Source organism: Sorex fumeus, unplaced genomic scaffold (genome assembly GCF_029834395.1).
Source record: "Sorex fumeus unplaced genomic scaffold, SorFum_2.1 ptg000061l, whole genome shotgun sequence".
NCBI lineage: Eukaryota > Metazoa > Chordata > Mammalia > Eulipotyphla > Soricidae > Sorex > Sorex fumeus.
In genome coordinates this window covers 43,414,525-43,558,703 of record NW_026606118.1, presented here as the reverse complement: position 1 = coordinate 43,558,703, position 144,179 = coordinate 43,414,525, and the positions used below count along the sequence as shown (strand labels likewise).

The following is a 144,179-nucleotide window of genomic DNA, read 5'->3' as shown; positions in this document are numbered from 1 at the left end:
GCTGGGAATGGAACCCGGGTCGGCTAAGTGCAAGGCAAGCACCCTACCCACTGTGCTATCACTCCAGCCCCAGGAGCAATCTACTCTTGTTCAGGAAGGGTCATCTCCATGTGCCAGGGACAACACGTGTAGGGGTTAATTAGACAGAAGCCCTGAAATTCTACAGTGCAGCTTGGGTACTTCATTGACCCAAATATGACCATTGACCAGAGACTCTCCATCAATACCCCGTGGTTCAGCATTAAGTTCAGCATTTTAAAACATGCAGTAAAACAAGTGCAGCACTCCTTTGGGGCCACCAACCTATCATGTGGCCCCACAATTTGACCTGGGCACATTTTCCCCTGCATATTACAGTCACTAATTGCTCACATTACTTCTGGAGCATGACATTCTTCAAATATGTGGTGACTTTTTGAATATGCATGGTCTTTCTAATGGTCTGAATAATTTCACAAGTGTTCTTAAGATGAGCTTGAAGATCTGAACCCTTTGATTTGCATGATTTTGTAGAGCTTTTTGGGTCAAGTGAATAGTGAACCAATCTGAGATCAACTATTGCCACTTTTTGTGGTGAGAGCCTGATCTGCCTTTGAAATATTAGCATATTTCAGTTTTTCTTTTAGTTCCCTATTTCTTTTATCTTTACCATTTATTTACCTGTGTTTTCCCCACTGTTTTCTCTTCTAATGTCAGTGTGTAGGGCTGAAGCGATAGCACAGTGGGTAGGGCATTTGCCTTGCACGCGGCTGACCCGGGTTCAATTACTCCGTCTCTCTTGGAGACCCCCCGCAAGCTACCGAAAGTATCCCGTCTGCATGGCAGAGCCTGGCAAGCTCCCCATGGCGTATTCGATATGCCAAAAACAGTAAGAACAAGTCTCACAATGGAGATGTTACTGGTGCCCTTTCGAGCAAATCGATGAACAATGGGAAGACAGTGCTACAGTGCTAATCGGTGTGACTATTGATATTATTTTTTTAAAAAATTATTATTAAAAAAAAGAACTATAAATTTCTGATTTCTTTCACATCAATAGTCCCCTTATCCTCATCTCAGCAGGGACCCTGGAGCAAAATCATGTCCCAGATTATAGTTGGCATCTGCTGTTCTTTGGTTTCCCTGCACCTGTTTGCTCACCTGTTTTGTTTTTGTTTTGTTTTCAGTGGGCATGGGGCACACCTGGCTGCGTTCAAGGCTTACTGTTGGCTCTGTGCGGAGGGTAGTGCTTGCGAGACTGTCTGTGATACTGGGGATTGAATCAAAGTTGGCTACATGCAATATATACAAAGAAAACTGCCTAAATCCCTATTATTCCTATCTCTCCGATCCAGCCCAACTGTTCTCAGGAGCATGCTTAGTTTCTTTCTTTTTTTTTTTTTTAATGATACTTAAAAATTTTTTTTTTTGCTTTTTGGGTCACACCCAGCAATGCTCAGGGATTACTCCTGGCTCTGCACTCAGGAATCACTCCTGGTGGTGCTTGGGGACCATATGGGATGCTGGGAATCGAACTGGGGTTGGTCGCGTGCAAGGCAAACGCCTTACCCGCTGTGCTATTGCTCCAGCCCCATGCTGAGTTTCTTGTTGGAGATGACAGGCACTTTGAGACGGTCTGTCAGGAGTCCTTTCTTTTTGCCAAAAGCAGGCACTGATAGAAGTTGGTTATCTAACATACATATATTGTGTGTATATTACATATCTACTTAACATACAAATATGTATATATATCTATTTGATATGTATAGACACATTTATTGGTGTTTTGATCATAACTTGCAGTACTCAGGGGCTGCTCCTGATTTTGTGCTTGGTGATGACCTCCAGTAGTGCATAAAGAACCATGTGGTGCTACAAACCTTGCATACCTCCTGTATGCAAGGTTCTCTCTGCACTGATTGATGATATTTTATTCTCAGACATTGCATTATGAGCAGAGTAATTCATGGCTGTTTAAAAAAATGGAATAGAATTTATTTCAAGAGCAGTGCTCCGAGGAGACCGATGATTTTTCCTACCTCTTGGAAAAACCAGTATGACCCTAATTCTATGCTCTGTGAGTCATTTTCTGCATGTCTTGTTTTGATTCTCTAAGCTCCTTCATGTCTAAGACATAAAAATTATTCATTAGTTTAGAGTAATTTTTTATTCTTTGGAAAAAAATTAAGTCAATCAGAAAAGAGAAAGAAAGAAGAGAAAAGGAAATGAAAGGAAAGGAGAGGAAAGGAAAGGAAAGAAAGGGAAAGGAAAGGAAAGGAAAAGAGCTGGATTCAATTGCTAAAACTACTAGAAAGTCCTAAGTTTTCATTGTCTCTCAAAGTTAGCTCCATGGAAGAAAAGTTTGGGGGGCATTGACAGGGGACGGGATGGTGGAAAAGCACATTTAAGGGATATTGTGACAAATTATACTATTAGCAAATTACATCACTATTCAGGAACAAAACTAGAGAATCATGCTTGATAGGTAACCTGCTTTAGTGGGTGCAATCTCCATCCATCTGCTGCCCTGCCCAGGGAAGGTCTGGTGTTCTCGGGCTTCCTGGCCTGTAGCCCTTCCTCTTTTCTACAAGTGAGGTTGTCCCCTCCCTCTGCTCTGCAAGTGAAGTCTGTCTGTGTATTTTATTTTTCATTTCCCCCCTCCCCCCCAACACTTTGCAGTGTTCGGAGGTTTACTCATGGCTCTGAGCTCAGAGACCATATGGGGTGCTGGGATGGAACCCAGGTCAGCTGCATGGAAGGCAAATGCCCTACCTGCTGTACTATCACTCTGAATATCAACTCCCCTTCAAGGAAGAATAACAAGGAGGAATTCTGTTATCCACAGGACAGCAGGGCTCCTCTCAAGATCAGGGGGGTTGGCCATGATTCTCTTTCGCCTTCAGAATTCTTACAACCTCTAGTCCTTTTGTCCTTTTGTGTGTGGGGATGACAGTTGTGCTGTTTCTGGCATTGGTCTCTTGCATTATCTACTGTGGTTTTCCTGCACACATCTTTATAAAGTGTGCCACTGTAAGAAAAGCTACTCACTAGTTACACACACACAAACATACACACATGCACTTGTGTGCATATGGTTTAATTTTCATAATCGTCTTTTTTTGTCAGAAGGACCTGGTAGAAATCAGTCTCCATCATGGAATCCTTGTGTTCAGATCCTTGTGTAGCCTGGATCAGACTTGGTCTGACCTAGAGTCAGTTTTGAAGGACTGCTGAAACTCTGGTGGTAGTAATGGTGCATAAAACTGCATGTTTGAAACATTACTATTAATAGGATTTCAGATCCTGGTGTCTAAACAAACAAACAAAAAACACCTCTTGATCTAAATAAACAGTAGAATAGCATAAGTAATAGTATATACCTTCTGAGACTAAATTAAAAAATAATGCAAATTCCTTCACAATCTCTTGTTCTCTCTGATTCATCTACCAATCTGATGATTGGCTTTGGGGAAGTAGTTCCATAGATCAAGCCTCCCCCACGTAGAAAGAGAACCTCGAAACAACCATGTGAGTGCTGAAAGTTGGACTGGATCCTTTAATTTTTGTCAAAATTTAGAGGACCACAACACCTGCCACAGTTTGACTGCAAGCTCATGAGAAACAGAGCCAGAGCAATCTGTTCCCAGATTCTTGACCTTTAAAGACATTGAGTGAAACAATAAATATTTGTTGCTTTGGGTAATTTGTTACACAGAAATAAAAAGCTAATACAGTTCTATGACTGATACACTTCCTCTATCTTCCTCTCTCACCCTTTTTCCCCTGCTAAGGATCTATTTATTTCACCCTTCCTCCATTGCCATCACCCTAGTCCAAGTCTAGGCTACTGCGATCAATTTAAAATTCACTGCCAATCCATGAAAGTGCACTAATAACACTCCTTATTAAAGCTCTTCACTGGCAGCATACTGCTCCTAGAATCAAAAAATTTAAAACTATATGGTTCATAAATAAAGAAAACAAATAGTACATGATCTCATTTATATATGCAATTTAAAAACCAGTGAACACCCCCTCCTAAGCCCCAACAGCTTCCAGGTTCAGAGAACTGAATGATGGGTATCAGATGTAGGACTGTGTAAAAGGGATGAAGTGGGTCTAAGGTGCAAAACTTCCAGCTAAACAGTGAATTTCCTGGGATACCCATATTAATGACCATCATTAATGAGACTATCACATTCTTGAGAACTAAGAGAATAGATCTAAAAATTCTCATCACTTAATCACTTAATCCCCGTTATTCATCGATTTATTCGAGCGGGTGCCAGTAACGTCTCCATTCATCCCGGTTGCGTGCTAGCGTAGCCCAATGGTATCTGTTCGTTTTAGGAACATGTAGAGCCTCAAACCGATCATTTAGGGTCTTGACGAAGAAGTCTGACCATCTTATAGGTGGGCGTCCACGTGATCTTTTGATGTCTCGTGGAATCCAATCAGTAATGGCTCTAGTCCAGCGGTTGTCTGTAAACCTCATTACATGTCCAGCCCATCTGATTTTTGATGTCTTGGCAAATGAGACAGCGTCTCTGATTCTTGAGCGTTGACGAAGATCAGAACTCCGGATTCTATCTCTCATTTGAGTGAATCGTGATATTCCAAGCATAGTTCTTTCGATTCCTCTTTGAGAGACCCGAATAGTGTTCTCATCCTGTTTTTGTAGGGTCCAGGTCTCTGAGGCATATGTTAATGCAGGAAGAATAGTGGAATCAAAGAGATGTGCTCGTAGTTGGAGGTTCTTTGTCCTTTTAGTTATTTCTTCAATGCTCTTGAAGGCATTCCAAGCCGCTCTCTTCCTCCTGCGTAACTCAGGTGCCAGGTCATTCATCATGTTGATTTCTCGACCTAAGTATATATAACTGTTGCATTCGGAGATGGTGGTTCCGTTGAGAGCGAATGGAGCGTCAGGAACAAGGCTGTTTCTCATAAACATTGTCTTTGTAAGATTCAGCTGTAGTCCAACCTTTCCACACTCACGGTCAAAGTCCGCAAGCATTTGTGCCGCTTGGCTGATGTTTGGTGTTATTAGAACGATGTCATCAGCAAAGCGGAGGTGGTGTAGTTGCCGACCATCTATCTTCACTCCCATGTTTTCCCATTCTAGTCGTCGCATGATATTCTCGAGGGTGGCACTGAAGAGTTTTGGTGAAATGGTATCACCCTGCCGAACCCCTCTCTTGATATGGATGATTACTTCTTTGTAGAATGGTGAGATCTTGGTAGTGAATCCGCAATAGAGCTCACGAAGGATCCTGATGTATTGAGTTTGTACGCCCTGATTGGCTAGGGCTTCCATGACCGCTTCCGTCTCAACAGAATCAAAGGCCTTCTTTAAATCAATGAACGTTAGACAGAGCGGCATCTTGAACTCCCGAGATACCTCAATGAGCTTGGTTATTGTGTGGATATGGTCGATGGTACTGAATCCTTTTCGGAATCCAGCTTGTTCACATGGTTGTCCTTCATCTAGTGTTCTGCTAATCCTATTCAGGATGACTCGAGTGAATAGTTTGTAGATGACAGACAATAGGCAGATTGGGCGATAGTTGCCAATGTCGTGGATGTCTCCTTTCTTGTATAGTAGTACAGTCTTGCTGGTTTTCCATTGGGATGGAACCTTGCATTCAGACAGGTAGCGTGTGAAGAGTCGAGCTAATGTATTGATGAGTACTGATGGTAAGTTCTTCAGGTGTTCAGGTCTGATCTTGTCTGGGCCAGGTGCTTTTTGTTTCTTTACCGACGAGATGGCATGTTGGATTTCGGAAGGGAGAACATTGGGAATGACATATCCATCATGTGGTATGTGGTATGTGGGCAAGTGGATGTGGCTATTAAAGAGATCTGAGTAGAATTCATGAATAATCTTCTCCATTGCCCTTCTGGAAGATGTGATAGATCCATCATGATGTCGGAGGGCAGTCATCTTGGTTTTGTAGTTGGTGAAGGACAGGCGGGCATTACGAATGTTTTTCCCAGCTTCTGCTGCATCTACCAGTACTGCTGCTCTCCTGTTTTTGAGGTCATCCTTGATGGCTTTTCTGCACTGTTTTGCCAGTTCGGACGTTTGCTTGTGGTTGCCTGAGGCACGTGCCACGCCACGTTGGCGAATAAGTTCAAGAGTGTTCGAAGAAAGACGGTTTTTTGTGGTTATCTCTCTCTTGGCATTCTTTGCACAATCATGGAGGTGCTGAATCATTCGATCGTATTCCTCATCAATGTTGTCAATGACGGCATCTTCCCATGTTGCTGCAACAGAGCCAAAGAGTTCCCAGTTGGTGGTTGTTCTGGGAGTCTTCTTCTTAAACCTTGCATTCTTTTCTCCTCGTTCTGTGAGGTAGAATTTTGCACGAAGAAGACGGTGGTCTGATCCCGTTTGGAATTTTGGGACAACAGCAACATCGGTTAGGCAAAACCGCCGATTGAATATGATGTGGTCTATTTCATTGTGGAACCGTCCATCGGGAGACTCCCATGTCCAACGTTTAGATTCAGCCTTTTGGAATTGTGAGTTACCATGGAAGGTTTTGGTTGACATGATGAACTCAGACAGTCTGTCACCTTGTTCGTTCCATTCCAGGCCATGGGTTCCGATGTGGAGTTCATCGACTGATCTTCTTGGTCCTATCTTGGCATTAAAATCACCGACAATGATCTTGTAGAAGGTGTGATCTTCTTTATAGAATTTCTCCAGCTCCATGTAGAATTTCTCAGTTTCTCTTTCACCATAACTGGATGTTGGTGCGTAGACAACAAAGATAGAAACTGCCGGTAGTGAGCCACATTTATTCAAGTGTAATCGTCCGATTCGGGTTGTTAGGCATTCAAATGAATCAATGCTTGTGACTAAGTTTGTGTTGACAAGGATACCGACACCACCGACGCCTCTTTTATCACATGTTCCAAGGAACAGTTCTTCTCCAGTGTCGAAAACAGCATGATGGGATTGATGTCTTCTCGTTTCGGTCAGACCAATGATGTCGTACTTGATCTTTCGTGCTTGTACCATAAGGTCTTCAATGGATGCAGCAGATGCCAGCGTACGAGCATTAAAAGTACAGACAATCATTTTTGTTTTTCTGCGTTTTGGCAGCCCATGTCTGCCTTGGTGTTTTATCAGCTTCTCCTTCCATATCCTTCTCGACTCTGCATAATCAGGGTTAGGGGAATGAGATCCATTTATTACTGGATTTGGCATATCAATTTGGTCTATTTGGCATAGATCACGGATAGCTTGCCAGGCTCTGCCGTGTGGGTTGGATATTTAAGGATATTTAAGGTATCCTGAAAATTATTAAATAAATAGTCGCGCGGCCGCGAATGCGGCCGCGCGCTCCCGGGAGCTTGTTGTGATAATCTTTGGATCCTGGCCTTTGTTGGGGTTACACGGCAGTTGGAGGGTGTAACTGTTTAGCTACTGACAGGTCCAGTCCCAAACCGTGCAGGCTTAGAGATCTCAGTCCTGGGTCCCACACACCTGGGTTCCTCTGCCAGTTCGGTTATGTCTGAGGCTTATCCAAGTGTGTGGAGAGTGGCTCCAGTAAGGCCTTGGTTGGGGCCTGGAAGTCTTCAGCTGTTGGGCCCTGGCGAGGATAGTCAGACACAGGGTAGGAGACTCTGCCTTGTGCTCTCCCGGGAGCTTGTTGTGATAATCTTTGGATCCTGGCCTTTGTTGGGGTTACACGGCAGTTGGAGGGTGTAACTGTTTAGCTACTGACAGATAGCTAAAAATTCTCATAACAAGAAAATATTTATTACTGTTATTGGTGATAGATGTTGAAGAGACATTGTGGCAAGTATTCAGGGACTTCTGAGCATGAAGCAGGTGGACCCACCCTCCTGCCATGTTTCTAGCCCTCATTTGTTGTTTTCTTCTAATTTTCCAGGTGGAAACAGAGGTCACTGATTTGAGACCTTTCTTTTTCCTAGTACAGGTTTTCAAAATGCTGTAAATCAGGCAGGTAGGTCTGGAAATAAATAAATAAAATGTCATAACTTTCCCTGTAATTATTTCTGTAGGTACAGCCCACAAATTTTATGTGTTACTTTCATTTTCATTTATCTCATAATATCTTCCAATTTTCTTTTGAATTTATTCTTTATAATAAATCTAGGAGTTATCTGGGAGGAGCTATTTACTTATCACATTATTTGGGGAATTTCCCAAATATCTTTATATAATTTGCTTCTAATAAAATTCTAATTTAAAATTTCTAATGTATTTCTATGGTGTTGGGAAACTAACACGCTGGTGGAGGATGTGGTACTAGAATATTGTATACATGACATTCCATTTTGTATACATGACATTTACATGAATATTGTATACATGACATTCCATTTTGTATGACAAATCATGGTGTTGCAAATTAAAAAAAAAAGATTTGAACTTTACTTACACAGGTAGTCTCACACAGTATCTCTCCTCTCCTAATTTACTCTCACTCAGAGCCTCTATATTTCAAATTCATCAGTCGACTTTCTCAAATGTAAAGACCTTACCTCTAAAGGTAAGCTCAAACCACCCCTTCTCTGCAAACTTCTAACTCCAACAGATCTAAAATCATCCTCCATGTTTCAGTTTCAATACCACCATCTGAGAAAAAAATCTATTCTTTCCTCCACTAAACTGGATTTCCTAGAAACCCTAATCAAAATTCAACCGGTATTTTATCAGGCACCTAACACTGGTGTTCTGTGGGAGTCTAAAATATACTCAGGAATATCTTTTACCATTTGTTCCTGGTGTGTATTAACATTTTAACTCAATGAAATGATTACCGTCTGGGACCATTGCTAGATGATAAACTGTGTGGATGATGCTCATTGTCAGCTTTGTTTAGCTCAGAGTAGGTGCTCAATTATAATTGCAAAGAGATCTGAGAAATGAATTTGGAGTCAGTCAGACATAAATTTAAAACTTAATCTAGTTCTTTAAAATCATGGAGGTGAAAAAGGAACACTGACTCTCTGAGAACTTTGGTGGTAGAGAGGTGAGGTAACTCACATCAAATCTGTAAGCACTGATGCTATTGTACACATGTAACCCAAGCAATCTAGTAAAAAAAAAGTAGTTTTTCAAAATGGTGGTTGGTTGGTTGGGGGGGTGACTGCTTTGGAACCAGGAGATATTGGTGCAACAATGCTGACACTGGTGGTGGATGTGAGCTGGAATGTTGTACGCCTGCAACGATCGATCATTAACAGTACTGCAAATCACAATGCGTAAATAAAAATAGCAAATAAAAACAAAAAACAAATAGTGTGCTTGATTCAGCAGCACATATACTGAAAAAGCAAATAGTATCTTGGGCCTCATTTTCCCAGACTTGTGAATTTCATCATTATTAATGTACCCAGTCTCACAGAATAAACGATGACCTCATAGTTTTTTTTTTCTTTTTGGGTCACACCTGGTGATGCACAGGGGTTACTCTTAGCTCTGCACTCAGGAATTACCCCTGGCAGTGCTCAGGGACCATATGGAATTCTGGGAATCGAACCCGGGTTGGCTGCGTGCAAGGCAAAAGTCCTACCCGCTGTGCTATTGCTCCAGCCCCAATGACCTCATAGTTTTGACATGAAGATTAAATTAGATGGCCCATGCAATGTGCTCAGAAGTGTCCAATACTTAACTAAAGCTTATGCAAATGATACACTTGATTATGCAAGAGATATTTGATATCATATTCATGTCACAGAGCTATTGCTTGAGACTGTCCAATTATGCATTTTACATTTTCTTCGTCATGCCTTCCCTTGTTCTTCCACAGAGTTATCATGGTGCTATTGTGCTCAGCTTAGCAAAATGTACTCGCTTCGATTCCTTTCGGATTCCTCTGAAAACTCGAACTGATGGAGCATTCTTTGTTTGCTATAAATTTCCCCCATTTACAGGAAATATTTTTAGCATACATGTATGTTGGGGAAGGAGGGAAGGAAATGATAATACCCTTCAGGAAGATTCTGCGTCAGAATTAGCAGTAATAAATAGGAGTAGCTGTATCTCAAAGAACACAGTAAAGATAAATCAGAGTGAAAGAAAAAAAGGAAGTCATGTTGCTACAGCTTTTGATCATCCTGATCAGAATTATTTATCACAAATCCTGGTGTGCATTCCTGCTGAAGGTACTAAAATGCATTGAAGAAATAACTTAAGACATGCCCATTAAACCGCCAATGGCTAGGATGACATACTCATTCCTAGAACCTCAAGGTGAGACTAGGAATATCAATAATGACAGGAAGCACAAGCCTGGGTATAGCAAAAGCAGCAAACTATCGTGGTTTCAATCCCTTTCTGGTAAGTTTTCTTCTTCACTTCATTCATTTATTTTATTAATTTTTGTGGGGACCACACCTGGTAGTGCTCAAGGAGCAGTGGTGCTGGATCCATGCAGTGCCAGGAGACTCTTTGGTACCTGGTATCCAGACCAGGACATCCAATAAGCGAAGCTTGTGCCTTACCACCTGAATCCATCCCCAGCATGATAGTTTCCATTTTTTTTTTGCTTTTTAGTTCAGAGACCAAGATGCTCAGGGGTTACTCTTGGCTCAGCACTCCAGTTTAGCACTCAGGAATTACTCCTGGTGGTGCTCAGGTGATCATCCATGGGATACCAGGAATTGAATCCAGTCAGCCAAGTGCAAAGCAAATGCCCTGCCCTCTGTACTATTGCTCCAGCCCTGATGGTTTCTTTTTTAAGAGAGGGGTCACGGTTCACCTACCCAAACACTCCCCTTTCCAGATTGAAGCCTCGGTTCCCCCCAGAGGGCATTGCCAGACTTCAGCTGCCTTGACTGGTAGTTGCTTACTGTTTAGTGGCATTGCCAGCCTTGTGACCCCCCCACTGCAGAATCCTGACAGCAGAACCTACCACTCAGCAATCTGTCACCCTTGGCTCTGCAATCCCAAAGGGCCTGGAAGCTTCTCTGGGACAGCTTGCTCATAATGCTTTCTGAGGATCAGGAAAGCTATACTACAGGTCTGGTCAGTGACCATTGTAATACTCAGAGGTCTCAAAAGTCTGCCTCTATGATCAGGAAATGAGGAACAGCCTTAGATTCTCGAAATTGAGCAGCTCTGAAACCTCTGTGCCTGTTTTTGTTGTTGTTGGTTGTTTGTTTGTTTGGTTTTACCACTTGGACATGTTTCTCCAGCTATTAAAGATGACTTCTTTCTCTCCTGAATCCTAAAGTTTATCCCTTCCAAGGCCACAAAACTATCCTTGGGGCCTGAGAGATAGAACAGAGGTTAAGGCATTTGCCTTGCATGTGAATGACCTTGGTTCAATTCTTTGGCATCACACATAGTCCCCAAGCACTTCCTAGGGTCACTCCTGCGCATAGAGCCAGAAATAGCCCCTGGGCCCACAGGGTGTGATCCCCACCCTCGACCCTACCCCACCTCTGCTGTGCCCTACAACTCAAACGTAAAACTTTATCCTTAAAAATTCTTCAGTACTGGGGGCTGGAGCGATAGTACAGTGGGTAGGGCATTTCCCTTGCACGCGGCCGACCTGGGTTCGATTCTCAGCATCCCATATGGTCCCCTGAGCACCGCCAGGAGTAATTCCTGAGTGCAGAGCCAGGAGTGACCCCTGTGCATCACTGGGTGTGACCCAAAAAGCAAAAAAAAAAAATTCTTTAGTGCTGGGCCTGGGAGATAGCAAAAACAGCACACCTTGTATGCTGAAGGCCCCAACTGTCATCCCCAGACCCCCAGTACCATCAGGTGTAATTCTTGTGGTCCCGAACCAGCACCACCTTGCCAAGCCTGAGCACTGACCCATCTGTCACTTCTTCAAAGACACACCAAGTTCCTGGAAGGTAATCAGTTTCTTTTTATTCCTCATTTTCTGAAAATTACAGAATTTTTTAATCTATACTCACCACCAGATTAGTTACACTGGAAAAGATCGCTTTATCCTGAGTCAGTCTGTCTCATGACCCTTCTGGGATTGGTTCAGTTTGAATATCCTGTGCTGGAAATCTTTAAGCTATAGTTCTGAAAGTCAAGAAGCTTCTGAGGGGAGGGATGACCAGTACGGAAGCATCTTGACCTCTTGGAGAGCAATGAGTGTTTCATGTGGCCCAAGACCATGGATTCCTAAAGAAGACACCTTCTTCTGCACCATCTCTCGTCCTAGCATCCTACAGAGGTTTGTGTTTCTACCTTACTTAGTCTCACAACTGTTCTAGTTAGGGCATTAAAAAAATTTATCTGGAAATTGTAAAATATTCCTGAATTTTATGCTAACTACAATCTATTATGTACCCATTTCAGTGCATCAATATTTGTTGTGCCAAGTTGCTTCATGGATAGTCATAATTTTTTTCTGCTACCTCCTAGAAATAGAACATTTTAGGGGAGATACATTTTCCTAAAGCAGTGAATATAACATATAATCCTCATTTTTTACATGATAATTCAAGTCTCAGAGAAATTTTTATGACCTTTCAAAATATTTCTGACCTGCCATTAAAGCCCTGTGCTCTCAGTCCTTGGCTGTCTTTTACAGTCAGCAGAGCAGATCTCCAGCTTGTAATTCTGGGCTATTTCTACAAATTCCCAACTCATCACTTTGAAATATTCCCCTGAAACTATCCTATATTGGTGTCTTTTCTACCCAAAACTAACATTTAGAAATATAACTTGTGATTGTATGTGCTGGTGTGTTTCCACACTCTTTCTTTTTGCTAGAATTGATGTTCTCTCCCTCTCTTCTCCAAATTTTATGCACTGAACATCTATTCACCTTTCAGAGCATATGCCACAGTGCTCTTCTTGAGAAGCAAATTTTCTGAGTCATCTACAAAGACTTTATAAATTCCCCCCAATCAAATATGATCTTTCCTTTATAGCCCCCAAAATAACTTTTAGCACTGTTATTTTACTGGTCTTTCCTGTATTTGTCTTACTTGTTATAACCTCATATGTTTCTTAGAAAGATGATCTATGCCACTTACTTCAACTTTGTATTTTCTATGGTGCGATGCAACATATCCTCCCTAATAACTTTAAATTCCATAGTGATTTTTTGTTATGTCTGCAAGCAGAATCTTGAAAACATTATACTAAATGAAGTGGTAGACAAATATTGTATGATTCCAGTTATATTGAGATATAAAGCATAATTTTACTGATTATTGGCAACTTCATTAGAGACATAAAGTAGAACAGAGGTTATCAAGGGCTGGAAGCAATTGGAGGTTAATGTTTAATGGGGTGAGGATTTGAGGTTGGGATGATGATCAAGTTTAGAGATGGAGAGTGCTGATAGCCACACAGCAAAGAGAATGCACTTAATGCTGTTAAATTGTGTCATTCATTTCATTCGTCGATTGCCTCGAGCAGGCCCCAGTAACGTCTCTTTCATCCTAACCCTGAGATTATATTCAAGGCTCTTTAGGAGAATGAGACCCATCATTGTTACTGGTATTTGGCATATTTGGTACACCACGGGGAGTTTGCCAGACTCTGCCCTGTGGGCAGGCTACATTCGATAGCCTTCAAGTTTGTCCAAAGTAAGAATGAGATAGTAAGATGTCATAAAAGATGTCCTGAGAAGATGTCGCGGCCGCGCGGTTCCGGGAGCTGGCTTTTATAGTCTCTGAGTCTTGGCCGCTGATGGGATTACACGGCGCCAGGGGGCCAGGTGGTGGGTGTGACCCCCGCCTACTGGAATTTGGAGGATCTGGGTGGAGGATGCTCGACTCCAATCCGAGTAGGCTGGGAGATCTCGGCCCCGGAACCCACGTGGATTTGTGCCTCTGCCAGTACCTTCAGGTGTGCGGAGAGTGGTCTCAGCATGGTGGTGGCTGGTCCTGGAGGTCTTCGGCTGCCGGAGCCCTGGTCGGGGCGGGGAGGAAAGCTCAACCCGCTCCCCTCCAACGGGCTCCGGTGAGGAACAGCCAGGCGCAGGGGCAGACTGCACTGTTCTCGTCCGGGAGCTGGATTTTATGGTCTCTGAGTCTTGGCCGTTGTCATTCATTACACTTAAAAAAGTAGTAAATTTTGAGGCTGGAGTGATAGCATAGCGGGTAGGGCATTTGCCTTGCACGTGGTTGACCCAGGTTCGATTCCCAGCATCCCATATGGTTCCCTAAGCACCGCCAGGAGTGATTCCTGAGTGCATGAGCCAGGAGGAACCCCTGTGCATTGCCGGGTGCGACCCAAAAAGCAAAAAAAAAAAAAAAGTAGTAAATTTTGTCATGTAACTTTTATTTCAGTAAAAAAAAATTCTTCAAATGAGAGTTTATTTTTGTTTCTTTTTTTGGGGGGGGGGAGGCACACATGGTGATATTCAGGGGTAACTCCTCGTTCTGCATTCAGGAATTATTTCTGGCAGTGCTCCCAGGACCATATAGGATTCTGGGGGATCAAACCCAGCTCAGCTGTGTGCAAGGCAAGTGCTTTACCCATTGTACTATCTCTCCAGCACCAGAGAGACAGTTTGGTATTAGTAGGATATAGAGAAAGAATGGGTTGGAGTGATAGCATAGTGGGTAAGGCGTTTGCCTTGCATGAGGCCGATCTGGCTGACCCAGGTTCAATTCCTCCACCCTTCTCAGAGAGCCCGGCAAGCTACTGAGAGTATCTTGCCCGCACTGCAAAGCCTGGCAAGCCACCCTTGATGTATTCGATATGCCAAACACAGTAACAAGTGTCACAATGGAGATGTTACTGGGCCCACTCAAGCAAATCAATGAACAACGGGAGTACAGTGATAGTGACAGAGAAATAATGTTTACAGGTAATCAGAATGAGTTTCAAACTGTTCTTGAGAAGGAATTCTCAAAAAAGGAGTTCTATACCTTTGCCTGGAGAATTTCTTAACTACTGGGCTCAGATTAAAGTACATGAACATTAGAGAAATACCTACATAATACTCAGTAAGTGGTCATTCCACTGGCTTTTAGGACCAGATAGTTTGTCCCCTGTTATGAAATTAAGCCTTTAGTTATTATTTCCATCACAGCTAGGAGGGAAACTCAGGAACAAAACTAAGGCCTATGACCATACAATCAAACTTGCCTAGGAAAAAAGAGTTCCAGAGGTTCAGAGTTGGCTTGAGAGACCTGGGTCAAATTGCAGAAAGGAACTCAATATGGGAGCTCTGACTTGCTGTGTTCAGTAGCCAAAAGGGAAGGGATTAACCTTGCAGTCAAGGTTGGCACCTCCCAGAGTAGAAAGTTCATGCATTTAGCCTGCCCTGCATACCTAAGCTATTTCTGATGTCTTACTGTTAGACCACTAACAAACTTTCCTATCATCTTCTATGTATTATTTGGGTGTTCTGAGAACAAGAAATATTTAAACACAAGTTGAAGCAACTCAGGGTTCAACATGACAGTTTATAATAACCAGAACCTAGGTTTTTGCTACCTTTCTGGCATGCTTCTCTTCAGTAAGTTCCCTGTCATCATAGACCAAGATGTTTAATTATGTTCATGAGCAATATGAAAAAGGGGATAGAGGGTATGCACTTTCCCTTTTAAAATGTAACTCCAAAACAACATACATCATTTTAAAACCTTCATATGCAAGGAGACTGGTTGGTAATTCTGAGGTCCCTATGACCAGGGGTACTAACTACTAGACAAAAAGGGTGAAACTCCATGGAGCTAAGCATTTCATCGGCTTGAAGTCCTGTGATTGCTTGCATTTTACCCAAGTGGATGCATGCCCGGGATCTTAAATATTAAATCTAGACAACTCTCTGTCTTCTGACTATGGACCTGCCTTACATATTTATGTCCTTATGTGCTCATTTTTAGATCAGATTGGTTATGCTCTACGATTCTCAGTTATTATTTAGCTTGAAGATCTGTCTTCATTCCTGAACTTGACAGGACATAATATGGCTCATTTCATTGTCACACATGCTGCACTAGAGCTTAGTGAAATTGAGTACTATTTTCACACTGTATTATGTGATTTACAATCCATACACATCAACTTAATAAGATAATTATTCTAATTTTATTATGAGTTAGTAAAGGCTCAGAGATGTTAAGTAGCATTCTCTAGGAAACAGTGGGAAAAGTGGGACAGCATAACTTCCTTATAGGGCAATTATTAAAAATACAAATCACCTCAACACCCAAAACACCCACCCAAAAAACCAAAAAGGTGCTTGAATAAGTTTGATCCCTGCAGATGGTCCCCTGAGCATTACTAGTAGTAATACCTAAATATAGAGCCAGGAGTGACCCTTGAGCACTGCTACCCTCTTCACCCATTGCTCCCAACCCTCCCATACACACTAAAAAATAGTCAAAGTCAGAGTCAAAGAAAAAAAATACTCCTAGCTGAAGTGGTCACAGAGTAGGAGATATATGTGGAAAGAGAGAGAGAGAGAGATAAAGAGAAAAAAGATGAAAAGAGAAAAAAGTAATGGGGTGAGAGAGGGGGAAGAGAGAGAGGGAGAGAGAATAAGAGATCTTGTTTCTTTTTGTTGTTGTTGTTTTATTTTTTTTTTTACTTAATCACAGCAAGATGCAGTTACAAGTTACAAGGTTCAGTCATATGTTCCAACACTGATCCCTTCACTAGTGTACAATTCCCACCACCAATGTTCCCATATTCCCTCCAGCCCTTACCCCACACTTGTATCTGTAGACAGCACTTTTCTTCTCTCTCTCTCTCTCTCTCTCTCTCTCTCTCTCTCTCTCTCTCTCTCTCTCTCTCTCTCTCAGAGATCTTGTTTTAAGACATTGCTTCACTTAACTTGAAGGCTAGGGAAGAAGAGATATTGTAGTTGAAGTCTAAAGGAGACGATCAGAGAATTCCTTTTCCCTAGGATGATGTCAGTCTGTTCTCTTGAGGTGAAAACTTATTGGGGCCCAGCTTCATTAAGGAGGTAATCTGCTCATAGTGCCATACTGGCTAGTGCTCACCAAAGATTTGTGTATGGTGGCCTAGCTAAGTGGCACAAAAAAATTAGTCATTACTGCTGGGAAGAGGAGGCACAGACTTGGGTGAACTTTGAATACAAGATGAATTATTTGACTTTATTAAATTGTAGCCAGGTTCGATTCCTCCGCTACCGAGAGTATCTTGCCTGCACGGCTGAGCCTGGCAAGCTACCCGTGACGTATTCAATATGCCAAACACTGTAACAACAAGTCTCAAAAAAAATGGAGACGTTACTGGGCCCGCTCGAGTAAATCGATGAGCAATGGCAGGACAGTGTATTAAATTGTAAAATATACACATAGTCTCCAAAGCAACTTGAGGCACTCAAATTATAATTTCTTTCATATGTAGGAAAATTTGGAAATTTGTTGAGAAATTGAGTAGCATAATCAAAGCAGTCCCTATGGAAGGTATTTTGGCAATTATTATATACTAAAAAAAATGAGACAAGAAGATAAAATATGAGCTAGAAACACATAGCATGGATCAGGCATAAGGGAAAAGACCGACCACTTTATGTCAGGTACAAATACATGCATTAGATATCTAATCTCATTTGATACTAAATTCCTCTATAAAACAGGTGCTATTTTGTCAGTGGAAAACTAAACCTCAACCCACACCTCCCACTTCAAATGATTTTCACAAGGTTTTATATCTAATGAATGGTGGAGCTGAATTTCAAACCCAAGCATGTGATTCCAACCTATACTGTCATTTTTTAAGGACAGTTGCGGAAGAGAGACAGGTTCTTTCAAAGTTCTGGAACTGGATGAGTTTGGTAACTGATCATTTGTCCTAGTGACAGAGACAAAGATAACTGTACAATTTAAGTTCTAGATACATTTTTATTAGGAGAAACCTATAGACTTTGAGGAAACACAAGATAGTACATATTAGAAGCTGGTTTTAGAAGAGTCAGGTTTTTTTAAAAAAATCATTTATTCAATAATGCCACCATCACAATGCACGAAGAGGTGATGGCAGCAGGACCAGGGTGAATGCAGGAAGAAACAATCAGAATCTGGATGTATTAAAAAACGTTCAGACAAGGACCAGAGAGTTCTGGTCCTATGGGTTAAGGTGCATACCTTGCATGTGGTTGACTCTGGTTTGAGGTGGTCCCGAGACTACCAGGAGCAGTCCTAGAGAACCCCAGGCACCATCAGGGGGGCCCAGGTAATCCTTGACACAGCAAAGCCTGAGCAGCACCACATTCTCAGATCCTCATACTGACCCATTAATCTGGTTGCTCAGAATCTTCAAGAGGGGCCCCAGGACCATACTTCTTGAGAGACCTCCCTCCCCCCAACAACAACAATAACAACAACAACAACAACAACAACAACAACAGCAGCACACTAGATTTGTGGATGGTTAAGATGAGTTGAAAGGGGGAATGTGAATTTCAAGGTAGACTTCTAAAAAAATTAGGCATCAATATCTATCAGTCCTGGGAACACAGACTGGAGTGCAGAGGAGGGGAAGATTCTGGAGATAGAGTTGAGACATATTCACAGCAGTGCCAGTAAGAGAGTCTCAGAAACATGTTGCGTATGTATGATTCTAACGTGAGCTAGAGAATGATGAACTCCTAGCAAAGCGAGGTACTGGGGGGTCGGAAGAAGAACCAAGAGAAGAGTAATAGTATGTCTGCTGTCATCAATCCTAATTAATTCACTAGGTTTTATACTTTGTGACTCAGTCTTTGAAAGAGCATGAATCAACATAGTACTATTGCTGCTATTTTTGGAAGTCTCCTGCTAATTGTAATATTACCTGATTCTATTTGTGATTAAAGTATTTGATTACTTGAGTCATCACGTAAAATACCTGACAGTTGACATAATTCCGATATAAAAAAATCAGAAGGGTGATTGGTATTCTTTTTTTTTTCTTTTTGGGTCACACCCGGCGATGCTCAGGGGTTCCTCCTGGCTCATGCACTCAGGAATTGCTCCTGGCGGTGCTTGGGGGACCATATGGGATGCTGGGAATCGAACCTGTGTCGGCCATGTTAGCTGCGTGCAAGGCAAACACCCTACCAGCTGTGCTATTGCTCCAGCCCCGGTATTCTTTTATCATTTTAGTGCCCTTTGTTTTGGGCTGCTTAATTTGTACTTATGAAAAATGTGTTAGATCCACCTGTGATGAGCTAGTCTATTCTTCCCATGGTACCAACTTTATTCTTGTTAGGATTCAGGCTTTTTCAAAAAATGTAAAACACTTGGATTAATTCCATGTTCATTTTGGGGTTTATAAATCCTTAATGTAAATAAAACTGGCATTCACTGGTTTTTCCTTGCGTAGTCAAAAGACAGAATTACAGATAAATCTGAGTATTACATAAGCAATGCCCTCTGTGAACAGACAACAAAGCCAAGACTTTGCTGCAGAGAAGTGTCTGATCTTATAGAAAGCAGCATTTAAGTATTCAGCATGTTCCAAGACTGCGCTGAGAGGGCTTTACTGACCCCATGGAAATGCAAGCATCCTTCTTGTTGACTATGATCTCTATTGAGTCTCCTTTATGGTCGAGGTCAGTGATCATGTCTCCTTGGTACATTTCATCACCCATAATCAATATTCCTGTGCAAATGAATGGTCTCATTTGGTCAGACCTTAAAATCCCTGCATCCTCTAAACCACCACCCCTCTTTAATCATTTTCTTTTTGGTTTTGTTTCTTATTGGGCCATAGCCAGCAGTGCTCAGGTCTTCTAACTCTGCACTAAGGGATCACTGCTGCAGGGCTCAGGAGACCATATGGAGAACTGAGTAAAACTCAGGTTGGGAGCAAGGCAAGTGCCTTACCTGCTGTACTATCTTTCCAGCCCCTACTTTAACTTTTTAATAGTCCACAAAAGTTTTCTTCCACCTGAGAATGCTCTTCCCACTTTTTTTTTCTTTCTTCATTAGAATACACCCAGTGGACCAGAGCATACGTTCTGGGATCACTCCTGAGCACCATATGGGATACTGGGGACCCAATCCTCACATGCATGCAAAGAAAATGCCCTACCCACTGTAATATTACTCCTGACCCTCCCCCCCACCAAAACAAACCTCTAACAACAAATTTTCAGGCATTCAGTGTTTCAACACCAAACCTTCTACCAGTATCAGCATACCTTCACTAATGACCGCCTTTCCCTTCTCTTATCCCCTCTTCTTAGCAAACTCATACCATACCTTTCCACTGCAAATTTACTTATTATAGTTTGGTTCACACATCTGCAATAGTGCTGACTCTTAATGTCTTTGTGTTTCTTTGTTTTTTTTTTTTTTGACCATACATACTTGGTGATGCTCAGGCTAACTCCCGGTTCTGCACACAGGAATTACTCTTGACAGATTTGGGGGACCATCCGGGATGCCAGGGATCAAAACCAGGTCAGTCATGCACAAGGCAAGTGCCCTAACTACTATAATGTGTCTTCAGCCCCTCGTTCTCATTGTCTTGATATATATAGTTATCTCATTTCTAAAACACTGAAATGTCCAAGGCCCTAGACCAATGCAGTCTGCCTCATCTCCCATCCCGTATCCCCCACTACTCCCTTTCTTTGGCATTCTTATTTCTGTAATCCAGGGTCAAGGGTTTGCCTTCACTTGATACCTTCCATTCCCTCATCTGATTGGTCTGTATAGCATGATAAGTGGTATTACTAATCCCTTATTTGTTCTTTTTCCTCTCTACTGACTTCACTTAATATGATATCCTCCAGTTTTGTTCAGGTTGCAGCAAACTTTATGATTTCATCTTTTCTTCTATTGTGTACCTACTACTACAACTCTGTGATCCATTCATCTAATGTTCGATAGTTGAGTTTTTTCCACATCCTGGCTACTGTACTAAGGGCTGCAATGAACACAGTTGTGGATATCAATATATCTATATACCTACACATATATCTATATGTGTGTGTGTGAATTTATGTATTTTTTGAATGTTTCTATTTGGGGAAAGATGTAAATAAGTAGAACTGACATTGTTAGTTAATATGGGATCTCTATTCTCAGTTGTTTGAGAAATCTCCAGTTTTCTACATGGACTAAACCATACAACATTCCCACCAGTTATGGATAAAGGTTCCTTTTTTTAAAAAAAAAAATCACATTCCTACCAGTGTTGTTTCCTGAGTTCTTGGTATACGTCTTTTCAGTGGTGTGAGATGATACCTAACTATCATTTTGATTTTGATTTCCCTGATAAGTGACAATAAGCACTTTTCATATATATATTGACCATCATATATATATATATATTATGTATATATATATATGCTTTTTGGGTCACACCTGGCGATGCTTCAGGGGTTACTCCTGGCTCTGCACTCAGGAATCACTCCTGGCGGTGCTCAGGGGACCATATGGGATGCTGGGGATCGAACCTGGGCTGGCTGCATGCAAGGCAAGTGCATTACCCGCTGTGCTATTGCTCCAGCCCTTCCATCCAATATTTATATTCTGATTGTCAGTGTCAAGCTGTTTTCTAATACTAAATGGACTCTAACCTGAAGTTTTTAAAATTTTAAATGCTTCAGGTTTCAAAAAAAAATGTATTGGGGATTGGAGTGATAATACTGCAGGTAAGGCCACTTTATAAGCAGCCAATGTGGGTTTGATTCCTGGCATCCTACATGGTACCTCAGGCCTCCCAGGAGTAATCCCTGAGAACAGAGCTAGGATTTAAGCCCTAAGCAGTGCCAGATGTGGCTCAAACAACAAAAACAACAAAATACGTTTGTACATCCTCTCACCGATTTTTATTTATTTGCCTTTTGGGTCACACCTGGCGATGCACGGGGGTTACTCTTGGTTCTGCACTCAGGAATTACCCCTGGTGGTGCTCAGGGGACCATATGGTATGTTGGGAATCAAACCCGGGTTGGCCTTGTGCAAGACAAATGCCCTACCCACTGTGCTATTGCTCCAGCCCCCCTCTCACCAATTCTTACTAACTACAATGCGATAACTGAATGAACTTGTAATAGCAACAGCCAATGTTGAGAGTTTACTATTTGCCAACTGATTCAGGTATTTTGTTTTATTTATTTTCTGGTTTCTAGGTCCCATCCAGTGATGCTCAGGACTGACTTCTGGCTCTGCTCTCAGGAATTAATCCTGGTGGTGCTTGGGGGGTCATGCGAGATGCAGGGGACCAAGCCCATTTGGCTGCAAGCAAGGCAAGCACCCTACCCACTGTACTACCTCTCCAGTCCCTCTATCACTTAGCATGCCCAAGGCTACACAGTAAGAAAGAAGGTTCAAATTGCAGCTGTGTGGCTTCCTTCCGAGTACCTGCCGAGACTCTACACTCCTCTGCCTCTATACTTCACTTCCTTATAACAGCCAGGTCTCATGATTCTCCAGGGTGACAGCACCACAGCAGGATGTTTCATACCCTAACTCCTAGCTCTGAATGGCAGTCGGTCACCTGCCGCTATCCCTTCCATCACTGAGAAGCCAAAAATGCCCTCATATTTTACCAGACATCTCAAGTAAATGTTTCCAGGTGGGACTCATCAGGGGACAAGTTTGTATAAAAATACACACATGCATACAAATAATCTATATGTATCCAATTCATGATCTATCTCATAACTGTAATAAATGTATGACTTCTTATAACATTAATAAATTTCAAAATAGCATCACAACTGCCAGGTTATAAAGGAACCAGGTTATAAAAATGAGGTAATTTTAAGATAAGGAGCAAATTATTTTTAGTATCTGTCAATAATTTTTATATATGTATGCATATATACAGACAGACATTTAACTGATTGAGGTAACATCAGTTTACAAATGAGAAAATGTTCCTAAGTTTTAGGGGTGCAACGTTACCACAGTATATCCACTGTCAACTTGCCAATATTCCTCTGTCATTCCTCTGTCCGCAGGATTCCTTCCTTCTCTTTTCCCACCCTTGATAACTGTAGTCCTGTTGTCAGAGTGGGTGGATTTGTAAATAAACAATTCTGAACCAAAAGAATTTTGGATATGGGCCATAACCATAGTACAGCACTTAGGGATTGCATATAACCAATTTGGGCTTAATCCCTGACATCCCATATGGTTCTCTGAACACTACCAAGTAAGAGTGATCCCTAAGCACAGAGCCAGGAGTAAGCCCTGAGCACAGCAGGATGTGCTCCCTCTCCCGAAAAGGATCTTGGGTAGTTTCACATTCATTAAGTAAGATAAACTTGACTGTTTACCAATCTACCTAGCAAATCTTTTTTTTTTTTTTCTTAATGGTTCAAAGGTAAATGAGCTCAATTTGGGCCAAATTTCAAAGTCATGCATTTGAAAGTCATGACTTCTATCCCCTGTGTTTATTTTTGGCTGTCAAACTTCAGCCCATTAGGCAAATGCCTGTTGTCCTTTTACCAGCACCAACTCTTTCACATAGAAAAAATAACAAGTAAAAAATATTTAGAAGAGCAAAAATAAATTTGGGAGTTTTGTGTTTTCTAAACTATGCTACTTCCATTTTTCTTAGACTTTGCATATTTGGAGCTAAATCTCCAAGGTCACCACGCAACTCAACTATCATGAAAAACTGAAATGTCGAATTTCAACTCATTTTTAAGTAACTGCTTTGCAAAGGACATTGCAACAATGCTTTGAGCTGTGTCTGAGGACAACGTCTACTTGAGGAGGAAAAATAGTCAATATAAGACATTTCCTAAGGGGGGGAAGATGTATCCTAAAATAAATGTGCTAGGACTACCCCTCACCCCCCCACACGTTTCGTTCACTTATTAAAATAGCCTACTAGTCTTAAATATCTTAGGCGTTATCAACAACCAGGTAATAATGTTCTTATGTCTATGATCTATTGTGTATCTGCTTTGCAACAAGCTGCCAGAGCAGCAGATGAGATACCTTGATATCCCTGAGGATTGAATACTTAGAACTTTTATTATTATAACAATTTAATAATGATGTAGACATATAAAATAAGAATGTTGAAAGCTGTAAAATGATAAACTTACATACTCTGTTATAGCAAAGTGTTGAAATAAGAGAAAAAAATAAAAGCAACTCAAATAACGTTTTAGTAGTTTAACATTATATTTATTGAAATAGCCTTGAAATAATTTTATATCTGAGAAACTAAAGCTGAAACTAAAGAAACTAAAGAACATATTTTTAAAAGTAGTTCATCCATAACATGAGTGTACATTTTAAGTGTTTAAAAAAATTTACGATGACAAATATTTTTACTTCCTCTTCTCTTTCCTTGAATAAAGGTTAAGGATGGCTAAGAGAATAGGGCATTGCTAGCATTTCCAGATCCTTTTTATGAAGGTACAACTGGAAATTTTGTTGGCTTTCTTCCAGGAGAGTTTCATTATCAGCCCAATCTGTGGAAAAAGAGCAAACTATTAAGTGGCTATAAGTTTTCAGAATTATGTATAAAAATAAAAACAGTAAAGTATAAAACACCTCCTTTCATGCACAGTGAGAATAAATGATGCCTACTTCAACTTAGATATTATATGAAAAATATGGAATGGATTAAAGGGAAAATGTAATTAATTACAGTTATGCAAAAAAAATGTGGGGTGGTAGGGACATACCTGATGTCATTTAGGGACTTATTCCTAGCTCTGTGCTCAGGGGATCATTCCTGGCAGTGCTCAGGGGATCATATGTGGCTCCTGGGTCCAAACTGGGGTCAGTGAAATATAAAGCAAGAGTCCCAGAATTATCTCTGTGGCCCCTATACTGAGAAGATATTTTCAATATTGATATTGCTTTACCGAAACAAATTTTCCTTAACAACTGTTTTTGACTTCCTGCAATGAGAATGTTACCAATGAAATGATGTTGACAGAAGTACTAGGATTGGGGTTGAGGGTTTTGACATGAAACTGGAAGAGGGAGAATTAAACTAAAGAAAATAATTTAAAGAAAGAGAAAGGATTTATTGACAACAAATATAAATAAAACAGTAGGTAGGATATTTGCCTTGCACATGGCCGACTTGAGTTCAATCTCTGGCATTCCATATGGTCCTCTTGGCACTGCCAGGGTTAAGTAGTGAGTGCAGAGCCAGAAGTAACCCCTGGGCACCGCTGGGTGTGGCTTCAAAACAAAATCAAGCAGAAGAAACACGGTGATTGTAAAGCTCTAATTTGAAGATTCAGAGCCATGTACTTGTCTAGTATTTAGATGTATAAAAGTTATAAAATTTTGCTACAGTGAATTTTTTTCTAATTTCTTTAAAATTTTTAAAACAATTTTTTATTAAGGCACCATGATTTACAAAGTTATTCAATCCCACCACCACTGTCAACTTCCCTCCACCAATGTTCTCAGGTTCCCTCACAAAATCCCCACCCACCATACACTGGATTTTTACATTTACGAAAAAAAATTCTCTTCATAATTACTATGAAAAAATTGGACACATCATACCTAGCTTTTGTGAGGGAGAGGGGGTACACTCAGTTGTACTCAGAGGCTACTCCCAGGTCGGTACTCAAGGGTTACTTCTGGTGATGCTTGGAGGACTATGCAGTGCCAGGGATGCCCCCTAGAGCTCCTGCATGGAGCTCACTGGTCCCAACATTGAGTTTCTTTCTAACAAAAACCTCATCTCTTTTAAACTCATCTCCAACGTGGCAGCCACAACCTAGATATCACACATTCATTCTAATTTTGACAAGATGTCTGCAGTGATGAAAGATGCAGGTTGCTTTTCTCCTGACAACCATTTCCTCATTTTCTTTTCTCTTCTTTTTGCTAACTGCCTCCGTTTTGTTGGAGGCGGTGATACACCCAGCCAAATACAGGCATTCTCTAGCTTCCTTTGCAAATATGTACAAACATTTTGTGACCACGTGACAGTTGACCAACCCGATGTAAGAGGACATTAGTAAATACAGTTCTAGAAAAATCTCTTTGAGAAAGGCCATCTTAGCTGGTGTGCTTTCTTTTCTTCTTCCCTTACTTCTATTCAAGCAAGCCTGCAGTACTTGAGTTGAATTAGCTAACTGTGTGAGAGGCACATACTAAGAACGGCCGAACAAGAAAACAGACAGCAGCTTCATTTTCTTAACAGCATTATAAAACTTAAAGACTGGACAGTCGAGGCCTCTTGTCACCTACCTCTGATATACCTGATTAAAAGAATGCTTGGTTTTCAGGTTTCTCATTCAGGGATGAATATTACTCTCAACTGATTTAGTTGCAAAGGAAATACTGACCTTTCAGTCAGTGTCTGTGAGGAGGCAACCCAGCTGGTGAAAAATAGGACAGTAATTTGGTTCAAAGGTATCGGAGTGGTTAATGATCTAATATAAAAGTGCTTCAAGACCCTTGGTTATATATCACAAAGCAGAAACAACCTTGGGTCTATTTAAAGATTTCCCTTAATTTTATTTCAACATAATTTTACTCTGGGCAATTTTCAAGCCTAATCCTGTTAATTTTTTAATGCAAAAAATCTACACTATTTCTAAATTCTTTATAGAATTATTAAAATGCTACATATACATATTGACTCACATTGAAGAACCTAGTTTAAATATGTAGAATTCCTGTTAATCTCATGAATACTAGTTAGTCCTAACTGTCCACAATACAATATTTGATACATAAATAAAACTAATCCTAAGATTATAGGGAACCAGGTAGAATTAGCCACTATTAAAAAAATAGGGTTTCACATAAGGCTATTGAATGGACTCACTCCATAAACTCTAGTCTTGATTCTGCTTATCTAAATAGATTTTGCTTTTTTGGAAAGAATGAAGCATTACAGTGTAATAAAAATGCATAATATCGTAAAAACTCACCTATTCAGCACTGATTGGTAGACTGAAAAGATCAATTAAAGCAAGGCAATTTTTAAAAATGAGGCACATATGCTTTTAAATGCAAAATATACACAGAATTTTTCTTTTCCTAGATGTTTTCGGTGGTTCAAGTGATAAAATGGGCCTTGGCAAGAATACATCTGACTCCACAGTGTGAACTATGGTGGAAGCAGTTGTTAGCTACTATAAAGAAGGGAATTCTTCTTGTTTTAGGCACATTTTGTAATGTGGGCATGTTTTAAGGAGTGAATGAAAAACATCAATTAACATGGCAAATTAACTGGATGTCATAAGAGTTCCTATGTGACCATCATCAATGATAAACATTATAAGATATTAAACTATTTTATCCAATTACCTCAGAACATGGGTCTTTAGAAACTAGTGAATTGAATAATAAAATAATATTCTAACATCCTAGAAATTCTCAGTGTTTTATCCTTTTCATATTGTTTTCAAGGACAAATTCCTCTTTTATGTTTGATTGTCTTCCTGTCATACCACTCCGTGTTCAGAGCTCTGCCTTGTTTTCTTGCCAGGTATTGGAGATAGTTCCTACAGTTTTCACAGGTAATGGAACCCTGTCACCAAGCCCTAGCTCCATGCGTGAGTCAAGGATAACTCCTGTCAAACTTGTCCAACATTATGTGCCTCTGAATTTGGATCCTGGTTCTAGTTCTCTTCTGCTTTGTGACCTTGGACGCTGTTAATATAACTTGGCCTCCACTTCCTTTTATAAACAAGAACTTGCTTACAGGTGTCTGGCACAAGTAGGCAACGAAATGCTTGTCTTCTTGATGTAAATAACATTTGGCCTAAGCTGGTTACTTTCCATCATATTCTTGATTCAGAGCTCTGAAAAATTAGAAGAATGTTGAATCTCCTAGAGTTGACAACCTGCTTGCAAGGATCTCTTATTTATTTTTTGGTTTGGTTTTTGGGTCACACTGGCAGTACACAGGGCTCACTACCAGTGATAGGACAGTGGGTAGGGCATTTGCTATGCATGTGGCTGACCTGGGTTCGATCCCTGGCAACCCACATCATCCTTGAGTCTGCAAGGAGTCATTCCAGACTGCAGAGCCAGGAGTAATCCCTAAGCACTGCCAGGTATAGCCCCAAAACAAAACACAAGCAAATATAAAAGCTCGGGCCACACAGATACAAGGAATGTACTCTATTGCTGAGTCACATCCTGGGCCCTGACAAGTACTTTTATATTAAAAAAGTAGAAAATTGTAAAGCTTTGAAGAAAAATGTGTATATTTGATTGCTTATTCTAGTTCCCTAGAGTCTGAATAATATTTTTTGCTTCAATTAGGAGTAAATTTGCATTTAACTTTTGGCATTGATTATATCCTGCCTAGTAGTAAGTAGTATGTATCTTGATTTCCTCTACCAGGCCTTACACTTTCTAATGCCAAAAATCACATCAGTTCTTTCAGAGCTTACAACACCTATATTCAATAACTAAGATAACATATTTGAAGTGTTTAATAGTCAGAAGAAATATTAAAGTGCTATTGCTTAGGAAAATTATCATAAAATTTTCTTGTATAATCTCAGATCCTTTGTGACTTCCTTGAAAATGCTCAGGATTAAAGCTTCATTAGAATAATCATTACAGTACATTTTTAGGGTTTGGCCTAACTTCTTGTTCCCTTATTTTACATTTATTTTATTAGCTATTGGATTATTATATGAAACTTTTTATTCTGGAGTAAATTTGGGCATGGTGGTAGATTTCAGGGACATTATGACATTAGTATTATATCAGGCTGAGCTGCTATAGTAGAGTTCATGATACAAAGGATCCAAAACACATAGTGGGTCAAACATGATCTTAAAAACATGTTTATAATTGACTGGCAGGTTTGATCCCAGTGCCTTCAACTTAAGGTGTCCCTAGTTAAAATATGAACACTAGTCCCTCTTTATTTGAAGTTTCACTTTCTGTGGTTTCAGTTACCTATGATCAACTGCAGTACGATAAAAACACAGTAAGATATTTTGAGTCAAAGTCTACACTCACATAACTTAAAATTATAGTATAACTGTTTTATCAATTGACTTATATTTAATATAATTACAATTTAATTACAATCTAAGTGTTACCAAGACCACATGATGCTAATTTATAGGCTGAATTTTACTAGGTTATTTATATATAGAAAAAAATCAAGCACATATGGTTTTCAGTACAATCAGTTTCAGGAATCCATTGGGGAGATCTTGAAATATATTCTCTGATGATAAAGTGAAAGATGGGTGGTATGTATCATCACAGAATACTTACTAACAAATAAGACTTTATATAGATCAGACTTCACAAATGTTTTACTAAGGGACAGTGAAGCAACTGGCTAAAATCAGCGCTCCTCTAGATACCTGCATAGCTCTGCCACTTCTTTCAGGTCTCTACTCAATTGTCTGCTTCTCAATAAAGCTTTCCCTGTTCTCATATCTAAAACAAAAACCCTCTTTTTGTGACACTATTTCCTTATTCTGCTTAATCATTTTCTCCTTAGAGTGAATACACATATAATTGATCTTGCTTATTGTCTCCCTCTCCCACAGAAATGTAAACTTTGTAAGGGTAGGTGATGGACTCCATTCTACTCAACTGCTAAATTCCAAACTCCTGAAGACAGTAGTAGAGATTCAATAAATACTTGTGGAGCAAGTGATTTAATAAATACTATCAGTTATTAGAATTTATAGTTGCCAGTAACTTATAGTTGCCACAATATCAGATTCTGTCTGCACCTAACCTCTTCTTCAACAAGTCCTATCTATCAACCTGATGTCTTTTATAAACCTTTTGTTGCCATTTCATTAGTGATTCATATTTGTTCCATGGATTAATGTAGAGATTATTAAACGGTCTCCTTCCTCACTGTATTCCAATTCTAATCCATCTTCCCATTGTTATGGGAAGTATGAAATTATTTTTATACTCTATCAGAGTCTTTGTTAAAAATTGTTATCAAACAAAGAACAATTCAAAATGTCTTAGTTTGGCACACGAAACCCTTCATATTATTGCAGTCTTAACTACTATAGTTCCACACAGTCCAGATCTACTGCTTTCTACCCCATTGAGGAAATCCTTATTTGTCTAGTTGATAATAAAGCACTGTGATATAAGCAAATGAGCAACTTTTTTTCTCCTCACAGAAGTTAAATGACATTTCTAAGAACTTTTTGTCTCAGGGTTGATGACAATATTGATAGTTTTATATTTTATACTTATTTTTATATTTGCATGTTCCAAAACAATTCTCTAAGACAGATTTATTTACATGATGGAGTCAGATGATTTACCATGACGCATTCTCATAATGTTTGTCTTTCATCTTTCCATCGATTACAAACTTTCTATGGCTTACCATAATTCTGGTCACATAATAAGTGCAATTAATATTAGTTGAATTACTGCATTGTTAATATTAATTGGATTCCTGCATTGTTAGAGAAAAGTGTTCCACCGTAGTTTCAATTTTCAGTCTAGACATGTTCAGTTTTAGAACTGATACTAAACCGCTTGTTGACCAGATATAACTCCCTCTGAATAGTAATCCATAACAGTATTACCCCCTTCCCATGGCTATATTGGGGTAAAAAGTTAATTTTAAATATACCATATATGATTGGAATACATTATTAGCTTCACACATATTTCTTAATGTCATTCCTTTATGTTTTATGTTTTTGCTTTCAGTCTCTCAATATCAATGAGTACTGAGGTCTCAAAAAAATAAACCAGAGAGCGGAGAAAATGATAAGATAGTGGAAACAAACAGAAAAAAAAACCCCAAACTGTGTTAGGTCATATATGAAGAACACTAGGTTTATCTGATTATTTTGTTCAGATGGCACATTCAGATACCAAGAGCCAAGTTACTGGCACATAATTATTTTTAAACTGTGTTATTCTCCTTAATTGGTTTACAATAATTTAAAGAGGCTCTGGCTGGCTCCTACAAAAGAATCAAATTCATCAGTTCTTAACTAGGTTAGAATAGCTCCAACTCAACAATTTGGGTTATTATTTAAACCAGAGTCATCATTCTACCAGAGGGTTTCATATAATTTATTCATATCTTTTTAAAATGGAACCAATGCATTTAGGCAAGAGCTCTTTAAAGACAGCAGTAAAGATCAAATTTTCTCCGACATACTTCTGACCAGTGCCCTCCCTGAAAAATCTTCCCTAATCTCCTAGACTGCAGAAGCATAGGGTTTTAGCACACACTAATCTGACTAGTTTTCCCTCTAGCATTGCAAGAACTCATAATTTCTTCAGTGGAGTCTGATGAAATAGTTGGCTTGCATTTAGGAGCTGTGTTTTAGGGGAAAAAGCCTGTACATAGCAGAATCTTTTGAGACACTTTTGAGAATCACAGGCACTGAAGAAGGCAAGATTTTCTCATCTCTTGCTTACTTTAATTCCTAAACTCAGTGAGGGGAACAGTGGCAGTCTCTGGCAGGGCTTTTTTGTTGTTGTGGAATACAAGCGATTTAAATGAACTCCTACAAATATTGGTGTCCCATTTATAGTTTCCTCCAGTAGATTGCAGACCTTAGACATTCTTTTAAAAACTAAGGGTAAATGGATTTTTAAAATTACTTTCAGTACTAGTATGTTGGGCTGGAGCGATAGCACAGCTTGCCTTGCACTTGGTCGACCTGGGTTCGATTCCTCCGCCCCTCACAGAGAGAGCTCGGCAAGCTACTGAGAGTATCTCGCCTGCACGGCAAAGCCTGGCCAGCTCCTCGTGACGTATTTGATATGCCAAAAACAGTAACAAGTCTCACAATTTGATGTGAGACGTTACTGGTGCCTGCTCGAGCAAATCGATGAACAATGGCAGGACAGTGCTACAGTGCTACTAGTATGTTATTCTTTAAGAGCTATAAAGTTCTTAATATTTAAAATTCATCTGACGAGTTAAAAGTTTTTATTTTTGTGTGTAGTAAGAGGATTAATTCAGAGCCTCAGACTATGAAGCATGCACCCCACTACTGAGTTACATCCCTAGACCCCTTAAGAGCTTTAGAAAAAAATTTAATGACCATCGCCCATCCCAGTTATACAGCATCACTTTCCTTTGTGGTTGTGACTTTGGTACATTTATTCTAATATTCAGGTTAAATGGGCGATGCGGATGTGCATTTCCTGGCCCAGAACACTGCCCTAAGCCATTACAACCAACAGCTTAATTGTCAACCAGTCACTAAGAATACACTTGGCCTATTTCACAATTTTGTCTAGGGACCACTACTCAATGCTTCCCAGTTTCTGCCTGCCTCTTGATTTGCTGGCTGTCCTGATTTCTTTCCAGTTCTGCCCCAGGGCTTTGCCTTCCAGCTCTTCTGGGTTTCTGAACTAGAAACCTGACCTTTGATCTCATGTGCCATCAAAAGCTTGGGTTCTGCTTAAATGCTCTGGGCTGGCTCACTGGACTTGGCTCTCCTCAACTTTGTATTTAATTCTGGCTCTACGGTCGACCTCCACTTCTGACCCTACTATCAACAAACCCTACTATCAACAACCTGCCTACTGCAGAGTTAGGGAAGAGCGAGTCATGGTGGTTCCACTGGAACTTCAAATAACTCCAACAGATGACGCCATTATTAATGCCAATTTCAAAAAGGCCTGAAAAAATCCTGGGCCTGGAACAAAATCTGCTGTTTAGGCCCGTGTTACCCTTTTGGATCTAATACCATTCTTCAAGTATCTGGTGCCAGTTGACCTTTACTTTTTCCTAGGAAGCCACTTGGCAATGCTGTACTAATTTTATTCCTTCACTGTGTTTTTAACGTTTATAACTTTTTTCACCACCTGCAACTTCTATCTTTATCTATAAACCCCAATCCTACCAATACTTTAGTAGTGTTCCACAAACCTGAGCTCTTGACTTTAGAGGCTACATTTCTGGACAGGCAGAGGGTCTGCACTGCAGCTTTTAAATCAGTATACAGGAAACTAAGAGTCACTCTGAATTACGTTACAAATTTTCACTTTGAAAAAAATTTTAATTAAAAAAATTGTACAGTCATGAAGATGAAAATAATTATTTTCAAGTATCAAAGCGCTCTGGGATCTCAGCTTGCGAAAAACTGCTTAACTGACTTTAAAAAAATGTTTTCATCACCTGAAGACGATTTTTCTCTGAATTATTTAACATCTAATCACTTTCTACCTTGCAGTGGATAATGTGTGTCCACAATACTTTTCTAGAAAAACCATAAGCTCTTTGAAGGGAGGGAAAGCAAATTAAAAAGCAAAACCCCCACAGTACCTAACCTACAGTAGGTCCTCAGCAAACACTGCAAGCAAAACAGATTCCATCTTATTTCATAGCACAAGTGTCAAGAGAGATAATGAAAAAAAAACCTCACTTTTATGTAACACAATCACAGAACAGCACATTTAATGAAATAACCCTAAATCCACAAAATTCAAAAGTTGCTTAAAAATTTAAGAAAAGTCCAATCTCTGATCCTCAAGATTTGTAAAAAAAAAAAAAAAGTCCCACAAAGCACGAATATTTTTGTGCTTTTAGCAACAAAGATTTAAATGATCAACAGAAAAATAAAGAACTCTGGGGACTGAAGGGGGTCAACACTGCCAGGCCAGGAGTTCCCGTACATACAAGCTTGTCTCCAAAGGGCTTAAAGTCGACCTGTAACGCAGACGTCTGGCTTTTCCAGCACCTATTTATTGATTGATTTATTCACTAGGAAACGGTCCTATTTGAACATTCGGAAAAAGCTACGTTACCAGGGGCCTTGGGCAGGGGCTTGTTTGAAGCGAGTTTGCAAAGAGTGTGCGGCGGTGGCATGGGGGAGGGGGGGGCGCGGTGCTGGCGCAAACAGGGGGCAGGCCAGCCTAGATTATGGGGGAGCCCATTCTGTCGGCCTGGCAAACTGACGTGTCTCTCGTCGGCCACGAGAGAGAAGAGGGGGTTCCGGTCTGCACCAGGGCACCGGGATGTGTGTGTGTGTGTGTGGGGGAAGACTCGTTCTCTTTCTTGGTGGTTCTTTTCACCTGGGGACTGATATTAAAAAAAAAAAAGGGGGGGCCACGAACTGCTTGCTTGCCTTCGCGGCTGGCGGTGCCTCCCTCATGCCCTTTTAGGGCAGAGCTGGGGAAAGTGTGTGTGTGTGTGTGTGGGGGGGGGGGGGGTTGCTCCCTCCGGGGAAGGGGGCGGGGGAGGTCGGCCAAGCCGAGAGGGCTTCGGGTCCAGCCCTCGTTTCAGGTCGAGGCGAGGCGAGCCACCAGCCGGGCTGGTCCCCGAGTCGCCGCTCCCCGGTGTGAGTGGCGCGGAGATTAGTCCCGGGTCATAAACAACCTCTCGCTTCCCCTCCCCCGCCCGGGTCCGCCCGCGTGGGGCCGGCCCGGCGAAGCCCCGGGCACCTCCTCCGGCGAGCGCGGCCCTGCGCCGAGCGAGAGGGAAGGAGCGAGAGAGCGAGCAAGCGAGCGAGCGACCCGCGGCCAGGCCCTCGCGCTAGCCCCGGGCTCGCCTCGGCCTCTCCTCGCTCGCCCACCGGCCAGGGGCACGCCACAGCGCCCTCGGAAGGGGAGCCGGGGTCCAGCTCCCACTTCCCTTCCCCCGACCCCTATCACCTCCAAGGAGCCAAGGAGAGGCCGGCGGCCTGGCGCGCAGACTCACAGCCGCCGCCGTCGCCCGGCGCGCGTCGACGCGGCCCCCCCGCCCCGCAGGCCTTCCGCGAGCCGGCCCCGCCCCTTCCCGGAGCCCGCCTCCGCGCCGGCCGCCCGCCCGGCCCTCCCGCTCGCCCCGCGCGCTCGCGCTCGCGCTCGCGCGCCCCCGCCGGCCCCGCCTCCGCGCGTGCTCCCTCCCGGGGCCCGGAGCCGCTCGACCGGCTGCCCCCGCCCGGGCGCTGTTTGAATATGCTAATGCCAGGCGGCGGGCGAGCCAATGGCGCGGCGGGGCGGCGCGTCACGTGGCGGGAGGACGTGTCGGGGGGCGGCGCTCCCGCAGCCCCTGCCCGAGTTAAAACCGGAGTGTGCGAGAGAAAAGCGCTTCAGTAGCGAGAGGGGCTGGGAAAGTGGTGACACCGCCGGGGTGCGGAGGGAGTCCCTGAAACTTCTCCCAACAGCCCCAGGGCCCATCTCCCCTCAGCCCACTCCCCTCTTCGCCAGCTCCCAGGCCCCCACTCCCTGCACCGGGGGTGGGGTGGGGAGCCGGGCCCGTCTCCCGCGGGGACACACACAGGGACCGGGAGCGGGGACGGGACCCCCGAGGCGGGGGGGACGGACCGACCGACAGACGGCCGGGCGCCCGCCTCAGCGGGCCGGCCGGCAGGAGGAGGAGGCGGAGGCGGGGGTACGACGGGGAGGACCGGGTCTGGGGAGTTTCCTCTCAACTATCGGGGGAGCAACTCCCCGCCGCCGCCGGAGGGAAGACCAGACGGTGTTTTCCTCTCGGGGGCCGCGCTCCCCCGCCCCGCGTAGCGGCGGTCGCCGCCGCCGCCGCCGCCGGCGCCTCCGCCGCTACCGTCTCCTCTTTTTCTCCACCACCGCGGGCCCCGGTGTCCCCGGCCAGCACTATGCCCATCTTACTGTTCCTGATAGACACGTCTGCCTCTATGAACCAGCGCAGCCATCTGGGCACCACCTACCTGGACACGGCCAAAGGCGCGGTAGAGACCTTCATGAAGGTACCGACTGACCGAGCCCGGGCGGCGACCCCGGCCCGGCGGCCCGCGGGCGGCGGGGGCGGCCTGGGGAGGAGATGGGGGGGTGGGGGAGGGAGCGAGGGCGGCCGGGGTGGGGGGGCGCGGCGGAGGTGTCGGGGACCTGACTGCGGGAGCTGCGGGGCTGGGGACCCCCTCCCCCACCGCGCGGGCGGGCGCTGCCTGCCGGCCGGGCTCGGGCCCCGGCCTGGGGCGGGCGTGGAGGACCGATCGGGGTGGGGGTGGGGGTGCTGGTGGGGGGGGGGGCGGCGTGTGCGGCACTGGGGCGGTGGGGGTGGCGGGTGGTGGTTGCGGCGGGGCCGCCGCGTAACCTCGCGCCCGTGTGCTCCCCTCCCGCTCTCCCGCAGCTCCGTGCCCGGGACCCGGCGAGCCGCGGCGACAGGTATATGCTGGTGACTTTCGAAGAGCCGCCCTATGCCATCAAGGTAACCGCCCGCGCCCTCCCGGCGGCCCGGCCCTGCGCCCGGCCTCGCGCGCCCTCCCCGCTCCCCACCCCCCCCTCCCCGTTCCCCCTTCATTATGCTCCCCTCCCCCACCCGCCCGCCCGCCCGGCGCCCGGCGCCGCGCGCGCGGCTCCCCCGCCGCCCCCGCCCTCGCCCCCGCCGCCGAGCGGCCCGGCGCGGCGCGCGGCCGCGGGGCCATCTCCGTCCCCCTCCCCGGCCCGACCCGGCGGCGGCGGCGGCGCGGCGGCGCGGCGAGCAACATGGCCGACATTTCCCCTCGGCGGCGTGAGCGGCAGCAATGAACTGTGGGGGATATTTATTCAACTTCGCCCGAGTGACAGCGGGGGCCCCCACCGCCCGCGCCGAGCCCCGGCTTGCATTAAAGAGGGGGACGGGGGGCCGCCCCGGCTCCCTGGGGGCCCTGGCCGGGTGCAGGGTTGGGGCTTTGGGAGCAAGGGGGGGGAGGGCTGCGGGCTCTGGGTCCCCGAGGCCTCCTGCCAGGGCCGCGGACCTGGCCGGCCAGCGCCACATGAACTTCAGAAGTCGCCCTCACTTTCTGCTTGCACCCCCGGGCCCTGGCATCAACCCCCGTGATCGCTTTGGGTTTAGGGTTGTGTTTTTTTTTTTTTTTTTCCCCACCCAAGAGACCCAGTGCAGTGGCCCTCCCCAGTGCTCAGGCTGTTCTCGGGGTAGAGCCAAGCAAGTTTGCCCAGCAAGTGATCTGGTGTGACCACGTTCTTCAACCCCTGCTGTAGAGAGAAGCAGCTGCTTGGTGAAAGAGCAATGTTTCATCGGCTGCCCTTCATGCAACGCTATGAAATTTTGATGAAAAAAAAAGTTTTCATTTTGTTTTTTTCCCCCCCAGGCTGGATGGAAAGAAAATCATGCAACGTTTATGAATGAATTGAAAAACCTTCAGGCTGAAGGACTTACGACTCTTGGCCAATCCCTAAGGACAGCTTTTGATTTATTAAATTTAAATAGATTAGTAACTGGCATAGACAACTATGGGCAGGTAGGTTGAATATTAAGGTGGAAAACAAACCTGATTTTTCTTTTGTGGAAAAAACACAGTCCAGTCCAAACAAATATAAGTACAAAACATTTCAGATTAAAATACCGTACGCACACAATACAAAAGTGAAATTGACCATACCGTGTATGGTTTATAGCTTTTTTTTTTCCCCCCTTAAAATGGTTTGTATTCAGAATCAGTCATTTATGTACTGTAAGGATGACATGAATTTGATTTTTCCCTTTAAGTTTCCTTGAAGTTTAGGACATACAGGTAGAAAAGTACCCTGTTTCACCACACATAATTTCTCTGGTAGTTCACCCACAGGGAGTTGTCCAACTATTGCAGTGACAGACACTAGTTGATTAGGGTTTTCATTTTGATATTAGTGAAAATTTTAGAGAAATTGTTGCATTGGTTTGATTCAGCCATAATGTGTAAATGACATAGGTAACATTTTTTATTGGAGTGCAGGCACTGGCTGAGTACATTAAGATTTCTGAGCTTTTGAAACAAGTAGGCAACTATGTAGACAGAATTCTGAAGTCATTCTTGAACTGTTAGATTCAGTTTTAGATTTCTTCCCATTTTAGAATTCCAAACCCTTGGAAAAGAATCTGTTTGAAATATAAAAAAAAAAAACCTGTCCTGAATCAGTTCCATGATTACACTTGCTTTTATTGTATTTGCATATGAGATAATAGCTTAAGCCCCATAATATTTCATTATAGAGCAATGTAAGATGATCTATTCCCCCCCCTTTTTTTTTCTTTTTTTTTTTTTTGGATCACACCTGGCAATGCACAGGGGTTACTCCCGGCTCATGCACTCAGGAATTACTTCTGGTAGTGCTGGGGGGGACCATAAGGGATGCTGGGAATCGAACCCAGGGTTGGCTATGTACAAGGAAAACACCCGCTGTGCTATCACTCCAGCCCCAATTTCCCCTATTTTATGGGAGACTGATGGCTTAGAAAATAAAACCTACTGAAGAAAGTATAGTGTATAACAAAAAGAACATCAAATCCAAGGAATTATTAATTTGTAGTGCAGAGTGCTATTATACAACGATGCATTTAAGGTATACCATTTTGTTTTTAGTTCAAAAATTTTCCAAAAGATGTTTTCATAAATTTTTCAGATTTTAGGAAACTTCTTCCTGTGCAACTTATGTATGCTTTATAGCAGTTGAAATTCAGGGGCAAGAGTGATAGTGTGCTGGCCTTGCACAAGGCTAACACAGTTATATCCCTGGCACCCTCTGTAGTTCACAGAGCCCAGCCATCATTTCCAGGAGTGATCCCTGAGTAGAGAGGCAAGCTTAAGTCCTGAGCACCACTGTTGTGTCCCAAGAACAAAACAAAAAGAATTGGAATTCAGTTCTTTTTAAAAATTTTGTTTAAAGATGGCTGTTCACATAAGCTTTGGAAATGGTCAAATTTAGTCCTATAGAATTTAAAGTATAAGTTGCAATTCAGCCACTTTGTTTCTTAAGTTGCAGTTTCAAGTCACTTTGTTTCTATTTTTACCAAATTGCACTTCCATTTAAGTAAGTGTATTTTCTTACCACATTACTCTTATGTTTCCCCTCAGTACTGCTTTGTTTTGCAGTTTAGTAATTTAGGCAGATTTGCCATGAACTTACTCAGTTTCTGTAAAACTGGATTTCTTTTTCTTATTTATTTGTATGTGCAGTGCTGTACAGTCTTCTGTTGCTGAAGGTTTCATCCATACTTTGAGTTAAAGGACATATTTGAATGAAACTTGCCAATACCTAGTTATCCCTACTTGGCAGGTTTTCAGTGTATAGTAGAGCTTGTTTTCTCAATCACATTTCATAATAGGAAAGGTGTTTAGATACATTTACCTTCTACCATCTGTTCAAAATAATTTTAGATGGCTGGAAATAATCGTATAGGGGCTAAAAGCACATGCTGTGTGCACTGTTGACATGGTTTAGGAGCCTGATTCTATCCCTAGCAGTGCGTCCCTTGAGCACCACCAGAAGTGATCCCTGAACACAGCCAGGAATAAGCCCTGAGCACTGCTCCATGTGCCCCTAACTTCCCCCCACCCCCATGAAGAATTATATATAGTCTTGGGGTACTTTTGTCCAAAAAACTGATTGTTGTGGTTAGACAAGACATTTGTAATATAAATGTGTGTTTTCCTTTTCCAAGTTTCCCTTTTCCACCAGAGAACACAAGTTTTTATGTGTAAAACTTAGAAAAGTTTTGATATTAAAGGCGTTCCTGTTGTATTACTATTTTGGCAAAGAGAAAAATCTGGGGATATAAATGCTGTGTATGTTAGGATATATTCAACAGGAGGAGGGGCATGATGCTTCTCAGTTACTTTGATGAACGAGCATGGATGCAAGGAATAGTAATGCGCAGATTCTGAATTGACATCAAAATGGAAAGTAGCACTAGGATAATGTAGGAAGCTACTGTTTGCAAATGAAAGTGATTGTTTAGTTAGAAGACAACTTTGCAGAAGATATTTTCATAATGACTTGCATTTTTTTTCATTTGAGTATTACATATTTTTTATTTATAGATAGGATCGATTATCAGGAATTTTGGAGGTTTTAAGTATTATTAAATACAGTTCACTTTTTTTTTATAAGAATACTTTGTATCTGCCCATTTTCTTTGGGCTACCTTTATTCTGTAACTTTAGTTTTTTACATAAATAACAAATTTCTTTCCATGCTTTAGATTAGACTGTGGAGTCCACATACTAAACACTTATACATAACTCAGCTGAAGGAAATGTGAAAAGATGAGCTAGATGAAAGAATGCATATCAAGCATTTAAAATCATATTTCAATTTTTCTAAACTAAATATGGGTTTGTATCTGTGTATGTATAATATAAATACACACCTCCCATACTTTCCTCTTGTACTGCACTTGTGATTTTCTAGAACCAAATCCAAGGGTGATTAATACTTAAATAAAACATCTTTGAAATAATTGCTAGGTTACCAATAGACTATATGCATCAGTAGGCTAGAGTAGATGATAAGAATGATTTCTGTTGAATGATTTCCTAAGCGTTGTGAGATCCCACTAGAAAATTCTGTGCATTAGAAGTTCTTATTTAATAACAATACTTTAATAGTCAATTATCATTTACTTATATTTCTGCAATCATGGAACTTCTGGTCAGTAAATCTTAATTATAGGAACATCTTATTAGTTGCTTATTGCAGCCAATTTTTTCTTTGAGGGACGGCACACCCTGTAGTGCTCAGGACTTCTGGCTCTACACTCGGGGATCATTCCTGGTGGGTGGACTCAGAGGATCCTATGGGGTGCCAGGGATTGAATCTTAAGTCGGCAGTGTGCAAGGCAAGCCCTCTCTATCTACTGTAGTATTGCTCTGGCTGGCCCCTGTAACCAAATTTGATGTATATTTTTTTTCACATGTGGTTGTCAGAATTCCAGACAATTGTGACATTTAGAAAGCCACTGAAAATGAATGTGTCTTAAAGTTTAGGATGTATACAATTTTCTAGGTTTAACTAAAGTTTCATATGAGGACTAATTTCATTTTTTATTGTCAGCATTGTTATTTGAAAGTTAGTTTTCAGTTAGTTTAGCTGCCAAATATTATTCTGGCCTGAAATTCATTTTTCTCACTGAATTGGCTTTACATACGAACTATCCAGTATGTTAGTTTTAACTATACATTTGTGTTAGATTGAGCCTGACCTTATTGAAAACGATACTTGACCACCAATATCTAAAAGGATACGTGTGTATAAGTTTTAAAGGATTTTCACTGGTGTTTGCTGCATTGAAAAATTGTGATTTTTCTAAGATGCATATTGAATGAACCTTGGGGGAAAACAGTTTAAACCAATTTTATTCCTCAGCATAAAGTGCTCTTTGTAAATTTAACAGATAATTTAGGTAGTATTCTTTTTTGTTGTTGTTTGTTTTGGGGCTATATCCAACAGTGATGCTCTGGTTACTCCTTGCTCTGCTCTCAGGAATTACTCCTGGTGGCTGTGGGTTTCTATATGGTATGCCAGGGATCAAACCTGTGTCCAAGGCAAACACCCTAACCTCTGTACTATTGCTTCTGCCCTATAGGTAGTATTCTACAATTAACTGTTTTTTCTTTAATCTCTTCCCTCTCAGCAGTTTATACATGAAGTACTCAAATAGTATAAAATAGAAGCATGTCTATTTCATATTGAAGGTGAAGTAATGAAAACTTAGAAATTTGGTTCTCAGTTTGACTTTTTATTTCTCTTGGACTTTCAATAGACATATTAACAATAATTGCTATTAATCGATCTACACATATTTTTAAGAGAAAGTAGACACTTGAATAACACACAGCCTGTTCGCAGTATGAGCAATGAATGCAGTAATAAATTTTGTATATTTTTAAGTTCTTGAGCTTTTCCCTGGATTTTAAATGATGATGAAAAACCCCAACTAAGTTGACTAATAATTTTTCAGTGTATAGTTCAGTGTTGATAAGTATATTCACATTGTTAATGCAACCTCCAGAACTTTGCATCTTACAAGACAAACTTCCTATTAAATAGTTCTTCTCATTTTCTCTTTTCTTTCTTCCTCTTCATTGGTCTACTTTACATCTCTGAACTTGACTTTTCTAGTCAGATTTGACTTCTCCAGATATAAATAATATAATACTCGTCTTTTGTAACTGACATTTCTCTCAACATAGTGTCTCTGAGATTCATGTTCAGCATGTGACAAGACATTCTTTTTAAAGCTGAATACTGTTTTGTTGCATATAAACACATTTTGCTTATCTGTTCACCTGTGGGTAGCTTCTTCAGACCACAATTTGCTTATCCGTTGACGTGTTTTTTTTTTTTTTGCTTACCCACAAAAACAAAAATTTTAGTTTTTGTTCTCATAGCCATTAATATTGTTTCTATGAGCATGGAACACAAATACATTAAAATATCCTTTCAAGTCTTTTGATATTCAGAAGTGGAATCGCCGGGTCATAATGGTAGTTTTATTTTTAAACTTTTGAGCAGCGGCCATATATTTTTCCATGGTAGTCGAGCCACCATAATTTTCACTAATGGTGCATAAGTGAATTGGTAATTGGTAATTTATCCACATTCTAGCTGGCACTTTACTTTGTTCTTCTGCTATAAGCTTTCCTGATGTGTGTGAGGTGATGTTTCACTGGTTTATTTGCATTTTACCTAACTCATTTATGCTAAGCATCTGTTCACATGCTGGTTTGTCATTTTTATATTGACTTTGGAATAATTTTGGTTTTTCATTCATTCGTAATTTTGTGTGTGTGCGCGCGCCAGTCACTAAACCCAGGGTCTCACACTTCTGAGGGGCCGCACTTTAAAAATGTTTTTAGGAATCAGTAGTCAAAATACTTAATAATTTAATCAGACATGTGATTTGTAAATATTTTCCACTTGCTACACCTTTATACTTTATTGAAAATGGGTTCCGATACATTTTAATTTTTAGGGGGTCCAGTTTATCTATTTTCTTTTGTATTTCTGGCATCATAGTTAAAAAATCATTGTTGACTCCACTGACAGTGAAGCTTTCCCCCTACATTTTCTTTTCGGAATTTTAGTTTTTGTTCTTAACATTAAGTCTTTATTCCATGTAAGTCACTTTCTTGTCATATTAAGATACATCTATCTTCATTTTAAAAATCTTTCTGTGAAGATAAAAAGTAGAAAATGTTTGAAAGCACTGTCCTCCTATTTTGATTTGTTCGAGTGGGCCCAGTAATGTCTCCATTGTGAGATTTATTGTTACGTGTTTGGCATATTGAATACGTCACGGATAACTTGCCAGGCTTTGCCGTGTGTGGGAGATACTCTCGGTAGCTTGCCGGGCTCCAAGAGGGCTGGAACAATCAAACCTAAAAAGCAGCCTAAAAAGTTAGAAAAAAGATTTTTTTTTTCAGAGGGGCCACATCCAGAGATTTTTAAGTCCTGTGGTGCTCAGGGTAATCAGGAGCATGTGGTACTGGAAACTGGGGGTCATGCCTGTTCTAAACATGTATTCTATATGAATATATGGAATATATGAGCTGTATATTCCAACCCCAAGCGCCATTCTTTTGTGTGTATCTCCCACCCCCAAACTTCATTTTTTTTTCTTTTTTGGGTCACACCCAGCGATGCACAGGGGTTACTTCTGGTTCTGCACTCAGGAATTACCCCTGGTGGTGCTCAGGCAACCATATGGGATCCTGGGAATCAAGCCCCGATCAGCTGTGTGCAAGGCAAACGTCCTACCTGCTGTGCTATTGCTCCAGCCCCCAAACTTCATTCTTTTGTGTTTCTTTACACTATTTTTTGAGGACTATCATTTCCCTAATGGAAAGACTTGCCTGAGAAAACCCTGAACTTTGTTTTGGTTTTTGGGCTATACCTGGTGATGCTCAAGGATTACTCCTGGCTCTCTGCACTCAGTAATTACTACTGTAGGTACTTGGGGGTATGGGTTGCTGGGGATTGAACCTGGGTAGGCCCCGTGCAAGGCAAGCACCCTACCTCTGCTTGTACTATTGTTCCGGCCCCACAAGTCCCTGAACTGATTATTTTCAGTAATTGTTGAAATTTAAATTTAATGAAAGTTCCTTGACATTCAGCTTATGTAATGGCGGGCAGTGACATTATCACACTTAATTTTGCTTCGTATCGAAGCAACTTCATTAAGTTGCTGTTAACGAAGCCTTTGTTTCCTTGCAGAATCAATGAGAAGTTGAAATGGGATGGTATATTTAGATGTAGCTTTAAAATTATGACATGTTCTATAGATATGTTGTAGTTTCTCCCATATTATTTGCTCTCAGATTTCTGTTTTTGCTTTTACTTTTTTAGACTTTAGGCACTGTGATTTACAGTATTGTTAAAGGTAGGGTTTCATGTATAAAACAGTCTCGTAACACACATTTCCCTCCACCATTATATTAGTGTTTCTGTCCTCTCTACTCCATGAATTCTACTAAAGATCAGTTCTTAGTTTCTGTTGCCTTTGGGCATTTGTTATTGTCTTAGCTTTTTAAAAAATATATACCACATGTATTAGGGATATCATTCTGTTATCTGTCCTAACTTCACTCAGCATGATACGTGAGCCCAGATTGCCTGCTTTCATTTTATAGTTGAGTAGTAGTATTCCATTGTATATGCGTTCCATAGTTGATTCAATAATTGTTCACTTTTCATTTTTTAAACTTGAAATTATGATGACAAAGAACTACTACTGATAGTTAAAAGCTATCTTTAGTATGTGCTTTGAAATCTATTTAGCATTTGAGTATATTTTTCCTTGAACTTTGCTTCCTAGGGAAGCCAGTGTGAAAAGTAAATACTGTAACTTGACCAGAGTTGTCCTTATGACATTTGGAAAGCCTGGGATGAAATACAGATTTTTAATTTTTTTTGAAAGGTTTAAATGTTAACTAAATATACACAGTTCATGGTCATTCTTTGCAGAAATAGAAGTTAGAAAAGGAACCCTCATGTGACGACGAAGTACTTGGTTTAGGATTCTTTAAGTAAGGGAGCTCCCCCTCTTGCGTTTCGATTGAGCTTTAACAGGAAAGGACCTTCGGTATATTCCTTGGGTAAATCGAGGAGAAAGTTTTTAATAAGAGTTCTTTGAGCTCAAAGGTGCAAAAAAATGAGTGATTTATTTTCTTTTGAGCATCAGTTTTATTTGGATTTTGAGCCACACCCAGCAGTGCTTGGGAGTTGGTTAGGGAGTTAGTCTTGGAGGTCCTTGGAGGATCCTGCAGTGGCAGGGACTGAGCATAGGGCACTCTTATACAAAACTTGTGCTCTGACCTTTGAGCTACCTCCTTAGGCCCTGAATATTACTTTGAAAAGTAAAGGTGGTAGTTTAAAGGAAAAAAATTCAAGGTCCCGGTTCTGTTTTCTTTGAAATCACTAGTTCAAGTTTTTGGTAATAATTTTATGTAATCTATTCAGAATTCAAAGTGAATTAAAATTTTGTGACCCATTGCATGAAAATATCTTAAGCATATCATTGCATTCTTAATTAGAAATTATTGAACAGAATCTTGGACTGGAGCAATAGCACAGCGGTAGGGCGTTTGCCTTGCGCGCACCCAGCCCGGTCGAGCCGGGTTCGATTCCTCCGCCCCTCTTGGAGAGCCCGGCAAGCTACCGAGAGTATCTCACCTGCGTGGCAAAGCCTGACAAACTACCCGTGCCAAACACAGTAACAGCAAGTCTCAAAATAGAGACGTTACTGGGCCGCTCAAGAAAATCGATGAACAACGGGAGGACAGGGACAGGGAACAGAATCTTAAGTATACAAAATGTGAAAGTAGTATATATTCTACTTTTTAATATTTGTTTTTCACCATACCTGACACTGCTCAGGGCTTACTTCTGACTCTGTGCTTCTGGTGGCACTTGGGGGCAGGGGGACCATGTGGGTTGTGGGTTTTTGAACCCAGGTCAGCCATATGCAAGGCAAGTTCCCTATTATCTGTTCTATGTCTTCAGCTCTTAACATTATTCCTGTTCAAAAAGTATTTGATTTCATCTTTATGTCAGAGAATGTCAGTATTTATGTATTAAACTGTAGAGCAGGAAATTTAAAACGTTAAGAACAAACCTGATTTGAATGGAAGAATTTAATATTTAAGCATTTACTTCATACAATGAAAATATTTCGAATTAAGGTCACTTGTGGACAGAATTAGTTAAGGGACTAATTGTGTTATGGGTTTGATTGATAGTCTGTAACTTGAAGATTTTCTTCAATATCGATTGATAGTCTGTAACTTGAAGATTTTCTTCAATATCTAAGATTTCTATTAGAACATAATAGTCCTGTACTCATTCATATTTCATATGTATATACGAAGTCTTGATTGACACACTTCCCCTCTGTTGATCAACATTCACATGCAATAGCTCTGTTCCATTTTAATGAGTAATTTACTTAGCTAAACTTAATTTTTGTTTATTCTTATTAATCTATTTAAGTATGATTACCAGACCTCCCCAACAATACTAAATTTGTTTTGATTTTAATTTAGTCGGTTTCTCTCCTCTTCTACTCTGTTTTTATTTTGTAGTTCCTAGGTATGACGCTTACTAAGATTTTTCTATGTACTCTTAAAAAAGAATTGACCTTTTTGCATCAACTGACAGAACATTAGACTGTCGACTCTCTGTAATTGTTTTATTATGATTTTTTTTTGTGGGGTTTTAGAATTGAAAGTGAAGGTAGAAGTTTACTCATTTATAAAATTAGCCACAGAAAAGTTAAAATGCATAATTTCCACATTTATAAAATATTTCAAAAGACTAGAAAAAAAGATTGCAGTTATTAGCAATTTACATATTATATAAGATTATTTAAGAACATATGTTATTTGTTGAAAGGTATAACCAATGAATCTTACATCTCTTGGGCGGAGGTGTTTGTAGTTCTCTAGGGGAATATGCTCATTGTTTTAATTACTTGCTAAAATCCAGACCTTTTATTTTGTCAGTGTTTTACATTTAGCCTTTATTGTGACAGTTAAAATACTGTTTTTTACGTACAATTGAATTTCCTTCTCTCATGTTTGGATAAAATAAGAATATGAATGTGTAATATAGGGTCATATGCATCATTTATTTGAAGGTGTAGATGCTGTATGTTTAATGGCATTTTTGATTTTATAGTTAATTTATTGTTTTTGATGTAGCTAATATCAAGCTATAAACTTCATCTGTTAATTAGTTAACTTTTTTAATGATGTATACTAGCCAGTATTTGTGGTATTATTACAAATTTTTGTGTGGACAGTTTTATAATCAGCTATCATGGTTTTTTTTTCCCCATGTCATAATTTGAAAAATCTCTAAGCATTGTATTTGAATACTCAGAAAAATTTGATTTGCTCATGAATGAATGCCCATTCTAACCACTAGTTGGTAGCAAGTTCTGTAACCTTTGAGCCACAGTTTCTATGTTAATGTATAATGGAATTAAAAGATCTGTCTTATAGGAATTTGGAGAAGATAAAGTGATAACACATGACATAATTTGTTAATAATTTTTGTTTTATTTTGGTGGGTTACACCCGGTGGTGCTCAGGGCTTACTCCCGACTGTGAGCTCAGGGTTTACTCCTGACTCTGAGCTCAGAGATCTCTCCTAGTGGGCTTTGGTGACCATATGTGGTTCTAGGGATTTCACCCAGGTCTTCTGTGTGAAGGCAAGCTCCATACCTGCTGCAGTATTGCTCCAGCCCCAAATTTGTTAGAATTTTTGTGAAAAAATTTTAAATTATAAAAGCTGATATGGGGAGAGTTTTTAATTCTTTTTCAGAACAAGCTGTATGGTCATAATGGAAAGAACTGCTACATTAGAACTGGCTGTGCCTGAGTGCCATTTATTATGTTGTTTTGTCAAATACCTTAACCTTTCAAATTTTGTGTCCACAAAATGGTGATAATAGCAGTCTTGAAATTTTTTGTAAGATTTGAAATATTTTTTAGTAATCTAACACAATGATTTTCAGACACCATTTCACAGACCGGTACTGGTTTATAGGTGTAGAAAGGTTGAAAACCTAGTCTCTTACCTTAGTTAGATCTGCTGATCTGTGGACTGGCATGCAGGACAGGTTTTGTTCTGAAGGTGTAAGAAGTTTGAAGAATGCTGGTCTACAAGTGTCTGCCTGGCACAATGGTATAGTAACTTAAATGATGCTGATCACAGTCTTACTACAATTATTTTGGGGAACTCAACAGGATGAAAGCTTTATATTCTGATATCTTTGGCAATAGCAATAGAAGTTGTTCCATAACCAACATCCATACATCATGAGAAGCAAGGATTTTCTATTCGTTAGTTCTAGTTAAAGTAGAATTTCTTGACATAGGGAACAGTAATGGCTTTTTACTTTGAATGGGAAGCACTATAGATTGTTCAGAAAATACTTTGCCCTAAAAATCTTTTCTTGAAAAATCTTAATTTTTTATTCAAAAATAGTTTAGTAACTGTGAGAACAAAGATTTTATTTATTTATTTTTTTTGCTTTTTTGGGTCACACCCGGTGATGCTCAGGGGTTACTCCTGGCTCATGCACTCAGGAATTACTCCTGGCGGTGCTCGGGGGACCATATGGGATGCTGGGAATTGAACCTGTGTTGGCCATATTGGCTGTGTGCATAGCAAACGCCCTACCGCTGTGCTATCGCTCCATCCCCGAGAACAAAGATTTTTAAAAACTGTTTTCATTTCTGATTTTGACTTTTAATGCAGTGGATTTTAAGCTTTTAAAAAAATTCAGATCCAAGTTCAGTTCTGGGACTTTGTAACTAATGGCTGATACAGGTATGGAAAGGAGGGAGGGTCAAAATGTAAATGTATGATTTTTACTGTTACAGATGTATGTGGGGGGAAAAACACGTATCAGCCTGGGGAGGATTTTTTTCCATGATGATAAGATTGATAAGGAAAAAGGCCTCCCCCCCCTTTTTAAATCTTCTATAGCAATGTTGGGGGTCACCAGGTATATCTAAAGTGCTTGGGAGGTCAAGCAGACCTGGGATTCAAGCTGAGGGCCCGTGCATGTCAGACGTGTGCCCCAGTCCTTTGAACTGTCAACTTGACCCCAAGATCCCCTTTTGAGGGCATATGTGATTTAAAATGATTATTAATATTGTGAGTGATTATAGCACATAAAATTATTTTAATGTAGGAATTAAGAGGCTTAATTGTATCCATATATTAGTTTAGTGATCTTATAAAAATTCAGTCTCTGTGTACTTTTATTTTTTTTAATTTATTTTGCTTTTTGGGTCACACCCGGCAATGCTCAGGGGTTACTCCTGGTTCTGCACTCAGGAATTACTCCTGGCGGTGCTCAGGGGACCATATGGGATGCTGGGAATCGAACCCGGGTCAGCCACGTGCAAGGCAAACGCCCTACCCGCTGTACTATCACTCCAGCCCCTCTGTGAACTTTTAAAAACATCTCTGCCTTTAAAAAGCATGCCATTTGAATGAGCATTTTCTGTTTTTGTTCAGGTAAGCTGGAAACAAACTTAGGGTGAAAGTCATTGGAGGAATAGTATCTAAAATAAAAGTGAAAGTAGTTCCATATATATGGGGGAAGGGTAATTCAATCTCTTCCGTAATGCTTAATACAGCAGTATCTGATTGATGCTGTTGCTGTATTAAGGAAAAAATTTTCCATAGTATTAAAGCTGGTAACTTTGTAAGATCATTATCTAGTATCAACAGAATTCTGGTTGTTTTGGAATTAAAAATCTGGACACATTTAAATAATCACTGTAAAAATTTTAAGTAAGTGCTTATAATCACATGCATTGAAGGTGATGGTCTTTGAAAGGTTAGGCTGCTAACCACAGTGAGTGATGTTACAAAGGGCTTTTTCCACAAAATAATGAACAGGGCATAGTGATATTGTTGTCAGGAATAAACAAAACAATGTATTATCAGTTGTAATGAATGTATTGTCATAGTTCTTAATTATTTATGTACTTAGTCTGTCAGCTGATAACTAATATACAACTTAAATTTTTTGTTTTAATTTTTTTGTCCCAGTTCCTTAAAACCAAGATATTTCATTCAGAAAATTTGGCCTAAATTAGGTAGTAGTAAGAAAATAGAGGTCTATTTTATATTTAAATTTTATTGTTACCTCCAAATGAGTAATATGTAATCCCAAATATGGCTATATTAAACGTAATATAGCCCCTCCTCTCACTTCCCCCCTCTTCTCCCTTTCTCTCTCTCCTCCCTTTCTCCCTATCCCTCTCTCTGTTTCTCTCCCCCTTTCCCCTTCTGCTCCTCTCTCAGTTGGTCCCTTGAGGGACCATAGGGAATCCCGGATTGGCTTCATGCAAGGCAAACACCTTATTCTCTGTATTATTGCACCAGCCCCTTGAATGTAATTCTTAATGTAAAAGAGTTACCTTGGTCATGTTCTTAATGCTTCCATTTTAGTGAACTCTAGTGAACTTTTCAATTGTTCCATTTAGTGTACAGTCTAAAACATAAAACAGTCCGTACAGTAATCCATTTGAAACTTTTTTCATGTAGTTCATTTTTAAAGTTAAACTTTGATGGATTTATGTATATAGTAAAGGAGACTTAAAACACTTCTTTAAAAAAAATAAAAACTATAGGGTCACAGGGGCGAGATCAGTGATAGTACAGCGGGTCGGGCATTTGCCTTGCATTTGGCCAATCCAGGATCAATCCCAGCATCCCCTGTGGTTCCCCAAACACTGCCTTGAGCATTGCTTGGTGTGGCCCCAAAACCATAAAAGATTCACCCCAAAACAAAAAACCAGCAGGGTTAGAATATTACGTGGTTAATTTTTGTTTTTTGAACATTAGAATGAATTAGAATCTGGGAACTGAAGAGATCGTATGGGGGCAGGGTTGCATTTGGTTGAGCATGAATTTGAATTCCAGCATCACATGTGGCCCTTCCTGGTGCAACCATGTATGGACCAACCCTCGCCACCTACAAAAATAGATATAGCAAGAATGGACATTAGAAACTATTCAAAACACATAGATCTACAGTGGATTTGGAGAAATTTATTCCATCCTAAAATTTTTTTAAGTTGGATTACCACCATTTATTTCCTAGAAAATAAAAAATAATCTGTTATTTCTAATTGACTCTCAGTAATAGCATATTGGAAACAGTAGACTGTCAGTTTTTCCAAGTGCTTAAGAAGTTTTTATTACAGTTGGTATTGTTTGCTTTATTGATATGCAACACTTGTTTGACGTGCTCTTTATTTTCAGTTGTAGTCTTGATACTTAGGTGGAATGCTGTAGTCAAAATTTTATGCTTTTTGTAAATTTGTGTTAATTCTTTTGAGATGAATTTTTAGAAGACTGTAACCATAGGTTAAATATACGATTTAACCAGACTTCTTCAAAGGTACTATTTCTCAGTTTGACGGTGTCAGTAATCTAAGGTGGAGATGACTAATCTTGATAGACTCAGGAAATTTGCATCATTTACTGCAGACAAATTAATTTTTATACTATTGCTATTTTTCCTCTCTTTGAAAATACATTTTTAACTTCACTTAATTTATTTTAACTTTTCCTATGTTTCCTAACCTGTTGCACAATTTACCCGAATGATTTTTCTTGAACTAGTATTGCCCAGTGCATTTAATAGGATGACTATATTAGCTTCTTTATTGAGAATTATTAGTATTCATTGAAATCATGTTTCTGTAAATTCTATCACCTTTATGCCAGTATGCACTCTTACTTACCTGCTACTACTTTAAAAATACTGTGAAGACCCAATTTTTATTGCAGTAATCTAACTCAAACTTTAGACGAGTTCAAATATGAAGCTCATCTTCTATGAAAGTATTTATATTTCAGATATATTGAATTTCGGTTACTGTCCTCTGTGACAATATCAATTATTGAGCTTCCTCAAGATTACTTTTTTCCATAAAGTCAGGAATATTTTAGTTTTATAATATTTTGTATTATTTCTTCAATTGTTACTATTCAATAGTATTTGCATCAAATTCCAGTATATTACTCCTTAGTCATTATATGAAAATAAGCATGGAATTTCCTAATAATTCTGCTTGTATTCCATCTGTTTTTAATGCTGTTACATACTTTCCAAAGAATTACATGGTGACATAAAGGAACTGTGTTTTATACTGTTATAATGAAATTACTTGAAACTGACTCTTTTTTTAATGAGTAACGTGCTTTTGTGTAATTACAGAATTAATATAGGCTAAGATACTAGATTTTTATATACTAGCAAGTATTTTTATGTTTTTTAAATACTAATTATAATTTTGAAGAGTATATTCTTATTATGATAAGTGCACATAATTTAAAAAGTGAGGTATGACTAATCTCATAGTTGCTGACTTCACAGGCAGCTATAGTTAAATCAGTTTGTACTGTATCCTTAAATGGAACTTTTGTATAGTTACCAACTTTTTTTTTTCTTTTTTCTTTTTGGGTCACACCTGGCGATGCACAGGAGTTACTTCTGGTTCATGCACTCAGTAGTCACTCCTGGCGATGTTTGGGGGACCATATGGGATGCTGGGAATCGAACCTAGGTCAGCCACGTGCAAGGCAAAACGCCCTACCCACTGTGCTATTGCTCCAGCCCCCCAACATTATTTTAAAAGCACTAATTTGTTTTAGTACTAGTTTCTTATGGAATATCGATTTTTATAGAAGATTTGTATGCTTTTTCAAATATTATATATTAAATACAGTTATTAGATATACTGAATAGAATGCATACTTTTGTATAAAGTAATGATCTTGCTAATTTTTAAACAAACTGCATTCTTGGTTTGGAATATTTAAATGTAAACCTTTTGGGCTCTTTTGGACCTTGTTAGGAATGTGTAATCATTGTGTATTAATTCCTTTAATGTTCTTCCTTACTCTTTCAAAATACAGCTAAAACAGTATTATGATAATAAATTGAATACAAGATATAATTTGCACATCAAACTTATTTCATAGATAATACTCTTATATTTCAGGCTAAAATTAAAAAATGGGACAGATTTTAAAAATACATATATTAAACAGATAATAAGCAGATGGTAAAATGTGATAGTGATGGAAATGTCTGATGCTTGAACAATATTGATCTCAATATATTATTTATGCTAGTTGGGTTAGTGTTGCATAATATGTATTAAAAGTTTCTCTTTTTAGGTTCTCTGTAGTTTAGTAATAGTGTTTATTATGGCTGAGGAATCTTTAGATGTGTGAATTGCATCATAAGATTTGATGCTGTGCTTTTCCTTTTAAAATTAAAAATAGAACTTAATATTTAATATAAATGCATCTGTATTTTAATCTGTATTCAGAATCTGAATTTTAATCTGTATTCAGAATCTGAATTTTAATTTTAATTTTAAACATAGTAAAGGGTCAGAAGTTTCAAAGTGATTATGGTAATACAGAAAAATAGTAAGACTCAGGCCTTATTTCTTGTTTCTATTTTTCATGCAGACACTGCAAAGATGTAAGTAAAAGGAACCTAAAGATCTAGTCTAACAATTTTAATTGTAACAAAAAATCCTTTTCCTTCACTTCTTCATTGTGATAAAGGGGACATCGCACATATGCATTGTTATGGTGTTTGCACACACCCAAGTGTGCACATCTGGTTGTAGTCATGTATTATGATAGTGCTCACTGGAGGTCACACAGTTTTAGTGCATTGCTTGTGCACTTGTATTTACTGGTGTAACAATTGTGACATGGGAAATCCCGAACAGCGTAGTTGCCCTGACTCTCTGTTGCATATAGACAGCACTAGGTATGAATGAATATGTGGCCTCACCTTTGAGGCTAGGCCTTTTTGTTATTGAGCTCCAATAATTTTCAAATAGGATTTCAACTTGGTGTTTGTTAATCTTCAACCATCAGTCCACGGGTATAGAAAGGCTGAAAGCCAGGGGTCTACTGCGGTGATTATCACTGGCATTCTGTGAACGAGTATGCACACAGGTGCCTGTGCTTAGGGGTAAACAGGTGGAAGATCTCTGGTCTAGTAGTATATGCATGCACTTCTTAGTGATGCCGTGCTTTGGCTGAAGGCACTCCTCCCTCTCATTGATTTTGCTTATTGTCATTCTAACTTGGGCTGGAGCATAGCTCAGATAGCTCAACTGGTGGGGCGTTTGCCTTGCACGCAGCCAACATGGCCAACCCGAGTTTGAGTCCTCCGCCCCTCTCGGAGAGCCTGGCAAGCTACCGAGAGTATCTTGCCCGCATGGCGCAAAGCTTGGCAAGCTACCCGTGATGTATTCAATATGCCAAACACAGTAACAAGTCTCACGATGGAGACGTTACTGGGCCCGCTCGAGAAAATCGATGAACAACGGGAGGACAGTGATAGTCATTCTAACTTGAAAAGAAGATTTAACATTAAAAAAGGCACAGTCTATTTCTGAACTTTTTGATTTTGTTTTAATATGGTGCACATTTATTCCTTTAGTAGAAACCTTAAACCATGGGAGAAGTGTATTATAAACAGACACTTGTAATGGGATTTTCAAAGAACATGGATTATGGTGGCACCAAAAGAAAACTTGAGCTCTTTTGTGTGCTTTCATTGGCGGTACACACAAGTTTCTTTCACTGAATGATTTGAGCATTGCTTGTGCACTTGTATTTACTGGGGTAACAATTGTGACATGGGGAATCCCAGTGTATTTCTTTTGCTTGAAAAGATAATGGTTACTCTCTAAAGAATATAGGAAAATTTCTTCGTTTCTCCAACCCCTACATTTAAAATTCCTGAGTTAAAACTGTAAATTCTGATTCCGAGAACCACCAGGTTACTTTATTTTTGGGGAGTGAACTTTACATTTTCAAAACTTTCTGCAAAATAACTTGTTTTCATCATTTTCAAAAGAATTGCCCCTGCAACAAATAAAGCAGTTTCTAATGGGTAAGATCTTATTTTAGACTTTCATTTTTTTTTAACTGAGATTTTATGCTTTATTCAGTTAAATGCCATGATAATGTTGAAAGTGAAAAATTTACTCTGGCTTTGCTTGGGGACTACTCCTGGCTCTGTGCTCAGGATTGCTTCCACCTATGTAAAGAATGAGAAAATGACCTGCATTCATTGATTGCTCAGCCCGCTGAGGTCTCTCTCCAGCTCCAGAAGTGATTTACTTTAAATTCAGTAAACTTACTCAAAGCTTTTGATCATTATTAAAACCACATTTTATTAATGAAAATAATTTTATCTGGAAATAAAAGATATTTCCTAATGAAGGTAGAATATTTTATTTTGTTAGCACTATATTTTTAAATGATATGTTTTGGTTGACATATTTAGATTTCTTAAGCCAGGATTTATACTGCTTTTTGGTATGAAACATCTGAGTATATTCAGCTAAAGGCAAAAAGTAAACTTTTAGTCCCTCTACTGGCTGCCTTTGTTGTAGCAGATTTTAGTTTGTTTGGAGGTCTTGTACCTTTGATGAAAGCTGTAATTTTATGACCAAAGTGAGTTTTAAAGAACATTATAATACAATAATTATTTTTTAACAATAAAAATGTATAATAGTTCCAAATTATGAGGATTTGAGAAACTGCTGGCCTTGGCTTAAACAGTGAATAGTGTTATAATGCTGTGATTAGAAGCCTTAGTCCACACTTTGAAACATTATGTTTTGTAAAACACAAAAATTTTAGTGGTACTTAATGATGACCAAAGATACAGTTTGCTGGGTAAAAAACACTTGTTTCAAAGAAAGATGCCAATATTGTACCTACCAAAAGGAAGTGTACTACAAAAAGCAGGGGGAAGATCTACGCAAAACTATTTAAGAAAATGTCAGAAGCACAAGTTTGGTGTGGTCATTTTCTGCAGGTATTTTGTAATTTGTGCTTAAGTAAATTTATTAATAAGGAGTTGGAGAAGATAGCTCAGTGGCCAAATATATGCTTTGTATGCAAGAACCCTGAGCACTGGTGGGATTGTCCCCAAACAAAAAAACCCACAAAAGTTATTAAAACATGGGTTAGGGGTTGAACAAATTTCTTCCAGAAGAAATTAAGGTACTTTATATATAAATTACCTCCACTTGGCTTTAAAAAATTTTTCTTATGACTAATATGTTTTGAGAGGTCTGATTGTTGGCTGAACTTAGACTGAGAGGAAAGGAGTTTAGCAGTAGGTTAATTAAATAGGTAAAATGAGGATAGTGCTGTATTTTTTTTTACCTTTTTTTGTCCCTTGTTCTTTTTTTCAGATTTTTCAAAGTTTAAAACCATTAGAACATTTAACTATCTTATATTCGTTTGTATACTCTTAAAAATTGGTTGAATTTATATGACTTCCAAAAGTAAAATTGACAAATACTGCATTTTGTTTTGTTGGGGGAAATATATTGGTATATATATAAAGTGGGAGTAAGAAATCCCAGAGCAACAGGAAACCAGGAATATTAGCATTAATTTCATTGCAGTTAGAATATATTTAATAAACATGTGGCAGTACTGTTCATTTTTGGGTAAATGTGGCACAGTACAGATTGGTGTAGGAGAGTATTACTGCTACCAGTAGTAGATCTTCAGGAGCTATAAGAAAAATTGTAATTTAGAGGGAATAGCATTCTTGTTTAGCCAGTTAGTAATTTAAGCTCATATTTTTTACTTTATAAGTGCTTTGTTGCTATTACCAAGTACTTATTGACTATAGTAGTGGACCCTGGTGATTATTATGTGTATAACATTTCAGTAAACTTTCAAAGAGTTTGAATTTAGCTTAAACTTTTTTTGCCTTTAAATTTTATTAAAATTTTTTATTTTAAATACATTATTTCCCTTTTTTATGAAATTTGTTTTTAAAATTTTTTTACATTTTATTTATTTTTACTATTTTATTTTTTCCCCCAACATCCATTCCTTCGCCAGTGTACATTTCCCACCACAAATCACCTGCCCCCCTTCCTTCTCTATGACATGTACTTCTCTCTCTCACTTCCCACCCCCACATTTCTCTTTCCTTTTCTCTCTCTCCCTCCCTCCTTCTATTTAGGTATTCCAAATCTCTGTGCAATTGGGTTGTTTCCAGTTCCTGGCTGTTGTTGTAAATAGTGTTGAAGTTAGGTGTATGTAAAAATTTTCAAGTTAGTGTTTCTTATTCTTTAGAGAAGTAGCAGTGGGACTGCTCGTTCATATAGCAGACCTATTTTTAATATTTTGAGAAATCTTCACTCATAGAGGCTAAACCTATTTACAATCTCACCAATAGTGAATGTGGTTCCTTTAGTTCCATACTCTTGCTAGCATTTGTTTCTAGGCTTTTGATATTGGCAATACTCACAGGTGTGAGAAGATCATCTCATTGTCATTTTGATTTGATTTAGCTAGAATTTTAAAAACTTTCTGCTGTCTTAGTACATTTTTAATTTTGTCTTTTGATAGTATCTTCAAGTGTGAACTACTTTTAGTGTTGACATCATGGATGTTAAATCTTAATGTACTGTAGATTTTTGTTCTTTAAGAATAAATGTAACTGGGGCCAGGGAGATAACACAGTTGGCTAAGGTGCTTGCCTTGCATGTGGCTGACCAGGTTCAATCCCCAGGATCCCATTTTGGACCCCTGAGCATCACCAGGATTGCTTCCTTAGTGTAGAGCCAGAAGTAAGCCCTGAGCATCTTTGGTATGCCCCCCAAAAAAAAAATTTAAAAAATTTAAATTTTTTAATTTAAAAAAATCAAGTGTAACTAATTTATTGGCTTATGTGAGGATTATTTTCACTGTGCTTATTGCATATTTATAAACTGATTTTGAATCAAGTTAAATTTTAGAGCTGTTGCAGAGACACAACTTCAAATATTCCATGCTGTGGTAACTTTGAGAGATTTTGTGTTTTACCTTTTGGAAGGCAACAAGCTTCAACCAAAGTAGTTTAACATAGGAGTTGAAGTAAGCTATAGTAGTTTGGAGGATACTGAAAACATGTTGGTTTTTTTAATTTCCCTTTGCTAATTCTTGAGTTAAAATATTGTTGGTGAAAACTAGGAGAGTAGAGTTACATATATATATATACATATATAAAACTACTATGAATGAGAGTAGAACTTAAGTAACATGCATTCAATATAATGCCTTATCTGTGGTAGTTATTTCGTCAATGATTAAGATAAATTAATGGACAATGGATAGGTTGGCAAATATGAGGAAGGTATGCCCTTAAACCTAGTAGAATGATGAGTTATTTTGGCATGTAGGATATGACAAAATTTCTTACTTTTTTTTTTTTTTTTGGTAGTCTTTGGTAGTCTTTGGAATTGAACTCAGGGCCTTACACTTGTAAGGGATGTGCTCTGCCACTGAATAACATTCCTCATTTCTATTTTGTGTTTTACTTGCTTTTGGTTTTTGTGCCACACCGGTCCCAAAACTTAATCCTGGCTCTGCACTCAGGTATCATTTCTAATAGACTCAGGGGACCATTTGGGGTACTGGATATTGAACCTGGGTCGGCTGTGTGCAAGACAAACACCTTCCTGTACTATTGCTTTGGCCCCACATTAACCATTACTTCATCTTATTTTTTTGTTTGGGGCCGGACCTGGCAGTGCTCAGGGGTTACTCCTAGCTCTACACTCAAGGAGTTACTCCTGGTGGTGCTTGGAATTGTATGGGGTTCTGGGGATTGAACCTGTGGTGGCCACATGCAAGGCAAATGCCCCACGTGTTGTACTATTACTCCAGCCCCACATTAACCGTTTTTAAACTTAAATTTCAGTTAAGAATTTTACTATAGAATTACATAGGAATAATCTGCCTGTTTCTAAGTCTATGAGAAGAACTGCATTATTGAAATTTTTTTTAATGGAAACTTTTTGAAATTTATTTTTTATTGAATCACTGTGAGATACAATTAGAAAGCTTTCATGTTTGAGTTCTAGTCATAACAATGATCAAAACCCATCCCTCCACCAGTGTACATTTTCCACCACCAATGTCCCCAGTATCCCTCTGCCCCCCCCCGTCCCACCTCTCCCCCTCCCTTTATGGCAGACAATTTCCCTCTTTCAACTTTTGGGTGTTATGGTTTGCAGTACAGATACTGAAAGGCCATCATGTTTGCTCCTTTATCTACTTTCAGCATATATTTGTGTTAGGGGTGAATGATTTGAGAAGTGAAGTAGGCTCTATTTACCATGAATGTTGTAAGAAGAGCAAAGTAAAGGTAAATTACTCACTCCCTCCTTTGCAATGTTCATGTAACATGTGTAACATTTGAATGCTGCTGCGCACTCAAAATTTTCTAGAGATTTTATGCAGCCTTTTTTTAAATCAGGAAAAAGTTTCCATCTGGAGTCATTGTTGTTTAGATCACACTATGAAAAACATATATAGTACCTGGAAGTTGTGATTTGGTTATGAGATCTGACTCACCAGATCTCTTCCTGCTGCTCCTACCTACCTTGTTACGATTACAAAGATAAAGTTTTTAAAATTGTAATGTGCTAAGCGTTAAAAGTTATATCAATACAAGGTTATAGACTATTGCATGCATATAGCCCTTCTGTATCCTTGCTATTTTGAATATGATTTCTGTGGATATTAGCATCTTTTAATAGACAGTTTTCTTTGAAATGTGGAATCTTAGCCCTTCACCTGCTTTATCACAACTTGGATTTTATCAAGCTCTAAGTGAGTCTGGTACACATTAAGTCTGTATATGCTGTTATAAATTTCATTCAAACAGACCTCTTTCTGTTCTTTGTTGAATACTGTTAGTTTCAGAGAATAGCAGATCCCTTTGATTTGACAAGTAATTATTATCCACTTGAAACGTCTATGCTTCAGTAATTATTGTTTTAAAGTTAAAAATATATAGTATCATAAACGAGAGCTGTATGTTTATGAGTCCCTCCCAAACATGTAGAACTTAGTATGGTACTCAAAATGGCCAGAGATTTGAAAGACCAAAAATTAAAAATATTCTTCATGTATAGTACATTGAGAGTTTCATACCACTGTGTTTCATTGCTTTACTACAGTTTTTGTACTCCTCAGCAAGTGACATTTTTTTAAAAAACTACCCTATTTCATAATTAAAAATTTTCATTTTGGATTATTAAATTTTGTTGAACTCAGCATAGCCCAAGGGTTTTCACAGAATCAACTTTTAGAGCCCTTTTATCCATATACTAGCTACTCGATTAGATACTTTGATTGTAGGGATAAATTACGTAGTAATTTTCACTTATTATTTTGCCTTTTCAGGAAACTTCATAAAATATTGTTATTAAATTTGTAATATCTCAAGTTTGTCATTAGAATTGAACTATATCCTTTTAAAGAAATTAAATGTTTACTTATGTATAAAGCTCACTACAGAAATTAGAACAATACAAAAATATGAAAAAGGGGAATAAAATTCTATCAAAGTGTTTCTTCAAGATGCTACTTAGTTTATATGTAAGATTTTTTTTTTCCCTGTTGTGGTGTGAGTCATCAGACTCGGCCACACACATGCAGAGCATCTGCTTTGCTGATGAGCCATATCTCTGGCCCTCCTTTTAAACCTTTTTTATGTATAAAAGGTGTCTGCCGTATATAAAAATTTAATAAGACAGGATTGATCACTGTGCTGAGAATTGACTTATTACTGAGAAAGGTTAAGCTGAAGTTTATATCTTAATATGATCATGTTTCTTGACTTTAGGGAAGAAACCCTTTTTTCTTGGAACCTGCAATAATTATAACAATTACTGACGGGAGCAAGTTGACTACTACCAGTGGAGTCCAGGATGAGGTAAGCTGAGATCACGTCAACGTGATTGAATCAGATACAATTTAAAAGTCTTGGATATGTGTTGTAGGGTATTAAATACCTATTTTTTTTTAAATCTGGATTTTCTGTCTCCTAGGACTCATCTACCACCTAATGTTTATAGCGGTGGTCTCTAAATATTCTTGAATAGGATTCCCTTCTGTGAAAAAGTTTTTAGCCTATCTCTTATTGCACTTAATATAATATGTATATTTTTAATGTATGTGGGGGGACAGTATAAACTTATATAGTAAACTTAGTAATATGTTATCTTGTTTTTAGGCTAAAGAGGGAGACAGCATTCTAATATTTTCTTCCCATTTAAAAAAAATTGAGTTAAAAATATTTTTAGTGTTGTATACAGCGTAAGTCATTTATAGGTAACCTCATGCATTAGCATACTTTATGTAGTTGGGTTTTTTTGGTGTGATAGGAAGGCTACAATAGATTAAGCGGTTTCTACTGTAGACTTTTAACTACTCATGAAAATGCTTGGTTTTAAAAAATATATTGCTAAAGAAAGGAGATGTGAATATGGTTTAGATTATTACATTTTCTGTTTCCTTTAGAATACTTATTGTTGCATTTGTAGAGAGTATGATTAAGTACAAGAAAGAGAGTTTTTGGTTCACTAATTTCTAGAACTTTGAGCTGTATAACATTGTGGAGTGCAAATTGGGTTTCAGTGGATTTTTGTCTTAGCTCAACTGCCTTCTAGCATGGAACTTTGTGAGATACCTGGTTGCCTAAATCTCTGTTCTTATCAGTGAAATAATGATCATTCTTACATGTTATTGAGAGACTGAAAGAAAAGAATGGGTCTGAAAATGCTTGCAGAAAAGAGTGTAGTAGTGTTTTCTCATATATCATTGCAACCAGTAGAAAATTGTGATTTCTTGATCTTGATTTGAGTTTGGGGAAAGAGAACCAAAATTATTTTAATAGTTGATATGAAAGGGAATGTAGGATTTAATTCATGGAGATAAAGAAAATTTTGATGTGGGAGTGGTGCATGCCAGGTAGTGCTCAGGGCTTACTCCGATGCTTAGGCATCAATTCTGGCAGCTCTTAAGTCTGGTGCCTTAACCTCTGTAGTCACTCCAGAGATAGAAAATTTTTAGTAGAGTCACTGTTAAATATATAACTTAAGCATAGCTCATGATCTTGAAATGAATTTCATTGACTTACAGACTTTTGCATTTGGTTAACATTGATAGCAAATTATGTCCTGCTACTATTAAGCAGTAAAAGCATTGTGTAACTTTAAATTTGAAATGCTCATATTTATAATTTGACCTTCCTTTTGAAAATAGAGTGAAGGATAGGTATTATTAATCAGATCATAAATATTAATTAGACCCAAATAACTTTATTTTGCTTTCAATATTTTGGGGGGCACTCCTGGTGGTTGCTCAGGGGCTACTCATTGGTCTTTGGGATTGCTTCCTGAAGACCATATGATGCTGGGGATTGACCCTGGGTCTCATACATGCGAAGCATGTATTCTGCCTATTAAACTACTTCTCTGAGTGCCCACCAATAATTACCTTCTTTATTCAATTTTACTTTTTATAAATTAGTCGGTGGTGGGGGGGTGATGAGGTTTGGGCCATACCCTGCCATGCTTGGGGTCACACTCCTGGCTCTGGCACTGGCTCCAGTTCTGTGCTCAGATATTAGTCCTAGTGATACTTTGGGAAACTTACGTAGTGCTGGGGATTGAACCAGGGTCAGCCATGTGCAAGGCAAATGCCCTATGCCCTGTACTCTCTTTGTTCTACATTAGGAGCCTTATGATAGAATATTTTTGTTTTTATTTGCAATGGCTTTCATTTCTAGTTATTGATGATTGAAAAAACATTTATTTTTTTTATTGTGAAGTGTTTTTATATATGCAACTATTCATTCAAGGTGCTTCGCTTTATTGCCTTTGTCAGGAGGGTACAGTATATTTTATTCTGTTCTATATGGATTTATTTTATTTATAATGTTTGTCATAGAGACTTTCCCAGTTAAAAAAAATTTACTTGAAATGTATGTAGATAGTGGAATGGCTCATCTTTCTTTCGAGGTCATTAAAAGGATATTGGAGAATGGGATTATTTATTAAAACTGCCTTGCTTAGAAAGGTTTGAAGATTTTCCCGTGGGCAAGGATCTTTTAATTCTCTTTTATTTTCTATAACATTTAACATACTTTTGAGAATAAAGATTGCATAAAAAATGGAGTTGTAGACATTGTTGTATTGGGTATGATAGTTATCAAAATAAAATTGATTGCTACTCATTTAAAACTAAAAGATGTTTGTTTTAAGGCAATGGTTCCTTTTGGCTGTTCAGTTGGAGCATATACCTGTGAGTTACTTTGATTTTCAATTTAAGAACGTCTTTGAGCTTCTCATTTTGAGTTCTTAATATTCCAACAAAACTCTGGTGTGGCAAAGAGAAATTGTACCCCCAGATGTGCATATTGTTGAATTCTGCTCTATTTTAACCTAAATAATTTGTGTGGTTCATTTTGAGGAGCCTTTAAATTAATGAAAGGTAGAAAGATGCTTTTGGTTTAATCTTGTATGTTTTCGCACATGTATGCTGCATATATTTTCCAGAATTTTATCCATATGTTTCTTTTCTTTAGATTTGTAATCTTGGCAGAGATTTGTAATCTTTAGCACAGTTTGATTCTTTTTCTAAATTTGTTGAATAAGCGTGTCATTTTCCACATTAGGTATCTGTGTACATAATTCTTGTTTGTTTGTGCCTGCTATTGACTGATCTATTCTCCGTTAAGGTTTTATGCATTCCACCTATATAGATAGCCTTTGCTCGGGAATCATGTTACCTTATGGCATCCATCCTAATTGTTCCTGTTGCTTTAAAATCATCCTTAGAGACAAAAACAAACACTGTCCCCCCCGCCCCCCCGTTGTTCATTGAGTGGGCCCAGTAACGTCTTATGCCATTAGAGAATATTCTTGATGCCTTAGAGAATATAAGGAAAATCAGAGCTTCTCTAACTTTACTACTTCTTTTTTGTTTTGGAGTCATACTTGGTGGTACTGTGTATATGAAGAGGAAAGAGTGGAGGGGGGCCTCATGGGGTGCCCAGAACTTCAAGCAAAGCCCTGTTGTTCATCGATTTGCTCAAGTGGGCCCAGTAACGTCTCCGTTGTGAGACTTGTTATTACTGTATTTGGCAGATCAAATATGTCACGGATAGCTTGCCAGGCTTTGCCGTGCAGGCGAAATACTCTCGATAGCTTGGTGGGCATACTTTATATATTTTTTTAAATGGGGAAACATCTCTGGTGGTGGTTATTTGCACAAGGTGATAACGTGTTACTGCCAAAATTTGTGTTAGAATTGTTTTAAATTCCAAAGATATCTCCCACCCCTCTGTAGACCAACGTTCTAATGTATTACTTGCTTGACTTTTTTTGCTTTTTCTTCTTAAAATTTACTTTTTGTTTATTTCTTACTTAGTTCAGGGTTTCTAAGAATTGTCATATAGATAGTATGTTCTTAGTGTCCCTTGAAATTTGATATAATAGCATTTCTAGGCAATGAAGATAACAATGATGAATAGGGTGGATTTTTTTGTTTTTTCAGTTTTATGTATTATGGGGAGATCACTTATTAAGTTGATTTATGAGTAATAAAATAGAGATACATATTGTGTTATACAAACACTAAAGAGGGCTAATATTACCCTTCTTGTGCGCATGTCGTATCTTGTGTATTGTGAATTTTTAGAGTTTTAATTTGGATCCACTAAATTTAAGGATGTTCTGCATAATTTGGAATTGCCATGGAAATTAAATAAGCTATGTAAATTATATGTTACCTCTGAAATTAATCAGAGTGTTGGTATAATGTTGTATTGAGCCTAGAAGATAATGGAAAAACTTGTTGCTATGTTTTCTCATGATCTAGCTAAGTTTATAAAGACCACAATGACTCAATGTCTTACAACTTGTGCGTCAAGTTATAGTAATAGAGGGATACCATTTCCTCTGTGACACTTAGGGTGTTAGGAGTTTGAAGAGTAATAACTCTGTATTTTGGAGTTGGGACCTGTGTGGTTACTTTAATTCATGGCTTGAATTAACCTTATTTGTCCTCAAAAAGTTCAGGTTATTGTCTTCAGTGTTAAATGTTTCTGATACAGTAGTTATACATAATTAGATAGGATTTTTGTTGACAATCTCTGTTCAAAATGTGTATGTGGTTTTGCTCCTTTTTTCCTTTTGAAATTCAGCTATTTGATAAAATTGGCAATTTGTAACATTCATGTATGAGATGAGACTTTATGGGACTTTATGTTAGTTGGGACTTTGAATTATGATATACAAGAAAACTATATTTCTTACCCTGATGGGTAGTCATCTTTGGTGGTGGTAAACATACTTGTGCCATAATGTTCATAATATCATTTATTGTGTTATATTATTGATTTGTAAAATAGTAGGATCATTAGGTAGTTACCAGATTGTAATTAGAGCTATTAAAAACATTTTTTTCTGGTTTCTGTTTTTTCATAGCCTCCTTTGTACTGTTCTTCAGTGGAAAAGTATTCTGTGCTGATTCCAGGAACATGTAGCTCAATATTGCTCAATAAAGTCTTAGCCTAGAAGAGATCCCTGCCAGTACCTTCTTAGTGATGAGTGACATTCCAGGATAGTGTAGCAGTTATTTTTCCTCTTCCTTGAAAGTGCTAATAGTAGTATTATCTTTCACATACTGAGATTTCTATATGCTAAAGGTTTTTCCTGCATCTCTTTGCCAATGATGGATTACCCCAAGGGTAATATTTCAGAGAAGTTTGCAAGGGGAAAAAATCTTGTTGCTTTTTGACAGTATTAATTTTGTCTTTCTAGATTTTCCTAACTTTGAAAGACAACCCAGGACAACTGTTCTCATGATCTTTTTTTTTTTTCTTTCAGTTACAAGGTTGTTCATGATTGGGGTTCAGTCATACAATGTTCCAACACCAGTGTGTCCCTTCATCAGTGTATATTTTCTACCACCAGTGTCCCATTTCCTTCCCACCACCCCACCCCTCAACTACCTCTAAAGGCAGGAACTTTTCTTCTCTCTCACTGTTACAATTTCTTCGCAAATATTCGGAAAGGTCATGTGTTTGTAGAAAGAATGTCTTAGTAATTGCAGCTGTAAGTTCTAATGATTGCAGTTTAAGGTCTTCTCTTTCTGTCAGTTCTCAAAGGATGATGCACAAGTTCCATCATTCTTTGAGATGTGGATTGGTAATAGTATTTTTGGGTTGTTTTGGGCAGTGTAAACAATATTTTCCTTTTACAAGAATAACAGAATCGAGCCCGGCAAGCTACCGAGAGTATCTTTTTTTCCCCCCTTTTTTATAATTTTATTTCTTGAATCACATGAGAGCAGTTACAAAGCTTTCGGGTTTAAGTCTCTGTCATACAATGAAACACCCATCCCTTCACCAGTGCCCATTTTCCACCACCAAAAACCCCAGTATACCCCCATCCCACACTCCCCCTACCTGTGGGGCAGATGATTTCCACATTACTCTCTCTCTACTTCGATTACATTCAATATTTCGACGCCAGACCCACCATTATTATTTGGGACTTTACCCCAACACTCAGATCTGCTAAAAAGGCAACTGTAGACAATTTGTTTTTTATTGCTGGTTATGAATAACATATGATGTAATGCGGCCGTAGTAATGGCTGTGCGATTTTGGAATTCCGAAATTTTAACAATTAAATCTGAAGGGATTTCTGCCAAAACCTGCTGGGTTCCGGGATTTGTTCCTGAGTCTCTTGGACTATGGCTTAACAGCAGCTTGATCAGGACAGGAGCGAGAGAGGGCGTTTGTGGGCGGTGACTCGGGGTCTCATTGGGGTGGGGCGGAAAGGGCCAGCGCCACCCCCGTCCTGTAATGCCGCACATGTCTCGTCACTGAGGGCCCAAACCTGACTGTCCAACGGCCTCTGGAGGATGGCAGCCACCGAGCCACCAAGGGGGAGCAGGTGGAGGGACAGCACCCTTTCCCCCTTGGGTGGCCTGGCGACAGTAACCTACTGTGGAATCCTTATGCATTGCTGCACAAAGTCACTGGGTTTCGAGATTTGTGTTTGAATCTCTGGAATTGGCCATTAAACAGCTTGATCAGGAACCAGAGAGCTGTTTGTGGGTGGCGACTCGGGGTCTTGTTAGGGTGGAGAGGAAAGGGCTGGCTCCACCCCCATCCCATAAGGCCGCGTGTGTCTTGTCACTGCAGGTCCAAGCCTGACTGTCCAATGGCCTCTGGAGGATGGTGGCCACTGAGCCACCAGGGGAAACAGACCAAGGCACGAAACCTATTCCCACCTGGGGTGGTCTGGCGCCAGTAATTTACTGCAGGGACTGGACGCATTTCTGCCAAAAGCTGTTGGGTTTCAAGATTTGTTTGAGTCTCTTGGATCATGGCCGCTAAGCAGCTTTATCCGGAGCCAGAGAGGCTGTTCATGGGCAGCAGCTAGGGGGTCTCATTGGGGCGGAGAGGAAGGGGCTGGCTCCACCTCCATCCTGTGAGGCCACACGTGTCTTGTCACTGCGGACCCAAACCTGACTGTCCAATGATCTCTGGAAGATGGCAGCCACCAAGCCACCAAGGGGGACCAGGTGGAGGAATGACACCCTTTCCCCCCTGGGGTGGTCCGGCGCCGGTAATCCATTGCAGGGACCTGACACATCTCTGCCAAAAGCTGCTGGGTTCCAAAATTTGTCTCTGAGTCTCTGGGATCATGGCCATTAAGCAGTTTGATCAGGAACCAGAGAGGCCTTGCCTCCAATTATATAGCTGTGCCGAAGGTTGTTTGTGGGTGTCTCCCACATACCTAACTTTTTTTTTTTAATGTAGGAGTACTACTATTTATTCAGCCACTGATTAGCTGATTGAATTGGGCATGAACTCCAACTTTTTTTTTCTTCATAGTTTTATGTATTTATTTTTCGTCTTATATTTATTTATTGAATCACTGTGGGAAAAGTTACTAAGCTTTCAGGTTTAAGTCTTGGTCATACAATGATCAAACACCTTTCCCTTCACCAGTACTCACATTTCACCACCAAGAACCCCAATATACCCCCCCTCCCACCCCACCCAATGCCTGTGTGGCAGATGATTTCTACTTAATTCTTCTCTACGGTACCGGCTCATCCTTCACGCCCTACCGAGGTCCTGAGTTATCCCCCACAAGCGGCTCTCTGGCACAGCTATAATACCAGACACACAGAAACCAATCTAAATTATCTGGCTCTTTGCAGAAATCCAAAATTGCGTGGCCACGCAACATTATATGATCACCAGATGCACAGAAACCAATCTCTGAATTATCTGGCTTTTTGCAGAAATCCAAAATTGTGTGGCCACGCAACATTATATGATCCACATACCTAATCTTTGGTTGTTTACTTTCATGGTAAACTTTGCCCCAAGTTTTTGGGATCTGGCCAGAGGCACAGCAGCAATTTTGGGTTATCTGGAGGTCTGAAGGCATCATCAGGCTGCTTATGCACTTGCCTCACAGGTACAGATTGTACTGAGAGTATCTTGACTGTACAGCAAAGCCTGGCAAGCTACCTGTGGTGTATTTGATATGCCAAACACAGTAACAACAAGTCTCACGATGGAGACGTTACTGGACCTGCTCGAACGAATCAATGAACAATTGGAGGACAGTGCTACAGTGCTACTATTTTTGTGTGTGATTTAGGGGATTGAACCATGGCTCTCAAACATAGCGTGTCCTCACTCTCAGACTGTGTGTGCACTACCAGTGAGCCATATCCTTGGCCCTCAGAAGCTACATTCTTTTCCTCCCTATGAAATGTTTTTATTTCACTAAAATCATTGCAAGTAGGTGCCAAAGCTGTACAAAATACTTTGTGTCGGTGAACCTTTAAAACAACATAGTTAAAAGTTGTTACTTTTCCTCATACAACTTATAATTTGGGATTTGGGGAGTACTTAAAAAATTAAAAACTCTAGGGGCCAGAGCAAGAGTACAGCGGGTAGGGTGTTTGTATTGCACGTGGTCGACCCAGGTTCGATCCCCAGGATCCCACATGGTCCCCTGAGCACTGACAGGAGTGATTCCTGAGTGCAGAGCCAGGAGTTACTTCTCTGAACATTGCTAGGTGTGATCGAAAAAAAAAAATTAAAACCTTTAATCTTAAAGGTATCAGTTTAGTATAATAGAATAGAATATAATGAGTTAGTATAATATAAAGAGAAAGGTAACAGTTTAGTATAATAAATATAAGGGCTGAAGCGATAGCACAGTGGTAGGGCGTTTGCCTTGCACGCAGCCAACGTGGCCGACCCGAGTTTGATTCCTTCGCCCCTCTCGGAGAGCCCCGCAAGCTACCGAGAGTATCTTGCCTGCATGGCAGAGCCTGGCAAGCTACCTGTGATATATTCGATATGCCAAAGACAGTAACAACAACAAAGTCTCCAATGGAGACGTTACTGGGCCTACTCGAGCAAATCGATGAACAACGGGAGGACAGTGACAGTGATATAATAAATGATATAATAGATACATAATAATATAGAGTAAATAAATATAAAGCATAATTATAAAGTATAATAAGGTTAAAGGTATCAGTTTAGTGTAATAAAATATAGTAGCAGAGCTGTGTGTCAGTACAATTCTGAGTTTTCATGTTTTATTCTCTAGTAGTAAATTGTGGTACATCATCATATTAGCATCAGTGACTCAGTTGTAACATCAGAATTAACTCTTCCCTTATTTGTAGAATGTTCTAAATGTGAGAGCGCCGAATCCTAACCACATCAACGGCCAAGACTCAGAGACTATAAAAACCAGCTCCCAGAACCGGACATCTTATTATGACATCTTATTATCTCATTCCTACTTTGGACAAACTGGCAGGCTACTGAATGTAACCTGCCCACACGGCAGAGTCTGGCAAACTCCCCGTGGCGTACCCAATATGCCAAATAGCAGTAACAATGATGGGTCTCATTCTCCTAAAGAGCCCTGAATTTAATCTCAGGGCTAGGATGAAGGACACGTTACTGGGGCCTGCTCGAGGCAATCGACGAATAACAGGATGGTCGTGATTCGTTCTAAATGTAAATTATTGTATACATTGGTGTATCAGTTCAGATATTTGAGTATATTTTTTTCACCATTTTTATTGACATACTGAGCGATAGCACAGCGGTAGGGCGTTCGCCTTACAAGCGGCCAACATGGCCGACCCGAGTTCGATTCCTCCGCCCCTCTCGGAGAGCCTGGCAAGCTACCGAGAGTATTCGATATGCCAAACACAGTAACAACAAAGTCTCCAATGGAGACGTTACTGGGCCCGCTCGAGCAAATCGACGATCAACGGGAGGGCCTTTACCTTACCTTACCTTACTGAGGTTTACAGTACTGTTACTCATACATCATTCCAATACCATACCCTAATTCTAACCCTAACCCTAACCATAACCAGCGAGCCTGCTTCCTTCCACCAGTGTCCCAAGGACCCCTTCTAACTATTCCTTTATGTAAGCTCAGTTCTGTAGAAAAATTCTCATGTTGCAATGACTTTAACCATTTGTTGTTCCGTTACTATATTATATATCCAAGAATATTTAATAAGAATTTGTTGGATGTTGATCTGCTTGAATTTTTCAAAAATACGTAGTTTGGCCTTATTCTCCTAACACTGAATTAAGTATGGGTGTGCTGTGGAAGTACTCATCTTAATTATTATATTGAGAGTATGTAGTAAAAGAAAATGCATAATTAAAATGAAATACTATCAGTGTATTTTGATCCTTTATCATTGTAAGAATCTTACTGAATGTAAGAATACTTTTTACAAGATCATATGGAAGGAATAGCTTTAATGTTTCTTTACAGACTCTGCAATGTGGTAACTGTGAAGAAAAACTGGTTGATCAGTCTTTGAGGAAGCTGTTTGACTATATAACTAACCTATTATATAGATTTTTGTGGTAAGATATTTCAAACTAATGTATTTGGAGGGGTAGAGCTATAATGCGACACAGCTCAGTATACCATGCGGTGCTGAGTATTGAATGCACATGGCTCTTGTACGCAAAGCGTGTGTTCCAATATTGGACTATTTCCTGGCCCCCTCAAGATAATTCTTACTAGAAGGCGAAGCCACTTCATCTTTCATTTATTAGACTGGCAGAATCAGTGCATAATATGTAAAAAAAATTATTTGGAGAGAAAACTCTAAATGTAAACCATAAATGCAGCTATATAAGATTTAAAACATTTGATTTTAGCTCTTATACATAAACTAGTATGCTATTTAGAATAGCAGTTTTCAAATGATATCAAAATAATGTCAATATGCATATTAACATCAAAATAGTATACATAGTCAGCTTAAAATCTGGAAATTTTAGTTGATATTGGCAGGGAACTCGGAATCTGTATATTTGTCAGTGGCCCTGTTGATTCTGATATATCTTTAGACTTGAAGCCACAGTTTTTGAACATAGTAGCTCTAAATACACTTTAAAAAAAACTCCAAAAGTACGCGTGAAATAAACAACTTTAGCAAAACAAGACAGAACTGCTTTTCACTTAGAAAGCCAATAAAACAACTTCGATTAAGAAGTAATTATTGATCTTTAGAATTGTTGATTTCTAGAATTGGTTTCTAAGGAATGGAATCTAAGAGATGGATCAGGCTTTCTCTGAATATCTTTTGTGTTTTGTTATGGATTTAGTTGATTATTAAATAGCTATGAAATACTAACTCTTAACAACAGACAGTTTATGGTTACTGCATACCTAGTATTGAGAAGAGGACTTAAGAGGACATTTAGACTGAACATGAGACAGAGAAGAATGGGGCCGGGTGTGTATGTGTGTGTGAGTGTGAGTGAGGGGTGGAGTAATTTGAATTATCTGTCATTTGCTTGCTTTCTGACTTACGAGTTGTTCAAGAAATTGCAGAAACTGCATAGTATTCTCTTTATTCTCTTTTGTTTTGGGCCACACCCTGCAGTGCTCATGGCTTACTCCTGGTTCTATGCTCAAGGGTCACTTCTTGGGAGGTTTAGGGGGACCATATGTGATGCTGAAGATTGAACCTGAGTCAGCTGTGTGTGTGCTGAGCACAGTGCCTTACCGACTGTACTGTGTTTTCTAACCCTCTTTTTTATTCTTCAGTTTCTGCTTTTGGATGTTCAGAATAAAAAATAAGCATATATTATGTAAATGTTTGACTCAGATGAAAACAATTTGTGAAGAATTTGGTGAGAATTACATTTAATTTTTGTTTTCTAGATACTTGCTCTAATACACTAGCATAATGAATTTATTCAGCTTTTCGAATTGCTGAAAGTATATTTTAGGTTAATTCAGCAACAGTTTTTCTCATGATAATAGTAATTTTGGTTGTGTCCGAGAATAGGTCAGCACTATCTATGCAAAGTCATCATTTGTTATGTTCCAGATACTGGGAACATATAGTTGGAATTAAGCGAAGGTGGGTTTTTTTTCCTCTTTTTTTAAATTTTCTGGGTCATACCCAGCGATGCACAGGGGTTACTCTTGGCTCTGCACCAGGAATTACTCCTGGCTATGCTTGGGGGACCATACAGGATGCTGGGAACCGAATCCGGGTCACATGCAAAGCAAACACCCTACTCGCTGTGCTATCGCTCCAGTCTCCGAGGTTCTTGCCCTTAAAAAACATGTTGTTTTTGATGGCAGGCAGGTATAAGAATTTGTAATACACTGAGACAAAGTTCATGGTGGAAGTAAGCAGAAGGTTCTGAGAGACCATAGAGAAAGGAACCAAGGTTTGAGGGTTGAGTAAAGGAATTGTGGTGCCACGGTGTCTCAAGAAGAGGAAATCGCAACAGCAAAACTATAATAGAATGAAAACAGTATATAGAAAGGCAGCATAATAGAAAACAGTATGATAGAAAGAAAACAGAATTGAGAAACTATACAGTTCTAATATGGAAAGTGTAAATAGGAGGATTGGATTGTTCAAAATGAGATGAAATCACCCTGAGATTGAACATCATTCTGGTAACATACAGAGAGAATGTATTGAAGATGGTAGAATGTAATCCACATGATCAGGTTTGCATTTTAGTAAGCTTAGTCTGCCAGCAAAGTGAAAGATAGATTGAATGATGTTACCCTCAGGAGAATCAGCAAACTAGGTGCAGCAGCCTAAGAAAAATGGGGCATGCTAAAGCTAATTGTGTTGAACCAGAAGGGTAGAAATCTGAGAGGATAGGAAGGTCTTCAAAGACATAAGAGAAGTATTTGACAGGAGTTCTGATCCCAGGGTCCAGGTTTGGGCTTCAAAGGGTTCTGTGTATTTCTGGAAATCTTACCAGTCTTACCTTTTTCTTGGAGAGAGGATTATAGCTATAATCAGATTGTCAGAAAATTTAAAAAATATCACTAATTTTAGTATTATTTGGGGATTTCCAATGGAAGAATCTGTGTGGATATTGGTGTTCTGTTGAGATGGGGATATTGGTTGAGTAGTATTAGAAAGGGAGCAGAAAGTTAAAAAAAAAAAGTCATTGCTGGTCCCCTGAACACCACCAGGAGTAACCCCTGAGCATTGCCTGGGTTAAGTATAAAAAAACAAAAGAAGGAGTTACAAGCCATCTTTTAAGGCAACAATGTCAGGCTCTTTTCTAATTTTAATATTATGTCTTCGGAAAATATTTTCTATTTAAAGAATAGAAATAAGCTGGACTTAGTATCCGGATTTCAATAGTGTTTTTTTTTTTTAAGCAGGTTAAATAAGTAAGCCTTTTTCAAGAGTTTAATTTAAGACTGTTGTGATGTGAGCATTTAAAATTTTTTGTTTCAAACAAGTATGAATACTGAGATGTAGAATGTTGGGAAAAGAACAATGTGAATAGAGGGGGATAGATCTGTATTAGGTCAAATCAGTTAAGGAGGATACAAGATAGATTCTTTTCTATTCATCAGTATTTATGAATATTAGTAGGTTGGCTATAACTGAAATTAAAGTTTTCTGCCAATTAAAGTCATTTTAAGATTGCAATATGATGGCATGAAAAATTTAGTTTTTAGTTTGCTGATAAGGCACATTTTAGGCTGTTAATAAATACTCATATTTATTTAGTGATATTCTATAAGAAGTTATTAAACTCATTTAAGTTTAGTTATTCTTTCCAGATATAATACAGTAGCTTAATTTTTTTCCCCTAGAAACTTGTGTAAGGAATAAAGTTTATTCAGTGACCAGAAGGATACTGACATTATGATCTTTTGCTTCAAGGCAAGCTACATTTTGATCTAGACAAGGCTATTTTGGTGTATTTTTCCCCCACACTCTGTCTTTTCAGGCTGAATTACTGATTTTTTCCCCCTTTGTTTTGTTTGTTGTGGTTTTGATGTTTTTTTTCCTTTCAGCTAAAGGAGCAGCCCAGTGGTTTTCAAGAAGTGCTAAAAGTGCACTGACTGTCTCATGATGACTGGTGCCTCAGGGAGGGTCATGATTCCTGGATACAGGATCGACCTGATCCTGGATGTCACTTCAAGCAGTCAGATCGTGGGGAAAAGCCTTGTCTAATGGCTAGCCTTCCTCAAATGTCTGATGCTAGTCATCTCAGAAGGCCTCAGAAAAAAACTTAAAGGTGAGCAGAGTAGAGTGTAGTTCTCTCTGGGGGCTGTGACTATTTGTTGGAGAATATGATTCTGCATAGATTGACATCCCAAGCCTGGCAAGTCCAGGTTCAGTTGGTAATTTTAGTTTATAAGTTTGTTGATGATCAGACCCCAACTTGTGAGTTAGAAACTACCCGCTAACCTTAAGTTCTATTATGGAGGAGTATTTCTAGGTTCCATCACAACTTTAGGGTAGTATCTGTTGTCTTAAATGGAAATAACCTACTATCTATCATAGAGCTAAGGAACACTTTGGTTACAAAATAGCACATGTTAAGTATATATTGATTAAAAATGTTGGTAGTGAGGTATTCTTTCTGTGTTTATAATATGCTAAACAATTGGGCTTCATGTTTTGGAAGGACAAATTAGCACAGCGGGTAGGGCGTTTGCCTTGCACACAGCCGACCTGGGTTCCATTCCTCCGTCCCTCTCGGAGAGCCCGCTAAGCTACCAAGAGTTCCCTGCCTGCACAGCAGAGCCTGGCAAACTCCCCGGGGCGTATCTGATATGCCAAAAACGGTAACAAGTCTCACAATGGAGACGTTAATGGTGCCCATTTGAGCAAATTGGTGAACAACAGGAGGACATTGCTACAGTGCTATAGTAATCTGGACTGCGAAAATCTCATTTTATTTTGTTTTTGCTTTTTGGGTCATACCTGGTCATGCCCAGAACTTGCTTCTGGCTCTGCACACAGGAGTCACTCCTGGTAGTGCACTGGGGACCATATGGGATGCCAGGGATGGAACCCAGGTTGGCTGTGTGCAAGGCAAGTGCCCTACCCACTGTACTATCTCTTCGGCTCCTGCGAAATTTTTAAAATAAGCTCTAAAACTTGTCTGAATATTATTAGGTTTTATTTATTTATTTACTTATTGGTCACATGTTTTAAGGGGAAAAAAATGCAGTATCCCAGTGAGTACGCATTTCTAATTTAGAACTTCTATTATGTGCCACTGTTGCATGAATATTAAACATATAACCACAAGTATAAATAGATGAGATGAAGAAGCTTTTTTCACGAAGGAAAATTTGGTATTTTCTTCTCCCATACCATGCATCATGATAAATACTAGAGGTTGCTATGCCTTTTTTAAAAAGACCAAGTAAATATTTTAGTCTTTTTAGCCAATATGGCCTCTAGTGTAAAAGTTCAGTTTCACTGATTGTAGGATAACAGTGCATCAAATGAATGAATACCAGTAAATCTTTATTTGCTGTGCAGATTAATAATTATCATTAAAACTGCTGGGTCATTGTTCCCTGATCCTTGGAGTCCTGACCCCTTAGACCTTGGAGTTGTATTATATCACTTCCGTTAGATACTTCTTTTCCTTTTCTTTTTTTACTTTTTGTGGGGGCAGGGCAGGGGAGGAGGAGGAGTCATAGTCAGCAGTGCTCATCATGCCAGGTATTCTACACTCATGGCATGGTACTGGTGATGAAACATGGGGTCCAGCTTGTAAAACATGTATTTCAGTTCTTGGAGCTGCTGCCCTGATACCTGTTAGGTTCATTTCACCATCAGTATGAAAAATTTAGTTGATCTTCTTTAATGAAGTAAGCAGAAAAATGTTTCTAGAGCGAACATATTCATTTTAATTAAACCTATTTATTGAACTTCAGCGATAATTCAACATGAGGTTAGGTGCTGGGATCATGAGTTTAGTAAGAGATTGATACAGTTATTATGGTGTAAGAAGTATAATGCTATGAAATAAATGGCTGAAAAGGAGATGCTTGTTCTCTTGCTGTTTTCAGGTGAAATTTTTGCAAGAATTCAGGTTTGTTAAGTAAATGTTGCAGTGCGTAATGGTGATGGAAGCAAGCATGGGTTGAATGGAAGAGAACCTAATATATTTCAGTATTTATGGTTGTCAGTGCGTGCAAGAAATATGTGATAGGGCATGAGACTGGATCTAGTGCCGTTGCCCACTCGATTCAGTCAAGGGATTTGAACTTTGCCTTGTTTGATATAATCTTTAAGAGGTAATTGTGAAATAGTAGTTATTATAATAGTATAATAGTAATTGTGGAAGTGACTAGACTTGGAGTTTAGAAAGGTAGTGGTAGTAGTGTAGAACACAAGCAATAGATGTTTTTTGGCTAACCAATTTTTTTAAAAACTATCTTGTGAAAAGAAGATAATTATTTGTAGGGCATTTTATATCAAACGTCAAATGATTTATAATATTACATAGTGATAAAAAGAGAGAACTACTATAGATAGACATTCATGTAATCTCAAAAATATTAAATTAGTAAAAATCCTGTCTTATGCACTAACCATAAAGTAAAGTGCATTAGTGGTTATTTGGGGGAACTTAAAGTAAATGAACATGAGGAATATTTTGGAGGATTTGAAATTTTTAAAACTGAATAGTAATAATAATTGCATGACTTTTTTTGCTAAAAAAATTGAAATGGATACTTAAACTGGGTTAAATTTGTTTATGGTAAGCTATAATATGTTTGGGCTGGAGCAATTGCACAGTGGGTAGGGCGTTTGCCTTGCACATGGCCGACCCGAGTTCAATTCCTCCGTCCCTCTCGAAGAGCTCAGCAAGCTAGCGAGAGTATCCCGCCCACATGGCAGAGCCTGGCAAACTCCCTGTGGCATATTCAATATGCCAAAAACAGTAACAAGTCTCACAATGGAGATGTTACTGGTGCTGGCTCGAGGAAATTGATGAACAGTGGGAAGACAGTCCTGACAGTGCTGACACTTAGATGTTTATAATTTCTTATTAAATATTATGAGAAACTCATTCTTAAGCTAATAATTTGAAAGAGGTAGAAACATCCTGAGAAATTCACTTCTATTTTCCCTGATAAAATAATTACTAAATAAAAACCCCTAATTTTGTGGCTTTTACTATATAAATTGTTAGTTCAATCTTATTTTGAGCCACACGAGCAATGCTTTCAGGGGTAGAGGTGAGGTGGGGTTACTCCTCAGGTGCTGGGAAGGGGAGCACCATACATTGCTGGGAATCAGACCTGTTTGCTCAATCTGAAATTCAAAATGAAAAGACTACAAAGCAGATGAAAAATGGCTAAGTTTAGTTAAGAATATTGATTGAAGTTCTTTTATGTGCTATTCACTGTTTACCTAGAAAAAGATCATAAAAGATTGTTTTATCTCTTGCTGCCAGATAAGATATGCATATGAGTATAATCATAAGAAAATATGTATAGAACTAAGTTTGTTACTTTTGATAATTTATAGCATATTAATTCCCAGTTTTGTGAGAGTGTAGAAAATGTATCTTAGTATAGCAAATCTGGGACACTAACATTTGTTTTTGTTTTGCTTTTTTACATTCTAGTATGTAATTCAAACCAACTATCCTTAATTTTCTCAATTTCTTATTCCTTCTCACAGCAAATTTAGTTCCAGGGAGGAAACTCAGTCCTTGCAGGTCATGCAAAGTCTGTACCCTTGATCTGCAGCCTCTTGTTTTTGGTTTAATGCTTAATTATTTTAAATTATTTTGTTTTTGGCCACACCTGTCTGCTCAGGTCTTACTTGGTGGCTCTGTGCTCAGGAAACACTCCTCAGTGTTGAAGGGACCACATATGGTGCTGGGATTCAACCTGGGATGCGTCATGCAATGCAGCCTTATTTGTTGTACTGTGTCTCTGGCCTTGGATTTGTTGTTGCTTTTTTCTTAATTTAGTCCTTTTAGGCATTTTCATTCTTGCTTGTTTGTTGTAGATTTTTGCCTATTTATCATTAAATAGCCACGTTAATTCTTGATTTTTGGTTTTGGGGGCCATACAAATACGCAAGGGGTGTACTGGCTGGTTTTAGGATTCATTCCTGGTATTACTCACGGAACTATATGCTGCTAATTGACCCTATTGCTCTTGCACGCAAAGCATGTGCTCCAGTCCTTTGGGCTATCTCTTGGAATGAATTTATTGACAGTGCATCAATCCTTTTGGATCCAGTTAGGCCATGCTGTGAGGTATATACCACATTATTCATTATTAATGAGAATTGAAAGTACTTGAAGTTTCCCATTAAGTACCAAAGTGACCTAATGAAATCACTCTTCTGTTTCCATTTTGTTGCATTGTGTTAAATTGAAAGAATTATCCTGTAGTGCTTCACTGGAGTATAGAACATATATGTTCATACACACATTTTTTTGGTGCTCTATGGAAAAGATTGGGATTGAGTATTCTCTGGGATATTTGGAGAGCCATCTTTAGGAGTCAGCATGATGTAGTAAAAGCACCAGAATTCACTTTAAATGGCACATACATTCTATAGCCTTTTACTTTTTTTTTTTTGCCACTTAGTATATTTGTTTATTTTTATTTATTTTTATTTGAATCATTGTGAGATAGTTACAAAACTTTCATGGTAGTTTCAGTCACACAATGTTCTAGCACCCATTCCTCTACCATTCCTCTACCCATTCCTGCATGCAGGTCAGGTCAATATCCCGTGTATCCCTCCTGCTACAGCACCCCCCCCCATCCCCACCGCCTCCAGACCAGGCACTTTTTCTCTCTCTTTGGGCATTATGGTTTGCAATCAGATACTGAGAGGCCATCATGTTTGTTTCTTTGCCCACTTTCAGCACACATCACCCATCCAGAGCAATCCCTTCCAACCATCATTATTGTCATAATGGTCCCAAGTATATGATATTTAAAATGTGAATTTTCTCATATTTTCTTTGTTGGTGGTATATAATCACTTATATATGATAAAGAAGAGTAATATCAAGAGTAAAATCTGATGTTTTGACAAATACATATACACTTGTGTTATTAACTGCACAATAATGATATAAAATGTTTGCCGTGTCAAAGTGTTTTCTTATGCCCTTTTACATTAAGTTCTATCACTGTTTTCTTATAACCAGTGATCTGCTTCCTGTCACTATAATTTTGTCTTTCTGGGGTACCATGTAAGTGGAATCATATGGTATGTAATCTGTGTGTCCGGCTTCTTTTCCTTTTACCTATTGCTTCTGTTTTAATCTATAGAGTTGCAATATGTCAGCAATTTGTTTCTTTTGATTGTTGAGTAGGGTTCCATGTATGGTTATGCTGTACATATTTACGTTTGCTTATTCATTCACCACATTCATCCATATGCATATTTTTCTATTTTTTTCATTTTTATGAGTAAAGCCACAATGTATGTTGGCATACAGATCTGTTTTTGGGCATGTATTTTAATTGCATTTTTCTTTGGTGCAATTGGTGGGTCATCTGGTTATTCAAACTTTATAAAAAGCTACCTAGCAGTATTGTTCATGGACTGAGTGCCAAAGGAAGTCAGACTGGTAAAGTCTGCACAAGTTTCCAATATAACTTGGGCATTACAGTCCTGCCAGCCTCCCTAAGGCAGCCATCAAGCTGCATCAAAGACAGTCTGTGCATCCTGGGAGCTGGTGGAGGGTGAGAGGACAGGCCTGGTTCTCAGGATGAGGCAAGGCTGGATCTTAAATTAGTCTCAATCTCCACTCTAGTTTAGGCTGTGTGTTTTTACTCCTACGGAAAAGCATTCTAGAGAAGGCAGATAGTTAAGAAAAAATATTTTATAGAGTGGGGAGAGTGCTAATTTCAAGGAGAATATGAGTTTCTCTGGAAAGATCTGGGAGGGGAGAGTGTGCGGAAGAATCCTAAATATAAAGGCATTGACCTTGAAAGAAGGTGCTATAAAGGAGAAATTACACACCCAGAGTTCACAGCTCCAGAGTGGAGTGCCCAGGCGTTGCTTTGCAAAGCTGCTGAGGCTCGCAGGGCTTCTGGTGGTTGAGAATCCATTGTCAAGAAACTGGTCTTGGAGTGCTGGTGGTCTTCTGTATTTAGATTCTTCTCAGAGCCTTTATACTTGCTGAATTATCTGAACAGGGTCAGCCTTTGGGTTTGGGTTAGATTGACTGCAGGAACTACTTTTGATCATATTTTGGTTTTTTGATCCAGGGGACAGGATTGCTCAGATTGAACAGGGGTTGGCTGCATGCAGGACAGGCATTATATCTCCAGTCCCTGGAACAAGTTTTTATATATTGGTTTTGTATCCTGCCACTATACGGAACTATTTCTAGTAGCTTTTTGTATGTGTATGAGTGGATTCAGGGTTTTCTGTATATATCACCTGTATGTAGCAGGTAGTTTTACTTTTTTCCTCATTTGTCTTCACATGATTTTTTTTTTTACCCAGCTGCACTTGCTTGCTCTTCCACAAACTACATTTAAGAGAACAGACATTCTTATCTAGTTCCAGATCTTACAAAGAAAGCTGTTTTCCACCATGATGTTAGCAATTGGTTTATATAGTACATGGGTTTTATTTTATTGAGGCATGTAACTTCTGTCCCAGTTCATTGGGATTTTTTTTTATAATTAAGTGAATGTTTAATCTTGTCAAATACTTTTTCAACATTTTTGACATGAGAACTTTATCTTTTTGTTCGTGGTGGTATATCATATTAATTTGTAATATGTCAAACGAGTATACATCCCTGGGATGTGAATTTTACTTGGTCATGATGAACTATTGTCTTAATGTTGTTGAAGTTGATTTGTTAAAATTTTGTTGAGGGTTTTTTTTTTTTTGCATTTGTGTTCTTCAGGGCTACATTTGTCTGTAGTTTTCTTTGTATAGTGCTGTTCTTTTTGGCTTAGGAATTAGGGGAATAGTGACCCTCCCAAATGTATTTGACTCTTTGTATTGTTTTGAAACAGTTTAAGCAAAATGGATAATTAGGTATTTGAAAACTTTATAGAATTCATTGGTGAAGACTTGGTTCTGGGATTTTGATCTCAGGGAAGATTTTTGTTTCCAAATCTCTGATAAGTCTGTTTAAGCCTTCTATTTCTTCCGATTTCAGTATTGAAAGATTTTATGAACTAAAATTTTGTTCATTTTGAAATTTAAGTCCTATACTAAGTTTCTCCTAGCTGGAAAATTTCTCAATACATTTTTTTTATCTTTGAAAAAAATTTTTTTACCATTTTGTGGTCAATTTGGCAAATAGTTTTGTTTTTTTACCGTAAAATGTGTATAGTTTATTTCACTGTGTTCTAGCCTATAGCAGAATTTTTCAAAAAAAGTCTGGTAAAAGGGTACCAGGGATTGAATCCATGTAAGCTGTGTGAAAATATCCTCTCCTATCTCTCCAGCCCTCCAAATGATATATCTTGGCTTAAGTTGATTTAAACAAAAAAAGTTTAGGTATTCTTTCAACTTCCTGGACATTTATGGTTAATTCTTTCCTCAGGTTAATTCTTTTTTTTCTCCTTAGAGAAATTCTCAGCTATTCTTTGAATATGGTCTATGCTCTCTTTATTCTCCTTGGTAAACCATTCCAGTGCTTTCAAAAATTTTAATTTTTGATAACTTTGACTTCTGCAACATTTCTTCTCCATTCTTTTTATCCCTTTCATTTCTGTGTCCTTAAGTTTGCCCTTCGGAGACTTTTTTTTGAGAAATTTCATCTTATTTTCAGCTTACATTATTTAGCCTATTTTTTTTCTGCAGATGGTGCTGTGGTTTTAGTGTTGGAATTCTCCTTGTTAATGTGGCTGTACGGGGAGGCTGAAGGGGGAGTGACTAAGGAGATTGAAAACCTAATTCCATCAGAGTTGCCCATGGAGGTTCCAAGGGAAATAGCCCTTACCTAAGAAGAATTGCAGTCTGCCCCTTGCCCCTTTGCTGTTTGTTTATTGGGCTTCTTGGACCCCCTCATCTGCCTGTAGTCTGCTCATCTAGGCCACAGCCACACTATTCCCTGATGAAGAAGGAACTTACTTTCTAGCTGCAGCTAGCCTAAACTGCTAGGACTAGGTTTTGTGTTTGATTTTATTTAACCAGAGCACCTATGATGAAAGGTGGACTGTTATTTATCTAGTCTGTCCCTATTCCTGTCAGATCCAGTCTGCCTACTATAATGGCAGCTAGCAATACCTCCCTGCTTGGTGATCATTTGATCCACCTCCTGGATTTGTTCAGGAACTTGAAGCATATACTTTCAGATAAGTAAATGCATGCATCTCTCTCAGGCAAACTGGGCTGAGAAGTTACCTCCAATGTTCACAGTTATTGGGAAGCCACTATATTATTGAGTCACCTGTAATTTATCTAGCTCTTAAAATTTAGTAATTTTTGTGGACCAGACACATGGCTCAATGATAGAATTAGCACATGACTTGTACGTGTAAGACCCTGATTTAACCTCTGGCATTGTAAAAATAAATACATAAATTTTTAAAAAAGTTACTGTTGTCTTTAGGTGTTCTAGGCTTGATTGTTATTATTTTTTTTAAATAAATAGATTTTATTTGGAGCGTTTTTAAGGTGTGGAGGGGAGAGAGGGAGGGGGAGAGAGAGGGAGAGAGAGAGAGAGAGAGAGAGAGAAAGAGAGAGAGAGAGAGAGAGAGAGAGAGAGAGAGAGAGAGAGAGAGAAATGCATTCAAGGACGGAGAGAGCCCCTACACACACCCTAGCATTAGACACGAAAGCATGAAAGTGCTCATCTTAAGAGGGGAGATGTGGGCAACACATGCGCTCGGGCACTACATGGGCTCGGGAAGCATATGCGCCTCTAGGTTTGATTATTGAGCAAGGGTTAATAGAATGTATTGTCTAAACAGATGTCTTGTCTCTAGTATGCAAATAATAGTACCTCTCTCACTGGCATTTTATAAATACATGAAAAGCTCATAGAATCACCATTTTATGAGTGATTGGCATATAGTAAGTGCTCAGGAAATGCCATCTATTATTATTTTTTAAACTTCTTTTATTGCCTATGTAGTTGGGTAATAGCCAGAGGTGGGAAAGTGCATTAATTTTTTAAATTGTGATTCTGTGATTTATTATATTGCTAATGATGGTTTCTCATGGACATGATTCTACATCACACCCATCACCAGTGTATTCATTCATCTTCGTCCCCCAAGGTCTCCAACTCTGTCTCTTGCCATTGGATTTTTAAAAGAGTATTGGGAGGGAGTGGATAGAGACATAGAGAAATGTGCTTTATTTTTTAAAAATCTGTAATGTTTATAAGATGTACTCATTAGTGGCTTAAAATCACTTGATTCAAAGTTTTTTTTTAATACATCTTTTTGTAATTAAAACTTTTTATTTTGGGGAGAGGATGTTTGGACCACATTTGGTGTTGCTCAGGGGACCATCAGTGCTGGGAATTGAACTGTTGTTGGCTATGTTTAAGGCATATGCCTTAATCCTGTATTCTCTTTCCAAGCGTCTTTTCATTTAATAGTTTTTCCTTTTTTGTATAATATCAGTATTTTAATTTTTAGATTAAATTAATATATAAAGAGCTGTGGATACTAGTACTGTAAAGTTTCTTGCCGTTTTCAGAAAGTTTCTCTAACCCTATTTCCTGTCAAATAATCAGAAATAAAAATCTGGATGTCTTTATAGCCAGTTCTGTAACATCCCCCATTTTTCCCTTTGCTTATCTTCAAACGTATTTCTAAAACAGTTTTGTTGTTAATGTTATTGTGAGGGCCATTCCTATAGGTATATGGGAACCAGGCAATTCCAGATGATGCTTGGGAGCCACTCCCAGTAGTGTTGGAGTGTTACGTGGTATCAGGAACTAAATCCTCTGCTCCACCGATCTGAGTATATTCTTGGTTCTTTAGGAATATTATTTCCTCAGAACTCTTCAAATACTGAGAACTTATTTTACTAAATATTTTTAGGTTCCCAGAACTTAAATACGTAATATTGGGTACGTATATAAAAAATGATGAGTGACTGCATACTGTTCAGGAAATATGTATTTGCAATATATTCTCATAGCTGATCCAAAACTGTTAGATTTTCTGTAACTATTGCGTTTTTGTCTTTGTGATTTTTATCTAATCCTTATATTTAGTGTGATGTTAATGTTTTCTGCATTTGATTTTTCTTAATATAATGATTAAATATTAAAAAATCATGATTTATAAATGAAGTGTAGATAGCCTTTGAAGAAAAATATTTTCTAGCTTTTGGCAATTTCCTTCATATTAATAATATTCCAGGTTAATAGTAAGTGGTATTAAAATTTCTTTCATGTTTGCCAAATTCTGTTATATTTGTTGTGGATTTTAAAAATTTAAGTAAACCAGAACATTGCAGATATCAATGGTATAATTTCCTTTGTTTTTCTACTCAGTGTTGGCTTTCTCTTTTTCCATTCTGTAAGAATAAGTATTATGAACTTGTATAGTCCACGGGTTCATATTTTCATATTCCTTCTTGCATGTAATGTACATATACAAAATTGTCTGACAGTGTTTCTAAATACTATTTTCTACATGTCATTTGCATCGTACCTATTTTTTACTGCTGAAGTAGATGCATAGCTGTATAGTCACCCAGTATAAGAAAGGGTGACACTTTCCTACAACAGTCAAAAAAAGAATGGTCTTTCCAGTAAATGGTGCTGTAGGTCAATTAGACATACCTTTAAGAAAAAATTTGCCTCTCTTTCTATCTTAAGCAAGGAACTCAGTTCCTGATGTGTTTCAGGTTAAATACAAGAGATAAGAGATAAGATATTAATGCTCTTAGAAAAAATAGGATCTTCATGATTTTTGAGGCCAAAAATATGCAATATAATTATGTCACGAGGCCGAAGGGATAGTGTAGTGGGTAAGGCACATATAGATTGTCTCAAAAATCTTTGCTTTTGTTTCGTGACTTAATTCTTAACAGTTTTATCAAGTCTTTAACCTTCCCAGTCTTTGTATTTTTGTGCCACTGAAGAAATGGCATAATTGATGTGGTATTTAACTTGATCCAATATCCACAGTCCTTATAAACTAAAGGCTTGATTCTTGTTCAGCTCTTTTGTTTCCTTTGTCCTTAGTCTTCCCTTTAATTATTAAGAACTTCTGCTGCATCACATTAGGAGATATGGTAACTGTTTTTTTTTCCATTAAAATTTTTTTCTTGTTAAGGTAACTAGCATTTTTGCTTTTGTGTATATAAAGTTACTGTACCTTTGCCACCACTAAAGTGCCAAAGGTTACTATCCTCATGTCATTTCTAGTATGCTTTGTCCTCTCCCCATCCACATCCCTCCCTCTCCTGATATTGCTTGGTAAATTTAGTTTTGTAGTCAAAATCCAAGTAAGATAAAATTTATTAGATACTGTTGATTCCTTTGGTTTCTTTATATATTACATATGACAGAGATATATATTATATATTACATATTTGGTATTTGTCCTCCTCCTGATGTATTTTCTTAACATAATACCATAGCAAAGAGGGAGATTTCTAATAGCTGAGTACAATTGCATTTTATATTTACATAAAGTATATGTATTAAATACGAATACATATACACACATACACCACAACTGCTATACATATACACCTACATACCACAGCTCTTTTATCCATTTTATCTGCTATTAGACATTTGGGTTGTTTCCATATATTGGTTATTGAAAATAATGATGGAGTGATTTTGTCTTCTTGGGATAGATACCAGGAAGTGGAATTGCTGTGGAAAACAGCATGGACATTGCTCAAAATATTATAAATACAGTTCCTACAATCTCTAACAGTTCCACTCCTTAACTGTCCCCATTTAATGATGTGTAAAGTTTGTTGGTAGTCTTGATGAGTTAGAGGTCCTAGTTATAATCACTTTAAAATTTTTATAGATTCCTAAGAATCTTAGATTCTAATGTAGCAAGTTTGGGGATGGGGAGAGACATGTAATAAAAAACACACATACCAGCCCTTCCCCACTCCCCAAATTCACATGCAATAAGAATCATTAACCTTTAGAACATTCAATAATTAGTGTCACAGTTACTTGATACAAATGCTTTGGGAATTTGTTTCTGTATATAGTTATTAAGAATTATGGAGATGTTTGAAGCTGTTGTGGTATAATAGAAAAATCACTGACTCCGACCCAGGAGACTGATTCATTTATTCTCTGATTTTTTTCAATCTACATAGCAAGTATAATATTTATTTTAAAGCTTTTTAAAAAATGATTCAATGAAATTACTTTTTTTGAACCAGTATTTGTTGAATAAAAAATGAGAAACATTGTAGTAATAGTTTAACTGATGCCTTTATAGTAAAGCTTAAAGAATTAACAATAATTCATGTGCCATTTTAGTTTTAACTGTATAAACTTTCATTTTTCTCTTTTTTAAGTGATAGGCTACTCATGCAGTGGTTTTAAGTGTAATTAATATAAGTAGCCTATAATTGTAATAGTTATTATAAGTAATTAAATGTAAGTACCCTTTTGGAAAATGTGATGTGTGGAAATCTTATTTTTCCCCCCTGCTTTCAGCTCCATTTACCTCTTAATTCTCCTTTGCCTGGAAGTGAATTGACCAAGGAACCTTTTCGTTGGGATCAGAGACTCTTTGCATTAGTGTTGCGGTTGCCTGGTACCATGTCAGTAGAATCAGAACAGTTGACTGGTGTTCCTTTAGATGACTCTGCAATCACACCAATGTGTGAAGTGACAGGCGGTAAGTTTTTTGTTGGCAATGACTCATAGACTTACAGCTGTTTATCTGAATGTTTCAAAATGTATATTTCAAAAACTTTGTTTTAAATAAGTTAATGCTAAGATATACAAGGATTAGACATGTGGTTTTGAAACTTTATTAATGAAGGTCTATGATATGCTGTTTGGTCTGTTGTTGTTGTTTCTGCTATTTGAATATTATTGGATCTGCTATTGAGTGATTATTCTGCTCACATATGCAGTGCTGGTATTTGGAGTTAAACGTCCACAAAGTTTAATCTACAAAAGCTCACAATAATTTTGAAATGTTTAGAATTAATTTTTGTTGCAGTTGTTTTGAGAATCATCCATAGAATGACATATGCCTGGTGAAGTGTACTTTGCTTCAGAGGTAAAGAGAAAGAGAGATAGGTTAGAGAAAATAAGCTGTGAGGTCTTAAGTAGGTCTGATCTAGCTAGTTCAGAGTAATAACTGTTAGTGAATATTAACAAAAATCATCAAACTGAATAGACTCTGAACCTATAATATGGAATTAGTTAATAAGTGGGTGCCTGCTATGTACCATGCATTCCTCCCCCCCCCCCCCCCCCCCCCCCATGCTTTAGACCTTTAGTAGTGAAGTTCTACTTGGTTTCATGAAATATTTCAATTTTCATCTAAGGGAATTCTCTGTCCATTATAGTCAACTCTATAAGTTAAAGAAATATAAAGGATGTAATTCACTGGTTTTTAGCTGCCAGTCCATGGTACAGTACACTGACAGGTGCTGGTTAACAAGTGTCAGCCACTGTTTTAGAGGCGATGAGGGGTGGTTTGATGAAAATCAAGGATAAGAACAATGAAGGAAGAAGGAATCAAGGGTGATTGATTTCCTGATGATTCTATTATTAATTTAAACAGTCAGAGATTAATGATCATGCCATGGACTGAGGTAGGGAGAGAATGATTAAGGGGAGATGAGAGGTACAAGAAGGATACTAAATTTTAAAAAGTGCTCAGTACAAAGTTCGTAGAAGTATTGATGACAAAAATTATTTTTATAACCTTTCTAAGGCTTTTCTAGATTAAATTGAATTTTCTTAGCTTCCATAGCTTTTACTCACCTTAGAGATGTTCTTTTTTTGTTGTTATTACTTGTTTTTTTAAAGTCTAATCACTGTAAATTTCTGTGATAAACTGTTTACTGATTTCATACTCACTATAACTTGATCTGGGAAGCAGGAATGGGAGATAATCTTGCATTTCCTGGCTCAGTGCCCAAGAATGACCCCTGATAGGGCTGGTTTGGGGGTTTGAGGGGTGTTACTTTTTTGTGGTTTCTGGGATTTGAACTAGGGTGGGAGGAATGCAAGGCTAATATGCTTTAAACCTTCCTGCCTCCTCCACTTCCCCTGTCCCAGTATTTTCTTTTTTTGATGTGGATTTCACATAATTATAAGTGAGCCCAGCATCTTGGCTTGAAGATATATGCTTTTCCCACACACATAATTAATGATCCTAGAAAGTTTATGCTTCTGTACAAAAATGTCATAGGTTCCAAGAAGTAAGTTTTGATACAGAGCACAAGAAAAGTCTATAGCATATAGACTCATTTTGTAAAGCTGGCAAAATTTGCCATTTTCCTTTAACTTTCAAGATAATTAGTGGATATTTTTTATTTATCAAGTAACCGGTTTATTTACTTTTCTAATTGTCACAAAACATCTTTGTTATTTTATTTCACACTAAAATCATAGCTTATTTACTTATTTTTTCCTGATTGGCTGGTAATATTACAGGTTATGGAATATAGAAAGAATTACTATAATTACACATTTTAAAACATTTATCTTTATTTAAAAAAAAATCTTTGGTCTTTGGGCCATACCTGATGAAGCTCAGAGGTTATTCCTGGCTCTCTGCTTAGGTATCACTCTTGGCAGTGCTTGGGAATTATACGGATGCGGGGATTGAACCTAGGTCTGCTGCGTGCAAGGCAAGCTCTCTACCTGCCTTATACATTTGCTTTTTAAATAATTACATCTTGGGAATATACTTAAGTTTCATGATAGCTTTTTATAATGTTTTAAATGTTTTCTTAAATTGTCTGCTTTTAAAATGTATGATAAATATGTTTACAGTATTTCAGTTTATCAGTTCTTTGAAATGTTTTTTATAGACATTATGTTTAGCATTGATTTTTAGATTAACGTCATGATTTCCAGGGAACAAGATACACCCAGATCAAGGTTCTAATGCCCTGTATGAATCTGAATCTTGGCTAGACTATTAGGCGAAATTGGATGATTAGCTTATTATGTTCTTATTTTTTCATTTTAAACTTAATAAATGTAAAGAAAGCAATCTATTCGATACTGCTAGTACTAAATAAAATTTCAGGTAATTAATATCAAATAATAATGATAAAGGGTATTTTAGTTATGGTAGATTATGCTCGTGTATGGAAGCCAAGTGAAATTGAGAAAATAAAATGTAAATATTTCACATATGCAGTAACTGTCAACAAACCGAATAAATAATGAATGGAATATCTCCTATGTACTTAGCATTAACCTTCATGATAATACTTTTTGGTAAGCAGGAGCAAGATTTTGGGAAGTTAGTTACTAGAGATATATTATGTATGTGATATTACAGATAACAGCTACTGTGATTATTTTTTGTTATGTTTTATTCAGACCAAGATTTTAATTTTTCACATTACTGTAATTGAAAAGAAAATCTATTACCTATTTAGAAAATTAAATTATTGATTGAATAACTTTCATATGTAATTCAGACTTATTTTAGTGATCCTTTGTTAATACTGTCAAACCTCTCTGTGGTTCTTTGTTAATAAATGTAAAAATTTCTGCAGTTGAGTGACTAATTCACTTTTTCTTTTTAATCTTAGGCCGCTCTTACTCTGTATGCTCTCCAAGAATGCTTAATCAATGCCTAGAGTCCTTGGTACAAAAAGTACAAAGTGGGGTTGTGATAAACTTTGAAAAAGCAGGACCAGATCCCTCTCCTGTAGAAGGTATTATTGTCCTTCTTTATTCTAAACATGGCTTTACCCAGCAGGAATTGAAAACTTACAATGTTTTAGTCTTAATTTTAAGATTAATTTAGAGGGTAGTGAAGAGGGAAGGATATAAGTCAAGGTAAACTGAGAGGTCCTGAAGCATCACTTAATTTTTTGTTTTTTTCTGGACCACACTTATTTGTGCTCTGAGTTCGGGGATCACTTCTGGCAGGGCTTGGGAAACCATATGGAGTTCCTGTGTGCAAGGCAAATGCCCTACCCATTCTATCATCACTCCAGCCCCCCAACTTTTAATTCTAATAATTGTTCTCAAATTTGCAGAAGTCCAAACTCATTTTAAGCATTTAAAAGTTCAGCAGCTTCACATTTTTTATTTTAATATTATACATTGCTTTTTTCTGGTTTTCAATCCTTTTTTCTCTCCCCTGTTAATTCATAAGTACTTTCATTATTAATTTCATTTCTTAGCTGCGTTTTATTCCCCCCACCCCTTGCCCTTCCCCCTTCTCAGGATCAAACTGGCTAATACTAAATGGTTTGTATGTTCCAGAAATGAGAATTTTTCTTTCCTTAACTATTAAATTTGATTCTCTTGTTTTTGTTTTGAGGGCTAAATCCAGATGTGCTCACAGCTTACTCCTGGCTCTGTATTCAGGGTCACTCCTAATGAGGCTCAGGGGACCATATGGGATGCCAGGGATCAAACCTGGGTCAGCCACATGCAGGGCAGGCACCCTGCCTGTTGCATTATCTCTCCAGCCCCTAAGTTGATTCTTTTCAACTAAGTCCCACCTGGCTTTAATTCCATACTTAGGAGAGAGAGAACAGAGGGGAAATGCCCTGCAACAGAGGCAGGGGGGGATGGGGCGGATGGGGGGTGGGAGGGATACTGGGATCCGTGGTGGTGGGAAATGGGCACTGGTGGAGGGATGGGTATTTGAATAATTTGGAAGTCATTAAACATTTACCATGGGTGAACCACTAGCACTAGAGTCGATAATTGGGAGAAAGGAAAACGTCAAAGAGATGCATTCCCTTGGCGGTATTAGAGGAAAGGAAAAGAGGACACTAAAATGTATAAACTGTGTTAATGTTTCTAGTTAAAAAAATTCTTTTTCTTCAAACAAATTGTTAGGTGACTGTATTTTTATTCATTGAGTTAGAAACAGGCACTAAGGTAGGTGTTTTGACTATGATTGTTTTCATTTTTCAAAATTAACAATAGTCTCTTAAGTTTTATATAAGTTTATAACTCATCTATAGAACTATTTATCATTCCTCTAAACCAGAGATGATTCTATATGTCAGGGCAGATTAAATTGGTTTTCTTTTTCTTTCTTTTTTTTTTTTTAAATTTTAGACTACTTAAATGTGTTATTTAACAATTCTATTTTTTTTTAATTAGTGAAATACCATGAGGTACATATTTAACAATTCTTAATATTTACCTGGCATGATGATGTAGTCTGGGTATATCATGTAGTGCTGAGAATATTTATCATATTCTTATCACAGAGTGTTTTACATGTCTTGACTGATCAAAAAAGGTTGCTGTGGGTACTGCCTTTTAACTATTGAACTTGTAATTGGAAATTACAGATTTTGATTCTCTGGTGAATTTCAATCTAAATGTTAAACAAGTATAGCAGTATCCTATTTAAAAAAATAGAATTATCTAAAATTGAGTAGGACATTTTTATTTTGAAATTGAATAATGAATATAATTTTGATTTTTGTCTTTTACCTTACCGACATATACTTTCTTTGTCTTAATTCCTTTACTATAGATGGTCAACCAGATATATCAAGGCCTTTTGGATCTCAACCTTGGCATAGCTGTCACAAACTCATCTATGTCAGACCAAATCCTAAGACTGGGGTTCCTATAGGTCATTGGCCTGTTCCAGAATCTTTCTGGCCAGATCAGAATTCTCCGACACTAGTAAGTTCTGTCCAGCGTGACTGTAACTTTTTAATACTATATATTTAACTGCTTTTTGGACTAGCTTTAGGTACTACTGTTAATTAAAGATGTATCTTATAAAAGAAATTAGATGTCTGAAGTACCTTTGCACAAACTCTTCTACTTCAGTGTAATATATTGTTAAGTAGGAAGTAACATACAAATGGCGTCTGTTTCTTTGAGAATCTAATAATATGTTTATATATTTTTCACTGGCATCTGGATATAAAATTATAAACTACAGCAAGAAGTTCTTTTCAGACTGTATGTAATACAATATGAATATTTGTAATTGGATATAATACAGATTTTTTTTGGGGGGGGGTCACACCTGGTGATGCACTGGGGTTACTCCTGGCTCTGATCTGAGGAATTACTCCTGGCGGTACTCAGGGCACCATATGGGATGCTGGGAATTGAACCTGGGTCGGCCGTGTGCAAGGCAAACGCCCTATCTGCTGTGCTATCACTCCAGCCCCATAATAATACAGAATTTAAACCAAGACTTCAAAAATTATTCTAGGGGCTGAATAAATAGTACAAACAGTAGGACACTAACTTTGCATGCTGCTGACCCAGATTTGATATCTGGCATCCCATTTAGTCGACTAAGCACTGCCAGGTATAATTCCTAAGTGCAAAGCCAAGAGAAACCCCTAAGAATCATTGGATATAGCCTAGAAACCAAAAATATTATTCTAATAGGTTGCCTGTAATCTCTAAGATGTAGTTCGAAGTTCATGTTGCCTTATGTTTTTACTTGTATTCAAGTGTTTTCAGCCTAGAGATTTTTTTTTTAATTAGTGGAACACCATGAGGTACAGTTGTAGATTTATAAATTTTTGTGCTTGGGTTTCGGTTATACAATGATCAAATACCCATCCCTCCACCAGTGCCCATTTTCCACCACCATAGATAATATCCCTCCCCCTCACTCCCCCATCCCACCCTGCCTCTGTTGCAGGGCATTCCCTTTTGTTCTCTCTCTCCTTTTGGGTGTTGTGGTCTGCAAAAGAGGCATTGAGTGGCAAACATGTTCAGTCCATAGTCTACTTTCAACATGCATCTCCTCTCCTGGGAGGATCCTCCAAACACCCTTTATTTGGTGTTCCCTTCTCTATCTGAACTGCCCTTTCCCCTAGAATACCCGGCTGCCCTCTAAGCTATGGAGTAATCCTCCTGGTGTTGATCTCAGCTATTCTTGGGTATTAATCTCATATTTTGTTACTTTATATCCCCCAGATGAATGTAATCTTTCTATGTCTATCCCTCTCTTTCTGACTCATTTCACTTAGCATGATACTTTCCATATTGTACCACTTGTATGTAAATTTCATGACTTCATCTTTTCTAAGAGCTACATAGTACTCCATTGTGTAGATGTACCAAAGTTTCTTTAACCAGTCATCAGTTCTCGGGCACTCAGGTTTCTTCCAGATTCTGGCTATTGTAAAGAGTGCTGCAATGAACAAACAAGTGCAGATGTCACTTCGACTATACATTTTTGCCTCTCTGGGATATATTCCCAGGAGTGGTATTGCTGGGTCAAATGGGAGCTCAATTTCTAATTTTTTGAGAAACGTCCATACTGTTTTCCAAAAGTAGCCTAGAGTTTTAAGAAATGGTTTCATAGGACACTAATGGGATATTTTATGGGTGAGAGCATGACTTTTTTTTATACTTCTAAAACATAAGAATTGTATTTAAAAGATCATTCAGTGGCCTTTAATATTTCATCTAGCTATCATTTATAAATTAAACCAAAGCTTATGCTTCCTACAGCTTCTCAGGATAATTTTTATTTTCAATCTAAATATGGCTTATAAAGTAATTTTTTCTACGCATTAGGAACTTGGGACATATACTCATTACGAATTTGGGACATATAACATCAGACTTTGTTTTGCATTTTTCACCATTATTTTCATCATTATTTCTTTTATTTCTGTTGAACATCGTAGATTTTTAGTTTGGCATTATAAATAAATTTGTCATTTCTGGCTATGTTTGCATTCTCTTTTGGAGCCCTTTCAACTCTTACAAGAACAGGTATCACATTTCTGTAAAATGCTGCCTCATGGTTATTCATTCTCTTTAAAACCTAGAGTAGCATTTATAGTATGTTCAAGTCCTGATTGAAAAAAACACAAAGCTATTTCACAAGGATTATCTGTTAATATTATTTTAGCAATCTGTTGCAAATTGTGATAAGCCACAAAAGAAGTTTGAAATAGGGTGAGTTTTTTGTGGTAGTAGGAAGTAGTAGGAGGAGGAAATTAAAAAATATATGGGGATAAGGGACTGAGATAAATATAGGAGGTAAGGAACTTAATTGCCTTGCAAGCAGCCACTTCCCACCTGCCCTGGTTCAATCCCTGGAACCACATATGGTCTCCTCTGCACCACCAGAGTGTCACCTCTAGTTTAGAGGAATGACAAGTAGCTTTTCTATACTGGGTTGTAAGTGTATATAAGATAAGACTTAGAGACTATTGTTAAATAAATCAAATTGCTCATAACTTTAAATGCAGCTTTAATGAATTTTAGCATTTTTAGGTGGGGCTCAAAAAACAACTGAAGATATTTTTACATTGCTCCCTTACGAAAATTAATCTAATGATTATATTAGACAGTTACCAACAGGGTTCTGTATTCACACTGTGCAAGGGAGAAAATAATAAAGGCATTAGGGGTAATTTCTAAAACAAGGAGATAGGGGAAATGGTCATTTTACAAGTACTTTAGCATGATGGGAGCATACATGTTAAAAAGTAGAGAGGAACAAGATAATCCAGGATCTTTGTATAAGACATTAAAAACACCTAGACAGTATTTTTAGGTGATTATCTCCTACTTTCTACTAATAATTTCCAGTGGGGAAATTACATATTCACATTCCACAGCTATGAGATTGAGAGGGTGAGTAATTTGGAGACTGAATAAAAATAGTAGTCTCGTCTGTGAAATGAAGGGATGAATTCGAGTGATAAGAGCTAAGAAAATTAATTTCTAGAGATGAAAATTTAGTACTGACAGGGCAGTAATTAAATACTAAGTTGCTGCCATGTATATGTGTGTGTGTGTGTGTGTGTGTGTGTGTGTGTGTGTGTGTGTGTGTGTGTGTTTGCCGTTTGGTGCAAGGCAAACTCCTTACCCACTGTGCTATCGCTCCAGCCCCAGTGTGAATGTATTATAAATGACATAGAATTTGTGGCGTCCTCTTATCTAATTCTGTATGGCAGTAAAATTAGGAGAATACAGGGTTGATATTAAGAATAGCATCAAGGTGTTTCTCTGCTTTTGGTGCCATTCCCAGGGTTTTCTCCTAGCTCTGCACTCACCGATCTCTCCTGGAGGTACTGAGGATTAAACCTGGATTGGTTGCATGCAGAACCAGTACCTCCTGTACTAGCCTGTCTCTATTATATTTTTAAGTATTTTCTCTCAGTTTAATGGAGCTTGCTTTGGTAAATTACTCACTAGCAAGATTCAGGAATTGAGTGAATTTTGGTAGTGAAGAGATCAAAATGAGATGTTTCTGTTATTTTGTGTAAATAGTAATAAGCCTTCCCCCTCTAGCCACCTAGAACATCTCATCCTGTAGTGAAGTTTTCCTGTACTGACTGTGAGCCCATGGTTATTGACAAATTGCCTTTTGACAAATATGAGTTGGAACCTTCACCATTGACTCAATTTATTCTGGAACGGAAATCGCCTCAAACATGTTGGCAGGTGAGATGAGCAACCATCGCTATTTAAACATTTAAGTTAAAATTTTCGTTAAAAATTTTAAGTTGAATAATAGGCTCCTGTAATATTTTATAAAGATGATATATATGTGTATTATGAAGTTTTAACCATTCATTTTTAACAGGTATATGTGAGCAATAGTGCAAAATATAGCGAACTTGGTCATCCGTTTGGTTACTTGAAAGCCAGTACAGCACTGAATTGTGTCAACTTATTTGTGATGCCTTATAATTACCCAGTCCTCCTTCCTCTTTTAGGTAAGTCAGGAATTTCACATTAAGTCAATTGTGCCATGTTCTGGCTTAGTATTTATAGAGTTTTTTTCTAAAAATAAACTTTAGAAAACATCACTTGTAAAAATTAATACCAGTATTTTAATTTGAACTTGATCTAGGTTTGATAGAAAATTATTCACATCAGTTAGAGTCTATGTCAATACATCTGATTCTACAGAAAATATTAACATATCTGTCTGTACTGTCTGTACTGTCCTCTCATTGTTCATTGATTTGCTCGAGCGGGCATCAGTAATGTCTCCCTTGTGAGACTTGTTTTTGGCATATCAAATATGCCATGGGTAGCTTGCTGGGCTCTCCGAGAGGGGCAGAGGAATCGAACCCGGGTCAGCCACGTGGAGGGCAAATGCCCTACCTGCTGTGCTATCACTCCGGCCCATTAACATATATTACATACTTAGATAAAAATATATAATTTACTTGATTACTATGTTCAGGTATCACTACTGGTGTGCTCTAGGGAACTTGTAGTACTGGGAATAAATAGAATCCATGTAAGTTACATGGAAGGCAGCACCTTACCTCTTGCTGTACTAGCTTATTGGGCCCTAATTACTGTAATTGTTATGCATGTGATGCCTGGGATTAAATCTCTTGCTTCACGTAAGCAAGCTACATCCCAGTCCCTGTTTAAAATTTTTTAATTATTTATGCTATTTTTCCTGAAAGTTGGTTTTGCTCATATAGAATTGGTAATTCAGACTTTATATTAAATAGGCATTTTGTGGAAGTTTGTTTTGTTGTGTTTGGGTCATACACAGCGGATCAGGATTTACTCCTGGCTCTGTGCTCAGGGATTTCTCCAGGCAGTGCTCAGGGACCATGTGTCGTGCCAGGGATTGAACCTGGGTCACCCACTTGCAGGGCAAGTGCCTTAATTCTGTACTGTATCTTTGGTCCCAGAAGCTTCTTATTTTCATATGTAAAACCTTATATCTGTACTTTAATTTTCATTTGGTAGGATTTTTAACAAAATAAGTGATTTGTTTTAAAACATGTAGCACTAATCTAAAAGTTAGCTTTGGGAGTCATCTGACTATTGGTTTTGATTTTTCATTTGTGATTTTAGTGTTTGGGTCACACCCAGTAATGCTCAGGTGTCAATCCTGGCTCTGCACACAAGAATTACTCCTGGCAGTACTCAGGGACATATGGAATGCTGGGGATCAAACTTGGGTTGAGTGCATGTAAGGCAAGCGCCTTACCCACTGTACTATTGCTCTAGCCCCTGGCTATTACTTTATGATTAATACTGTTGGAGAAGAATTTTTTACTTCATGGAATTAGATTTACATTTATAGTGGAATCATTAACAGGTTATTTTATAGAAAGCATTGTATTTTGTTTTAATTTCTCAAGTCTGCTTAGTACTTTTATAATTTTATTGTGTTTACATTATAATGGGCAATTTTAAATAAAATAATATTAATGTTAAATGCCAGAACCAAAAATTCTAGCCATTTGGTCTGGTTAAAAATTTATATTTTGAGTTTCTGTGAAAATAAGTGATAATAATTTGTTCATACCTGCATTTGTAGATGACTTGTTTAAAGTACATAAAGCAAAACCAACATTGAAGTGGAGACAGTCATTTGAAAGTTATTTGAAGACAATGCCTCCCTACTATCTTGGGGTATGTTACAATTGTTAAAAATAGAACTTCCTTAAAATATTTGCATTTATAGTTCAATAAAAATGTATGTATTGCTGGTATATTTTAAATGCCATGAAAACTGAATGTCTGAGTGACCAATTTAGATAATGTGGGAAAATGTTTTGGTGATTTCTGTAGTCGTGGGAATTTCCTATTTTTATAGTAGAAAGAGATTGAATTGTGTGTCTAGTACAGTGTGCCTGCCATGTAAGAGAATGAAAGGAAGAAACAGAATATGAATTATTGTATAAGTTTACTCATTTCATGTTTCATAGCCACCCAGAGAATTTTACAAAAGCTACACAGGTATTAAATATCAGAAATGGAATTTGATACATGTACTTAGATAGCTTCTAATATCTGTCAATAATTTTTCTCCCCTTTCTGACACCATCCTATTCCTATATGCTAGAAATTACTGCTGAGGATGTATTTAATTGCACAAAGTAATTTTTAGTTAGTTTTTCCTAATAATTGGAAATAGATCTGTAGTAAATATTAGACTTGCCATATTCTTAGATTTCTTTTTGGGTTGTTTCTGTTGTCTCAGCTAAACTAATAATAATAGTAATGATTAAACTAAGTGAATGCTTGTTGAGCGGTAGGTGCTTTTATAAATGCTTTACAAGTATTAATCACTAAATCACATGTCAACCCTGTGAAGTATAGACACTGTCATACTATTATTGCTTTGCAAAGGATAAACTAAAGAAACTTGTGAGTAGTTGAGCCCAATTCACCCAATCACCAAGATAGAAATCTTCGATTTGCCTTTTCACGTACTCTCTAGGTACTATCAGATCTACCTCTTCTCCTGCCAATTCCTTCCAAACTTAATATTTCCAGTGCTGCTAAGAAGCCAGTTCACCCTGTTTCATTCTGGATGCTGTTGTTATAACCTCTGATCCTTTCAATTTCAAATCTTCCCTTGTGCTTACAGACATTTTACTAAATTAACAAATTATGTTACTCTATTAAAAATAAGGACAACTTGGTAGTGGAAAAATTAAAAGTTTAGTATTAAGTGTTATTTTTTGCCCCCCATAGCCTTTGAAGAAAGCTGTCAGAATGATGGGAGCACCTAACCTAATAGCAGACAGTATGGAATACGGACTTAGTTACAGTGTCATTTCATACCTCAAAAAACTTAGTCAACAGGTAATGTTGAGAAGAAAAGTGGGACCATTAAGTATTTTGAGTGGTTTTGGCTAAAATGGTTAATGGGAAAGATCTAGAGTTTTAACTGGCTAAAGTGGTCAGGTCTAGTGTTTTATGGTGCTAATTCTATTGTATTAATATTTCTATTAGCATTTAAAAACCATGTATCAGATAGTAATAATTCTACATAGAGTTTATGATAAATTTTGAAATGTTAATCTTAATTTCTAATTTATTAAAATGATTTTATGTATTCCTAGTCTTAAGTGTGACTGTTCTTTACATTTTCTTTTGAGAGTCTATTAGAGACTTGTTTTTCTTTAAGTATCAATTGCCTTTGCTCTATGTTTTACTTAATTTTGTCTTTCAAATTGGGATTTCTGTTGAACACATGTCATTTGGGGTATAAGTCATAATGTCATTTGGGACATTAATATTAATTATAGGCAAAACAATATACAATTTGTCTACCAAATTCTTGACATAAATTATGCTACTTGTTTTAACTTTATATATAATTTATAGATAAATATTTAATAGTAATACTTAATATTTTCATGGTTTTAAGATGATGCTTATTTATTTTTACTCTAGGCCAAAATAGAATCTGATCGAGTCATTGGATCTGTAGGCAAAAAAGTAGTACAGGAAACTGGAATTAAAGTTCGAAGCCGATCACATGGTTTATCAATGGCATATAGGAAAGATTTTCAACAGCTGCTCCAGGGAATTTCAGAGGATGTTCCTCATAGACTGCTAGACCTAAATATGAAAGAATATACTGGGTTCCAAGTTGCTTTGCTCAATAAGGTAATGATTGAAGTTAGTAGTGCTCTTATTATATACTTTAACTCTCTCCCCTCCCTCCTTTCTCTCTTTCTCTCTCTGTCTTTCTCTCTCTCTTTCTTTCTCCCTCCCCTCCCTCACTTTTTTCTCTTTCTCTCTTGCCTCTTCTGTCTTCTTTATCTTCATTGTTGTTGGTAATGTTTCAGTGACCTGGAAAGCATACATACCTTTATCTGGCTGTGGTGCCCACATTTTTTCTTAGTTGTGATACTTGTAAAGGATTGTACATCAAGTTGTAATGCTTGCATGCTTGGCTTCATTGCTCACAGGATTTTGCACACATAGTTGCAGTGCTTGAACAAGAGTTGTCAAGAGTTATGCTCTTGAGGCACGCAAGACATGATTATAGTGCTCTGTTCACTTGGGCGTCACATTTGTACTTGCCAGAGGTCATAATTGACCATGTGCTTGCACATCTTTTTAGCTATGGGACTTCCATACATTTGACTATAGTGCAGTTTGAAATCTCAGGCAGAACTCCAGGCTCATGCTCAGCACCATGGATTTGAATTGATTACTATTCCTTTGCAATTACTAAGCCTCTGCACAGTTTTTTCAGATTTGAGTATAGTTTATATCTCTACAGAATAATGATCGTTAGTCTTATTGAAGTTAAGAATCAATGCAGATACGTTTATTGTGGCTAAATTAAAAGGATGAACTAAATAAGTCGACTAACTTGTTTATTTTATAGATGAATGCAGGACTTAGAGATAATCTACCAGTTATATAAACAATAGTAGAGTTTGCTGAAATTTGACATTTACAACATAATCCTGAAATGCTTTCATATAAACTCATTTTTTGAAAGATCTTCATCCAACTAGAGAGATAATACAGAGGTTAAGGAACTTGAGTACAGGAGTTAAGACACTTGTCCTGCTCATAGCTGACCCTGGTTCAGAAACCCAGCATATGGGAGGGTGGGTTTTTTTGAGTGTGGCCCAACGTCTCGCCTCCCTGCCCCCCGCCCCCCGCCGCCTTTTTTTTATTTTGTAGAAACAAAGAAGTTGTTAAAATTTGTATCCTAAAATACTACACACATACACACATGCACCCATGTGTGTGCATGTACTCATGAGTGGCTTTATCTAATTTCTTTGTTATGTTTTTGTTCAGGCGCCATACCCGGCAGTTATCAGGGCTTATTCCTGAATCTGCTCGAAGATGTCTCCTTCAGACTTCTAAAAAAATTTTTTATAAAGTAGTTCACAATATTTGATTGCATTTAATATTTGAACACCAATCCCACCACCGTTACACTTTCCCACTACCATATTTCAGATGTTCCCATCCCGAACCTCAAAGCAGAACCGAAATAATTTTTTATTGTTTGTTATGAATAAATCACAGAAAATGCTCTAGAAAAGTTTCCTTAAAGGAAAATGTGTGAAGACTGTGGTATTTCACCAAGGGGCCCTTAAGCCCTTCTATAAGAGATCCTAACAAGTTGTTAAAAGTTGAGCCTTGTGAGCTCATATATATATGTATGTATTTTATATATACATATAAAGTAAAGGCCCTCCCGTTGATCATCGATTTGCTCGAGCTGGCCCAGTAACGTCTCCATTGGAGACTTTGTTGTTACTGTGTCTGGCATATCGAATACGTCACGGGGAGCTTGCCAGGCTCTGCCGTGCGGGCGAGATACTCTCGGTAGCTTGCCGGGCTCTCCGAGAGGGGTGGAGGAATTGAACTCGGGTCGGCCATGTTGGCTGTGTGCAAGGGAAAGAATATATATGTAAAAATGTGTTTCCCTCTAAGACTGGTTGCCTTCTACTTTAAGCCCCATCAGATGTGGTGTGCTACTCTTGGAGTATGAGTGGTGTGAGGTATGAGGTGTCCAGGAATATATATATATATATATTCATGGGTGAGGCTTGGCTGAGCTTGTGGAGAGCAGCTGTAAGCATGGCGGCGGTTGAGTTCTCCTTCACTCTTGCTGGGGCTCAGGTACTACATGCCAGGGATAGAACTCAGGTTGGCTACATGCAAAAGCAAGCAACTTTTATGCTGTACTCTCTCCAGCCTCTAATTTTAGTTTTCAAATTGGCAGTGGTTTTTACTTTTTATTGAGATAGCATTAGTTTATGATAGCATAATGTTTTTCTGTTTTAGAGGCATTTTGTCAGCCTACCATCCCCACAGGGCTGGAGCGATAGCACAGCGGGTAGGGCGTTTGCCTTGCACACAGCCAACGTGGCCGACCCGAGTTCGATTCCTCCGCCCCTCTCGGAGAGCCCGGCAAGCTACCGAGAGTATCTCGCCCGCACGGCAGAGCCTGGCAAGCCACCCGTGATGTATTCGATATGCCAGACACAGTAACAACAAAGTCTCCAATGGAGACGTTACTGGGCCTGCTTGAGCAAATCGATGAATGACGGAAGGACAGTGACAGTGACCATCCCTACCACTTAAGGGCCAATATCCATCTACTACAATTCAATGGATTTTTTTTGCCTACTTACCTAACCCTTAGTAACTTCAGTTCTGTTCAGAATCTGAGGGTTCCCCCCTGACACATCCCCCACCCCCGTTGGACATTGTTTTCTCCTGTTATATTTTCTAAATAGCATATGAGTTAGATCATCTGGTATTTTGTCTTTCTCCTTCTGACTTTCTCCTTCTGACCATCCTCCCTGCCTTTCTAATTTATTTCACTTAGCATAACCTCCTCTAGTTCCATCGTGTTGCAGCAAAAAGCTAGATTTCATTTTCTCTAATGGCTGAGTAATAGTCCATTTTACACTAATTTTAAAACTTTACTACAAAAGCTATAGTGGTAGGCATATTATAAGTTTGGAATATAGAAAGGCTAATTAAACAGCCAGTGATATATGGAGGCAGAAATACAGGCGGGCACAAGGTAGTTTTTAAATGATGAAAGTGTTGTAAAATCATTAGGTGGTGATTTTGTAACTAGATTTTTACTAAAAATCAAATGAATATAAAAAAAGGCTAAGTTTGGGGCTGGAGCCATAGTACAGCGTGTAGGGCATTTGCCTTGCACGCGGCCAACCCGGGTTCGACTCCCAGCATCTCATATGGTCCCCCGAGCACCAACAGAAGTAATTTCTGAGTGCAAAGCCAGGAGTAACCCCTATGCATTGCCGGGTGTGACCCAAAAAAAGCAAAAAAAAAGAGAAAAGGGTAAGTTTATGGTTTGTAAGTTATGGAAGCTGCTTTTTAAAAATCCTTCAAAAAGTCTTTAAAATATTTAGAAGTGTGTTTAATATACTTAATTTTCTTCATCAGAATATATACCAGAATCTTGGGATTTAGAATTTCAAATTTAGATGAGCTGCTTTTTGGTTCCCAAAACAGCACAATAAATTTTTCTAGTAAGTCTATTCTGTGTTTTAAACCTACTAGTTAACTTATATTTTGTATTTCTAAAGCTATGCTTCAAGCTAGAGATGTTAGTCTCTTGATTCTATGTTTGATAATAGAATCTGTCTTTGAATGCTTTTCAATAGGATTTGAAGCCACAGACATTTAGAAATGCATATGACATACCAAGACGGAATCTTTTGGATCACTTAACAAGAATGAGATCTAATCTTTTGAAGAGCACTCGCAAATTTCTTAAAGGACAAGATGAAGGTTAGATCATGGTTTTAACGTTGCTTTAGTGTGATAATGTAAAGTTTATAGCTGTATTAGTCATATAAAGTAAAATTAAATTAGAGTTAAAAAATCAACTCTGATTTTTCTCCATGTCTCTATTTCTACTATTAATCTTGCCCCAAATTCTGTTCCTAAGAGGTAACAACTTTTCATAATAGTGTTTTTTTTTTTGTTTGTATGATTTTTTTGTTTTGTTTTTTGTTTTTTCTTTTTGGGTCCATCTGCGATACCTAGGGGTTTTGCTTCTGGCTCTGCACTTAGAAATTACCTCAGGCAGTGGTCAGGAAACCATATGGGATGCTGGGGTTTGAACCTGGGTTGGCAGCATCAAGGCAAACCCACTGTACTATTGCTCCAGCCCCCAGATTGTATAGTTTTTTTTTGAGGTTTTCGTGTCACTCCTGGTGGTTCTTGGGATTAAAACAAGCACCTGCATGCAAGTCATGTGCCCCAAAACTATCTTTTCTGGCACCTCAGATTTTCAAATTTTTTGTTTTCTGTTATTTTAATTTTATTTAAAACATATCAAAGATTTTGTGTTGGAATATTTGTAATGACAACTAATATGGATTATGTGGTAAGAAAATGTTCTCTTACAGAGCCTAGAATCATACCACATAGCATTTATATAAGAAGACGTTTATTTTTGTTAATTCATTAATTGAATCACCATGAGGTACACAGTTACATAGTTGTTCATGCTTGGTTTTCATTCATACAATGTGCCAGCTCCTGTCCTATTGTTAGTGTACATTTCCCACCACCAGTGTCCTCAGTTACCTCCCCACCCCATCCACACCCCTGCCTGCTTCTCTGGCAGGCACTTTTAAGAAGACAGTATTTAATGACGAGATGGAGTATCATTTAAGTAAGGTTAACACTTTTTGTTGCTCTTTTATGTTTGAAAAGATCAAGTGCACAGTGTTCCTATAGCACAAATGGGAAATTACCAGGAATACCTCAAGCAAGTACCTTCACCACTAAGAGAACTTGATCCTGATCAGCCTCGAAGGTTGCATACATTTGGTAATCCCTTTAAGCTAGATAAAAAGGTAAATTTGAAATGTTCCATTATTTCATTTGCCCTAGAAGCTGTGAATTTAATAATTCTTAAAAAGAGTTATAAAGTATCTAATAGATATTAGTGTAGTGTAATGTAGTTATTTTGAAATTGTGCTATTTAAAAACTATGTAAATAAAGGAAATATTCCTTTTTGTTTTAGGGTATGATGATAGATGAAGCAGATGAATTTGTGGCTGGACCTCAAAATAAACATAAACGACCTGGAGAACCAAATATGCAAGGAATTCCTAAAAGACGCCGCTGTATGTCTCCACTACTAAGGGGCAGACAACAGACTCCAGTTGTGAATAACCATATTGGAGGAAAAGGACCACCTCTACCTACGACTCAAGCACAGCCAGATCTTATTAAACCCCTTTCTCATCATAAAAGTATGTTCTTAAAAAAAAGATTGTTTGCTGCTTTTAGGTTTTTACAGGAAGAGATTTTTATAAGAGATTTATAGAAAAGACACAAAGTTCAAGCATATTAATTTAAAATTAACATGAAATTGTTTTGTATGTCTTTTAGTGACTGTTAAACATTTATATAGGTAACAATGCTTTATTAGCTATAGTTATGGTAACAAAATATCATTTGCAAATCTTAGTATTTTAGAATAATAGGGCGGTTTTATGATTCTTTTTTAAAAATTTTTATTAGTGAAACACCATGAGGTACAGTTGTAGACTTACAAATTTTTGTGCTTGGGTTTCAGTTATACAATGATCAAGTACCCATCCCTCCACCAGTGCCCATTTTCCACCATCACGGATCCCAGTATCCCTCCCACCCCCTATCCCCCCCCATCCCACCCTGCCTCTGTGGCAGGGCATTCCTTTTTGTTCTCTCCTTTTGGGTGCTGTGGTTTGCAAAAGAGGCATTGAGTGGCAATCATGTTCGGTCTATAGTCTACTTTAAGCATGCATCTCCCATCCTGGGAGGATCCTCCCAACACCCTTTATTTGGTGCTCCCTTCTCTTCTAAGCTGCCTTTTCCCCTAGCATGTGTGGCTGGCCTCCAAGCCATGGAGTAAACCTCCTGGTACTAATTTCGGCTTAGAATAATAGTTTTTAAAGGGGCATTATCAGTACTCATAGGAAACTGGTTATTTAAGTTTAACAAATACATTTTAAAATTTTATTTTAGTCACCATGGTTTACTAAGCTATTATTAGTAACGTTTCATACATGAAGCATCCCAGCACCACACCCTCCACCAGAGTGTCTGCTTCCCCCCACTATTGTCCCAGTTTTCCTCTCCTCCCCGTTTTCCTGTGGTAAGATTTCTACTGAAAACCAGTTCATTTCTGTTGCTTGGAGCATTTCTCCCCCGCCCCCAGCTATGTTTTTTTTATATCCTGCAATTTGTAAGAGATCATCCTGTGTCTGTCCCTCTCCTTCACTAACTTTATTTAGCGTGATACTCTCCAGATTCACATCCATGGAGCACCAAATTGCATGATTTCATTTTTTCTTAAAGTCAAGTAACACTGCACCATAGTTCCTTTATCTAGTCATCTGTTCTGGTCACTTGGGTGGTTTCTAGATTTTGGCGCTTGTGAATGGCGCTGCAGTGAACATGGGGGTATAAATGTCATTTCTGAATAGTTTTTTTGGCCCCGGTCATGTGGAAGCTTAATTCCTAATTTTGTGAGAAATTTCCATACTGTTTTCCAAAAGGGCTGGACCAGTGAGCTCTCATACCAGAAGGGAATGCCCACACTGGGTGTTTTTGTTCTTTGTGTTGTCTGTCTCAGTGGTGTGAGATGATAATAATGTGACACAGAGCATTTTTTTATATCCCTTATGGCTGTCTTATATGTTTTCTTTGAAGAAGTTTCTGTTTATTTCTCCCCACCTTTTCTGATGCTGTTGGAGCTTTTGTACTGGTAGAGTTTTACTAGTATGTTGTATATCTCCGATATCAACCCTTTATCTGATGAGTAATGGGCAAATATTTGCTCTTTTTTACTCTAGTCATCATTTTCTTTGTGTTGCAGCAGCTTCTAGGCTTACTATGGTCTTATAAGCTTAAGTAAGGTAAGCTTACTTCTTAGCTTACTATAGTCTCATTTATCTCTTTTCCATTTGTTTGGCCAGCTGTTGAATCATTGACAGTGCAGCTAACTTAAATGCCATGACGTGTTCTACCTATGTTTTCCTCAGTGTATGGGATTCAGGTCTGATAATCGAGATCTCTAATCCATTTTGATTTAACTTTTGTGCATGGTCTTAGAAAGGAGTCTGAATTCAATATTTTTGATGTGTCTAAACAACCAGTTCTCCAACACCTGAAGAGCTTTTCTTGCTCTCTCCATGTCATATTTTTTGCTCCTTTATCAAAGATAAAAGATAGACCTGGGGGATCCAAAGATAGACCTGGGGGATCTATCTTTGGACTCTTGAGTTGAGAGTGTCTTATTTCACTACTACACTGTTTTGATTAGTACAGCTTTGTAATATAGTTCGTTTCTTTTTGTTTTGATTTGGGTTTTAGAAATTGGTTTATTGTGAAACTCCTTAGCCAGGGAGAAACTTAGTTATGGTTTAAAAATTCAGATGTTTGAGAAGCAGTCTAAAAGTATATGTGCAAAGCTGTGAGGCTAAGAGTATTAAGGAACTGAAGGAATTATAGGATAACAAGGATGTTGGTTGGGAATGAGGAAAGTGAAATGCTAAAAGACAGGCAAAAAGGCAGATCATAGAAACTCTTAGAGTTCATTGTAAAGATTCTTGAATTTATTCTAAAAACGATAAGAATATATATCAAGAGTTTCTAGGTTTTAATTTTTTGTTTTTTTTTTTTTAGCACTTAAGCAGTGCTCAAGGCTTAAGTGCTCCTAGCTCTGTGTTCAGGAATCACTCCTGGCAGTGCTGAGGTGGGACATAGGAGGCACCTATGAAGTATCAGGGATTGAACATAGTCTAACACTTTACTGGATCTTTGTGGCCCCTGTCCAAAGCTGACAAGGGGGCAGTGACCTATTTTAATTAGCACCTATTTTTAAAAAAAAAACCAACATCTTTTTTGGAGGGTTTGTGGGGCAGGGTTTGCCTACAGTGCTCAGTATCATGATCCAGTGCAATGCCAGGAATTCAGATTGGGGTCAGCTGCATGCAAGGCAGTTGACTTACCCCCTGAGCTGTCTCTCTAGCTCAATTACTTAGTTTTTTGGTTTGATTTGTTCTCCTCTCCCCCTTTTTATTGTTTTTTGTTTATTTTGGTTTTGATTTTGGTTTGGGGGCCACACCTAGCTGTTGCCAGAGCTTGCTCCTGCCTCTGTATTCAAGAATCACTCCCTTTTGTACTCAAGGGACTATGTGGGGTGCTGGGGGATTGAATCTGGGTTAGCTGTGCACAAGGCAAACATCCTACCTGCCATGCTATCACTCCGGAGCCTTGATACGCATTTTATAAGGCTGTCTGCTTAAATTTTATCAAGGGAAACATGAGTAGATACAAGGAGCCTTAATGAATTCATGGACTCATTAATTATAGATAATGATTGTTTATGGTTTATGATATCTTAACTGAAGAGACCAAATCTTTTATAATCTGTGTGGAACGATAAAGAATTACCTGTGAAGAAATCTCAAAAAATTGAACATCTAATTGATGATACTGAACTAACTAGCAATTCATAGGAAATGTAAGGGCAATTGCACCAACATGAGGTCCCTTGGAGCAGAGCCAGGAGTAACTCCTGAGAACCACCAAATGTGAGTCTAAAACCAAACCCCCCCAAAAAAGATAAGATTTAAGTTTAGAACTCAAAAGGATTGGACTAAAGAGGATAGATATGAAGACAGATTAATGTCCATTGGCATAAATAAAAACCTCACCAAGCAAAGCAGGATAGAGACTTGAAGTTGCCAAACTTTAGAGGAATGAAAAAAACAAGGTTAAGAAAAGGAATGAGGAGGATGACCAAAAAAAAAAAAAAAGGGAGAAAATAGTGAAGAATCTAGTAGAGAAACTAAAGAGAGAATTGAGAGGTTGGTATTCTCAGACATCCATTTGTTAAAACAGCTCAAGAAAAATGGGAAGGTGGTTCAGTTGGTCTTTGACTGTTTCAGCAAGAACATTTTGGGTAGAATAAGGACAAAATTAATGAGGTGAATTGAGGAGTAAAGGGTGAGCTATTAGAGACAATAAATATAAACAGTTTAAGATTTAGTAAATAAAAAAGTTATGGGTTTGAAATTGGTGATTTGCGACCACAGAGATAGAGTAGTGGGTAAAGTGCTTGCCTTATATCTCACTGACCTTGTGTCCATACTCAGCACCGCAGCACCATCAGGGGTCATTTCTAAGCATATAACCAGGAATAGCCCGGAGCATCATTGGATGTGTGGTCCCTAAAAACAAATAAACAACAACAACAACAACAAAAATCAACAACTAAACCTACTAGTTACATAAAATTGCCATACAATAAGGCAAAGACCTAAGTGTTACTGAAATTTGTTGCTGGCTCCCCCTACCACCCAAGAAAAAATTGACTTTGTAAATATTATTTTCTGTTAAAATTCACATGCATTTGCTGAAACTTAAGAACATATTACATTAAATTTTAATTCACACAATTAACTCAGGAGACCAATTGTGATTTGTTGTAATATAGCTTTAATTATTAGCTGGAGCGATAGCACAGTTGGTAGGACATTTGCCTTGCACGCAGCCAACATAGCCGACTCGAGTTCGATTCCTCCATCCCTCTCGGAGAGCCCGGCAAGCTACCGAGAGTATCTCGCCCGCACGGCAGAGCCTGGCAAGCTACCCGTGACGTATTCGATAATGCCAAACACAGTAACAACAAAGTTTCCAATGGAGACGTTACTGGGCCCACTCGAGAAAATGGATGAACAATGGGAGGACAGTGACAGTGACAGATCAGCTTCTTATCATTTTCTCTTTTTTCATTGTTTGTTTTAGCTTCAGATGCCACTAATGATTCGACAATAGATGACGTAATTGAAAATCATGTTGCAGATCAACTTTCATCAGATATTACACAAAATGCAATGGATACTGAATTCTCAACATCGTCTGCCAATTTACTGGAACGACCAAACAATCATACAGAGGCTCTTGGTCATGACCATTTAGGAACTAATGACCTCACTGTTGGTGGATTTTTAGAAAATCATGAAGAGGCAAGAGATAAAGAACACTGTCCTGAAGAGAATGTACCAACATCTTCACTCAGCAAAGGAAAAAAATTAACACATTGCAGAAGCCATGAAGAGGTCAACACTGAACTAAAAGCACAAATAATGAAAGAGATCCGAAAGCCAGGAAGAAGTATGTATAATTAAAGATAAACTTCAGATTGTGGTGTGTGATTTTAAAAATTGTCAAATTAACTGACAACAAATCTAATTTTAAGTCAGTCTTGAGTAATATACAAGCTATATAAGATTTTATTCTTTAGAACACTAAAGTTCTGTGCGTGGTAATGGTGAATGGGAGGAACTGAGCAGAGCAATGGAAGAACACAGAGGACTACCATGACATAACTCTTATGTTCCCCATGGTCTTGAGTATTCTAATCAGCAACTTGAATTTTAATGTTGCAGCAAAACCCTAAAGGCCGTAAATATTAAATGTGCTATATATGTAAAGTTTTTGGATGTTGCTATGTTTTAGTGATCAGAGATGTATTTAGACTAAAAACAATTATAAAAGTTAATCTTTTATATATACAAAGATTTTTTTTTTTTTGCCTTTTGGGTCACACCCAGCGATGCTCAGGGGTTACTCCTGGCTCATGCACTCAAAAATTGCTCCTGGCGGTGCTCGGGGGACCATATGGGATGCTGGGAATTGAACCTGTGTCGGCCATGTTGGCTGCATGTAAGGCAAATGCCCTACCCGCCGTGCTATTGCTCCAGCCCCTAAACAAAGAGTTTTGAGAGATAAAATATCTATATTACTTGGCATTGATTCAGAAGATGCTGACAGTTAAACTATGGTTTGTTTTGATGGTATATGACCCATGAGTGGTCCAGAGTCAGTCCTTTTCTTATTAGTAGCTTAGAGTCCTTTTCAAGATTTATGTAAAAACTTGGAACTGAAACAGAGCTCTTAACCTGTTTTCCACTGTTCATTCTTCCCTCACTCCCAATTAGCTGAATCACAGGAATAGACTTTTGTAAAGGCCACTTGCTTCTTATTTTCATTGCGTTCCCCCCCCCCCATCAATTTTTAAATTATTCTATTTATTTTTTTTATATAGTGTAAAATCTCTATAATGAGTGAATTTTTGCATTATATCTTTCTTTTGGGGCCACATTGGCACTCTTCTCTGACTACTCAGCACTCTGTGCTTGGGGAGACTTGTAGTGCCAGGGATCAAGCTTGGACCTCCTACATGCAAATCATGTGCTCAACATTTTAAGTTGTTTCTCAGCCCCACTTTTTTTTTTTTAAATTTTTATTAGTGAAACACCATGAGGTACAGTTGTAGACTTACAAATTTTTGTGCTTGGGTTTCAGTTATACAGTGATCAAGTACCCATCCCTCCAGCAGTGCCCATTCTCCACCACCACTGATCCCAGTATCCCTCCCATCCCCCCATCCCCCCACCCACCCTGCCTCTGTGGCAGGGCATTCCCTTTTGTTCTCTCTCTCCTTTTGGGTGATCAGCCCCACTTTTATCTTATATCTTGATGCTAAAAAAAATTCTACAATAGAAAAATACTGAGTAAATGCAAAGGAAAGCCACTTAATTTTTCTTGTTTTTTTTTTTTCTTTTAAGAATACGAAAGGATCTTCACTTTACTGAAGCATGTGCAAGGCAGTTTACAAACAAGACTAATATTTTTACAAAATGTTATTAAAGAAGCAGCAAGGTAAATCTATAGCACATTATGAAATGATGAAATGACTCTTCCATATTAGTAATTTTAATAGTAATTTGCACTTATGTGTTGTCTATGACATAACAATGTATATATGTGTATATATATACATATATATGCATTTTTTCTTTTAAGAGTTGATTGTAAGGTGTTTACTTAAAAAATAACCACACCTGAATTCTCCTTTTTTCCTCCAAATAACTAGATATCTTAATTCTCATTTTATTCTACTCTGTGGCCTTTTGGTAATATTTATATTTATAACCTCTGAATGTTCTCTGTATTTGGACAATGGTTAATACAATTAGTGATTAGAAATAACCTGGAAAGGCAAGTTTTGGGTGGTTTTTTTTTGTTGCTTGTTTGTGTTTTAGCGAGGACCTCCCAAATAGTGCTTGGGAGTTTCTGGGACCTTTCCTGGTGATTCTCAGCCAACAAAGCCACTATAAAGGTGCTCATGGAGCCTCCAGGGCTGTACCTAGTGATGCTTGGGGACTATGTGGTATCAGGGATTGAACCCAGGTGGGATGCCTGCTAGGCATGTATTCTAACTTCTGTACTATATCCAGATTTTGGTAGGCAATATTTGAATATAGTTTATTTGTATAATTCATGAAAAAACTTGTAATTGAAGAAATCAGAGTTGACCAAATGGGTTTTGATTGCCACAGTAGCTCAAGATTATGTATTGAATTTGGATAAAAATTATAAATGATAACTATGAAATGCTGTTCACTGGAAAGCATAGTTATGTGAGTCCATTTGAGTTCAATAAAAAACCCTTTTTAATTGTTCAAGACTTTTAAAAGTTTAGTAGCACTGTAGCACTGTCCTCCTAGCAATTTGCTCAAGCGGGCACCAGTAACGTCTCCATTGTGAGACTTGTTGTTACTGTTTTTGGCTGGAGCAATAGCACAGAGGGGAGGGCATTTGCCTTTCACACGGCTGACCTGGGTTCGATTCCTCCGTCCCTCACGGAGAACCCGACAAGCTACTGAGAATATTCAGCCTGCACGGCAAAGCCTGGCAAGCTACCCATGATGTATTCGATATGCCAAAAACAGAAGTTGAGTATTGTGTAAAAAAAAAAAAATTGGGTTTATTTAATCTGATGTAAATATGCCTCGTTTTTATACACCTCCAGTACACTACTCTGAAGTTTATTCTTAGAGTAATTAATTCTTTTTAGTTAGTCAGATCATGGTTACTTTACAGAAAAACCACAACTCCGTACTATTTTGAGGATTTTAATCTGTTTTGTTCTTATTCTGTTAATTCAAATGTTATGGATCTAGCTGTACTCCTGGTTCCTGTACTGCACTCCTGCTGCATTTTAGAGAAATGGACTGTGCTTATTAGAGTATAACTATAGAGGTAGTATTTGAGAAGATTCTTAAATGTAACAACAGCATAATTACTTTTCTAGATTAGTGTAATCTTAGTATATTACTGAAAAAAATTTTAAATGGTGACATCGTAAGCACAAATGTGTAATTATCTTTGCTTTCCTATTTTTCAAATTGTAATTTGTAGAATATAGAGGCTTGTAAATGCTGTCTTGCAACTCATACAGCTGCTATTCTTTTTGGGAGAGTTGAGAGCTAATATTCATTCCTTTCAATATTAAGTAATCTATTGAAGCCATTGCTGTAGGAGCCCAATTTTGCTGTAATATTTTAATTTTTTGTATAAAGTTAAAAGGTTTGTTTCTGCTTTTGGGAATGAATAACGTCTTTCCCAGTGAACCTTGTACAGGTACCCTGTATAGTATTTATTTCTAGTTTTTGGGGGGAGGCCATACCCAGTGGTGCTCAGGGCTTACTCCTGGCATTGCACTCAGGTTTCACTCCTGGCAGTTGTGGGGCACCGTATGCAGTGCTGAGATCAAACCTAGTCAGCCACATGCAAGGCAAGCCCCTTAGCCCCTGTACTATCTCTGACACATGAATTATTATTTTATGAACAAACTGTAATAATATTGTACTGATAATTTGTTCATCTTTAATAGATTTTATATATCACAAAGTACTGGTTTTTTAAAAAAAAAATTCACATTGAAAAACTGTCCCAAAGCAGTTTCTCTCTTCAAAAAGCAAAAGCATTGTACTGTTGTATAATTACCCATTAAAAAATATTAAGAGTGCTATTACTTACTTTTTTTTTACAGGTTTAAAAAACGAATGCTAATAGAACAGCTGGAGAACTTCTTGGATGAAATTCATCGAAGAGCCAATCAGATCAACCATATTAATAGCAATTAAAAGAGAACAGAATGTGGCCACTTATTTCACTATCTTCTCCAAATACAAAGTAAATACAAGACTGTTGTGATCTTGCATTCATTTTTTGACATGCATTGTTGGCTATTTGAAATACTAAGAACAAGTCTACAGATCCTTTTCCATCATTTTACAGTGACCTTTTCTTCATTTTGGTTTATTTTTGTAATGTGAAAAGTATCACTCTAAAAACATTTTTATTTAACAAACTAAAAATATTCCTCCAAATCTCTTGCTTGTCATTGACTCTTGCGTGTCAATTTCCCTCAGGTTCTATTTTCTTAAACCAACCTTTAAACTTGTCACCTCTGTTAAGGTTGAACTTTGCCAAAAAATAAAAGAAATAAGTTACTTTGTAATTTTTGGGGAAAAAAGCACATACATTAAAACTAGGTAATGTTTTGTATATACAGTTATTTTGGATATATTATTGTAAGTTGTACAAATGTATTTTGAAGAATATTTAAGAAAAGCACTTTTGTTATTCCATCAATAAATGCTCTATTTTACTCTTGTGTGATTTAGGAAATAATCACATTTAAAGTAATCACTTAAAATCACCTTAAGATAATGGAATTTTAAAGGCCTTGCTTTTTAAAGCATTGGAAAATACACCACTTGACATTCATAATTGTTAAACCTATCTGTAATTACATGTTACTTAAGCTGCATTGTTTTTTTTGTTTTGTTTTGTTTCGTTTTATTATATGTTCTTAGTTTTTATTGGCTCTACCAACATACTTTCAGTACTTTCATTCTGCCTAGATAAAATGGAAATGATGGTATCTTTGGCAGACCAACACCTTTGAGACTGTTTTCAAAAGTAGATAACCTTTGGAAATTATTGGTTTCCTTTCCTTTAACTCCTTTTCCTTTCTCACTAGGATTGTGGATGACACTAAGTGGAAGCTGTTGCTTAGGGAGTAGTAAGTTGGGGTACACCACATAATACGAAATATCTAGCCTTTATAAACTTGATGCCCAGCTTCCAAAAGATCTGCAGAAAATGGGAGCTTCAAAGGGAATCTTTTTGTTTTGTTCTCATAGTCTCACACTTAAAAATCTTCATTTTATTTAGAAACTAAATAGAAAATGCATTTAAGATAACTTTGCTCATTTTGTTGTTCATCCCAAGTTGTCCAAGATAAAAATAATATGACACCCTTTATTCTGAACCCACAGTCCTGAATGGCCTTGTATATCCTTATCGGGGGTGTGACCATAAGACCTGACTCACCCTTTATAGATCACTGCTGTGCCTTGTAGTATTTTGGGGTTGACCATTAGAAGCGAAAGTTGAAATACATTTAGATTAAGATACAGCAAAGTTTATAACATTATAATAAAATTGAATTATTTTTAGGTTTGTATCATAATATTTAAAAATTATACCCTTTTTATGCTTTGGATGAACATTTTTAAAATCTCAAGGGTATAGTAAAATGATTACTTTCTATGAAGAAAAGCTTAGATGAATGTTGAGAATATGCTTGAAATCTGTTCATTAGTTTTAGGGGATTTGAAACTTCTCCCAACACTAAAGACCAAGCCTGTCATGACTAAAAAGCATTTAATGTAATGTTGTATAATATTTTCATATGCAGTTCTTTAAATCTTTTTTTACCTCGACAAAATCTTTAAGATAAGTCAGGATAGATTTAACAGATGGACTTGGTAAGGTCATGTTGTAAGTCATATTGCTAAAATCAGTAAGAGCTATAAAATCTAGAATTGTCCCAATGTTAAATTACAAATATTAAGATTCTGAGATTAATAGAATGTAAATCATTCAGTTATTCAAGTTTATACTTTAAAAAGTTTAGAAAAACGATTTCATCTATTCTAATATTTAGTTCTCGTTATCAAAATTCTTAATTCCATTTCTCAGTTGCTTAGGAGGTGATAATCATTTAGACTTTTGACTTTCAGTACATTTATTTTTGAGACATACCTTGAGGGTCTCAGGAAGTAGTATTTTCATTCTTTTTGTCCTAATTCTCTGCCATGATACTCTACATAGTCTCATCCTTAAACCTAGACAGAAGGCTTGAAAACCATTGAAACTCAAGTTTAGCAAACCATCATTTGCAGAAAAAAAAAATAGACATATTAGTTAAATTAGTAGAGTACTTAATGGTAGATATTTTTCCTTTTCTGTAAGTAAAGAAGAGGAGAAGGGAGTATATTTCAATTATCAGTTTCAACTTCAATTTCAATTTGAGGGAAGTTTACCTTTTAGGCACTTTAAAATCACTGAATGGCCTTAGGCTGGACAAATTATATTCTCTAACAACTTAATCTTGAATTTAAGTTAGTTTTTCTGAACATTATATATGATCAATATGTAATTAATCAGAACATTATTTCCCTTTACCAGTAAGGTTTGTCATTTTGGTATATGTATGCAGAAATTCATTTTTATCTCTTTGATATCCCTGCATAGAAAAATGTTGGTTTCGCCTTAAGTCATGAGGGCAGATACATCTCAGAGATAAATAAAATTACAAGGACTAATATAGTGTGGTGGATTAAGGAACTGGTTCGAGATTAGTCATATCTTTATTCTGCTTATTAAGACAGTTTTGAATACTCACATCTTTAATTAGATTCTACTTTTTTTCATTTAAATTAAAAATTTGTTCTCTTTAAACTTTTATCAACCTTATTGGCTATCTTCTTTGGCAGTGACCTTTCTGTTTAGTCTTCTCTTTCTTCATCTTTCATTTTTGATATGTAGTTTTCTAAAAGAGGACACTTTGCTGATAAGTTCTATTCTGAGGAATGAGTGACATTTTCATCTAATAAATGGGGGTTGCAGTATTGATGGTAAACAACTAGAAGGATATATGCCGTGGACATTTTCTTCCCCAGTACTTCCAGCACAGATTACTTCCTAGTGAATAATTATCTTCATCTATTTTTTTGGTCACAGACGTGTTTTTCATTTCTAACACGAGTTATAAGCAGTAAGCAAATGATTCTCAGATAAAATGATGTTGACAGTATTCCTTAAAATTTATGTAAAGTCTATGAGTAATTTTAATTATTCTAACTTGGACTTTTTCCCCTCTCCACAAATAAAATAATGTCTGATGTTTAGTTAAAGTAGATCCACTTTTGCTTGATTTTGTTAGTCTTATTCCATCCTGTTTAACATATTGTTTAGGCTTGCCAACAACTCTTTACTGAGAATCTCTTCATGCCTAGGCTGATTAATTACGGGGGTGGGGGGGAGTTGGAGGGAGGGAAAGAGTAAGAGAATTTGAATACAGTTTCAATGTTGTTGATGTTTAAAGGACTTTTGCTTGTCCTTTTTATGCTGCAGCTTTGCCTGTACCATATTATTTTTGGATTAAGGTGAGATTGTATAGTAGGACTCAAAAGTCCTCAGGCAAACATTTGATTTTTGTGTAATTTCAGCAAGCTTGAGAAAGATTAGCTGAAAAAGCTTAGGTGTGTTCACTGGAATACTAGTGTTGTTGAGAAAGAACTGCTTGGCTACTCTAGTGGTCCAAAGGAGCCATCTTCTACAATGGCAAGAAAGCTAGGCAACAACAGGAAAACAAGCCAACATTTTTAATTTATTTTACTCTCATGGTATTTGTCTCCCTAAAAGTAGAAACCTGAATTTAAACAAAAGCTACAGATGAGCTGAAAGAGAAAGCACCCCCCTCAATCTCCAAAACAAGCATGGAGAATATTACTGCCTTTCTTGTTATGAAATAGTCCCTTTTTTTAGGCAACATGACAGCAATTGGAAAGTTTCTAGAAGCACCATAGAAACAAGCTGGAGGGAATGTTTGTTTTGTGCTCTAGTGGACAAATGAGCCCTTGTTGCTAGAGAGATGGTAATAAATACTTGATTTTCTGATTTACGTTTTTTTTTTTAAATAATGTAATACCTATATCAGATTTTCTTAGGAAAAAAGATAAATGACTAATCTCAGTTTAAAATAATCCCAAATATTTTCTGTAACAATAGAGTTTTAGGGAAAATAATAGAAGAATCACATTGTATTTTTTATTTAAGTCAGGGAAGTCATTAAAATTTGCTTCCAAGTTCAGTTAAATCACTTGATTTATAATGTTTTATTGTTTTATGATGGGGTGCAAATAGGAAGATTTAAAACAGCCAACCCTATTTTTAAATGTGTCCTATTTTTTAAATATTCAATAAAATAATTTCTCAATGCAGGTCATTTAATAACTTCCTTATTTATGAGGATGGTACAGATTCTTTAAAAAATGCCTCTTCCTACTTTTTTTTTTAAAAAAAACTTAACATTTCATTCCTTTAAATGATAGATCTCTGGAGATAGTGAGTAGTTAGAGGTTTCAGTGAGAAGATTTAGAGGTGTAAGCATTGAATGGAATAGATCTAACAGATACAGCCAGACTGGAAAGACAGTACAGCGAGCAGGGCTCTTGCTTGCACTGGACTGACCTGGTTCAGTCCCTGGCACCACGTATGGTTCTCCAAGCTCCACAAGCAGTGATTGCTGAGTAGTACAGCCCCCAAATAAATACATACAATCATATGTGTATGTGGCCAAATACTGCTGACCTCCCTTAACTCTGTGTGGCTGCAGACATGATGCATTCCTCTAAAACCTCAATTTTGGCCTTGATTATTTCAGAAACATAAAATCTATCTTGGCCTAGTCTCAGGAAATGGTGTGTGTGTGTGTGTGTGTGTGTGTGTGTGTGTGTGTGTGTATGCGTGCGCGTGCGTGTGTGTGTATTAGGTGTTGCATGTGTGTGAACATTTTAAATGGTTTTAGTTTAAGAATTTGACTATAAATGTACTTGGTTATTGTTTTTATTGACTACAGAGAGTAAGGAAAGTAGGTTCAGTGTTTCACACATGCTTTGAAACCTCAAACTGGATGATCTCTTCCAAATTAATATTTAGAATTGTGGCCCATTTTCTTTAATTTTCAAAACTAATTTATAATATTTAAATACTTTAGCCAGTATTTTTATACGTAAGTGGTAATAAGAAAGCCAGAATATGTGTTAAAATTCTATTTATATGACCCAAGAATCAATATGCATTTTCAGCCCATTTGAATGGCATTTTGGATTATTTTAAAACCCACTTAAAATGACAAGGTCACAGGTTTATACTGGTCTTTAATATATTAAAGTCTAATGCCTCATGACTGCATTCTGTAGACTGGGGCATATTAGCTATACAGTTAATGTGCCTCATTAAAGCAAATGAAAGGAACAAATATGAACATTTTCCACAAAAAAGGTAAAGAATAAAAAGCTTAGTAAATAGGAATATGAGTTATTTAGAGGAACTAATAGGTTTACAAGTTTGCAAATGAAATGGTACAAGATAACAATAAAGAATCTTTAGAACGTCAGAAATTAGTCTGACCTTTTTAGAGTGAACTATTAAATCATCTGAGTCCACATATTTGATAAGGAGAGTTGGTAATATGCGAGTTTTCTGACAGTGCAACGTCCATTTTCATTCCCATCATGCGACACAAACACTTCATCATTCAAAAAGTATACACTTGTCAGCTGGTTTGCTACTGGAAAGAGATCTGAAGTAGGAATATTCTAATATGTATATTGACAAAAAGGTTTTGGTATTTTTTGTGCATGTACAGGAGGTGGCAGGTGAATGTTAGGAAAGATAAAGCCACAGTATAGAATAACATTTTATCTAACTTGTAAGTTATACACAGGAATGAGTTGGGTTGTATTTGTTGTGAGGAAGATATTTTCCAGTGCCCCTCTCAAGGGCCAGAGCAAGGCAAAAACCAATGGAAACATTCACCTGATGTCACTTGTCCTAAAGCCAGTAAAGAATCTTCTTTTTCTTAGAAATTGATCTTTTTCTGAAGGATCTTTTAGAAGGGAAATTTATATTAATTCGCCCCTCTAGCTCATTGAGAATTTAAATGCAGTGATTAGAAAGAATTTTATGGATAAAGAATGAATCTGTGATGATCATGAATCTACTGATCTCTTACTTTCCAGTATGGTGTCTGAGCATTTTAAATGATGAAATGAGCAAAGACTTACTATGACACCTTTTATTTGTTAAAATATCAATTTGCTTTTTTAAAAGTACTTTGGCCCAATGTGAGAATAAAACCAACTGGTATGGATGAGTTTTGGGTTAGAGGGAGTTGGCTACTTAAGTTTCTTAGAACTACAGCGTTTCACCTGAATAGCTTTTCTTCTTGACTATTGGAGTATCCCAGTAACTGACATTTATGTGAGTGCTGTAAACCAAGATTCAGCCTGCCATGACTGGGCATATGCAACTCAAATTTTCTCTGTGGTACTACAGTTTACGTTTCAGAAAACTTAACAATCAAAATAAGGATTCAAAAGGGATCTTTGTTATCTCTTGCTTGATCTCATATTACAAACCTTCATTTGCATCTGTTAAACTATGGTAACTACATAACTAACAAGAACTTAGGGTTTATCCTCTCCTTTTACTTGCTAAATGCCATTGACTTAGTTTTTCAAAAATCTTGCCTATGATCATGTTTAGGAACTATATATAAAAGGGTTCCATGATTAAAAGTGGGAAATGCAGGGCTTGGGTAGACAGTACAGTGGGTAAGGTGCTTTTCCTGCATGTTGCTGACCCAGGTTCAGTTCCCAGCAACTTGCCCTGAGCCCGGAAAGGGTTGTTCCCTGAGCGTTGAACACTGTCCGGTGAGCACCCCAATAAAAAGGAGGAAAAAGGGAAAAGATAGGTTCCATAGTTCAGCACTTGATTTTTAGTAGGGGGACTTCTTAAGAAGTGCTGCTAATTTTAATGTTTGTGGTAAATCCTCTGCAGAAGAACTGTAATACACTGTTTAACTGTGGAACCACCCACATCATCCTGCCCCCATATTAACCAGATTAGCATACTGGGGATGAACATACTTGGGACACTGCAACCCACCACAATTTCATTTACCTCCTAAATCACATTTTGATATACAAAGCAAAGGGGCAATCTTCCTATCCATCCTGGCCACTTTCCACTCCCATAACATCTATAGGTATTTGCATGTCAACACATCATTACCTCCTAAAAGACAATGACTGATTTACTTTTGAGTAGTTTTTCACTTCCTATGTGTTCAGTAAGTATTAACAGTTACTTTCAGAATTTGCTACTAGGTTATATTTTTCATCTTGCCACTTGTAAAAGTACGTGTCACAAGGCATGAGCCTTAGCCAAGGATATAAAATGCCAAGATAAATCTGAAATAGCCCTGAAACTTGGTTGCTTTCTCCGTTCTTCTGTAGTGTACTACTCACACTTGTCCTCACCCTACTCTCAGCCTTCTGAAGCTATAATTGATTTAAAACATTTTGTAAGTTTGAAGTGAACAGTGTGATGATTTTATGTATATGTAAATGATTATCTCAAGATAATTACATCTAACATTTTTTACATGTGCCATCTAATACATTTTTTGTTATTGGCACCTTTTAAGCATTCAAGCTACTATCTAATAATATATGGCACATATAAACTATAGTCACTGTGCTATCTATTGTATATCCATAATGCATTTTTGAAAGTTTTTACTCTACAAGCCCTTTCGGTGATATGCCCTATGCCCTGTACATTCCGTGGCAATCACCAGTATATTCTGTCTCTGAATTTTTTCCAGAGTTTACATACATACTATTTTTCTTCTGGGCTATCTCACTTAATATAATGCCCTCAAGTTATTTCCATGTTGAAAATAGAGCATCCCTATTATCACTGAATACAATAGCATTTTCTTAATGCTTTATCCATCAGGACACAGGCTTTTTCCATGCCCTGGCTATTGTAAGTAAGGGTGCACATGGTTTTTCAAAACAGTGGCTTAATTTCCCAGAAGTGGAATTTCTGCATGATTTGGTAAATTTATTGTGAAAATTTTAGAACTTTCATACTGATCATAGTGTTGCTTCAATTTACCTGCTACTAAGTGCACCTGGGTTCTCTTTTCTCCACATTCCCACCAATTCTCTTACCTTTTTAAGAATGGCCCTTTTAACAGGTATGAAGTGATAATTAATTGTGCTTTGATTTGTATTTCCTTGATAATCATATCAAACATCTTTTTATATGCCTTCTAGCCATCTGAGTATCTTCTTTGGAAAAATAGCTATTCAGATCCAGTGCCCCCCATTCCCATTTTAAAAATGGAGATATGTTGATAACTTGCTAAGTTCCTTATTTTTGGATATTAATATGTAGTTCGCAATTAAATTACCCCATTACAGAGGTTATGTTAAATTTGTTTCTATTTTTTTACTGTAAAGTTTTTAATTGGATGTAATCCTACTTGCTTTCTTTTTCTTTCTTGTCTTTTTCTTTTTGCTTCATTGCTTGTGTTTGAAATACCTGCAAAGACTGAAGTCAAGATTTCTCCTACTTCGACTTTCATGGTTTTACCACATGTTTTGAATCAATTTTGAGTTTAATTTCTGTGAATGATGTAAGGTAGAAGTCCATTTGAATTTCCCATAAGAGACTTTTCTCACTATTAGTTATTACTCATTCCTTTTTCAAATATTGTCTGATCATACATACACGGGCTTATTTCTGGAATCTTGGTTCTGCTTTATTGTTCTGTGTCTGGTTATTGTGCTAGTGCCATTCAGGTTTATTCTAGTTTTACAATAAGAGTTTGAAATTAAGAAGGTGATGTCTCCCGGTTTTTTGTTAGTTCTCAATATTGCTTTCGATATTCAAGATCTTTTGTAATTCCATATGAACTACACAATATATTCTGTTTCTGTGAAAAAGGCTATTAAATCTTAGTGCAGAGTACATTGAATCTATAAATAGCCTTAGCTATTTCACAATAGTAATTACCTAAATAGTGAGGCTTTTAACAATAGTAATTCTTCCAACTCATGAATACAGGGTATCTTTTTGTTTATTTTTTAATTTTATCGAGGTCTTAAATAGTTTTCAGTGTACAGATCTTTCACATTTTTTACTAAGTTTATTAAGTATATTTTCATCTTTATGCTATTGTAGGATTATTCTGTTTTCTTTTTAGTTACTTGTGTAGAGATTATTTCTTTTAATTATTAGTGTGGAGAAACTAATATTTATATGTATCCCATAGCTTTTATTGAATTTGTTGGCTATGCACCAACATTGCAATATTTGGATGGGATTTTAATTGCAGTCATGCACTGCATAATGGCATAGTGGTGTTTTGGTTAATATGACACTGCATATAATACAGTGCTTCCTATATAGAGCTACACCTATCCAAGTTTGTATAAGTATAGTTCATATGTCACTTAATGGAAGGAATATATTTTTAGAAATGCACTGGTAGGCAAGTTTTACATTGTGTAAATATATACTTACACAAACTAGACAATGCAAACTAGTCTACCACACATAGGCTTACAAAGGGATGACTATATGTAGTTACTTATCCAGAATGCTCTTATGTGATATGAGTGTACACTCTTGATGTTTGCCTAATGGCAGTTGTCTTGTGTGACACATTTCTCAGAAAATGTCTTTATTGTTGAGTAATAGATATTAGCATTCTTTTATTTCTGCTTGAAAAATGTCATGCACATCTTGTAAGGTAGGTTGAGTAGTGTTATACCCCCTAAGCATTTGTTAATTTGGGAAGTCTATCTTTCCTTCATATTTTCAGGACAGCTATGTCAGCATATTCTTGGTTGACAGTCTCCATCTTAATATATTTAATATTGTAGCCCTTTCCTGGCCTTCGAAGTTTCTGTTGAGGAATTCAGGTACCCCCTTTGTAATATGATTAATCACATTTCTCTTGCTGCTTTAAATAGTTCTAGTTTTGATAAGTTACAATGTGAATAAGTGTAGCCCTTTTCATGTTCAGCATATTTGAGAGATCTTTTGAGCTCCATGAATCTGGATGCCCATATCTTTCCCCAAGTTTGCGAAGTTTTCAGCCATCATTGCTTTATGGAGACTTTCTTCTGCTTTGGGAGACGTATAATATGTCTAGTGTTGCTTTTAACAGGTATCTTTCTTCAACTCCCATGGGTTTTCTTCACTTTTGCACTCTCCCACCTCCTTATTTTAAAGTCCTAATTTCAAATGATCCATCTTCTAGTTTCTTGACTCTCTCCTTAGTTGCTGTTGAGAGTTTTCTGTTGATTTATTCATTGCAGTCATAGTCTATAGCTCTAGGACTTCTGAGTTTTTCCCTGTGCTTTCTAATTCTTTTGGAACCTCTTGTTCATGCTTTGTTTTTCTAATTTTGTTTAGTTATCTGTGTATCCTTGTAGTTGAATGAATTTCTTCTAGAGGGCTATTCTGAGTTCTCTGTCAGGCAGACTTCTTCATGATGAATTGGTGTTTCATAAGTTTCTTTTGGTGGGGTCATGCTTACCTGATTTTTTGTGATCCTTGATTTTTCATGATCCTTGATTCATTGCATTGATGTCTATGTATTTAAGTAGGCAGTCTCCTTTTCTAGATTTTACACATTTGTTTCAGCAGGAAAAGACCTTTGGCAGTAAGCTGGTAATATCTGTGGGCTTGCCATTTGGGTCTTTGCTTGGGAAAGGCCACTGCACTCTGATTGTAGAGGTGCTACTGGCTGAGGTTTGTGATTGAGAGGGCTTAGTTGGGCTCAGCATGTAAGCAGGACTGCCAACTAGACTCTGCATTTGCCTCTGGTTGGGTAGGTTATGAATTGATTATTCCTTTATAGGGTGGTGCCACTGGTTGGGCTTCATGATTGGGTAGGACTGTGGGCTATTACACAATTGCTCCTGGTCAGGTGGATCTCAGACTTCTTTTCAACCAGAGGGTGCCATTGGCTGTATTCTGTGATCAGGCAAGGCTGTAGGTTGTAACCTGAAGTTGAGTAGTGCTGCAGATTGAACTCTGTAACTTGGTGATACCAATCAGCTTTTGTCCGACAAGGCAAGATATTACCAGATGGTCATTTCCTCTTGGGCCTCTTCTTAGATTGTGATAAAAGTAGGAAAACCATGTGTCAAAGTCTGAGCACTAGTTGCATAAAGTCTCATTTCCCTTTTCCATCTCTGTTGATTCCCTGGTGATCAAGTTCTTCAGATTCCTCCAGTGATCTTCTATGTGGTAAGACACAGATAGGCCTGCCAGGAAGTGGCATGTAGCACAGTGAACTGGATGTCCATTGGGTTTTCTTTTATTACTGAGTGAAACTTGAGCCACAGGGATCCTCTCAGTATTGTGTTATGCCAGCCTAGGAGAAGATCGTGTGCTTAGGGTAAAACCACGCCTCTTATCCTTCTGATGTCCCATATTAATTTCTTCAACACGGGGATTTTCACAATTGTATCTTGTCTGTGAATAATTGCTGGCTGATCTTGGGGAGGACTGAGTTGGGAATAACATGTCACATGTTGACTTCATCTCTGACCAGTTATCTGGGATGACATAAATTGACTTTTGCACACAACAGTTTGCTCACCAAGTAATGGAGTTTCTGCTGATCCTCCTTTCTCCCTTGTGCCCCACTTCCTCCTCTACACTGTTTTTATGTAGTTAATTTTGGGTTTAATGTCATATCCTCCACTCATTTCCAAAGTTACTTTGGTCAAAATCAGGGAGGTAGTCCAAGGACTGTAGTGCATGTCTTGCATGAGGTTAGCTCAGGTGCAATTCCTTGGCACTACCTGCTTCTCTGAGCACTGCACTGGAAATAGCCTTATTACTGCTGGGTGTGGCCCCAGACTAAACAAAAAGTTACTTATTAGGCTAATAATTTCTTGCCCAGGGGCTGGAGTGATAGTACAGCGCTCAGTCCCTGACACCCCATATGATCCTCTGAGCTCTGTCAGAAGTGATTCCCAAGCACAAGCCAGGAATAAGTCCCTGAGCACTGCGGGGTGGGGCCCAAAAACTGAAAACCAAAACCAACAAATTTACCCTCAGACCCTTTTGTAATATGGTTATGTTTTTCATTCTACATTATCTTTTACAATTTAATTCTATTCTGCAACTCTATATTCTATTTTAAAACTTAGTCATATTCTACATTTCACTGTGGGATTCTCCCAACCTAAATCATATTTTAAGTTTGTATACACTAAGATTCACTCTTTGTTTTATAAATATCACTTCAATAGCACACAAAAATAGCTTCAGTGCTCTGGAAATCACCTCTACTTCACCTACCACTTCTGTTCTGCACCTGAATACTTAGCAACCACCGATTTTTTTTTTTTTTTGGTCACCATAGCAGGGAGCTAAATACTGCCCATGAGAGATTTTAAACTAAATTATCTACATACAAAAGTAAAGGCCAAGATTGTTTCTCTAAAGCCTCAAGCTTGCACACAGAAATACTTCTTGGATTAAGAAGCTTCTATTTGTATTAAAATGTGCCAATCCTCAGGGAAGTGGGATTGAAAAGAGGTATGTCTGGCTCATACCTAGTGTCAGTGAAACAGATTGTTTCAAGTGTCATGCCATGGATTGTCAAGGATGTCTGGGGAGAAATATTCCCTGGGCTCACTTGGGCCTTGAAATTACATTGAACAAGTTCTTTAGGTAGTGAAAAATGACTTGGTGCCATGAAGGAAAGATGAGTGGTTTTTAAATGGAAGAGAGAACTTGAATAATATGATCCTTTGCTTTGGAACCAAATGAAAGAAAAGACCGAATGTTCCCTGTGCTTGCTGAGATTCCATCAATAGACCAAAACTGCGCGATAACCCCTTGTTTATTGAGCAAAAGGCCAGCATATTCTGGTCATGTTTTGATTATTCCCAAAATTTAGAGAAGTTTATTAAAGTTGGTATGTTTTATCAATAGGAAAACAAAAATGCAAATATCACATAAAGTACCTTGTAACTGTTGACCATTAGATTCATTAGCCTGTATTTATGCTGATTTGAACAACTATAGGCTTGAGTCACGTTTCTTAAAGAAGGTTAGGTATTGGGTCAGAAACATGGGTCAGTGGCAGAGCACATGTCTTACATCGTGAGAGGCTCTTGGTTTGAGCCTCATGGATACTGAGAAACTCAGGGTATGATCCCCACAGCTAAAAATAATACCAAAAAGTGCCAAAAGGGTGCTTGTATAACTAGGTTGCTGGTTAGATCTCATCAGAATCTATACCTTGAAGCTACTAACAAGGGGACTTGCAAAGGTGTGGGGTGAGCTTGAACCTTTATGAGAACACAGGATTCTATGGCATTTTAAAAAGTACTTTAGGACATAAAGGAAAGAGATTTTTAAGAACTGTGGCAGGAAAATCAGCAAGTGAATAGTATGGAGGAAAGGTTGAGAACAACTCCAGAGATCTGTAGTATGGCACTGCCATCAATAAACGGGTTGCAGAACCCATAGATACAGCCGGGAGAACTCTGTGATTAGATTGTTCATGCTACTAAAGATGGTGCTTTCTTTAATCTTGACTGTTTTGTTGTTCTGGGATCTTCCCCTCTTTTCCTGAAACCATGAGGCCCAAGGTTATCCCCTGTGCAAGTGAAACTTGCTCTGCTTATCCCTGTGCACGTTTAGGTAATGGAGCTGATGAGTTTTTAACATTCTAGAGAAAGTATTTTCTTCTCTGCTTCTTGCAAAGTCACTACCACCTAGTTTGTCTGGTGACATTGAAAGCTCAAGCTAAGACTTCTCTTGAGGACCAAACACATATTTAACCATGAAGGTCATTCAAAATGCTACAGTGCCATCTTCATAAACATCCAATTCTACCATCCAGAGGGAAACCGGGGCCTTTGGTTTTAGCAGTAGTTGAGCAGCAGTGTCCTGAGGAGCTTGGGACGTAAGGTTCTGGAATTGCAGAGTCTTCACTATTTGATGTAAGTTCCCTTGCAAGTTATAGGTGAAGCCAGGTTCTGACTAGTCCACTGTAAACAAAGAAATTTAATTTGTATCTGAGAACATTTTGGGCACATGAGTAACTAGAAGAAAGGAAGTTGGATAGATGAGTTTTAAATTTATCTGATCACAAAGGACAGAGGAATCAGAAGGGGAGGCAGGTAGAAACACTCAGGGGTGTCTGTGAGGCTGGCTGGCCGTGGCAGATCAGGAGGGAGAGCCATGTTGTCCCACTGATGTCCCTGACATAGTTGTGGTGGACTGTGGCAGGTGGAGTTATATTATGTCCTAAAGCCTCTGCCCTCACTCTGAAGGCTGTCCCTAAAAATATTTTTATTTATTATTTTAAAATATTTAATTTAGTTTTGGTACACACAATATCATCAATTTTCATGGTTTGGATGTACAAAGTACTGCACCTTCACCACCACCGCGTGCCTGAGGCCCTCTACCATTGTTCCTGTGTCACTTCTGGTCCTCTGTTCCTTCACCCTTCACCCCATTCCGGTTTGGTAATATCAGTTTTGCAATCAAAGGCCAAGGGTTTGGCCTCATTTGATACTGTCTATCCCCCGGTTTTGTTTCTCTTTATACCACAGATGAATTAGATTATCTGATATTTGTTCTCTTCCTTTTGACTTAGCTGGATGCCCTCCATTCCACCCAACTTTCAGCAAACTGCAAGATTTTTTTTTCTTGCAGTTCCATAGTATTCTGTTTATATAGCACATCTTCTTTAACTATTCATCTATTGTCAGACATTTGGGCTGTAAACTTAGGTATGCATGTGTTTTTTTCTTTCTCTTTATTTTTTTGTTTTGTTTTATTTTAGGGTCACACCTTGGCAGTGCTCAGGACTTAATTCTGACTCCATGCTCAGGGATCACTCCTGGCAGACTTGGGGGATTTTATGGGGTGCAGGGCATCAAACCAGGATCAGACTGTGCAAGGCAATCACCCTTCCGACTGTATCCTGCGTATGTTTTTTCAATTTAATGAAGAAGACTAGGGAGATAGTACAGTGAGTAAGTGCCTTGCAGGTGCCTGACTCAGGTTGAAACCACATGTGGTATCCAGAGCCCTGCCTGAGGGATCCCTGAGTGCAGAGCCAGAAGTCAACCCTGAGCACCACTGGGTGTGGCCCAGAAACCAAAAGACCAAAACAAAAAAAACTTCAAACCATCAAATTAATGTTAAAAATGGTATTTAAAAGTCTCAAAAAACACAAAGTCCAAACCAAATTTGGCCACTACCAGAAGCATTATAGTCTGATGGGCAACAAAATCCTTAATCTAATTGAATCCCTTTTTAGTTTTTTTTATAATAATGTTAACCCTGGCCCTTTACCTTTTAAGACTGTAATGAGAACCCCAAATCAAAGATAATAGAATTCCCAAACACAATGCCAAAAGCTTGAGAGAATGGTTGTTATCTGACATTCCTTTCAAGTAAGCTTTGAGTGGATCAGAAAAAGGATTGTTGACTCCTTAAGATAATAATATGCTTTTTTTAAAAAGTTCAAATGATTTGTTTTATCCAGTATTTAAAAGACAGACAATCATCATCACCTTTCACTTGAAATTCTCTCAGCTCACACACACTACCGAGCATCCCAACAGTGAGGGGGCTTGAGCTTGTGGCTCCCACAGGCAAAATCAGCAGTCCAGCCCGGAGCCAGCTTGTGGGATTCAGCTTTATCTTTTGCTGTTCAGTCACTCATACCTTCCTGCTTACTAATGGACCTCAGGACCCTCTCCATCGGCACCTGTATGCCTGCTTCCTTTATAGTTTTCCATCAGCATTCCTAACTACCTTGGAATGGGTCTCCTTTCCTGTAAGCCTAATTCAGTTGTTATTCTCTTTAGTCCTTCCATAACCTTTGCTTCTTCAAGCCCCCGTGATGTTTCTTTGTTCATACTTTTGTAATGTAGACAGAACCCACTGCTTCCTACTGCTGTTTTTTTATGATACTGTAAACTACTTGAGAAGAAAGGTTATCCCTGATCATGTTTTTATTTCTTAATAATAATTTGTAATGAGCGCTTGCCACGTACTAGGAAATCTAACGTATTTTATGTGGTTTATCTCAATTTATCTTCACATAACTATGTTGTTATGCTCATTTTACAGATGAGAAAACTGAGTTTAAGAAACTTGCCCAAGAGGATGTAATGAGTACGTGGAGGAAGCCAAGGTTACCCAAGCACCGAGCCTGTGCTGTTGTCTGCACTGTGCTACTTCCCATCTCGTGAGGCGTCTCACACATAGTAGGTGCAGAAAATAAGGTGTTGGCTAATTTTGAATATGTCTGTACTTGATATGACATACATTCATGTTGACTGGGCACAGTGTATATCTTTGAAACACAATAGGGAAGAAATATAAATTAATATCCGAGTTTTCTTCAGAAGTTCTGGGAGCAAAAAAGTCAAGCATACCAACTTTTTACTATTTCCCTGAGGACAAGAAATTTACATATTTACTGTTGAATGATCCTTTAAAAGGATTGCTGACATTACTTCTCTTTGAAAACCAGAAAATTCAAAATAAAATTGAAATGATTTTTTCTTTGTAAATGCAGAACTGTTAGAAAAATGTCAAATATAAATACTGGACAAGACCATTTGATATCAAAGGACTTCAGTGCTATATAAGACAACATAACCGATATATTTAAATACCAAATTTTCTCATAAATGTATGCTTTTCATCTTCAAAACTGTTTCTTTAAAAGGAAAATGCTTTCTTCAAGTGTGCTGACATTTCCAAAGCATTTTGGAATACCTCTTCTGAAATTTTCTTAAGTACTTAAGACATACCCTTTTTGAAAATTTGCCTTAACATAAAAATACTGGCTTGTTGAGGTGGTTAAGAACATGAACTTGAGAATCCTGTGCGAGGCATCAACTAACTCAGCCTCTTAGCAGAGAGACCTGGGGCAAGATACATTACCTCTTCTCCCTCATTTTTCTCCTTTGTGCAGTGGGAAAAATTGTGGCTAATACTTAGTTCCTAGTGTTGTAAAGATTAAGTGAACTCATTCTCCTGGGGCCTGAGAACAATGACTAGCATAGCTCATGGACTGTGTGGTCACTGGTCACTGCTATGATTTTTATTGCATCTCCATAATACTGAGAAAGCATTCAGGAATGTTGGAAGCTAGGGCTGGTGTTTATGGTGAGTGCTAAAGCTAATTAATATCATTTTTAGGAAACTACATATATAGAAAATGAGGTATAGCAATAAAAATGGATAGTGGATTTCTTGAATGACAGTGAAGCTCATTCTGAAAGAAATTCTTGCAAAAGTGTCTTTTGCTCTTTGTATTAAGATCGTGCCTTAATGTGCTTGGGAGCCAGTGTTCAGAGTTTTCTCCCACTGATTCTCCGGGGACCATGTGGTGCTGGAGATCAAACCTGGGGCTCCCACATATAAAATCATTAACTCTAGCTTGTTGAGCTATCTCTCCAGTCTTAAAAAATATTCTTGAATTTAAAAAAATCATCTATATATTCTTTACTAAAACCATTCAAGAAACAGCACAAGAAAGCTATAAATATCTCTTATAAATACATGAAATAAATATGTGCAGAATCCCCAGCAAAATATTTTTTTATATGTAGGAGTACTGCTATTTATTTATTCAGCCACTGATTAGCTGATTGAATTGTGCATGAATGCCACCTTACTTTTTTTTTTCATTTTTTATAATTTTATTTATTGAATCACTGTGAGAGCAGTTACAAAGCTTTTGGGTCTAAGTCTTGGTCATACAATGAAACACCCATACCTTCACCAGTGCCCATTCTCCACCACCAATAACCCCAGTATACCCCCATCTCACACCCTCCCCCTACCTGTGGGGCAGATGATTTCCACATTAGTCTCTCTCTACTTTGATCACATTCAATATTTTGACACCAGACCCACCATTATTATTTGCGATTTTACCCCAACACTCAGATCTGCTGAAAAGGCACCAGTAGACAATTTGTTTTCTATTGCTGGCCATAAATAACATATGTGTCGTGTGGCCGCGCGATTTTGAAATTCTGAAATTTTGACAATTAAATCTAGAGGGATTTCTGCCAAAACCTGCTGGGTTCCGAGATTTGCTCCTGACTCTCTGGGATCATGGCCATTAAGCAGCTTGATCAGGAGCCAGAGAGGCCGTTCGTGGGCGATGACTTGGGGTCTCGTTGGGGTGGGGAGGACAGGACAGGCTCCACCCCCATCCCATGAGGCCCTGCGTGTCTCATCACTGCGGGCCCAAACCTGACTGTCCAGTGGCCTCTGGAGGATGGTGGCCTCTGGAGGATGGTGGCCAGGGAGAATAAGCCAAGGCACGAAACCTATTCCCACCTGGGTTGGCCCAGCACCGGTAACTGACTGCAGGGACTGGACGCATTTCTGCCAAAAGCCGCTGGGTTTTGTTTCTGAGTCTCTGGGATCATGGTCGTTAAGCAGTTCAATCAGGAACCAGAGAGGCCATGCCTCCAATTATATAGCTGAGCCGGAGGTGGTTTGTGGGTGTGTTTCCCACATACCTAACTTTTGGCCATTTACTTTCTTGGTAAACTTTGCCCCAAGTTTTGGGGTCTGGCCAAAGGCACAGCAGCAATTTTGGGGGATCTGGAAGTCTGAAGGTGCCATGAGGCTGCTGATGCACTCGCCTCACAGGTACAGATTGACCTGCTGGCGGCACCATACCCCCCTCCCCCCCAGCAAAATATTAACAAATTCAATCTGACAACAATCTACTATGAACAAGATAGATCTATACCAGGAATACAAGTAAATATCAACATATATAAACATTGGTTAACACAAAGCACTATATTAATAGAGTAAAAGTTAAAGGTTACATGATTATCTCACTAGTACAAAAAAAGGCATTTGAAAAAATCCAGTACCCTTTCATAAAAACAAAATCCCAAATAATTCAGTAGATCAATGGGTTAGAAGAGAATTTCTTCAACATGAAAGAGGGCATCACTGAAAAGTTATAGCCAGTGTCATACTTAGTATTGAAAGACTGAGTGCTATTGCCTTCCTGTCAGGAACAGGAGGAGGACTATTGCTCCACTACTTCTATCCTAAACTGAACTAAAGGTTGGGTAGGACAACTACTCAAGAAAACGAAATAAAATGCTTCAGAAATGAAAGGAAAATGTGAATCTATCACAGATTATTTGATCTTGCACATAGAAATTCCCAAGAATCCTGCACGCATGCACACACACACACACACACACACACACACACACACACAATTAGAACTAATACAACAGTTTTACGAAGAGGGAGGATATAAGATCACAATATAAAAATCAGCTGGCACTGCAAAACAAACCAACCAACCAGCCACAAAGAAACAAACTAAAACACAGTCTCTTGTTCAGTTGTTAAGATATTTTAGTTTCCACAGGTAAGGAAGAAGAAAAGTAGAAAAACAAACCACACATTTTTTGTCAATTATTTTAACAAGGTTGCCAAGAAAATTCAGTGGAAGCATAAATACTCTATTTAATAAACAGTGCCGAATAACTGGAGCGTCACACACAAAGAATGAAGCTGCACTTTACTTCATAAAAAATACAAAAATTTATGCAAAATGTGTTAAAGACCTAAAGATAAGAATTAAAACTATAACATTCATTAAAGAAATGCACACAGACCTCTGTGACCTTGACTAAATGATAGTTTCTTAGTTACAGTATTAAACACACAAGAAACAAAAATCAATTGGTCATCAAAATGAAAATTTTTTTTGTCCTCCAAGACACCATTCTTTCAAGAAAAGACAACTTCTAGTATCAGAGAATATTTACAAGTCATATAATCTCATAAGAGAATTGTATCCAGAATATAAAAAGAACAGTTACAACTCAACAATAAAATGACAAAAGATAATTTAAAAATAAACAGAGTCAAATAGATATTCCTCAAAAAAAAAAGACATACATGAGAAGATGCTTGAAATCAGCAAGAAAAGACACAAAGTCACAATGAGACCCTCATACTAGGATGACTAGAATTGAAAGACTGGGGCTGGTTCTCTCTGTGCAATGACCTTACTTTTAGCTCCGACAGCTCAGAGGAGGGTATTTCTAGAGGGCAGAGCAGGCAAATGCAGCTAATAAATAGACTTAAGAAGAACTGCACAGTTCCTGAATGCAAACTTTAAGTCATCCATGTGTGCACACATGTTGAACTGCTCACAGCAATGTTTAAGGGGACCTTGGGACCAGAGTGATAGCACAGCAGGGAGGTCATTTGCCTTGCACATGTCTTATCTGGGTTCTATTCCCAGCATCCCATATGGTTCCCCGAGGACCGCCAGGAGTAATTCCTGAGTGCAGAGCCAGGAGTAACCCCTGAGCATCGCTGGGTGTGACCCCCCCCTTAAAAAGGGGGAACCAACCCCCATAATATTTGAACTGGGTCCAACTGTGTAGGCCAGGGTGCTGGGGCCTAGCTTTGTGGTGCTGCTCAGCCCTTTGCAAATGCTGTAGGCCACCAGGGCCTCATGCAATCATTCCTAGGTGGCAAAGTGAAGGGAAGTGTGTGTGTGTGTGTGTGTGTGTGTGTGTGTGTGTGTGTGTGTGTGTGTTTCTGAGAGCTGAACTTGGGACCTCCTCCTACCATGACCTTACCTCCAGCCCTATGAACAAAAAATACCACAGGCTATAATCTCCTATATTTTTGTTTTGTTTGGGGGGGGTCAACCAGGGGTCCTGGGAGTGTGGGGTATGGGGGCTATTTCTGGCTCTGTGCTAGGAGTGAGCCCTGGCAGTACTTATAGGATCTTGTGTGCTGCTAGAGGCAGAACCTGTGACAAATGAACTGCAAGGGGAGTGCCTGAACCCCTCTGCTGTCTCTCCCTGTCCTACTTTTCAATCTATCATTTGGGAAGGTGATCTTTGTTTCCTTCTTGCCTCCCTTTAATCCAGAAGGGAAACATTTAGAAACTAGTGAAATGTACATAGCATCAAACTGACCATTTAAACTATTTGAAATCGTTTAAACTGTATGAAATTCAGTGGCATTAAGTGTCTTCCTACTGTGAAGCCAGCAATACTATTCACTCCAGAATTTTTTTTTTAATCATACCAAATTGAAACTCTGTGCCATGAAAATGAAGGACTTCAAAATAAAAAGATGCTGGGGTGGAGATGTGGGTCAAATAGGAGAGCAGCTGCCTAGCATATTTGAGGCCCTGAGTTTGATCCCTGTCATTGTACAACCTCCTGAGCATCACTGGTTTATGGGCCGCAGCACTCTGCTCTCTGACTCTGCACCACCACCCAAGCACTGAACTCTCAGGTCTGGACCACAGGTGTTGGGCATCAGCCAAAGGCCTCCAGGCCTCCTCAGCACCACTAAGTGTGGTTCTTATTTTAATAAAAGGTGATGGTAATTGTTGACAAGGGGATGAAGAAACTGTCACCACATTGCTTGTGGGAAATTAAGACAGTGTGGCAACTTGGTAAGCGAGCGTTTCCTCAAAGTTCCCAAATGACCCAGTGATTTCATTCCTACATATATACCCAAGATAATTGAAAATATATATCCATGCAAAAAAGGCCATATTTTTGGTTGTAGAAGTCAGAAAGTGGGCATAATCCCAAAAATTTTCATGTTGTTCTTGCATCATGAAAATACCAAAGTGTCCTGGCACCTAAATGATTATAAACTGCTGATTGATAAGCCAAGGATAGTATATCCATGCCACAAAGTATCATTCAAACTTAGAATAAAGTGCCTGTATATGTTACACTGAGGATGAACGCTGGAAAGAAGATAGATACAAAAGCCACTAATTTAATTGTATGATTTCATTCGTTTGAGATGTCCAGAATAAATAAATCCCATGAAAGAGAGAAAGTAGATTAGTGGCTTTCTAAGACTGGAGGCCAGGGAAATGTGGAATGACTGCTAATGGGTCGGAGGTGATTTAAGGTGATGATAATGTGCTGAAATTAGACAGTGGGTTACAGAACTTTGCTACTATGCTAAACAAACAAAGGCCAAACCTAAAAACCCAGACCTCTGAGTTGTACGCTTTTAAATAATAAATGTTATGGTGTATGAATTATATCTAATTCTTTTTAAAAAAAGAAAGAAAGAAAATGCCCTTAGAAATGAACAAACCAAACTTGATGATTGCTGCAGCTCCTGGATGGGAGGGCGAAACTCCTTTAGGATATAAGATCTTATGTATTTAAAAAATACATGTTTCATTCCTCATGAGAGAAAAAGGCTCATGCTTAGCTTTCTGCTATGCTGATATAATAGTAAGTGCCTTATCTATTAAATAAATACCATTGAACCCATTGAATTAAATAGACTTGTCATTATTGGTCTTTCTTGGGGTGCATGATATCATGATGAACAATTGATGGCCCCTGTTATCCCTTAATGGTTTTCTTGATTATTCATATGGTATGTTAATATTCCCAGTGAAGACTGATAGTTTCTGTACATCTTGTTTTCTTCGTTTGTAAATAAAAAATTTAGACATCATACTTTGTGCAGAATCCACTAATGCACTACTGGTGATGTTTGATTCCAAGGTACAGATCATCACCACACAAGTTTTGCATTGCTGTCCCCAGCGTAGAAACAATTTTGTTCTTGCAACATGAAAATACAAAATGTAAACTGATTTCAGAGTTCTACTAAATCATCAAGCCAAAAAGAATAGAAGTGTGGTCCTGCTCTATCATGAATTTGTGCAACAAGAGGTAAAATCTTACCCCACTTGTATCGACTATGGCCCAACATTTTGTACCCAAATCTAGACATCAAATCATTTCATTACTTATAATTGATCATTGTATGACTGAAACATAAGCACAAAAGTTTGTAAGTCTGTAACTATACCTCACAGTGATTCACTAATAAAAAATTTTAAAAAAAGAGATAAAGCTAGTGCTTGTACTGGGTTCTTTGTATTGAGTTTCAATTGTAAAATAACCTTATTTTCACCCGAACTTCTATTCATGAGTTGATGATCTTTGGGGAAGTTTTTTCAGGAGATGAGAATGTTTCTGTGACCTCTGCCGTCCCACCCTTTCTTTGTCCTCTGTTGTTGCTCAGGATCTTTCCTGGAGGGTTTGTGATTTCTGAAGGCATAATCACCCACAGTGGGGAGCTCTGAGCAGAGCTGGGCATTTCCCTGTGACAGCTTCTTATATCAGCTATGCAGGAAAAAGACAGCAAGACTGTTGCCTAGAAGACTGGGCATTTCCCTGCACCAGGTTCAATGGCTTTCCAGTTCTGACACGGAAAGCTCTTCCTCCCCAGAGCTGCTGTCATTTACAAAGGAAAATTAAAGTCACTTCTGCTCCATGACAGAGATCTGTTGATATGTCTAGTCTTTGTGCTTTAATTTGAGGTTCAAGTGTTTGATTTGGAGAGATGAGCTTGGAGTTCAGATCACCTTCTGTCCTGGTTCTGCTGGCTTCAACTTTTTTTTTTTATATTTTATTTATTTATTGAATCACTGTGGGAAAAGTTACAGAGCTTTCGGGTTTAGGTCTCAGTCATGTAAATATCAAACACATTTCCCTTTACCAATACTTATTTTTAACCCCGAACCCCAATAGACCCCCACCTCCCACCCCTCCCAATTCTTGTGAGGCAGATGAGTTCTAGTTAATACTCTATCTACTTTGACTAGATAGATTGTTTCGATAAAAGATGCACAATTATTGTTTAGAGTTTACGACCCACCCCCCACAATCAGACATGGTGAAACAGCGTTGTGAAATGATTTGCTTTCTACAACTTGGTTTAAGAATAAAATGATGTTGCGCGGCCGCAATAGCGGCCGCGCGGTTTTGAATTTCTGCTATTTTACTTATTGACCCTGGAAGAATTTCTATTAAAAGTTAGATAGTTAAGAGATTGGTTTCTGTGCCCTGGAGTCGTGGCCGTGCCGGAGAGCCGCTTGTGGGGGGCAGCCGGCGACCTCGGTGGGGCGTGGGGGACGGCCCACAAAGTCCCCCTTCCCATGAGGTCCCCGCCGTTCCCGCTGAGCCCGGCTCAAACCTGCTGTCCACAAGGCTCCCGTGCGGCCGCCATCTTTCTTTCCAGAGAGGAGCGGGCGGGCCGGTCAACACCCTTTCCCCTCCGGGCAGGCTTGGTGGCGCGGTTTAACACATAGTCCATTTGCTTTTCTGCTCCAAGCGGCTGGTTCTCTGTGCTAAGTCCTTGTGCCTCCGGGGCCGTGGCCGTGCCGGAGAGCCGCTCGTGGGGGGCAGCCGGCGACCTCGGTGGGGCATGGGGGACGGCCCACAAAGCCCCCCTTCCCATGAGGTCCCCGCCGCTCCCGCTGAGCCCGGCTCAAACCTGCTGTCCACAAGGCTCCCGTGCGGCCGCCATCTTTCTTTCCAGAGAGGAGCGGGCGGGATGGCTTCAACTTTTGACTTTAACCCTTAATCTACAGAGTCTCTGTGTGTCGGTCTTTTTTTTTTTTTTTAATTCCAGTGCTTGGACTTTTATTTAACTCCTCAAGGGAACACTGCCAAGGACTCTGGCTCAAAGCTGCTAAGAACAAGCCTCGTCAAGGGGGCTGAGATGCAAACAGTCCACATGCCTGAAAGAAGTCCTCAGATTACACCTTCACTGTAATTCTAGTCTTCAGACCTACCAGAAATTTTCTATAATGTTAAATGCACTGGAGGAGATAACTGTTAAAGTTCTATGAGGACTCCTTGATAAAATAATAAAAGTTCAATTAGGTTTTGCTTTGGAAATATAAAATCTAGGGGTGATGAGTTAGTACAGAGGTCTTGCATGACACATAACTGTGTTCGAGCTCCAGCACCACACAGGGTCCCCTAAGCACAATAGCCAGGAGTGATCTCTGAGCACAGAGCCTGGAATAAGCCCTGAGCACACAGTAAGTATGATCCACTCTGTCCCACCCACACACATAAAAAATGAAAATGGATCCAAACTCTCGATGACTCCCCTTGGTATAACTGCTGGAAGTACATTACTGGCCAAGCTAATCTGGCAGCTAATAATAGGTGGCAGGATCCCACAACCTGGCTTCTAAGCCAGGCCTGGTGATTGCATCTGGCCCCTTGGACAGGACTGGCCAGCCTGGCTCTCAGTCTGGATGATACTGACAGTGGTGTGGCCCAATAAGGCCCAGTAGAGCACCCAATCACAAGGCAGTCCTGGTAGCAGATTCCCTGCACTCCCCAGGTAAGAGAGATGACCCCAACATCCCTTGCGCTGGCCAGTTTCTGGACAGGGATTAGCTCTGTCCCCAAAGCAGGGGAAGCTAGCAGTCAAGGATGGAAATAGAAACCATACAATTTTATTAACCAGTTTCCACCTCCCCCCAAACTCTAAAACGGAAGGCTGCTGAATGCTAAGATCGCTTTTTCTAATCCCAAGTGAGAGTCTTTCAAAGATTCAGTCCCCTTTCTTGAAGGTCTAGAAGGGGCTGAGGGGCAGGATTTGGCTGCATCCTTAGTATTTATTTGTTCAGTAACATTCTCGTGTTTGTAACTGGATAGTACTCAAGTCAGACTGTTGTTCTTTCCCCCCAAGGCTGGGGTGCTCACTGATCCCATGTGGGCTGCTTTCCTGGGTATGTGCCTCCCCTAACCCCTCGTACCTGATTGGGCCATTGTGACTGAAGTCACTGCAGCATCTCAAAGTCCCCTTCAACCCATATCAACACCCGCCTGAAGTAGTCTAGCAAAAGCTACCTAAAAGATGCTTCATTTCAAAGGCCCAGCAGGTTGCGACCCTCTTTGTTAAGCTGATCAGCTAGATCAGGAGGTTCTAGAGGCTTCACCATTGCTCCATCCTGCCCCACAGTTCCTAGAACTGGCCTAGGTAGCCCTGCTGGACCAATTTGGCTCAGCAAGACACATATTCTATGCCTTTGCCACCCAAATCCCTAGAATTAGCCACACTATTACTCCCTTCTTGGGATACGCGAAGATTATTTTATGTACTCTTTATTATCCTTTTTATGATATCTCATTATCTCATTCCTACTCTGGACAAACTTGCAGGCTATCGAATATAGCCTGCCCACAGGGCAGAGTCTGGCAAACTCCCCGTGGCGCACCAAATATGCCAAATACCAGTAACAATGATGGGTCTCATTCTCCTAAATAGCCTTGAATATAATCTCAGGGCTAGGATGAAAGAGACGTTACTGGGGCCTGCTCGAGCCAATCGACGAATAACAGGATGATGAATGAATGAATGAATGAATTATCCTTATTGGCTCAGTACATTTTATACATTTTATAGTTGATCCAAATTATATGTTTCTTTTAATTTCTTTTTTTTGTTTGTTTGTTTTTTGGGTCACACCCGCAGTGCTCAGGTCGGACTTCTTTTTTTTTTTTTAGTCATAATAATAATATATTTTTAAAAAATTTTTATTAGTGAAACACCATGAGGTTTAGTTGTAGACTTACAAATTTTGTGCTTGGGTTTCAGTTATACAATGATCAAGTATCCATCCCTCTACCAGAACCCATTTTCCACCACCATGGATCCCAGTATCCCTCCCCCCAAACTCCCCCACCCCATTCCACCCTGCCTCTGTGGCAGGGCATTCCCTTTTGTTCTCTCTCTCCTTTTGGGTGTTGTGGTCTGCAAAAGAGGAATTGAGTGGCAATCATGTTTGGTCTATAGTCTACTTTCAGCATGCTTCTTCCATCCTGGGAGGATCCTCCCAACACCCTTTATTTGGTGCTCTCAGGTCGGACTTCTGGCTCTTTGCTCAGGGCACTCCTGGCAGGGCTCAGGGAACCCATATGGGATGTCAGGGATTGAACCCAGGCGACTTCATGCAGGGCAAACTGCAGGGCATTACCTACTCTACTATCTTTCCAACCCCTCTTATTAATTTAATGTGATTGACTTTAACTTTTTTATATAAAATTTACTTTCTCTCCAAAATTGGGTGCATGTCTTCTGCACGCTCCCTCCCATGGCTCGTCCATGGAAAGAATGTTCCCTCCGGAAGCAGCACAGATGGAAAGTGTCCTCTGAGAATGCGTGATGGCCTCTCTCTGGAGGCTGCCGCTGTGTCTAACTGACCAGTGGGTTGTCTTTCAATTAACAGACTTCACTCTGCTTAAACCTTCTTGTCTTCCTGCTAAATGCTTTAGGCACCACATGACTTGTACCCAGTGGGGTCTGGGTTTGAGCATCTTCTCTCCCTTAACCACTGCTGTGCCTTGTTGCTGGCTGAACTTTTGATTTTTGCAACCGTTTGAGGGCTAGGTCTTTGAATCCCATGTTCTACCAGAAAGAGGAGAACTGGGCACCTCTCCAGGGAAAAATTTTTCCTGTTTATTTGTTTCTTACCTTTGCTCCAGCTGCTGCTTAAATACTTGAGCAGACCTTCATGGATTCCTCCCCAGAGTTTGATTGTCAGTTCTTGTTTAACGGATCCCAGGCTCCGGGAGTTGTCCAGAGTCACCTGCCTCTGAATGGCAAAATCAGGGGTCACACAGTTGCTCAAGATAGAAACCCTGGATGTGAAGCTAAACAAGCAGGCACAACACTGGTCTTCTTTGCTGAAACAAAGGCCAGAAGATCTCAGAGGACAGACACTGTGCTCCGCCTGTGGCCTGGGCCTTCTGGCAGCAAGAGGAGCTGAGATGGGGAGTGAGAAATTTAGAAGTAAATGGAAAGGATACTGTCATACTGGAGAATGCAGAGAAAAGGGAGTCTCTCTTAAGTTTAAGGTGAAAGATCTTAATGCTCGCATTTTAATTCTGCATCCACACACATTGTTCTCAGTTTAATTATAAAGTGTAGATCATTTCCCCATTCTACTTCTTAGACAACATTGGATCTGGGACATCCTATTTTTGTATCATGTTTGAGATTATCATAGAGCAGGGCTGCTGAGTTCTTGTCCTGGCTCTATGGTGTCTGGGTATGTGGCCCAATGCCCAAGTCTCAGTTTCTGCAGTGATGAAATAGGGACATTGGCCTCTATCTGCTAGGATTGCTGTGAGGCTGAGCTGAGCTACTAAACTCTGAATGCTTCTAGTAAATTGATGAATTAAGCACTCAGTACATGTTAATAATTATGTCACTTTTAATACCAACTACAATTGCATACTAAGCATATACTACGCTGTAACTCACCAACTCATCCCTGATTAATGCATAGTTAGGGTGCCTGTGGGTCTTTCTTCTTTTTTTCTTTTTTCTTTTTTTTTTTTTTTGCAAACGTGGGGCCAAATTTCTTATTACATGCAACTTTATCTTCCTTGAATTATTTCCATAGACTCTAATTCCCAAGAAGCTGCATATCTGGTATTTACTGGATTCTTTTATCACAGGGGGTTAATCATAGACCTGAGCAGAGCTCAGGATGATTTCTCTTGGGGGAGGGGTTGAGCTCAGAATGATTTCTCCTGTGGGGAGAAGTTACATGGGATAAAGCCTGTGGGGCTCCCCTAGTGTGGGGAGGTTCTGCAGAATGACCTTCTGTGTTGGGTGTTTGTATTTGCGGGGCAGGGAGGAAGAAAATGGAAGGGGTGGAGAGGAGTCAGATTTGCTTGCTTCAGAATAGGGTCTTGAGGCAGGACTAACTTCTGTTAGAGACAAGGGATCGAGTACCTATCAGCATGGCTCCTGATGATGGGTGATCTCTGTTTTCACAGGCCTCTGCCATTAGCCTTCTTGAGCCCCATGGTGCTCTCTCATCTGTGATCTGTCTGGAAGCTCATTCTTTAACCTGGATGGGAGCGGCATTGGGTTCCCTGACGTTGGCTGCTTGCAGGCTGCTGTTGGCCACCCGGAGGCCTACTCCACAAGCTGCAGGAGAACAGCATTCCTGCTGGGACAAAAAAAGGGACCAAGCCAGTCTGACCAGAAATCTCTCATGCTGACACTGGAGAGATAGGTAAGGTGCTTGCCTTGCACATGGCGGACCCTGGCACTGCATATATTTTCCTGAGCATCACCAGGTCTGATCCCTGAGCACAGAGCTAGAAGAAATCCCTGTGTACTGCTAGGTCGTGTGAAAGAAAGGAAGGAAGACCTCTCACCCTTCTGTCTGGGGAAAAGGTGTTGGGGTATATTGACAATGGTTAGTTTGAGCCAGAAATCATTGTGTGGCAGAGAGATGAGCAGTGCCACTCTTGATTCAGAAGGTTCTTCTACCTTATGTAGTAAATTTGGAAAGATAAAAGACCACCCAAGAATTAGTCTGAAAGTGTGGTGGTGGGTGGTGGGGATGATGGCAAGGGGATCCATGCCAGGTTTGATAAAAATCAAGTTGCGATCACACCAACAGAAAACCACCAACTACATCCCATAGGCAAATTCTTTTTTTTTCCCCACTTAAGAAAATTGGTTGAGGTTCTGTGATTTAAAATAAAGTTAGTGATGGTTGCCTGTGTACATAATTTCAACACCACACCCCCATCAGTGTATCTATTTCCCTTCCCCTAAGATCCCAATACCACAACCTTTCAATAGCCATCTCATCCCAAAACTCAGTTGCGTGGCCTGGTGTGGGGGTGATGGCCTTCACATACTTACAGAGTCAGTTGATTAATGGGAAGCATCATAAGTAACAAGGTGGAGGGTTCCCGGGCGTTGAATTGTCAATAAATCAATAAATCTTGTAGGAACTCTAAATCCATTCCACCACTGCATGGCATAAGCCTGAATGACATTTGGAGGTAGCCTTTTTTAGGACTGTGATTTCAGTTGGAGAAACACAGAGGAAAGGTGAGAGCAACCCCTTCATCTGCCTCCCCCACCTCCACTCCTGCCAATGCCCAACATCTCCATCTAAAACCCAGCACACAGATTGGGTTATTTATGTCAGCATGAACCTGAAAATATGTTAAGGAAACAATGAGCATGGGAGAGAGTCGATAGTTTCTGTTTTCTTGGAAGCAGTTGGACTTCTATTTATGTACTGCTTTCATGGGAGAGACTGCTTCCTTCTTATAATCAATAACGGGTTTCTTTTTCACCTGTTACTCACAGCCATAGCTTCTGTTCTCTTGGCAGCCTCGCTGGCCCTCAGCCTACTGGGAAACCAGCACATTTCTGAGGACCCCAAGCTTCCTGCTCCTGACCCAGGAGCTGTGTGTGTCCAGCCATGAGGTCCTCTCCTGTGCAGGCTGCCTCTGGAACATGGCTTGGCTCTTGTCCTCACCTGTCCTTCCTGTGAGTGGCCACAAATCTTTCTTGGGAGACTCAAGCTTCACATCCTCTTCCTGTGACTCTGCCCCTCTAGCTCCCAGATCACCCCGAGTCTCTCACTTGGTTTGGGGTCAGTCCACACAGTGTCACAGAGTTCGCAACAGGAGGCAGCAGCAGAACCAAGTTCTCCAGGATAGGATAGGGGGCATGAGCACTCCAAATATCCTCCCTCCCAGATCCCTGCTAGGGCCTCAGCCCATATACTGCAGACCACAGCACAGCAAAGCTTTCACTACTAAAGAATCGACAACTGTCAAAGCAGAGGCTCAGGTATCTGTCTCATCGATGACAGCCTAAAGAGGAGGCTTGAGAACAGAAATGATGTGTGTGTGTGTGTGTGTGTGTGTGTGTGTGTGCGTGTGTGTGTGTGTTTAAATCCAACTTCTAATCCAGTGTTCCTCTACTGAGGAAGGACAAACGTATATCTAGCATCATGTCCCTGCAGAATGGTGAGTATCTACAAGGACCAAGTCTGGCATTTCCCAGTCCCCAGTGTGGGGTGACCCTCCTGAAGCTCTGCTCTCTGACCTCAACCTCTCATGCCACTGGCCCAATGCTAGTTTAGCCACTTCTTGTAAAGGAGCTTAGTAAACTGCTTAGAGAAAGAAAAAAATCTTTTCTCCATCTAATTTGTCTCTGTCCCTTTGTATGCAGGCCAAGCTTATGTAGATGTTGTTGGAATCTACGTCCCCAGAGTAAAAATACTGAGGGCTGAGCATTTTCCAGACTAAGGTCATGATCACGTTGAACCCTGTCCATCTCCCAGTGGATAAGAGCTATGATGATCTCCTTTGACGTAGGATGGTTCTGGGATTCGGGTAAATGAATCAATTCTCCATCTGCAACTTGGCTGGGGGAAGTGCGCTTCTCTGCCCTCTCTGATACACCCTGTGAAGGCCAAGGGGCTGGTGGCACTCTCTATGGATGTATGTGGATATGGGTCGTGGGGCTCTGCAACCCGATTTTGCCATTTGTTTCCTAGGTCCTTGCCATGATGAGACTAAAGGAACCAGCATGAGAGGTGACAAGCTTCTCCTTCGAGGACTTGAGAGAGTCCTGCCACAGCTGTTTGGGTTCCTCCAGAATGGAGTGCCTTGTTTTGTCTGTGAGCTTCTGAGA

General features: G+C 38.7%; 1 protein-coding gene across 3 annotated transcripts; it reads left to right on the top strand.

Annotated features, from left to right (window-relative positions):
• The first annotated feature begins 35,289 nt into the window (after positions 1–35,289).
• On the top strand, positions 35,290–129,120 carry INTS6 (integrator complex subunit 6). Of its 3 annotated transcripts, XM_056126089.1 has the most exons (19): positions 35,290–35,438; positions 35,822–35,899; positions 36,783–36,932; positions 60,170–60,259; positions 86,294–86,477; positions 89,371–89,496; positions 91,290–91,444; positions 95,045–95,197; positions 95,340–95,472; positions 97,050–97,144; positions 98,213–98,323; positions 98,918–99,133; positions 102,646–102,772; positions 103,706–103,848; positions 104,020–104,251; positions 108,798–109,166; positions 110,624–110,717; positions 112,894–113,036; positions 128,964–129,120. In XM_056126089.1, exons 1-18 carry the CDS (start codon positions 35,328–35,330, stop codon positions 112,985–112,987), a joined length of 2,661 nt encoding a protein of 886 aa, XP_055982064.1. In that variant the 5' UTR covers positions 35,290–35,327; the 3' UTR covers positions 112,988–113,036; positions 128,964–129,120. The 3 variants fall into 3 exon arrangements, with proteins under 3 accessions (XP_055982064.1, XP_055982063.1, XP_055982066.1); XM_056126088.1 differs by lacking the exon at positions 128,964–129,120 and having other exon boundaries at positions 112,894–114,762; XM_056126091.1 differs by lacking the exons at positions 35,290–35,438; positions 128,964–129,120 and having other exon boundaries at positions 35,838–35,856; positions 112,894–114,761.
• The last annotated feature ends 15,059 nt before the right edge of the window (positions 129,121–144,179 follow it).

Coding starts and splice junctions, on each gene's coding strand:
- INTS6 (XM_056126089.1), top strand. CDS start 35,328: ATGCCCATCTTACTGTTCCTGATAGACACGTCTGCCTCTATGAACCAG. Junction 97,145..98,212: donor TGCCTCCCTACTATCTTGGG/GTATGTTACAAT, acceptor TGCCCCCCATAG/CCTTTGAAGAAAGCTGTCAG. Junction 98,324..98,917: donor TCAAAAAACTTAGTCAACAG/GTAATGTTGAGA, acceptor TTTTTACTCTAG/GCCAAAATAGAATCTGATCG.